A 118,407-nucleotide genomic window follows, 5' to 3' on the forward strand; every position below is an offset into this window, starting at 1 on the left:
GACATATTTGGAGACTATATACATTTGACTATTTCTGGGCCATCAGATGGACAGCTAAGGCAACACAAATGTGTGGGAAGCGGCATGTCTGTATTCAAGCAGGGGAGAACAGGGTGCCGTAAGGTTAACAATGCAGAGATCTTCACCATCACTCACTGGTCTTTTATCTCTCTTTTTTTTTTACCTTTAAGCTACATCCCTGCTGAAGGAGGCAGAGTAAAAATAAGTCCCTCTGACAGAGTCTTTTAAAAACATCTTTCTTTATCTGTGTTTGTTGTTAAAACTACAACTCTAGGTGGTAGGGCTGCCCTCTAAAAGTCGAGGATTTAAATCACCAGTCAAGAAGAGCCAGAGTTACATTGGCCCTTTTGTTTTATGGATATGACAGTATGTACGAGAAATAACATGGGAGGTTGTTCACTTTAGGATTCATGTCTCAAAATCACAGACAGATTACACATCACTGACCTAAATCCGGCAGCAAAGGCATACCTCTCATTGTCTCCTAAACTGAAATGACTGTGCCTATGATGCTAGTTCTGTTAGCCAGCTAATGGAATCTCCATATATTGTTTAGCATCAGGCTAACAAACTTAGATGAACATCCCAGCCCCCATCTCTGAGAAATGTCTTCCCCCCACACCCCCAGTCGCCTCTGTAAAGAAGGTCAGCAAAACGGATTAAAATCCGAACAAAGCACTGTCAAAGTGAGTGTTTCTAAGAGGCTATTTGGAGGGGCTAGCTCGTAGCTGAGCTGTTAAACTAACTTAAACTCACTGTCTTATCCCCATGATTGATAACACAAAATAGATGTCATATGAGATAGAAACAATTGGAAAAGATTTGCTGAACAGAATTTTAACGTCATGTTGTGAAGTTTTTATTACATTATGTGACAGCAGCTGGTTTGGTTCCTCCACATAAAATGTGTGGCTCTTGTAGGCTCAAATAGGAATTTAGTGTTTTAGACTTAGCGGGAATAAAGCGTAGACGCTAGTAATGGAAAAAACTGATTTGTGTGACAAAATGCTGAGTCAAGCACAGTCCTACTAGGTGCGCAAACACAATTCAAATCTTTTCTTCACTAAAATATTGCCCTTGAACTTAAAAAGGGGGGTAAACTTTTTGTTGAAAGCAGTGACAGAGAAGCTCCCCAATGTGAGGGCCTTCTGCCATCCCGCAGGTACAAACAAGGTCATAAACTTCATCTGCATGAACACACACACACACACACACACACACACACACACACACACACACACAGTCAGATTCATCTACTTGGGTCATGTGTGTGGTGGCAGGGATCCAGACCACATGGGCTCTGGAGCTAGGTGGATCCAGACCTTAAAGGGGAGCCGTCCAGTGTGTGACGCGCTCCTCTTAGGAACGCCTGGATTCTCTGCTGACAGGGGCGCGGAAGAACCGACCTGACAATGGCACTGCGGATCGATCCCGCAAGGACAAAGCAGCTGCTCTGGGGGAGAGATGAAAACAGCCCTGGTGATTGGCACTCTGGTGACTTTTCACACTACAGTGCAGTAAGGGCACCTTTGTGGCTTTGGATTCCTGCAGCTGCTGTGAAGTTATTGCATCCCCCCCCCCCCCCCTATTTTACCAAATCAGGTAAAATAGGTAAAACCAAATGGTGGTGCTAAATTGAACCTCATGGGGGACTCCGTTGTTTACATCAAATTTTCAAAGGCAATTTATATTAAATATTTATCATGTACGTCCAGATATTCCAGACAAAAGTTTTGGACCAACCAACTGACGGCTGAAAAAGTCAGCCCTCTCGTCATCCCTGAAACATGTTCTGTAGCTGTTAGCTAAGGTGTTGGTGTAAGCATCTAATTTGCCATCTTGATACAACGCGTTGATACAAATACACGCCCCCTGATCCACAAACAAACAAACGTCGCACAATGCGCCGGTCGTGGATCATTCTGGACATTGGTCACAGGCGTCTTCAATAGAGGGAAACTGGAGCCCCGGGGGCAGATGACAAACTGTAAGACTTCCTGCTTCTCCTCTTTCACACACTTATGAGAATCCGATACGACTGGAGCAGCACACTGGCCCTCTTCCCTCCCTCCGCTCAGCACTCCATCCACGGGGATAAGCGAGCAGGAATACAGAGAGAAAGTGTGTCTATGCGTGTGTACAATCAAGACGACGATACAGAGACAAAAAATAAGGGTTAATGGGTGCAGCAGAGAGCAGAAAAAAGGAGAAGTCCCGGGAGGGAGGGAGAGGAGGCAATTTTTTTTAGGGGGGAGGCTTGAGTTTAAGTGAGAAAGATAGAAGTGTTTGAGATGAGTGGATGAGTTTGAAAGAGTGAGAGGAAGTGGAGGAGAGTCGGAGGAGAAAGAGAAAACAGCTGGCATAGAGGAATGCGGCGGAGAAGGAGAAAAACCCCTCATGTGAAGACGAACCTGCATAATTCATGTTCTGCTCCTTTTAGAAACAGCAGCTTCATCAGGACAGGGCCGCTTGACTGTAGCAATGCAGTGTGTGTGTGTGTGTGTGTGTGTGTGTGTGTGCGTTTCTGTGTGTGTGTGTGTGTGTGCGTGCGTACGTGTGTGTGTGTGTGTGAGAGAGAGAAAAGGAAAGTGTGTGTTGCGTTGAATTCTGCTTGTATTGGCATGTTTGTTAGTTGTGCGCATTCTCTGTGGTTGTACTTTTCACTGTGCTGGTTCCACAATGTGTCCAAAGCACACACAGATGTTCACATGCATTTGTGTGTGTGTGTGTGTGTGTGTGTGTGTGTGTGTGTGTGTGTGTGTGTTTAACTGGAAGTGGAGCTGTGCGCCTTCACCTTGCTCTGCTCTTCACCCTCACTCTCCCTGACTGCACTCTACAAGGCCATTAGAGCTCCCTGAGGCCCGCGGAGGCTGCTCGTCTCTGTGTCTGCTTTCATGTGTCAGTGAGTGGGCTCAAATGTGTGTGTGTGTGTGAACCCCACGGAGTGCATGCCAAAGTTGAACCGTAGTATGTTTCTTTTCCGAGCCTCTATGAATGGATGCAGTGTGTCGGCAATGTGTTCCTTCATACCTCTGCTTTCATTTTCACACTGTGGACAAAGATGGTTTTATGTTCCTGTGTGAGAAATGTTAATGCACAGGTGTGTCACAGTGTGTGTGACAGCGTACAGTATCAATATGAGTGTGTGTGTGTGTGTGTGTGTTTGAGTGACAATTCCAGCAGCAGCATCAGCCTGCTGTGCATGCAGTGGGGTGTGTGTGTGTGCAGCTGCAAACGAGCCTCGGTATGGGTTGCAAAGAGACATAGCAGGCAGCGCTGGTCTGATCAAAAGATTCCCGGGTGTGTGAAATACACAACTCGAGCTTTACCACTGTTGACTGCTAGATTAGCATGCTGAGAACAAACATCACTATACAAACAGACAGAAAGACCAAAAAAAAAAACACAACATTCTTAAGAAGAGCCGGCGCTCCCACCCACTCTCCTCACAACCAATATGTTAAAATTTGACAATGCTGTTAGAGCGCTGCACAGAGAGACAGCAGCATTGCAAACAGAGGCAGAGAAGAAGAAAGCTCTTGTGCTGAAGGAGTAAAGCATTCGTCACAGTGGTAATCGCATATATACACAGCTAACTTCATCTCGTGTAAAAAAAAATATTTTTTTTTTCCAGTTTTATGAACTGATTACAAGAGGGTAACCTTCACTAATCTGCACAAACACTTTCATAATGAAATGTGTTAGCGCTCTAAAATTAACTCAACCTTATACACATAAATCAGTTCACTAGTCACATATGCTCTTTGAGGCTCTGGAGGAGCTTTGCATACACAGTGCATCATGAAGGTTCTATTTGGTTCCAGAGATGTAAAAAAATGCACCATCAGTTGATTTAAGGGGACTGTATGTGTGGAACTTGAAATTAGGCACTTTTAGTTAGGTCGATGAAAATATATTTTCTGTGCTGCATCAAAGAAGTTCCATTTGAGGAGTAAACATACAAACAAAAAGAGGACTATCTAATATGTCTGTAGAAGAATATACACATGACAAAGGGACTTTGACCAAGTTTGTTCTTGCAATTGGTGCAACTAGCTGAAAACTTTCATTGCCAACTAGAAGTTGTTGATCTCCAAACTTGGTCCTCCATGAGACTTTACTGGGGCGCTTTGGTTCCCAAGCCAAGTCCCTACAGACTGAGCTGCTGCTCACACCTTGGCCCGGTGTAGTCCTCATCCATATAATCCTTTCACAGGACAGACGTTCGCTCTCATCTTGTTCTCACACCCCGTGTGAACATCGCGGAGCGGCTGTTTAATTTTTTTTCCACAAGTTGTTTCATTTTATTTTAAATAAATTTGGTGTTATTTATGTATACCTCGTCTTCGACTCTTATTTTTGACAGGGACGCTCTGTGTAGATTTTGCATTTTCTCACAGTGCATGCCAGGGTTTTCTCCAGGTTCTCCTGCTTCCTCTGACAGCCCTAAGACATGCTCGTTAGGTTAATTGGTGACTCTAAATTGCCTGTAGGTGTGAATGTGAGTGTAGCTGCTTGTCTGTCTCTATATGTCAGCTGTGATCGACTGGAGAACAGTCCAGGATGTACCCCACCTCTCGCCCAATGACAGATGGGATCAGCTCCAGTCGCCCCCGAACTGGAAAAGCAGTGAAGATAATGGATAGATGGATCTTTATACAATACTTAAATGCCCAAAAGTACGTGTAGGAAAACAGAAAGATATGGCTTGGTGTACAGAGTCCTTCATACTGTCTATTTGGAGATCCCTCCCTGGCAGGAGTCCAGTGTAAAAGGTGTGAGAGGAAACTTTTCTGTGCATTCTCAAGTACAGCACAAGCCAACATGAATTACTCAAATCCACTGTGTATCTTCTGAGGGTTAATCATTCAGCGTCCCTGGTCAGTATTTTCTTTGTGCGTTGCTGGTGGGATGGATGTGAACACACACAAAGAATCTTTTAAGTTTGTAGAAATATTGTACTTAGGCCTGTGAGTGCATCCCATTTGAACTTGCAAACATATGAACCTTCCCCTTTGAGACAACGGTATGAAACAGCAACTATCCTGCTGTCCAGCAAGAAACTCCAATCAAATATAACTGTGCTTAAAGTTTATTCCATAGCTGTGTGCTTAAGCTTACCCCTGGGTTTTAAATATGTATTTTGAAGGTTGTTTGCGTTTTAATGTGATTCAACAGAGTGACTTGATGAGCAGAGTGTTTGTGGGATCTCTTCCTATTACTCAAGATTACGGCTTGTCCACGAGCCTTCATTAGGCTGGACCTTTGAGTTTTGATCCCAACATGGATTATAGGCTATTTACCATGTTGACCTCTAACCTGTGTAACATCCCCACCTGCTTTCATGCTTGAAAGGGTGCTGCGGAGGTCATGGGAGAACACAGGGAGGCCCTTTACTCGGCGAGTGTGCAACACCCATAACGATGGACTTAAGCTCGCCACTAAACAAGCAGCTTTTTGATTCTCGCTAATTATGAAATGGTTAAAAATTCTATGCATGTTTCTCTCTCCTGCATTCGAGTTGAGCCGCCGTGCAGCCGCAGCCCTCCACCGGCTCTCGGATGAAGCTCGTCAATTAGAGCTCAGGACGAAGCGCGGCATGTTAATTTGCGGTAAAATATTCCTCCTCCAGCGCTAATTAGGTGCTAGCTGTGGTCGAGGAGCGCCGTTTCACCGAGCGAGAGCAGTCTGTGCTGCATAGCAGTCCCCCGGTATCATTTGGCTGACCAAAGCAGCCGCGATAACAGGGAATTATTTTAATTAACCGGTGCCGCCTTCTGCAGCTAATGAGCCAAGTTAAAACGAAGCCGACATCTTGCTGCAGCATGCACGTTTCAAACTCAAGCACCAAGGATAATGTACTCAAAAAACAAAATATGACGATAAATAAATCACAAAGTATATACACAGGATGAGTACATGCATGGATAAACTTTGAATCGTCTGCCTATACGGCAGAGAGGAGTCAGGGGAATGTCTAGCATTGCAAGTGCATGTGTGTGTTTGTGTGTGAATGAATGGACAGGAAGGCTTTTGGCAGGTTGACCCTGTCATGCATGGTTTGAGTGACAACAGTTTGTCGATCCTAAAATCTTTAAATCCTCAAACAGAAACCAGAATGGTGAATTTTCTGCTTAAATGTAGGAGAAGGACACTTTTTTCTTCTTCTCTCTCCTTCCGACTGAGTCAGAGTGAGAAAAGAGGAGGCTTTGAAACTCTGCCCAGGATCCTGCACAGAGCAGCAGAGGAGGGAGGGAAAAAAAAAAAAAAAAAAAAACGAGTTGGCCCTCAACACCGTTATTACTCTTCAGTTGTGTAACAGCGACATTTGCCCCTGTCTGAGGAACATTCATCTCTACCTCCGAACCACCTGCATTCTCAGAACTGCAGGCTGTGGACGTTGCATCTTCACCTCACAAAAATACCTCAGTCACACGCAGGTGACACCCGTTTTATAACTGCGAGGTACCTCTATTTAGATAGAGCTGGTTTGATTCTGGAACACAGGGCAAAGCTGCCGGGCTGGCAGTAGCAGAGAGACCTGCGTCATTGCACGGTAACAGCAGGTTTTTAGTGTCTGTGTGTGCATTCAGAAAGGTGACAGCACGTGCACATCAAAGGGCGGCACCAGGGGCTAAAAAAAAGCCAACACAGAAGTGAAAAAATCTGCAGTTCCTTTAGTGGCCACACGAGGCAGGTTCAAAAAGTGATTCAATACTCATCAGGCCCAATACAAACTCGAACTCGGTAGTCAAATTAGATGTGTTAATAGCCCAGTACAAGAAGCTTTTTTTGATTATTTCTCTGTTCATGATGACTGTACACCGGCTGGACTATAACTCAGCTGTTTCAATTATACTTAGGCTTGAAGTTCTGCATAATTAAAGAGGTGTTCAGTTTGAGTGTCAGATTGGCGCTGCTATGTCTTAACTTAACCTGTCATGTTGGTGCATGGACATTTTAGACAAATAATGTGGCTTTCTGCAGCTTATTGTACTTCAAAATGTCTTGAATTATTTTACAACCACCTTTAAGAAGGTATGCTGTCCTCGCCATACAGCGCTTGTGAGCAAATTCAAAGTTTGTCAAACATTAATCTATTTGTGGTGGTCTCTAAATGGGAGTCAGGACTGTATATGGAGTTTTCCATCAGAGATGACACCGGGCAACAGTTATTTTTTAGATATCCGTTCATGCCCTTTGCCCACCAATCTCTCACCTGAGATTTGAACTAGCGAGCAGTGAGTCTTCTATGATCCACAGGCTCTCTTAGCTTCTTTAGACTAATAAATAAACATCTTGAATCACAACAAATTGAATCTCATTCTGGTAACTAGCTCATTTACATGCTAATTAATTAGCTGATGTCTCGCTCCTCTCCAGCTCCACCCTCTCGCCCAAATATGGTAACTCCAACATGGATGCGGTCACGAAAAGCTGTTGACAAATTAATGAATGATGATGTCAAGGTGGCTGGTGGTGTTATTCTGCCCACCACAAATATGGTGTTGCTTTGTGATTTCACAAGTTTTTGGAATGAGGCCTTTGTCCTGTGTCAGCTCTCAGGCCTTTACTGCGGGAGCTGACACAGGAGACCGTCTGATGAGGTGATCACAATCAGGACCTGAGTGCGCTGAACTAAAACGTTAACTAACAGCTCTGAGACAACCTGCACCACCCTTACGTCCCCTCTCTTTCTCTCTCACACGCACACACACACACACACACACACACACACACACACACACACACATACACACTGCAGATGTCTAAGCTCAAATCAGCAACTCTGGCCTGTAGCTGAACGCTGCTGTAAGTGTGCAGCGGCTCTCATTACCTTTACGTGGGAGCTGAACTTTAAATTAGTCAGCATGGCACATTCATTAGCCCGCTCGAATTTACCTCTTGGAAGGCGCTAATGTGCAGAGCTATACTTCATCTGCACATCACACGTCTTGCTATCATACTTAGGCTCTCATCTGAAAGCAAGCGATGCCGACGGCGGCGGCAGCAGCAGTCAAGGTCATTTGATGAGAGCTGGAGGTGTATGTGATGTGAATTCGCTCACCGGATTGATTCCTCCTGTACGTCCTAATGATCAAACCCGGGCGGATTTAGAGGAGAGTCAGGCCCCCTTCATGAGAGTGTGGATAGGAGGAGAGCGGTGCACAGGGAAATGAGATACTGTAGGTACACAGTGGTACAGTGGAGAGAGGGCCAAATGAGAGGCTGTTTCATGGTTTGAGCTGCAGATCATGTTCGCAGTAGAGAGGAATAACCCAGCTCATCTTATTAATATCAATCTGACAAGCTCACAGAGGAATGTCTACAGCTTCTTTCACTTTTAAAACGCTGTGTGTGTGTGTGTGTGTGTGTGTGTGTGTTACATAAGCTTTGTCAGTGTTTGCTTTTTTTTGCAAGGGATTCCTACATATTTAAAATGACATGGTGGGAAAACAAACAGGGAAAATACTGCTGCTGCTGTACAACTGCTTTAGCGTCTTACAAAAGAAACGAAAGCTAAAGTTAAGGGCTCTCCCAAATACAGAGATATGTTTTCTCTCTTTTGATTATATTTCTCAATCTTTTTTTGTGTCTTACGTTTATCTACTGCCGACCCAATACAACTGAGGATGATGTAAATACATTTGGATCAGTTCTATAGGAATAACTTTAGTTTGTACTGGAGTAATACTCCCGCAGTGAAAATGAAATGAAATGAATGAAATGAAAGTGCATTATTCACTTTTACGTGGCTTATGACCTCTATAAATTGAGAATGTCAACATGTGACCCATCAGATTATGTGTCTCAGGCCCTGAGAGTTAAAGATAGAGTCAGTAGGTTTTTCCTTAAAAAATAAAATATAGACTTTACGAAAAGTAATGCCACTCAATCATCACTTACGGGCCTCCATACATGTGTGCTGTTGACTGTGTATGCAGAGATCCAGTCCTCTGCGTGGATTTTGATGTTTTGTTTTGGTTGACATGGGATGTTTCTGGGCGGGGAGCTGATGTGTTTCCCTCAGCCATGACCGTGTACAGGTGACTTTAGGAGGGGGTACAGTTCAACAATCGGACAACAATTCAGTCCAGCGATTAAGGCAGACATGGCCATAGCGGCAAAGAAGAGAAAATATAATCATAGTCAGGCAAAACGCCACCATGATATATAAAGCTCGTTCCAAAACGAGGGTGAACGTTGGGTTGGCTTTAACCCGCGGACGCAGAGTTGACCTGCTTTCTGTTGGACAGGCAGGTGCCAAACACCGATGGTCAGCTTGTGCTAGCGTGCAGTTGCTTGCAGTGAAGGTAGAAGCTGTAAATGTTCACACTAGGTCCAGCATTGAGTGTGCACTTCTGGCGGCGATGAGACCAGGAGGAGGAGGGGCCTAGTTTAAATGTTGTGTTCATCAGCTGCAACGAACAATGCTACTGACTCCACCTTTAAAACTATGCAGGATTAAAAATAATAAATATTAAGAAAGAATCACTTTTTTGTTCATAATAACCCGTTGGCCCATTATCTTTAGACTCATTTAGGGTTCTTAGCCCCAGCTGGAGATTATGAAAGTAAATTGTTATAAATTTTTTTTCTTATTTTACGTATTTTTGGGTAATTTGGATAAACAGCTCCCTTATACTTGGAAGATAAATCTAATGTTTCCATCCAGATTGTATTAATGGAGAAAAAATTAAAAAGGAAAAATTTGTTCAGAAAATAAAAAGTGGGAGAAAGTGAAAGGAAGCACAAAAAACAAACATTCATGTCCACACATAAAAAATGGGGGCAGTGAGACGGAGCTCTGTGGTATTTCCGAGGTCGCACCCAAACTATAAATCAGACTTTGTAGCCAGAAACTCATTTTGTGATTTAAACAGGTCTTTGCTGGCTATGATTGAGCAAGTGGACGCGTATGTGTGACAGTACAACACGGCACTAATGAGATCCCAAACCAGCACCAAGCCACACTGGAATTAGTGCCTTGCACACCCCCATACACCTCCTCCCCCAACATCCCCTTTAATTCTCCCAACCCTTCGACCGGCTTTATTAAAACCTGGACATGAGGCAGAATTGAAAAATGAGCTGAACTCAAACGCGACTTTAGATTGACGCAGTCTGGAGGCACAGTGCTCTGTGGTATGGAAGTGAAATGACCCGTGAAATACAGCCTCGTCTTTAAACACAAATCAGCCCCTGTTGCACACATGTAGAGTTAAAAGTGTGGGCTGCACGCACACACACTCACACACACAAACGCATTCCATCCTACGCACACACATGCACATGCCAAGCATCAGAGCAATTACTTGAACAGTGTTTCATGTAGGAGATGGCAGCAGAACGGGTGCTGCTTATTAACGAACACTTTCGCTTGAGACAAAATCTGAGCCGTGCAGTCCACCTCCCATTCAACAGATTAAACCTGCGAAAAACAAATAATGAGAGGTATGAAAATGATGCATTTATAAATAAGGTAAATCCACACAGTGTCTCAGTGTGTGCAGCCAACATACACAGTGGGCCTACCAGCTGACGACGCTTAGAGAAAGTAAAGCAAACACTGCGCTGCCTCTTATCAAAGGGCTCCTGCTGCCTTGGACTGGTTTTAATGAGGAATTAGCAGTAAAAGATAAACAAACAAAATCTGATTTTACTATTCACTCTCATCTGTTTGAAGGGATCCAATCCCCCCCCACCCCCCCCCCCGTCTCCAACCCATCTTCCTGCCCGTCAAAGACCCAAACAGACTGACTGATGGGAGCTTTTCTTTGCTGTGTGATCTGATTGGCTCGTCACTTTGTCGCCTTCTCATTGATGTCTTTTTTGTTTTTTTTGGCAACGTTACCACACTTTCTGTGTTTGACTGACCAACTTATTAGTTGTGGCTCGCAGAACAGCAGGGAGTGTGTGTTCCTTGTCATTAAGGTGCTTTGCTGGGTCATTAGCACAGGAGCAGGACTGCAGCAACAAGAGGGGGGGGGACGATGCATAAAGAAGAAAAACAGACACTGAATACGCGTGGGTGGGTCATCACTGACTTCCGCCCGTGGCCTCGCTCCACTGATGATTAAAGCCGGTGGTGTCAGAGAGAAACGTGTGTGTGTGTGTGTGTGTGTAAAGCAGACACAAACGCACAAAGAAGAAGACATGGTGGTGTTGCTAAACACAGACAACTTAACAGCTTTTGATCAGCTTTTAAGGAGAAAGCTTGTCCACAAAACATGTTGTGCTGCTTAGCGACTCAGAAAGCTTGTTGGTGCTCTGCCACAACACCGAGTTCAACTTTTAACAACCGATTAACATTTTAAATCAAAATCTGAAGCTAATCTGCTGGATGTTTTTTTTTTCCTTCGCCCTCTCCCCGTCTTTTCTCTCGCTCTCATTAGTCGGCCACATTAGCTTTCCCACAACTCTCAGAGCCAAAGAAAGGAGAAGAGAGCCTGCGGCAAAGTGACCTTCTGGGGATGGAGGGAGGCCGGGGGAATTCTCCGACACCACTGATCTCCACCAAGTTCAGATTCGGCTCAGGCAAAACTCTGATCTGATGCAGCCGCTGGTGATTGACAGCAGAGACGGCGTGAATTTTAAGCACCGCTTTTCAGTGCGAGGGAGATCATTTGACTACAGACTGACACGTCTGCTGATGGCTGTTGGCAAATTAACCCTTGAAGAAATGTCACGAAGAGAGATCTGAGGTGAAGGAGCGATCTTAGGTTTGATTAAAGAGCGAGGATGCACACAGGAGGAGGCGGATCAAAAACTCTTCAGGTTCCTCATCAAACTAACCGGATAAATAAAGAAAAGTCTCGCTGCGTAATGACCTCGAGACTTCACTCTTTGAGAAGTAGCCAGGGCAGCATAACTAAAGGCTGCTGTTTGTGTTTTTTTTTTTTTTTTTTTTCATTCTCACCACTGCAGCTATATCAAATTTTGTGGCCATAGCTGCTGGCGACACTTGAGAGACCTCCAGCGCCCCAGTATCACCGCTAGACCCTGTCAGTGTCAGCGCTTCTGCACAGAGCTCTGCTCAGCATGTCACATAACCTGCAGTTCACCGATTCTGTTTGCACGGTCACATCTGCGCACCAAAAATAAACAGAGATGGAAGGTGAGATAGATAGACGTGCAAAGGAAAAAGACAGAGGATAATGTTTCACATTAAGTAGGACATGTGACAGTTCTCTACTTGGTATATGATAAATCCTGTTGTATCCCCTGCACATATTTAACGGTAAATGTGTGCACTGGGATTGTAAAATATTAGTTATGGTACCTTTAAAACCATTTGTTTTATGAATACATTTATTTGTGATCGTTTTATACGTATATGTTACATTATTATACGGATTTCCACAGTTTGATGTTTATGCAGTTATTTTGGGAGTTTTTTGCAGCATATTTTTTTCATTTGCATTCTCTTTCAGTCTTTCCTTTTATTTTGGTCATAACATATTATTTGGAATTAAAATTGTTTCTCAATCTGGAGCATGTTTTTTCCTAATGTACATAGGTTGCAGGTCGCTTGCCCTCGTGGACCACCATAGGTGTCATACTAAACTTAAAGTTTTTAGTAATAACTTTATACAAGTCTAGGCTTTAAATATGTTCTCTCCCTGAAGTACTGCAATTTCAAATTCAATGCAGTAAAGCAATACGCCTTCACAAACCCATCTAATTTTTGCAGCCCCGACACCAGATGCGACCCCAGCCTCAGTGGCCTTGCAGGACAAAAGGCCATGTTGAAGGTAAGAAGGCCGATGAAGTCAGCACAGCAGTTGATACACTGACTGAATGGATGGATGAAGGAATCAGTTTTAAGTGAATGAAGACATCTGGGGTTCACAAAGTAGGGAAAGTGTTGTATTCTATTTGAAAACTAAAAAAGAGAAAAAGATCAAATAACTATAAATCTCCAGATAAGACCAGACTGTGATATAAACTGGAGACCCCCCCAAACACCCTCTTTTGAATGACCTAAAAGTAAGAATCATATGGACTGCTAGTCAAACTATTTGAAAGCATTCAAGTATTCTGGTGGATTTTTTTAGTGCTGAAATTTCTCAACATGTCTTAAATGCCTTACGACACAAAGATATACTATACAATACAATATAAACAATACGGCATGAAATGCTATAATACCGTAAGATACGATACTATACGATACATTCGTTTATGGCAGTGGTTCTCAACTCGTCTAGCCTCAGGACCCATGCACTACCAACTCCTCCGTGAAAAAATCGCAACCCAAATTTCAGATATTTTTCCAACAGTCAGATTTATTTACTGGAAAATAGAGCAGTTTGGACCTCAGTTGGTGCAAATCACATGACAGAAGCAAGAAACTGAACAAAACAAACGTGTTTAAAAAGCGCTTCACAGATGTTTTTTTCACACAGTCGTGACCCACTGAAAGTGGCTCCGTGACCCACCTCTGGGTCCCGACCCACCAGTTGAGAACCACTGGTTTATGGTATGATACGATACAATAAGTTACCAAATGATATGGTACAATCCGATATGATACGGTGCAATAAGATGTGATACAAAAAGTGTATGAGACGATACTAAAAGATAGCAAACCTTTTGATACGATGCAATACGTTACGCTTGGATAAGTTTAGTTATACGTTACAATAAGATTCCATTCGTTATGATAGAATACGATACGATTACGTTGTACGATATGATAAGGTACAGTAAGTTACAAAACAAAAGGGTAGGCTACAATACAATAAGATACCTTATGTTATGATACAATACCATAACATATGTTACGATATGAAACAATGCAATATGTTAATATACAATGAGTTACAATAACGTTAATATGATATAATTATAAAATATTATCATTATTTGTAAGTCCTACAAATAAAAAGAGCCACGCTGTTACTCAGCCCCATCATTGAAACATAATACATGTCCCTCTCCTTCTGCTTACTCCATCACTCTGTTTTTTCTTGGTATGAGGCTTCCCTGCAGGAGTTCTGTGTTTCCCTCCCAGCTTGTTTTCTTTGATTCGAAGCTCGTTCCTTAAAACACACTGCCAGGCTTTTTCAAGACAAGCCGAAGTTTATGGCTCTGTGATCTGAAGTTTGCTGTTTGGGTCCAAGCACCGATGGCAGGCAGAGCCGGAAAAGGGGTCCACCACAGATCTGAGTAATGGTGCATTTGCGGTGGTACAAAGGAGATCCCTTCCAGTGCGTGTGGGGGGGGGGGAGGGGGGTGGGAGGGGGGTTATGTTTGTACAAGATTGTGAAGAAACAAGAAAATGTATGGTCCACTTGTTTTGCAGATATTAAGCCTCAGATCATTCAGACACGATGTGCTTTTATTTGTGTATATGTAAGTGAGTGTGTGTAGGAGAAGGGGGAGAAGGGTGGGTAAGCTTGATGTCTTTATTCTGTCATCCCAAAGGGTTGGGGGCGGGTGTGGGCTGGGGGGGGGGGGGGGTAAAGCAGGTGCTTACACGGCTCAGCACTTCCCTATGACTGTGCCAGCGCCGGGAGCAAGCACACATTTAGAGTTAATCACCATGTTCCCTGCCATTACACTCTCTCACACACACACACACACAAAGAGAAATGTGTGCACGCACACACACACACTGAGGCAGAGACATATACACACACAGTGAAAAATACAGACACACTTGGGGCACCCCAACTGCCTGCAGGGAAATCGGGGGCTAATCCGACAGTGATCTAGTGACTCTGGAGAGAAACCACATCCACAGAGGAGTGTCACTGGCTTAGTCAGGGGGAGTGTGTGTGTGCGTGTGTGCGTGCGTGTGTGCGTGTATGTGTGTGTGTGTGTGTGCGCGTGTGTGTGTGTTTCTGTTGTAGGCTGCAATGTGAAAATATTTTGGACTTTTGGAAAACCAGGATAGAAAGGAAGCTAAACTGGTATTTCAAATAGAGTTGAACTGCTTGCTAAATGTTATTGACTTTGTATACTTTATTATGGTTGGTGAGGTCAGGGGGGGGGGGGGGGGGGTAGATGTGATTGATGAATACTTTAACATTAAAATGTAAAGCTTGCAGCTAGGCTTGCTGGATATTTAGAATTCTGGGATTTGCTCAAATTATTCAGTATTGCAATGATAATATGACTTGCAATAAAAACAGATACAAGTGATCATTAATCCGTGTCTCGCTCCTGTTCAGCATGTTTTACACAGACACACAGACACCCTGTGCTTGTCACCTGCCGTCTCTCTGCTCTCCGGAAAATAATTCTAAATAGCTGAACCTGGTATCTATCACTCCACAGCAATCATGCTATAGCACGCTTTGGAAGTGCCTGTATACAGCAGCTAGTTAGGTCTCATCTGATTGGTCAAATAGTGTGAATGCATGTGTGTCCTGTGTATCCAAGGCAGATCTATTATGTCAACTTTCACATGCTTAGTTTAAAATAAAGAAACTTGTCATATTTATTCATTTAATAAAAGGATGACTGTACAGTTGGCGTTTATCTTGTAACCCTATAAACGGTTCTGTGAGCAACTTGAGACTCAATAGTAGTGGAAGCATGCTAACACTCGCTTCATTTAGCAAAGTTACTTGGCATGGCTTCAATGATTCCAGATTTTAGCTTCTGTTTTTATTTTTTTCAGCTTTGTGTAAGTAATGTAGAAGCAAGCATTTAAAAATATTTATTTCAACACTCCTTCATGAAAGCATTCTCCCATGACTATTTCAAAGCTCGTTATTTTGCAAGTGTGGGTGTGATTCTGTATTAAACTCCACTCACATGATTACAGGCGAACTGTTAAAAAGGGAGGTGGATAAGATGGGAAAAAAAAAAAGCTAAATCAAACCAAATAGAAATAGACAAACGATTAAAGAGATTAACAAGATAAAGAATAATAAGAAGGTTGGCAGGAGAAAGCAAAGGATGGCAAGAAGGATGGAGCAGATCGAGGGAGAGAGAGCTGAAGCAAACAAACGCTTTCAACTCTCCTGGGAAGGCTCTGTTCATCCCACACATATCGAGGGATAAAGGAGAACAAATGTTCCTGGGCCCAAGAGTCACTTCACAAAGATCCAACCATGCCACAGCTCCACCAGACTTCTCTGAGCTTCTATTGTTGGAGCACGAGTCCCACAAGGCGCCATAAGAAGGAACACTGATAAGCAGCTCCACCTGTGGACAATATGCCTCCTCTTTCTCACACTGACGCTCACAGGTGTTGGTGTGAAACTTTTTTCACAACGAGGAGGGGAATGTGACAACAGTCCGGACATTTGGAGACATTTGGGCCTGATATATCAACAAATCTATTGACTGTCCAACTGAAGGGGAAACAGATATAATCAGATTATTAACCTGTTGTTTTTTTAATTATCTAAACTTTTTTTATTTTTTTAAATCGCTTTTGGTTAATAATCCATCATAGAAATCATACATATGCCCAAACCATTGATTTATGTAGTGAACGTTATATTCTATGATCTAACTTCACGGTTCAGCTAATAATGGCAGGTCTTAATATGATATGATAGGATACACTTTATTGTCCCCTTGGGGAAATTTGTCTTGGGCTCAAAGTGCTGCCAAACATTCAGCTGCTTCAGCACGAGAGTCCGGGTCGCAAGGGCAGCGCCACCAGGATTTTTGGAAATGAGGCTTCTCCACACAAGACGCATGCACAAACAGTGCAGGCACATACAGTCGATATCTTTGTTTCAAAGATAGGGCAAAGACGAATAGACCAATTTGGGGTAGATGTCACGGTTAGGTAACAGCAGCCGCATGCATTGAAGTGGCAGAAAAACAGCAGAAGCAAGTGGAGAGAAACACGGAGAAACAGGCCGGAGCTCTGGTATAAGGGAACTTTTTTTTATTTTTGTGCAGTTGGATGTCAGAGGAAAGAGTAAACAACATGACCTAGACGTCTATACAAGGATTTTTATAGCTGTGTTTTATGTCCTTGTCGCTGGCCAGGCAGTACTTCGGTCCTTGATACACAAAAAAAACGTCTGACAAATCTAAGCATTCAATGTCCTGAACATGATCGCAATGTACAAGATGGTATTTGTATGGGAGATTTATATTATTATACTATTTGGTGGTGTAGTTGAATTCTTGTCCCACTGACCTGACCACTGACCTGACAGTGAGTAACGGTCTGGAAAGCTCACATCATTGATAAGGGGTTAGTGTGTCACTGTAAGACTACTTGTCTTATGCAGCTAAAACATTGAAATAATTGGAGATGGCGGTCATACCAAAAGCTATCACTAGCTAACTCTCTGCCACCGGTTGAGCTCCAACCAAAAAACTACTCATCCATCTATACTAATACAAAAATGATCAATGTCCTCTTTAAGAGACAACAAAAGAGTCAGATATCAGTTAATAAAAACATTCACCATAAACTAGTTATGTACAGTTTACACATCCACAGATCATTTGAGCAAAAAGTACTCTTTTCTTTTTTTTCCCCTCATGTTTCGTTGCTTAAATTTTGAACAATGCTTATCAAGAGGTTGTTAAAAAAATAAACTTGTGACCTATCAGAGCTGGAGAAGCATATTTGTAATTAATAAGTAATAATAATGATGGCTGCATTCTTTTCAGCAGCGTCATCACACTAGCTGTTACGGCTTCCTGAAACAGTTAAATGAATCCATAATTAATGCCGTCAATTACACCCATGCCCCTCTTGTGAAAACAACATTGATTATGCAATCGACCAATAAAAGGAAAGTTTGCTTATAAATTCAACATTGTATAACATTGTTCTATCTTGCAATAATGTGAACGAATCCAGAAAAAAGAAGGAATTACAAAAAATATAAAACCTATTTTACGTTCATTATACCATACTTTTTTTTAACACTTCCAGCAGTGAAGTCACTGATCACAATAAAGGGTTAATCTGCAGTGTAACAGTTCATTTCTCACAATGACCCATCACAACAAGCGCAGGTGTGACTAATATTAACAATGAATCAGTGTGATGTAGGTGTGATAATACAATAGGCATGACTCAGAACAAATAGAGACAATACACAACAGCAGGGCCTTGAAGTGACACATTCATCATTTACATCCAGAGGTCGCGTCAACCGAATGTGTGGTGGTCTTCGACGAAATTTTCTGAACAATGACAGAAAATATTTAAAGGCAGTCCGTCATTTAGAAAGATTAGAATGACAGGTATGGCACATCCTGTATAGTGCGGGAAAATTCTGCACAGATTTACAGTTATGTTTTAAATGTGACTTTCTTACACAAAGCCAATGTTTGCACAGCAGGATACAGGACAGACCGGCTGGGGAAGAGACTGACATCGGAGAGGAGCACTTCAGCGCAAATACAACCTCTGTGGCTAATCAAAATTCTTTGCCACAGAAAATGTAAAAAAAGACTGTTTTTGTCGCGTGTCATGAATCTCCTTGTCTGACACCTACCCCCCACAGTGGTTTAAAACATTACAAACAATTATCAGAAAATATTAGAAAAGTAAATCTTTATGCTGATTGTCTTGTTTGCATTTAGAGCTCATAAAGAGACACAAAATATTAGTTACAGTCTGTTTCATAACCATCTAAAAACTCCTCATAGCCGCTTTAAAGGGTTTTTTTCCTTCAAATTTGTCACTTCAATTACAGACTACACACTTCTGAAAGGTGATTTCATCAGTCTCAAATGCAAATTAAATCAGAATTTTTCCATTTTTATCCTAAAATTGTGTTTCTTGTTTTTTCATCTTTTTACCTATCTTGTTTTTTCAAGGCAGCTTAACAGTTACAAAGTCACAAAAAGACATGCTGTCCTGTACGCAGCATGCCAAGTAGTGATGCTCATCCACAGAGTTTAGGGCACACACATCAGCAGATTAACATGATTTCTCCTTTTACTTTTTTTCTAGCATTCAATCACTGCATGCAGACACAAACAGGCAGGTAGGATTAGAGGCAATTTGTTTAGACAGCGTGGTCTAGGTGCTGCAGGGAGACAACATGTGACACACACATTAAGGGAACAGATTTGCAGGCAGGGCAGAGGAAACAGGAGAGGTGGCAGGAACACTAATTAGAGATGAGGAGCAGCTGGAAGGGCAGGCAGTAGATCACAGCTGATTAGTGACACAGGTGAGGGAGAGAGAGGAGCACACCAATGGCACCTAGTGGACAGGTGAGGAATGGCAGACAGAAAGTGCAGAAGCTAAAAAAAAGGGCGCTTCAGGAGTTAAGAATGACCAGCTTAGACTGCTACAATCATACAACACATAATCCAACATAGAACATTTTAATTCTATTGGTGTGTCATTCTAAACTGGTTAGCTGTTTTAGTTAAAAACAAACAATACCTACAAAAACAATAACTGTAAATAAAAAGTTAAATTACTCTTCCAAAGTCACGTTTCCTCACAGATGGTCCAGGATATACGTCTTAGTTTGTTAGCCTGATGCCATTAACAGGTTTACAGATTTAGAGTATTTTTTACTGTTTTTTTTTTTTTACGAAACAATAAGTATAATAAATAGTTTAATTTATCAATAATGACCAAACAGCCTATCTTCTCCATCGTTTGACTGCTCCACTTTTCGGAAAATGTGTGCTCAAACAGGCCGTTTGGATATTTTCCCTTTATGACATCACAAAGTGCAGTAACCCCGCCCCCGGGTGGGTGACACTCTCACAGCTACAGTAGGTGTTTCTTCTGCTCTCTGAGTCGGCCTTTTCACTGTAACCAATTGGGCATGGTGCAAGAAAGTGCAGGCCACCCAAGACCATCCAGAGGGGCGTGGTCAGACACGGCTCATTTGCATTTAAAGCTACAGACACAGAAAAACGGCACATTCTAAGCCAGGCTGAAATAGAGGGGTTTATAGGCAGGAAAAAATACAGGATCAGAGTAGATTTTTAACAAGAAACTCAGACATGTTTTAGGGAGCTCTGAGACTCATTTAAACTGGTTGAATATGTGACCTTTAAGTTAAGGGATGCTATATGTATATATATAAATATATAAACTGCCTTTGCAGAACTCAATTTCTTTATGTAAAGACATTTCTTTAAGATAAGGAAAGACAGGACTGAACATAGATTGTTATTTTAAAGTCTGAACTAAAAAAAAATGTGTAGATTGATATAATGACAAAGATTAAATCAAAATAACAACATTTTAGAAAAGATAATCCCAGGTACATTTTTCTTTTCTTTCAGTAAGCCTGATAGATGAAATGTTAACTTAAAGTAAAATAAGCTGCAATGCTTGCTGCTTGGAGTGCAGGCAGGCCTTTAAAGGTGTTCAAACAGAATAATTCAAACAACAAAAAGTGTATAAAAAGTACAGTAAGTACATTCAAAGCAAGAAGGACATGTAGATGTGAGAGTTTATACAAAGACAGTGAGAATGAGGCTTGATCCCAACCTCGTGCCTCTGTGGTTTCACTCTCTCCTCTTAGTCGTGCAGGTCTCACAACAAACATATCGATCGTGTTTACATTAACGGCTATGTGCAGAGCTGCAGAGGAGAGGCCGGCCCTGCCTTTACTGCAGTCCTGGGATCACTCAGACAGAAGAGGGCTAATCTCTTGCCAGACCTCCACCCACTGCCTGCTACATTCCCATACTAACACCCACCATCCTCGCCCCTAACCCCAAGCCAAGCACGGTGTGGGAAAATACTCCAATACCGTGATTAAAGAAGTACACATGCATTTACAAAAGAACAGACTGTACTTACATAGATACATCAGAGAAGTGTGAGAATAAAGAAATGAAAAGAATATACCATGGTACATGGTGGTGCACATGAAAGGCAGAAAACATGATGCACAAACATGCTTGTTCATGCACGTAAAAAAAAAAAAAATACATCAACAAGCTGTGACTAAAGCAGACAGCATGAAGGGAAATCATCCAGTTGTGGTGGCGCAGAAAAAATAATTGCATGAGAATCAATGTTCTTTGTCTGGATCTAATGAGGGAGATATCAGAGCATGGAAGAAGAAGGAGAAGGAGAAGAAGTTGAAAAAGAAGAAGAAGAAGAAGAAGTAGATGCTTTTAAAAACTGTGAAACCTTTGGTCCATGCTGAAGTCACGGAATGAACCTCAGCAGTGTTCAGCTGCTGTAGGCTGCTGGGTCTGATGGTAATTAGCAGAGGTTCTTTCACACACTGTTACTGGTGGCTATGGCGCCTGATGAGCTGCTGCTGTTTGTTCACAGCGATGTTTAAAGGTGTTTGAAGCAAGTGAAACAAGACACACGAAAAGGAAAAAGGCCATGAAGCGCTGCATGGTCGGGCTGGGGAATGACAAAAACAACAACATTCAACTAAACAGATAGTGTATGACATCAAACGGGAAGTTGAACTGAACATTGCCTTTTGATGTATGATACTACTCTTCAGAGAATCAACACTACCATTCTATTAAAGCCAAAGTAATTCAAGCTTATCACCAACTAGAAGTCATTGTGTCGACTGTGTTGTTAAAGTGTTTATAAAGATTGTTTGGCAGCAGGAGAACAAGCTCAGTTTGAAGTGAAACATTGATATCGCATCACTTTATAATCTGTTATTGAAGGTAGCATGAATAAGAAACATCCAATAACTTCTCTTTTGGCTCGGTTTTAGTCTCCACCACTATATGAAGGACACTTTAGCTGTTAGATGTCAAAGTAGAGTTAGTTAGTTTTATCAGTTTTCAGCCTTTTGGTTGCTGAAAAAAGACGCTAGCTGCTGCTGGAAGTTTGCTCAATAAGTGTGAACCATAACAGCAAAGTCCTGACTAGGGATTCCAAAAATGTTAGCTCAAAGATGCTAAAATGCTCTAACAATTTGAGCGATTTTTTTCCCCCTGGTGCTTTGTAACAAGCCCCTTTTACATTGTCTTTGGGCGGTGGAGCTACATTAAGGTGCTGCTGTGGATTCTCAATGTAAACAGGGGCATTGCAAGTGACGCCTCTGTCTAATACAGTCATAAGAACCATTGTAAAAAAAAAGAAAAAAAAGAAGAAGATATTGTTGAGTGCAATTTTAATTCCTAAAGTTGATACAGAGCATACATCTTTTATTGATGGGACATACAGACAAAGTGATTCAAACATTCAATCAAGTTGCCTTTGTGGCATTAATAGAAGGGACATTAGTCATTTTTCTCAATGTCCATTAGATTTTCATAATGTCCTGGAAGAAGTAAGGCCAATAAGAAAATGTAATCTAAATTGGTTGAAAAAATCTTGCGCCATCAGAGCTAATAAAGTACTTTTAAGGGAAGTGTTTGAAGGGAGAATTAGCAGAGAAAGTTGATTATATTCTTGTTCTGACAGAGGGAATTATGTTGTTTTTCTTCTTCTTCTTATTAATATTTTCCTTTTGAAGAAGGTTTAGGGGTGTTTCTCTTACTTAAATGTAAATACTTGCTTTACACACCTGTTTAGAGCTAAATGTATACTGTCACTTAATGATCACTGCAATATAATTTTATTGTTTACTCCCTGTATTTTTTTTGTCTTTCATTCTAGTATCACCATGAAATAGAATTTAGAGATTATCTAACTGTGTCGTGATATATTTCCAATTGAAACATGATAGAACCAATCACAAGAGAGAAGGCGGGATCATTGGGATGAATTTCATTGGATCGTTAGCTTCAAAAAAGCAAACGTCCCCTAGTGCAGGATGAGTCATCAGACATTTGAAACGTTTTACAGAAAGAGAAAATTCGGTTATATGATTTCAGATATAGATCTATTGAAATATATTTTGTAGATAATGGCAGATAAAGTAGCAATTCAAACAGGAAAGCTGGGAAAATGTATTTTTCATTTCATGAAGAAATACCCACATTTGCTTTGCTGATTATTTGCTATATTATTTTACACATTGCATTGTTTTTTTGTGTTATTGTGAATCATTATTATGCGTTTATGGTGATAACGATTGGCAGGATACATTTACAGGACATAATGCAAACACACACACACACACACACACACACACACACAGAAATATAATATAAAGTAATATAATATAAATTGATCCCTCCAACCTCATAATCATTCCCCCTCTATCCATGAGGTTGAACCCTGACCTGTTGGATGTAAAGTTTCAAAGACACAGGCCTCATTACCCAGGCTCCTCTCTGGCAGAGCGGGGTCTAAGTTACCCCCGAGGAAGGACAGGAATAAACAAAGACCACCATTGGTTGTGTGATGGAAACAAAACACCGCTGCAGTGAGAGGTCAGAGAGGCTGTCTTCCTGTGTAGTGCCTTCTGGCTTTTAATCATAAAAACGTCACAACAATCCTCGTCTGTGACATCATCTCAATGATGTAAGAAATGTCACACCAACACATCATTTACACATGCCAATTACACCATACTGACACTCAGATTATTATTATTATTATTAATAATAATAATAATAATAATAATAATAATAATAATAATAATAATATATTGTTTTTTATAGCGCTTTTCTAGGAACCCAAAGACGCTTTGACAAAATATAAAACCATAAAAACAAAACAAAAAACGACGAGGACAGTACAATGAAGAAGTAATGTAGGGGGAGTGGGGGGAGTTAGTGGTTGTAGGCAATGTTGAAGAGGTGAGGGGGAGTCTCTAATTAGGCTCTGAAGGGTTCGGTGCCTTGCTCAAGGGCACCTCTGCAGTGCTCAGGAAGTGAACTGGCACCTCTCCAGCTCCCGGACCAGTTTTCAGTCAGTCTGCACCGGCACTTAAACAGATGACCCAGCGGTTCCAAACCCAAGTCCTTACCAACTGAGCTACTGCCGCCTCATTATAACGGATTAGCAGCAGTAGAGGAGAAACAGCGAGGAAAATGCAACAAAGATTATCACAGGAGTCATTCAACTCGTTTCAGAATAACACAAGAATCTCTTCTGCTGTGGACTGTACCGACCCGGGTGATCTTTTGCCGATTCATCGTAAGCTGCATGTGCGCTTTCGTTTATAAAAAAAGTCCTGACATCCGCAGCTTCACGTATCAGATCCTTTCTGTGCATGAATTCGCTCCAAGCGATGACGCCACGGCGGCAGTATATGTCAGCACCTGTCCCAGAGGTGTTTTGGCTCGTATTGTGGCATATACATTTTAGCAGATGGATCTTTACATCACCAGGCAAATTTGATAATTTATCATTCTATGTGTTTATGACTATTTAGTTGTGATCTTATTCTTCATTAGAACTCCTTTATATACAATTTTTTTCTGTATATTGAAATTTTTTTATATTTGTATGAACACACTGTCCCAAACCAATGCCCCTAGTGGGATTGATAATCTTGTTTGATTAAGAAAACTGTTTTGGAAGACAACATTTTTTCGTCTTTCTCATGAGAGAATATTGAATTTATCATACTCGAGTGTGAGGACGAAAGCTATATTTTGACATTTATTGTGAAGGACATGTTTGTTTTTCTGTCTTGATCTCATTATTTAAGTAGTTTAAACGTCAATATTAGGTTACATTGCGTCTTCATCCTTTTTTTTTTAACCATGACATCATAAGTCCTCCGAGAGCAGCTTTCACTGTACAATGTCACAGTCTCCGGTGGGAGAAATGGATAGGCTCTATATGTAGATAGATGAATGAACACTGTCCACAGGTGACGGAGAGGGGTCAGCATGGCGGAAGAACCTCTGGGTGGGACGAGGGCGAGGTTGTCTGAGCGAATCAATGAGACGAAAAGCTGCTATTGATCGTGCTGGATTTATCCCCCCCAATGTCAACACGGAGCGTCGGTCTGAAGAAGAGACTGTGCCCTGTTTGCCCCGAGAGCAGCAGGATAAATCTCATTCTCTCCTCTACAGCTCATTTAATGAAGGATATAATGGTGTGAGTAGGCTGAACGACTGTTAGCGGACCATTCTCCTGAATAGACTGTAAATCTTTTATCCTCCTCTTGTTCTGACTTTAATTTGCTGCTGAGCCCTGAGTTATAAATCTGAGATGGCATATAAGTGGCTATGCTAGCACATGGGAAATAATGTGTTCATCTCTGGTTACAGGAACTTTGAGAGATCAATTTTTTCCCCAAAGTAGTTCTATTCATGCTGAATAGAAAACCACTTTATTTCATGCTGATGTAATGACTGTTAACATAAATCATTAAACATCTGCATGATAAGGAGGGGTCGATAAAAGTTCAAAGTGTTAAATCAGGATTTCTCAACCCCACTCTTACCTGATATCCCATTTGTAAACCTTTCTGACGTCCATTTTCTAGCTCTAGAAGCATGTACAATTGATACAGAAATTATAATATATACCCTTAATATGGAAATAATATCCCAAGAAAAGTAGAAGAGCAATAGGGCAAAAGCCACCACCAAGGCTTTAAGTGTTATAACAATCCATCTGATCTGGATTATCCTCAAAAGGAATGTGTGTTTATTTGACTTGGCCCATGCTACATTAATTACCAGGCCGGTGATTTTTTAAGTAATCCTGCAAACAGACAAACAAACAGCACTGTAAACTTTGCCTTTTTTTTGTCAGAGGTAATGAATTCATTTCAAGATCTTCTTCAAAATAAACATCAAATAATCAGTCAATAATATATCCATGACCTAGTTAGCATCAAAACAAAGAGGTCATGAGCCCTAAGAGAAGCATTAAAGGTGCTGTAAAACTGATTTTTATTTGTCAAATGATGCATCTTGGGAAAAGTGGGATCAAGTGTTTTTTTAAATTATGACTACAGCTCGAGAGGAAATATCAGAATATGATGGACACTAAATCTTAGAGCGTGTTTTTTTTTTTCATCTTTTATGGTTTAAGGGGACTAAATCAAGGCAGTATTCTCAATGCTGAATTTATGAGAGATTGCTCGTTTCAACTCGAGGAAGGGTGTAGAATTGGTAAAGTCAGTGGTTCCCATTCCTTTTTCTTGGAGCCCTATCTTCTTGTATCTAAGAAAAACTGTACACCAATAGTAAAAAAAATAAGTAGTTTGAAACCTAGCTGTCATGTCAACTCAAAGAAACTCAAAGAGAAGACTTGACAAATAACAGAATGAGACAACCAGGGAGTAAAAAGGTGGGATAGTAAGAGAGAAATGAATGTCATACATGCCTGACTCTTACTTTTGACTCATTTTCACAGTAAAATACCAAATCTCCACAGAGAGTAAATCACTGCCTCTAGACTTATCACTGTTTAAAGAAAACACAAACATAAACTCAGATTGTTGCCTCCCTTGGCTTCCCATCCATTTCCATAACAACTTTTTTTATATATATATATTTTAAACAAATACATGACAAGGCACCAAATAATTGACCTACAAACCCTCTATGAGCCTTTTCAATTTTCTTCAAACATTCTTTATTTAACATCCTGATTTCACACACAGCAGCCTCACACATACCATACATACATGCCTGTATCCTTTTAATAACAGCACATCATAACACAAGACATCACAACAGTGCACACATATGCAGCCCTGACCTATAAGACCAACACCATTGACTAATAAGAGAATGAGCTCACTCATTCACTCAGCACATGAATGAGTAAGTGAGTGTTTCGGTGTCCGCATCAGTAACGTCAATGAGACTCAGCTGTGGTTCTTGCAACGTTGAACGCAACTCTCCCGTTGATGAGTTGATGGACGAGAGAGCGAATGACTGAGTGAGAGAGTGAGAAGGGGTGAGGGAGTGAATGACTAACTGATTGATCTGATGAGTAAGACACTGAGAGAGAGAGGCTGCTTTTTTACCGTAACCTTCAGAGTGGCAAAACACACTTTGTGTGCGTGTGTGTGTGTGATTGTGTGTGTGCACAGTATGTGTGTTATGGCCTCTTTTCTGCGAGTCGGCGGTGGAGGTACGACTGAACCTCCTCAGTGTCCCTGTGTGATCCAGTGATCGATGCAAAACCTCTGGAGGTGCCTTTCACACACACACACACACACACACACACACACACACACACACACACACACACACACACACACACACACACACACACACACACGGATGCACCTTCCACACCCCTGCAGCTCTGCACACAGAAACGCGCACACAATATCTCAAAACAATGCCCCTTTGTATGCTCGATCCCACTGACACACACAAACACACACCACCTCAGTAGAGTTTCTGCCGCTGGCTCAGTGTGGGACAGGACACACACTGAGTCCACAGCTTGTCATCCCTCCTTTAAAGGTGTGACGGATATGTTATGTAGAAGACCTCAGGTGTTATTTCCTGTCATTACGGCTCCCTTTTATGGATCCTCACCCTCCAAATCTACTTCGGCCAATAAGATTCCTCAGGACGGAAAACACCAAAGGTCAACCTAAAGCTCTTATTTTGTAAAGTTACAGAGTGTGAGTTATAAAACACTGAGGTGGGGGAATATTAAAGAAAATACAAGTCTGTGTCCTTTTTTCTTTGGGGGTGGGGGGGGGGGGGGGGGGGTTGTCCAGGTAAAAGGGTTAGCTGTGGTTTGTGGGATCAAGGTGAAATGTGTGTGCGCTTCAGGGTCTCTTCAAGGTTATTTCTGGTATCCCTGGTGGGCAAACACCTGATGTAAGTGAAAAGAGCATCACTCCCAAGGTAGGACCACTAACTAGGAGTTGCTAGGAGACCATGATTTGTGTGTGTGTGTGTGTGTGTGTGTGTGTGTGTGTGTGTGTGCATGTTTGTGTGTCTCATTTTGTAAAGGACCCATCTGGTAGTTTAGAGAGAACATGGTATGATCAAAGTGACAGGTGTTGTGTAGTCTGGAAGGGGACATATGAGGATTACTAACCAAATATAAGAAAAGGGTGTGAAGTGTTGGAAATGAAACCAATATAAACTTTTTTTTAATTACAGCCACACAGTTTGTTCTAGATTTAGTCAGTGAAATCAGCCTGGACTTCAATACAAAGCTTCTGTAATTCATTAATGTTTTTTTTTTGTTTTTTTGTTTTTTTTATCTTAGCATCACACCAAAGTCTTTCCAGCCTCCAGCCTCCATGAGTGTTATGTGAAAACTTTAAGATGTATGTTTACCAGAGTTTCTCACAAGAGCCAGCCTTCAACCAACTTCATGGATACTACTGTCCGAAGTCAGATCAACATCGTTTCACTATATTATTACTAGTGATGTTTCTAGCCGACTAATTTCCTATTGGGTAAATTGACATGTAAATTAGACTTAACAACTAGTCTAAAGGTAAGGAAAACACCCAGCCAAGTGTGGCTGACATTAGCACTGCTAGCGCATTAACATCCACATGCGGGTAGAGTAGGCCCAATAACAGAAGCTACTGTACAGCCAGTAGTTGGCTACAGCCCCAGCTAGTGGAGGGTGGCTGTGTTGTAGTTTGAGCATAATGGTAAATTTGTAAAACCCTTGAGAACAATGTTGAGGCAACCGCTGCAACAAATGCAGAACCCTTCTAAAAAGATTCAGCTAAGTGCGGAGGGTTGACTATAAAATGCAAGCTGTCTTGTTTCTTAATCAAATAAACTTAATTAAAAAAAAAAAATACAAATCAAGATTTTGGGGTTTTTGAAGTTTTACTCACAAAGGAAAGATAAAAAAAAAAAAAAAAAGGATATAAATGATGCCGCAGAAATAGAGACATTGTACTGTACTGCTCCCATTTCATTTGGTTGTCAAAATTTGCAGCACCTGTATTCTCGACAACTCAACTCAGTGCCAGACATCTTGATCTGTGTTTCTTTTTCTTTTCTGTGTTTAATACAAGTGACCACTAATGTAGCCTTGAGCTTGTATAGTAGCTGCTAAATCATTGGAACTCATTTCTGGCTAAATTCCTAGTAATGTTCACATTTCTTTTCATTGTAAAAATGTCTTGGTCTTCAGCCCTCTGACTCAAGTGACATCACTTAAGGCAATATGCAAGATTCATTAAGCTCCTTTTTGAGTTTAAAGATCTTATAAAAGTATTTTCATACATGAAGAAGCACTCCTTCAAATCTTTAAATAAACCTTGATGTATAAAAAGGGGCGTTTCGCTTTACATAAATTTATCTATCATAGATATGAGACAATGTGAGCTAATGGCTTCAGACAAGATCTTTTAAGGACATCAGCCTGTGTCTACAACCATAAAATGATATACATGCTGTACTGTACTGTGCTGTGTATGTGTGTGTGAGTGTGCGTGCGTGCGTCAGTGTGAGATTACAGCTTGGCCATCTGTTCAAAGCATTTCTCAATGGATAGATAAATTATTTCTGATCATGCGCAACTTGTTTGAGGCGTTACTTAAAGTTCCAAAGTGATTTATGAGAGAGCGTGACTCCTGCACAGGTTGACTTTTACGTCATTGTTTCAGCTAAGAGAGAGAGAGAGAGAACGAGAACGAGAGAGAGAGAGAGAGAGTGCGAGAGGGTGGGATGAGGTCTGTCCTGAACCTTGTCCAAACTCTGCAGGCTGCCACGATGAAGGGTATATTTTTTTATCAAGGTCTGCCAGCTAGGCTACACTGACAGTTCAATCCTCTGCCAAAATACAAAAAACAGAGAGAGTGAATGTGAAAGAGGGGGAGAGCACAAAGAAAGATGGAGTGGGGGGAAAAAGAAGAAGATACCAATAGAGCATCTTGTCATCTGGTTTTTTTCCACATACTGACACAAGTCGACAACTTTTTTTTCGGATTCAGTGTGCACATTCCAGGGAGCCGAATGATTCACAGAGCAGATTTCTATACAAACTGTTAAATAAATCACAGAAATTATATAAGACTGACATACAGCCAAGACCAAATCAAGTCAAAAGGATGCTGAAGTTTAAAAAGTATGGTTAAGTCACTATTTTTCAGGAAATGAGTGAAGCAATGCCCTGTTGGGCTAACAGTAAAGTAAGCCAGGACAAGGCTGTCCTATTGTTATTGATACTCTTATTTAGTTAGACATAATTGAATTCCAAAAAACGACATCACTCATCCATCATGTTGAGGGCTGACATTTCTATCAGGTTATTGATGCACAGTCAAGTGATTTCAGTAAAGTGTAAAATCAAGAAAAGATAAGAGCAGGAAATGTGAAGTTAGCTAAATATGATCCTGTTTTTTGTTGGAGACAGAGCAGCACATCATCAAAATGCAATCAGCTACCCTGCCCGCCTACACGTGTAATCCTGATCCATTTGTGAAAATAATGTTGGAGCTTAATCATACTAAGGCGTGATTCAAACACGACTGACACTCAATGACCCTCGCTGAATCTGTGATGAACCCCTGCTTTGAAGAGAGTTGACATTTGACCTGAGATAGTAAAAAGTGCTAAAATGATATCAACATTGTACCAGTCTTTTTTAAGAAACCACAAAAGATTGAATGAAAAGAACAACTGGTTTAAAAACAGCTCATTTGGCTACTTACGGGTGTGGCTAATAACATTTCTATTGACATCTAGCTCCGCCCACAACAGTGGCACATGTGACTGGTTATGTGTTTGGATTTTCCACTAAATGTTGTCTTAGTAAATGTTGTGCTACCAATTTAATAGTTAAAAGTTAGCATACAATTGCACATTTGAGCTGAGATGCCCATTTTTCTTCTCAAAGCTAAATCAAAGGCTAAACAATGGCTAAGTAGCGATAGATGATAACTTATTACGGAGCTTAACTCACTCTGAGTGGAACTCTGGCAACACTCGAAACCTAGTGCCAAGGAAAAATAATCAGTGACCCAAAATAATCAACGGCAGTCCAAAAAACAACTCAGGTTGAAACTCGTCAACCACTGCAGTCAGAATCTGGCCCAAGGATTATGCTAACGCTAGCTGTGGTGAGATTGAGAATTTGCAAAATTTCCGTTAAAGATTCCCAAACATAACAGTGCCAAATACAAGGCAGATAGCAGGTTAGTTAACAGAAACTGAAATGATGGTAATGTGATTCTAAAATTGACCTGTTTTAAATACATTTTTCGACTCTTTATGCCTTTATTGAGAGGACAGGATAGTGGACAGAGTTGCAAACATGGATGAGAGAGGATCGGATCTGGTGTGCGGTCAATGGCCGAGGTTGGGATTCTGGTGGGAGCTTAGGCTACTGCTTCGAGGGCTATAGCTGTAGCACATGGGACACACAACTGAGCTAAACCGGCACCCCTGAAACTAATTTTAATACTTTATAGGTTGTTACTACTAGTGCATAAACTAAAATTACATATAGAAGGATTTTGTAGATTTATGGGCTTCATATCACTCAAGTGTCAAGTTGACAAAAAACTGTTGCACAAGCTCTCAATTCTAACCACTCACATCTGAAAACCTTTGGAAGTCCTACTCCTTGTTTTTCTCGACAAAAAGCACTTAGTGTGTGTTTCACATTTGAATCAGCAGCAGCTGGAAAAAATCCTCCATCCCCCTTTCTTTCCCCTCTTCACCCAGGTGCAGTGCCGATTAAAGGCCTGTGTTATTCTATATCAAGAGCCTGTTATAGCCGCCATATTTGTGTTGTTGTATTGATCCCTCAGGGGCGAATTTTTCTTTCAGTCTTGTCCTGTTCCCGGTGCTGTGGAAAGGAGGTCCTGTCCTCAGCGGTAGAAAAAAAGGAAGTGGAGAAAAAAAGAGAGGGAAGGCCCCTGCAAGGACAAATCTATCGATCCTCTCATGTGTACAGTGTCAGTGTTTTATACAGATGTTCAGAATTTCCTCTGAATCGCTTGTCTCTTTCTCACCTGGTTTTTTTTCCTTCTAAAAATGGGACCAGAGGTGTTGTGTAATTATGTAAGCCCAAATGCTCGTCACTCACCTCAGGAGTGTGAATTACAGTGTCCTGGCTCACTATGAAATCAGTACACACATCTGCTCCTGTGTTGGCAGAACAATGGTGTTCGTTACTACAGTGGTTTCCAAAATTAGGTGTAGGGACCTTTGGGGGTCTTGAGGATGCTGCAGCAGGTCTTTTCATTTCATATTAGCTGCCACAGCAGGGAGGTTCAGAGAATTGGTGAAGAATCCATTAATTACCACAGAGGCTACCACAGTTAGAAATTGTTGGAAAAATATAGTCTGCCTGATACTGATGCTATTCTTTTTCACTATGTATGTATGTATATTGTGTTGTATTTGTACAATAATACAAATGTTATTGTATTGAAAATAAACTGTAAACACAAATCCATCCATGTATCTACCTCTTGGTTTTTTTCCCCCAGAGTATCAAAACTGGCTCTGCAAAAGCGGAAACGACAAAACAAACATTTACTGAAACATGATTGCAATTGATGCAACAGTTGCTAAATAACTGCAGTTAACAAGGCTCCTTGTAGCTATGACTATTTTGGGAATAATGTTTAATTGTTTTAAACTTAAACGCACAGTATGTAAAATCCGCTACCAGGGGGATCTCAATAAAATTAAAAAAAACAAAAAAACAACTTGCATACAGTTGTAGCGCCTGCAGAGTCAGAATCCTCTTTCTACACACCTTCATTCATTGCTTCCTCTGTCATCCACCCACATTCATCTCACACTCCAATGAAAAACAGCCACAGTGCCCGCGCAGTCTGAATCCGTCCTCCAGGAAGGGCATTTGTATAGGTGAAAGTCACCGGTGATCGGCGCGGAGAGTCATTGAAAGAAAGTCAGTGAAGGAGAAGTGTTACTTCGGCATAGAGCGTGATTGAAGTCCATGTTATAGCCGTTTGTTAAAATCTTTAACGCTGTCTTTGTCAGGCCCGATTACCTGTTGGATTTGTTTATTTCCCTGTTCCTGGCGGCCACTGCACTGTTCCACAGTGGTACACAGACCACTTTGGAAGAATCGGACTTGATGCTGAGGGCAGTTCAGGTCCAGTCTTACCTGGAGGAGCATATTAAACCCCAGTTACATAACCTGTTACTTGACAATGTTGATGTGTGTACGACCAAAGTGGGAAGCACTGAGATATTGAAACATCAAATCTTTCTCACCAATCCTGTACCCATTCGACAGAAACCCTATCGAGTCTCCCCTCCTAAACACAAGGTGATGAAGGAACTCATCGAGGACATGCTAAAAGATGAAGTCATTGAACCTTCTTGTTCTGCTTGGGCCTCGCCTGTGGTTCTGAGTCCCAAAAAGATAGGGAACCCAAGGTTTTGTGTCGATTACCGAAAAGTGAATGATAACACAGTCACTGATGCTTATCCCATTCCCACAATCCAGGAGATATTGGATAGTCTCTCCGGTGCTGTTGTATTCTCATCACTAGACCTTAATAGTGGCTACTAGCAAGTGGAGATGGATCCAGAGGTGAGGGAAATCACGGCCTTCATATGCCCTCATGGACTGTTCCAATTTAAAGTTATGCCATTTGGTCTGAAGAATGCCCCTGCCACCTTCCAGAGGCTCATGGAGAGAGCACTGGGAGAGCTGAAGGGAATCTTTTGTTTTGTCTACTTGGATGATATTATCATCTTCTCTTCGTCCTGGGAACAGCATTACTATGATGTCCAAGTTGTCCTGGACAAACTCCGGAACGCTGGCCTCTCTGTGAACATGAAGAAGAAGGCTGTTCAGAGCTTCCCTGCACCCACCAACCTGAAAGCCCTACAAAGGTTCTTGGGCATGGCTGGGTGGTATCACAGATTCGTCCCCAACTTTTCACAGATTGCCGAACCACTCAATGCCCTAAAGAAAAAAGGAGCAAAATTTGTCTGGTCACCTGCATGTCAAACAGCGTTTAATACCCTGAAACATCACCTGGTAAAACCACCTGTCCTTCGCCATCCAAACTTCAATGCTCCCTTTGTGGTGTACACCGACGCCAGTGAGATTGGACTTGGGGCTGTGCTTGTCCAGAAATCCAATTATGTAACCGAAACTATGCTGCCACTGAGCTGGAATGTTTGGCAGTGGTGTGGGGAGTTGAGAAGTGGAGAACTTACCTTGAAGGTAGACTATTCACAGTTGTTACCGACCATGCCTCTCTTCTGTGGGTGTTCAGAACCACCAAACCCAGCACACGACTCATCAGGTGGGCACTCCGGCTTCAAGAATTCACTTTCACTGTAGAATACAGAAAAGGAAGATACAACACTGTACCGGATGCCCTGTCCCGAGCCCCTTCAGAATCCATCCATACCTCCCCACCTGTGTGTGCAACCATCACATCTGCCTCTCCAAAACCATCAAAAGAGCTTCCCATCTCAATTGAGGCCCTGTGGAAGGCACAGCAGGAAGACCCAGAATGTCAGGTTCTGTATCAAAAAGTGGTAGAAACCGGACAAGTCAGTAATTCAAACCCTTCATACACCATCATGGATGATCTCCTCTACCGTCTCGTCACCCTCCCATACAAAACCATCTACCAACTCTACATACCTCCTAGCTTCCGCACACAGTTACTGGACTACTTCCACCAAGAGCCTCTCTCTGGACATCTTGGCGGGCACAAAACCTACCGAAGACTGCAACATCTTGTCTATTGGCCGAAGCTGAGCTTGGATGTCAGAGAACATGTAAAAAATTGTCGTACATGTCAACTTTACAAACCCGAAAACAGAAAAATTACAACAAACTCAAATTCACCGACCATGGGAAATGCTGGGAATGGATTTAATGGGTCACGTCCCCAAAAGCTCCAAACAAAACGTTTACCTCCTGGTTTTTGTTGATTATTTCTCCCGGTGAGTTGAATTGTTCCCCATCAGAAATGCCACGGCTGAAACCATCTCTCAAGTCATAGACATCTGGACCAGGTGGGGTATTCCTGATTACATCCTGTCTGACCGTGGAACACAGTTTGTGTCATCAGTTTTCCAAACTGTATGCAGAACCTGCAATGTGGGACACAAGTTAACCTCTGCCTACCACCCCCAAACCAACCTTACAGAGAGAGTGAACCGTGTTCTAAAATCAATGATAGCGTCCTATGTAGGGGACAATCACAAACACTGGGACAAGCACCTGTCTGAGTTTCGCTACGCGATTAACTCTGCAGTCCAGGAGTCAACAGGCGTTACTCCTGCAGAGCTTAATCTTGGTCGCTCCCTCAGAGGACCTCTGGATGCAATGTTGCAACCTCAGCAAACTGCTCCAGACACCCCTTCCTACACTAAAATTACACAGCTAAAAGATCTTTGTTCGTTTGTTTCTAAAGATCTGGACTCTGCTCGTCAACGGCAGAAAAGAAACTACGACAAACACAGACGTGACCTTGAGTTTCAGGAACAGGACAGAGTCTGGTTGAGAGCCCATCCTCTCTCCAAGGCAGAGAAACCATTTGCCGCCAAATTAGCCCCAAAATGGCAGGGACCATATCGGGTAGTGGAACAAGTTGGGCCTGTGAATTATAAAGTTGTTCTAGAAGATTCAGGCAAGGACTTGAAAGTTGTCCACATTGCCCGTCTTAAACCTTGTTATCCGACTGCTCGGGACCTAGAGGAGCAGGAACAGAACCGCATTCTTGAAATCCTGAATGAGGAGTCGGATGAAAAGGACTTCCTTGGGTTCGCGGACACCTCCTGTTCAACTTCTAATGAAGGATGGAGGAAAAGATCTGCAGAAAAATCACAAAATTACAATTCTGACAATACCTATGACTAATGACTAAGGTCACAAATCAAACATCCGTTAAACAACCACCTGGACTGTGATTCTGTGTACACTAGGACAACTACTGCGCCCCACCTTTGGTCGGCTTCTGCTAAGGGGGGAGGAGTGTAGCACCTGCAGAGTCAGAATCCTCTTTCTACACATCTTCATTCATTGCTTCCTCTGTCATCCACCCACATTCATCTCACACTTTCCTTATTTGTTTTCGAGGCCCGCTGTAAAACCCGGAAGGAGTTTTTGTTTTGTAGTTTGAACACTGAACTGAAATGGACTGAACTGTGGGTTGTGGGTATACCGGAGCGGACTCTTTTCGGAACGGGAGTGAACTTTGATTTACAAACACAGACTGTGAAACGCGCACACACACAGTGCGTACATTCATTTTGTTTGCAGTGTGGTTGATGCATGTGATAATATATATATTTGAAATCGCATTGTTGTTTTTGTTTGATTGTTTTGTGGCTCTTGCTTATGTAATATTTTGTGCAGGTTGACTATTTTTCGTTTGCATTTAATTTTTATTTGTCAGACTTGACTCTGACTGGCACCCCAAATTAAAACCTTGTCAAACCCGCTACACAGTAAAAAAAAGAAGGACAGTAACAATATTATTGCAAATATCACAATAAAAGCTTTGGTGGTTTTTGGTGGTTATTATGAAACTGACATTACTGATGCCTCTTTATGAGCTCCAAAAAAAACAAGACTTTTTGATGGGACGATTTGTTATTTCTATAAGTAATTTCATATATCCCTATTACTGGATATATTTAAAACAAGGCGATTACTGGCAAGCTTCCAAAACAGCCTGTTTTACCTTCTTCCATGCCAAAAAAAGTCATTGTGAAGTACATGTTAGACATTTAAAATAACAAAGGAGATTTTTTGGCATAAAACTCTAAAGAAGAACAAGTTCTTCAAAGAGACACTATTCCCACTTTGTCCACAGGGGGCGTCAAAATCGACATGAACCAAAAGTTCCTCACAGAAAATTAAACGTGTAATCCTTCCATTAAAAAAACATCCCAATGTTGAGTTCCCTAACTAAATTCTTGGGTTGGAGCACTCAACAATTTGAGAGGCTTACTCATTTTTATGGGTCGTCACAACATCAAACTGAAAGTGATTTTTTTATTTGAATAACTTTTAGAGGTATGAAGGGTGATTCATTCTTAACATTCCAAAGAGTGACTAAAATAGGCCGAAAGATTGTTTAAGCTTGACCAAACAGTGATGTCATGGTGCACTGACACATGGGACATACACTTCTACATCGCTGCAGCGAGGTGAGAAGTTGAACCTCATGAGGTGAGCAAAAACAAGGGTGTTATGTTTGTCTTCCCATAAAAAGGTCAACATTGAAGCAGCAGAGGCCAAGGAATTCTGTCTATTAAGCCTGGCTCACACTGCAGGACCCGACAATCAGAGGGTCGCTCCCGACTCAAGGCTGCTCGGAACCGATTATCTGATAATCGTCGGGGACACCCCGATTTATTTCAAACATGTTTAATATTTAGAATTTAAAATCTTGATGATTACGTCATGAAAGGGTCCGGCAGAAGTTGTGTGTGACTACAATATAATGACAAAGACAAGGGAGGAATGTAGTCATGGCGACCAGAGGTTTTTTCGGTACAGATCATCAGTGCAGCACTTTTCTGAAACTTAAATCACCATATATCTACGATTGTGTCTACTTTCCTCTATCCTACAACAACTTTCACTTCCTTCTCTTTCACCAACCGCCGTCCGTTGGAGTTTTCAAATGAAACTTTATTAACAACTGTCAATGCTCCGTCCCGATTTCACTCGTACAGTGTGAGCTCTCCGGCCGTGTCCGACAATCGGGTCGTACAGTGTGAGCACATAAATCTCAAGGTCTGGTCGGGCGTCGTAAACGATTCAGTCGTACAGTGTGAGCTGACATGCCACCCCGACTTTTATACAATCGGGGATAAATCGCACAGTGGGACCCAGGCTTAAGTCTGTTGTTTGTGTAAAGCTTGAATACTCCTGGAACCTACATTTCCCATCATGCAATTCAGTAGTGTCTTACATTTAGCCCCAAGAGGACCCATTGTTCAGATCCCATAGCTCTAATTTGTAAAGAAGTGTTTCAGTAAACATCGTCAGGGTCAATTTCTGGAAAAATTGGGAAATACAATAAAGTTCGTATTTGGAAATCAAATTCTAAGTTTGCAACGCATACAATAAATACATTTCCATTTAAATATGATATAATAAAAACACTTCATAAAATATAGTCTTTGGTGGAAAGATGTGAAGTGATATTAGAGAGAGCTGTGCAGATACATGTGTGTTCTGTGATGGATAATCGGGTTACAACCTGTTTGAGACACATTTCTGATGTGACGTCTGCAGGTAGAAACAGAGTTTGGGAACAATTGAACAGCATGTATAGTTCTTAAATTCAAGAACCTACTTATTGAAAGAAATTCTAAAAAAAAAAAAAAAAAAAAAAAAACAACTAAAGGTGACAAAAAGTGTTGAAGATGAATGTCAGTTATTTGGCAGCCTCTGAATTGGAAGTTAAATCTACTGTAAGGAACTTTCGATTTGTATTGGTCTTGATAACCCCTGAGGACAAAGCTGTAACTTTCATCTCTTCCCTGATCTTGTCCTGTACATGAGAGTTATATTTTCATTCAGAAAAAACTCATCCTTCCCCTTTTTTAGGAGATACATATATCATATAAAGGCCTCAGTATTAATTTCAGTCACTTGATAATGACTTTAAAACTCTAACAGGTTTAAAGGCTCTGCTTCATATCAGCACCATGGACAGCGCACCGCCATGCTGCAGGATGGAGACCAGTACATGGCAACGCAATGTGACCTTTCAATTTGATTTAAAACTTCATGTCCATCTTTTGATATATACAGTGTCTAACATATCCAGTGTTATGCCTTGGAATTCAGATGGACTTTAATATAACAAACAGAAGTGAACCAATAGGCAGTCATCTGTTGATTGCAAAAACATTAACCTGATGACAAAGCTTTTTACATCATATTAATGAGGGGTTTAGCAGCAAAGCACCCAAGACTTTCAGATTTCAATATAAAAAGGATGACAGTTCATATTTTACACATAACTTAAAGTTAACCTTGTTTTGTATTTTTCCATCACATAAAACCTAAATGAAATTAATTTCAAAGTAGAAGTAGACAAGTGAGTTAATATTGATGCAGGGGAGTGTTAAGTATTAGGACTGTTGTGTATGCTATAGGTTGAAGGAAAAACTACAAGCAGCTGACATCTACAGGATGTTATGTGGAATGTTTAAAGGACTTTAAAACAACGCAAAAAGAAGTAAAAGGTCACTGTATATAACGTTATGTTTTCTTTGTATTTAGCAATCCAATTAAAGGCAAGAGTAAAGTACCCCCTCCTGCTTCTTTTATACCGGGCAGCGGGCAGGGTGCAGACCGGACCCGTTGGGGAAGAGTTTTGAGCCTGAGCGGAGAAGGGAAGTTGCACCGCCCCGTTCAGACAGCAGGGCTGGAGCAGATAAAAGCTCAGATAGTGATTGAAAGTGATGGTAAAAGGATTTAGCCTGGGCATTAACAGAGAGAGAGAGGGGGGGGAGAGAGAGAGACATACACACACACACACACACACACACACACACACACACACACACACACACACACACAACGAGAGAAAGCCAGGGAGAGAGAGAGAGAGAGAGAGAGAGAGAGAGAGAAAGAGAGAGCGAGAGAGAGAGAAGGAGAAGGAGGGAGGGTGATATTTTCCATAAAGCCTTTTTCTCTCTTTCTTTCTGCCCTTGAGCATCCCGGGTAAACCCAAGCTTGTAAAGTGGGAAGAGGAGGAGGAGTGGGGGAAGAAGGGCGGGCACAAGCCTTTCCTCAAAGTCAATATTTTATACTTTTGATACTCCTTGACGCTGGATTTTACTCCTCTTTTTGCCCCAGCCGTTTCCAGATCTAGGACACGGATCTCGCGTGCGCAGCCGTCTGCGGTGATTAAAAAAAAAGTATTCGGCAGAAGAAGGCAACAAAAATATAGAAACAACGAGCAGCCGGGCCGGGCCGGCGGATATCGCGGAGTACAGTGAGGACAGCGGCGGGGAGCGAGTACAGTGGACGATCAGAGGAGGAGGGGGGATCTTTGTACCTACAGAGGGGGGGACGTGCACGGACTCCTCCACACAAAGTGCTGACCTGTCTCTCGGATGCACGTTAGAAGTAAGTGCTTTATCTGATACAATCTCAACACGGTGCATTTTGCTGTCTTGCTCTTTGAAGTCTGCACTGAGGAGCTGATCTGAGTTCAGCACATTTATCCGGACCAGTGCGGGATAAGCAGAGCGGTGAGGGGACTTTGAGCTTTATTTACACCATTTTAGACAACAATATTGCTGCTTTTATTTAGAAGCATACAGGATACGTATATTTTAAGAGATTATGCGTCTAATTGTTGTCATTGACACACCCCTACGACACTGTCAGTTCTGGGAAATCGCTTTGGCGACTTTACTTGACAGCTGAACTACGTCCGCAGGGTTGTTGTGTGGGACAGGCTGTGTAGAGGACCTGGCTTCTGTCAGTGCGGGATAACTGCCGGATTATGATCAATGAGGGCACACTGCAAGAAGTGTCAGCTTTGTTTTATGCATGTATTCATGTATTCACTTTAAAATCTAATGACAGTTGAATTAGGTGAATGCATCAAGGAATAAACAGCACAGTGCATGCTGGCGTGTTTAAAGTTTAAAGCAGGAGCAAGACCAAACATTTGACATATTTATAATTCATAACCATCCAGAAAATTTTAACTTCTTTAATAAAAATTATTTAACAAAGATTTTTTTCGGGGAAAATCTCCTTTTTACGCACATTTACGCACATGTGAGGTAAATATCTGATTGATGCTTTTAAATATCTTTCTTGCTGTGCTCTTACTGAAACACACACACATCTAAAGCCCAGGATGTCCGGCATTTATGAGCTGATAGAGCGATTACAACTCCTGCACGCAGCCGGCAGCAGCACGTGTTTTTACGCACAAGGTTATCCACACAACACGCACGCTTTTTCATGTCTTTTTAATGTACGACTTCATGATACATAAAACATAAAAGGCACCGCAGGGGAGTTGAGAGTTTTCAACAAAACTTGGCCGCTTTGTCACCAACTTTCTGTGCCAAAAATCCCCTTAAAACTTCTCCTTCTCCTGAAGACGGATGGGATGTTTTTTCACTTTCCAAGCTAAATTACCGCCAATTACCACAGAATAATTAGGGAGTTAATTATCCTACAAAATAAGAACGCAACACACTCATCCACATGTATATTTCAAAGACTTGCATTAAACTTTTATTCATGCAAAAGAGAAACAGCACGCTGGATGGATTTCAACTTAAAAGTGAGCTCTGAAAAATATCATCATGCAGCATCGCTTCGTTTACTCTGAGATCAAGCATGTGGTGGATAGATGAGCATACATTGCACTAACACCCCCGTTTGTCCTCATTTCAACTCTAGGACAATCAGAGGAGCTCGGCCAGCGCAAGACGTCCAATGGATGTATCTGAGGACGCAGCAGCTTCCTTTCCTTCATCCTCTCTGGCCGGCAGCACCGTTCCACCGCAGGACACAGAGCTCTTAGGCATGGATCCGCGTTAACGCCACCCACCAAACTCCCATCAACACTATGGTTAAAGTGTATGTCGAGATCCATCTCAGTAACATTATCCGCACCTCCATCAGTCGCTCATCTTCCTCAGGAAGTCAGCCGTTAAAACAAGAAAGTGTCCCTCTGTCGGCGCTCTGGGGGTCGTCGATATTTGTGAAGAGAGACTGAGAGAGAAGTTGCCGATAGTGTCCTCCTGTCATCCAGAAACCTGGAGGCGAAAAAGCGATAAAGTTCCACAATATGGTGGTGAGGATGTCCACTGTTTCCTCATGATCACCGCTCCATGCGCCTCACCTCTCCGCTGAGCTCCGTGGCCCCCTCACCCTGCGCCGGACCCCGCTCCAAACACCCCATCACCCCCCCCTCCTCCACCAGCCTGCCATGCTCCTCCAGGCCGTGTTTCTGCTGCTGCTGCACTGCTTGGCCTCAACGCTGGGCCAGTACGAACTGTGCAAGTCCCTGGTGAGCACGGATGAGGGCTCGGTGTGGGAGCAGTACGCGTGCCAGCCCAAACAGGCGTCCATGAAAGACCACATGCGGATCAAGGTGGATCCGCCCGGGATCACATGTGGGAACCCGCCTGAGAGGTTCTGCACACTGGTGAGTACATGTCCGGATTTCTAAGGCTTCTTTTAAACTTTTATTCATAACTTTACAACTCGTGGAGATGTAGGTCAAATAAGGAAACTGGTTGGAATCTTTAGTGTAAAAAGTTGAAAAGCCATTTTCTAACAAAATATCAACTCGACTCCAAATTAAATAAAACAATGAAGAAAAATCAATAAATGTAAAATAAAAACGTTGTAGTATTTTAACTCTTAAAGCTTGTATGAGGGTTTACAAAGGTTATGTGGGTGGAGATAGATTTTTTCAGAACTGTAAAGCAATTAGCCAATCGACAATCAACACTCTTCTGACAGTTTTAAGCATGTAGTGAGTTTTACACAACATTTTTAACAGATGTTTGGTTTTTAGAAAATCCTAATAAATATAAGATCATTTGAAATTCAGCATAGATTCAAAGGTCATTGAAAACCAATGAATGTACTATACTTTTTACTTGGAACAAACCATACTTCCCACACATGCAATTAAGCTTCAGATTGACTCACAGCAAAGGTCGAATTAAAGTCAGAGCAGGATTCACACCATCAAAGCTATAGGGATCTAAAAGGGATGACATAAGTGCGATGACTTGGCAAAGCTCGACCTCCCTCAGAGAGCTCCGGAGGTGTTGTTTACATTAGTATGGACTTGGCAGCCTGGGATCTGGTTTGATTTCCTCTGGTAAAATGCATATAGCGGGACCTTTTTTACTCCCAAGGACACTGAAGGGTGAGCTGAGGGGGAAGAACTCGTTAAAATGTCTTCCACAGCAATATTTAACAACGCTTTGGCCTGCAGGCGCGTTCCCATCCCGGCTAATGTAAGTGTAATAATTTGAAACAAGGGTTATAAAATCATTGTAATCCTACGAGGGCTGCAATTAAGCTTCCTTCCTCGCCTCTTTGGTGGAAAGTTTTTATGTTTGACTCATAAGATTTGACTCACTGTGAGACAGCAAGTTCGTCCTCTTGATGATCGAGTGTCCGCTCGCTTAGCTTGGCCAGCATTGGAGGTGTCAGACCTGCCTCCAACAGCCATGAGTCAAAATCTCACAGAAAGTGTTTGCAGAGAGAGCGCTCAGGCCTGTCTACATCATGTCCTGCTGTTAATTAGTTTGTTTCTGTGCGGCTGAAGATGTGTTACCCTCCACTTCCTCTCACTCAACAGCACGTGGGGTCATTTGACAGGGAGCGGGAGTGGATGTGGTGCTCCTCGGATACCTAATGGTTAATGATTTGTTTAATGTAGAGGTAGCGGAAACCACTGTCGTCTTGAGAAAGCCTCTCCGATGTCTTCTCCTGAGCTGGGAGACGGACACAGCCGAAGGAAGGTGAAGCGAAGAGGGATGCTCGCTGCCATAACGTATTGACGTCTGCCCCCTAATGGCCCCAGCCTGGAAACTTCTATGACTATGTTTCTGAGTGAGCAATGATGAAATATTGATGGGGTTCTTAATGGGCTTCCGTACAAGGGTTAGCCAGCGTCGCTCCATCCAAAGGATCCATAGTGCAGAAAGAGAACGAAAGAAAGTGGGGTTTAGAGAGGGCGGGACAGGAAGGAGTCTGGTCTTGGTCAGCACTTTTTCATCGGTCGGGGTCTTTTCAGTGGAAAGTTGCGGTTCTCCTCAGGTCATCTGTCGCTTTGGGGATTGAATCAGACCCCCCATGGCGTGCAAGAATGAAGGATTTATAGAGTGAGAGAGCTGGGAAATGAAAGTTTACTTAAGAAATGAGGGATGACGTAGTCAAATTCATACATAATGAAACCAGAGTTGGTTTAATACTGTAATTTGATTATTATTTGACTGATTTGTGTCTATTTTACGCCGTGTCCTTTCTTATCGATCACGTTTTAATCCACATTTTTGCATTTATCTAAAATTTAAACTCTACATTTGGAGTTGCCGATCACTATGCATCCACTCAAGCTTTAATCCGTCTACACGCACACAGCAGGGAATCTAGCCCATTACTTCTCCTCTTTCTTCATTTACACCCACAGAATGACTATTAGCTGAGGGTTATTGGTATACAGATCATTTATTTTCAGGAAAGCACAATTTTTCCCCTCTACCTCCTGCCTCCCCCAGGATTTGGCAGCTTTACAGGAAAGCCAGTTTCTTATCTAATTGGTGTACATTTACATTCACTCATTCAGCAATCCCACAAGTTGAGGGAAAGTCAGGAGACCGAAAAAAAAAAAAAAGCCTACATCACCCAGTGTGCAGAGCCGCACATCCCTAATAAGACTAGAGACATACTGCAGAAGATGCAAATCATTTCTCCCCATTTCCCTTACCCTATGAGTGCTACAGTGCTTTCATAAAAACTATTGGAGAATTCGCTGTTTTTTTTTTTGTTTTTTTTGATGTACTGTAGCTTTCCCTGCTTGCATTGCTTTACTGTAGTTTTTTGGTGCCTCCATCTCCACAGGGATGCGTTTTTTTCCACTCTATTTATCTCTCTTGTTTTCTGGGAATGCAGCATTCTTTCTCCTCCGCCAAACAGGCCAGCATGTTGGCTTCCATAGACATGACGGGCTTCCAGCACTTTGACTAAGATGCTACTGTCACTAGCACTGTGTTGGGAGCTTCACTAGTTTCTTTGTAGTTTTCCCTCGTATGATAGCTACTATAGAGTGTTCGCTCGCAGTTGAGGATGATGGAGTAAGGCGGTTTGAGAAGGAGGCTGAGGCGGCGTGTTGCAGAGGAGGGAGAGCTAATGATGAGGGAGAGGTGAGGAAGATCCAAGCTTAGCTAAGCAGAAAGATGAAATCACACCACAGTTCCACAGTAGTACACATAGTGACGATATATAAAATGCTACACTCAAAAGAAGAGTCTCACCGCGCCCGTTGTTTGTTATTTTGCATTTTGGTTTTTGAACCGAAACCTTCAATCACCAAATCTCCCTCGGGCCCGTGAACAGAGAGCGGGCGGATGCTAATGGGATGCGTGCAGGAATGTACAGTGATGGGGACTGTGTGAAACGTGTGCACGAGGTTGGCCGAGCACACATGATAGTATGTCTAAGAAAAGGAAAAAAAAAAAAAAAAAACACACAAACAACACACCTTCCTGTTTCACAACACATTTGCCCGTTTTAGAAGGTAGAAATCAGCCAGCTCTAAAAATAGACATGAGAAGAGAGAGAAGCCGCGCAGCAGCGGAAGGGGAGCATGCAGGAAGGGGAGGAAGATGGCAGCTGGTAGCGTGGATCAGTGCTACCCAGACTGGGCCTATGGCCATGCTTCAGCCTCCCTGCTCAGTGTAGAGCTGCCAGGGCCCCGGCAGGCCTGCCCCGCACAGCAGTGGGGCATCAAGGCCGCGAAAAAGGGCCACGTACATCCAGCAGTGGGCCATCCCTGATGCTCCCCTCTGGGGTAAAAAGCCAGCCCAGGTGGCCGGTGTTCTAATAATACACGCTTGGAGGTGAATTTGGGCGCAGCAGGAGCAGGTTTGACAGTGAGGGCCATAATTAACGGGAAAAAAAGAAAGAGTGACTGGACTAAGAGAGGTGGGGGGAGGGTGCAGTGATGTAATGGCACCGCTTGCTTCCCCATCAGGACATGGTTGAAAGTGATAAGAGTGTGCTTATATGTGTTGGCAGAAGGCACGGATAGTTATAAGTGAGATTTATCCTTTGCTCAGGTGATACTATAAGACGGATTGGCCGTGGGGGCTTAGACAACCTGAGGTGAACTTAACGAACTGCCGCATCTCACCAATCAGGATTTCAGGATTGATGGCTATGAGAGGAGGAGAGACCATAAGCAGAGAAACACAGAGGACGTGTTTGCATGTGTACTGTACCTTTAAGAGACATGGACTGGACACAACATTCAAGTTGCAAATTAAAGAGAATTTTTTGACCCTGGATGCTATTGTCACATTTTTGTCCATTCTGAATTCTGTTCATGGTGAAAATTGACTCCCTAACTCCATTGTAGAGATTTGAGGAAACAGACAGGGATGAGGAGTTTGAGTCTCTTTGCTTTCCGACTGTCTTCAAAGCTTTCCAAACATTTCAGTGCAACAGAATCCAACTCAAATATTCAGGCAGGAGAAAGTCCCATGGAAATACTGCAGAAAAGTACCAGAGATGAGTTCTGTTGATTTGAAATGTTTGCAAAGCTGGAGGAGACTCTCAATCGCTCAATGAAGGTTGTGAGTAAGACTGTGGACTGTAGAAATAAATAATCTTAAACTGAGGCGAGGGGTGCAAGTTTCCAACAACTTTCCCAAAAGAAACTGGGACTTCATCGAGATTCTCTCAGCAGAGATACCTGTTGGGATGCTTTCTGGGTTTGCTTGAAGTCAGACTCAAAGATGAGTGTTGAATTTGATTTGTATTGATTTCAAACTTTCAGAAAAAACTGAAAGACAAACTCAATGCCCTGATTGACATTCTTAATCCCGGAGGCCATATATCTAAATGATCTGAACCAAAGAGGTGGTGAATAAAAGTTCTTTAAAAAAATGACTAAACCCAATAAATAAAACATATCTACACAAAAAAATACACCAGAATGTTCCTTTAACATCACTTACACAGCTGTGTACAGCTACAGGTACTAATGTATATCCGAAATAAAGTCGTACAAACTCTTTTTAAAACTCCAGAGGAGCAGCGCAGAAAACATCCTGCAAATCGCCTTGGGTGATGTCACTTGAGTCAGCAGTAACTGAGGCTTATGATGACTTCTGTATTTACTCACTTAAAACTGCTATAATTATCCCCATGTAGGGGTTCACATTTGAATAACTGCGCGATTTTACCTGAACCTTTTCCTGCCAGCCCCCCCCCCCCCCCCGAGTATATTTTCTACAAGAAGTTGGGATGAGCTGATGTGTAAACGCGGTTCAACGCGAACGAGTGGGCGGGGTTGATGATATTCTTATCACATGACCAGTGATCGATCGCTGCGGTCCTCTAGCGCGTAATAAAGCTGCTTCATACCCTTTACGGCTTCTTTGTTCTTTTCCACCTTTTTGCTGATACTGTCAATTACGTAAGAAAAATGGATCCGATCTGGAGGGCTGAGTTGGACAGAAACGAGTATAGTACTGACTGAGGCAAGAGGTCAGAGGTGATGTTAGCATAAAGAATCTAAAACTCCAACTAAACATTGGGTTGTCATGTTGCATAGTGGGTAATGTAGTGCGAGATTCTGAATAGAAAGGGGGAAGAAATATATCGCTGGCTCTGTGTTACTTAAACAGGACATTGTGAACCTAATAGTTTTCAGCGGTGAAGTGCTGAATAAGTGGAGTATTTGCTTTTCGAAATAAACAACAGAGACAATTATATAAAGACAGCTAATGCAACTTTGTCTAAAAGCTTAAAATCCCTTTTCCAGCCTGTCTGCCTCTCTTTATCTACATCTCCTCCTTTGTGATTGGTTTAGATTTAATAACAGACATCCATAAAAGATAATAGCTTTTACCTGAATTCACCTCATCACTGCACTGCATAAAAAAAAACAGAAACTCTCCCGGATATTTTGTTCTTTCAGTGCTCTATATTGGCTATATTTATAACCCGATTTTTTAAAAACACTTTTCTAATTTCACTGGTCATGGTCCGACTGTGGAGATCTGCCTCTGCTTTAGGCCAGCATGTTGTCCCCGCTTTGTCCTTCCTCTTCTTCTCTCCTCCTCCAGCCAATCACACAAGCCTACAGTCAACATTTACTTTTAGCTCTCACGCACGCACACACAGACATAAACAACACCCGCCCACACAAACACACAACTAAGACACATTTACACTTCCTGACTGCTTTTTGGTGCACGGCGAGACATTTCACAGCCGGGGAATTATCACTGTTACAGGTAATTAAAGTAAACAGCAGGTATATGACTTGCAATTTCTTACATGTGCTTCACTTCTAAACACACACACACACACACACACACACACACACACACACACACACACACGTACCACACACACACACACACTTCAGTCAGAGGAACAAGAATCTCCTGTATGATGGAAAAACCTTGGATGAAATAAAAGATTAACGTCATAAGTGAAAAAGCAATATCCCTTTCTTGTCCCCTCGGTGGCCTTTTTAATGGGAGGGTCATTTCATTTGATGTTTCTCCCAAACAAAATAAATTGTGTTCTCTGAGTGTGTGTCTCTACCTTTATTCCCCTTGCTAGCAATATAACTTAGAAACTTCTATAAGTGGAGGAAGAAATAAAGAGGAGCGGGAGGGAGAGGCGGCTGCGGAAGATATTTCGTGGGCGACAGAAATGGTCATAAAAGCGATGGAGGAGAGGGAAGAAGACATTTCTCCATGCTTTTATTTAGGTGAAAAAGCACAATTGTAGCTTTGTTTCTCTCCAGGAAATGCAAAAAAAAAAACAAGTTACTTCTAAACTGATGTTTGTGTGAGATTATTTTCCAGGAGGTGAGAGCGCACAATTGGTCCTGGTAGACAAACTTCCACACTTGAAGACTCAAAAAGGAGTGTTAAGGATCACATTGTTATCCAGCGACTAAAAAACAAGGAAGTCACTCATTACGAGGGGAATCATGGCGGCTGTTGTCGTGGAGACAGGATCCCAGCGCGTATAATTGCTGGAGGGGCTTAGCAGCGCGGGCCACCTGCTGCAGCAGTTGGCCTGGATCTGTGTGTGTTTGTGCGAGTGTGTTTGTGGGTGTGTGTGTATCCTGGCGTAGATATATATACACTGGGCCGGGCCAGAGTGGTGGCAGGAGGCGGGACTGGGATGAGGAGGACAGGGCACACAAAGGGCTTAAACATAACCCCTAAGTCCCTCATAGGGGGGGATAATAATCTTCTACATTACAGTGAATATCACCTCTACTGTAGCTAATCCTAATGGGCCTTGCAGAGAGAGAGAGAGAGAGCGAGAGAGAGAGAGAGAGAGAGAGAGCGAGAGAGGTCAGAGTGAACAGCAGCTTACTCAAAGTCCAACAAAGAGACAACAAGATGTAAAAAATGACGTATTGATCCTGCTTCTTCAAGTCAAACCAACTTGTGCCTTCTAGTGACACAAACACACTTCAGGAGCAGAGCTATGTGACGCCTGTGTCGTATCTGGGACGGTGTCACGGTGCGATCATTTAAATAGGATTTGTAGGTACAGGGTCAGTCCCGGAAAAACAGCGCACTAATCCAATCCTGTGTTGGCCAACGTGTGTGTCTGCACTAAGGTCAGGAGAGGCACTAATGGAGGTCACAAAAACAGACTAAAAGTAGCTTCTGACTTTCACTATAACCTCCCGGATCTAATTTGAATTGTCTTTTCCGGTTGCAGTCGCTTATGAGTATTGTAGATTATCATCCTAAGTGTGTTTGCGCTGACAGTGATCTCTATCCGAGCCAGTGCAAGGGAGATAATTGGGTTATCAGATAGAGGACAATGCTACAATGTAGTTCCAGCGAGGAAAGAGATGGATTATCTGCAGTTTTTTTTTTTTTTTTTTTTTCACTGTGCGGATACAGTGTCTTCACACGCATAGTGATCCTTGTGTAGCCGCACAGCCTCCCTCAGCAGCGCCTCAGCGTTTGCTTATGTTTGGACTTTTCCCACTCTGCATTGTCACCATAAATCAGATGATTTATAATGTCGGCCTCGCAGGATTGTAACTTCTGCCTTTGTTATTAGACCACTGGAGCGGGGTTTGACTGACTGCTCACTTTCCCCGCGGTACAGTCCAATGACTCTGTTCAAAAGGCAGAGCTGTCGGCGGAAGCAGCTTCTTGGCAAAACCAGTGGAAAAACAAGCGAAGGTCTGAGAAGAAGCGGTGACACACGATCCGTGCACGCACAGTTCCATCGATATTGTGCCGTATTGCTTTCGCGTTAGAGCTTAGATCATACAGAAGAAAACTGCTGTTTAAAGTGATACTCCACCCAAAATCATTTGAGTATTGTACAATCAGCTTTTGGAAAGTTGAAAAGTGGATGTTGGGAGATTGCTCAGCTTTAAATCATGCAGTCAAATGGAAAAATATAAGAAAACAGGCACAGAAAGTTCTCGAGCTGCTTAGTCATCCACCTCTCCATCTGTATGCTCACTATGTTACAGACAAACTTGCTAAGTAAAACTTGTTAGTTTGGGTTGTTTTGCACGATTTCAAATTAACTTAATTATTTGAAGCCACCTTATTAGTCTCCAAGGGGTCAGTGTTTGATGTTGAAAAAATAGATTCACGTTCAATACATTGGGAGACATGTTTTGCTGTGCTGAACACACGGCCTAGTTTGAGTGTTTTATGAATTTGTGTTAAAATGGTTAAGTACTGTAGGGGCTAATTTTGGTCATCAGAGTAAGCATGAATCAGCATTTTTCCTGCATTTTGTTGGATTTGGTTAAGAAATCTCTTGCCTTCATCAAGGAGAAGGAACATTAATCAAGTGTCTTATCAAACTGCTGGAAATGAAAGATGAAGATAAAAGTCGCTTTATGAACTTTAGCGCTTCATTAAACTTCTTGTGGCTTTCTTCCACTCTTTAACTGTAATAAGAGCTCCGGAGGGTAAACGGGGAAGCTGAATCTGATTAGTAGTTTTTAAATTATTTAACTGAAGACAACTATAATGCAACTTTGTTACTGGAAGTTAACTCAAATAATAACAGATTTTTAAAGCAAATAGGTTATGTAACATTAGCTTATGTATTGAACATTTATTTCAATGTTAAACCATTTTGGCTTTTGTTTTTGGTGTGCTTTAAAGATTAAGATTAAGATTTACTTTATTGATCCCTGCAAGGGGAGTTTGGTGCCTTGCTCAAGGGCACCTTGGCAGTGCTCAGGAGGTGATCTGGCACCTCTCCAGCTACCTGACCAACTTCCGTACTTGGTCTGCACTGGGACTTGAGCCGGTGACCCTCCGGTTCCTAACCCAAGTCTCTACAGACTGAGCTACTGCCGCCCTAAAGCCTTAAAGCTCCTGTGACGAGTTTTTTTGCACGTTACGAAACAGACTGAAGTTTATACTGATACCTGATTATGACTTAAAAGAGCAAGCGAGAGAAACATTAACACGGTTGATTATATCTCTATTGTTATTATTAATACCTGAAACAGCAGTGACATGTTGGGTGTCAGGTAGAATGATTACTGGCCAAAACCTTTTTTTTTTCCTACTAAAAAATTCTCAATGAGTGATCCTTTTCACTGTTAAAAGAAAGCAAATTATTTATTTTAAAATTATTTTTACTTCTCACACACGTACAGGAAAAAATCAGGAGAAAGAGATAAGAGGTACCACTCGTCCACATGGTTCCCCAACATCAACACAAACAGAGGGGTTCCTAAAAGGAGCTTCAATTATTGGTTTGAGATCGAATCTTAACTTAACCACACGTTAAAATAATCCACAAAATTTTTGTTTCCATTAAGGGTCATATATTATCCTCCTTTTCAACAAGTTTAAAAAGTCTAATTCTAATTCTGTATTTTATCATGCCTATAAACCCTTCTATTTCAGACCTGCTCACAACAGGCTGTTTCTGTGTCTGTACCTTTAAATGTAAATGAGCTGTGTCTGACCACGCCCCTCTGGAAAGGCTTTGTTGGATTGGGTTTTCTTGCTCCATGCCCTATTGTTCGCGGTTTTGAAGGCAGACTCAGAGGGCAGAACAAACACCTAGCTGTGGGAGTGTCACCCACCTGGGGGAGGAGTTACTGCCCTTTGTGATGTCATGAAGGGAAAATCTGTAAACGGCCTGTTTGCGCACACATTTTGTGAAAAGTGGAGCAGGCAACAGACGAAAAGGACAGGCTTTGTTTATAATTAAGGGGGGGGGGGGGGTGTGAACAGGCTGGGGACACATATTAGTGTATTATTAGCATATTTTTGGGCCTTTTTGCCTTTATTAGGTAGGACAGTTGAAGAGAAACAGGGAATGTTGGGAGGAGAGAATGGGGGATGACATGCAGCAAAGGGCCAGGGTCGGATTCGAACCCACGGATGCTGCGCTGAAGACTATCGCTTCCATACATGGGGCGCGCGCCATAACCGCTTGGCTATCCACGCCCCGGTAAAGCATATTTAACATAATACGTGACCTTTAAAGCCAACTTCCCATCATCCAGATTTATTATTCCGTGTTTAAACATTGAAAGCTTTCATACATATATTGGATGTTTTCACTGAAGAGCTGCTTTTAAGTTGACTATAACTGTTTGCTGTGAGGAGTGAGTAAAAATATGTCACTATTCCACTTTCAGCACAGAACTTTTTTTGCAGTTTGCAGTTTGGAGCATAATTTAATGTAATCCTTAAAAGTTTGATGAATAAAAGCCCAGTGCCTTTACAAAGTGAGTGACACACACAAGTGAATACAAGGTTAAACAACATTTGTTTCATGTGGAAACATACAGTAGAAATGCTGAATTAATTAAAAAAAAAAAAAAAAAACTGTTTGAATCCCCAAACAAGGTACTGTCATTCTCTTGTTTGTCACATGCAGGGCAAATGTTAAAGTTTTAGTGCTTTGCTACAGCAAATATGTTTGATGTCACTGGGGATGGGATACAAGTCCTTATTTCACCTACTTTGCCTCCGGCTGCTTTTTGTCTTTTCTTCTTTTTTTCCGTTTATTATTCAAATATCTAAAAATATTCCAAAAATAATCATTTTTTTTTGTAGTTGTTGTTGTCAACACATTCTTATTACCTCACCAAATAGCATTTCAAGATGAGCTGGTCACATTCTCAAACACTTTAGAAGACTCAAACAATTAGAAGAAGAAATAACGTTCACGGCAAGAAATAACAAAAGCAAAGCAAAGAAGAAAGAGGAGGAAGGAGAAAGAGGAAGAGGAGGTGGAGGTGGAAGAAAAAAGGGAGGATATTTTAAGACATGCTCTGCACTCTATCAAGAGCTTGTTAGGCTGAATGCAGTAAAATTGAGACAGACTATTGGATTCCCGATAAATAAAAGGATTTAACATCAGCTATAAAAAGTAATCAGTTACTACAAGTGGAGAGAAACACAGCGGAGTGAAAACTTCACAGGCGTCAGCAGCTAATTCTTCACCTAAACAAAATGTATTTATAGCAGGAATGACAGGTCTGGGGGTTTTCGAGTAATGCTACAAATAAAGTATAAAGAAAGAAGCCAGAGGCGTAGTGTTATGAGTGAATACTGGGACAAATTAAACAAATAACGACCCCTTTTGATAAAACGAATGACTTGATATCAGAGACAATAATAATAAGCCCTGATCAGGCTAATTAGAACATCCTGGGGGCGCGATGAGCCGTCTGAATGTGATACAATCTAAACAGAGCTTCAGCTGCATTTTGCAAATTAAGCACCAGGAGAGATGACGGAGAGGATCTCTGGGATTTCTGTGCAAATATTGAACTTCTGTGGTGATGTAGATGTCAGACAACTGGATTATAACAGTAAGCTACGTCAATTTAACTGAAATGTCTGCAAATGTCTCAATGTGACGAGCTGACGACTGAGGAATTAGGGATTCGGGGAGGTGGGAATACATTAAATTATTCAAGTATTGAGGAAGAAAACCGAACACTGGATTAAGGTCAATGGAGGGGGCAGGACCTGACATTTCTTGCGACATGGAAATGTAGGAATGTCAATGAGCAGAGACTTAATTTGTTTTCTGGGTAGAAGAGGACATTGAGATCTCCTCACAGAGAGTGAAAGTCATTTCTTATTGCAGGTAGATAGAGGTGTGTAGCCCTCTGTGAAGAGTGTGAGTAATCCCGTTGACTTCTGAGTCCTGTAGAGGAGCCGCAGCTTGAAAGTCTTGGCATCGCTGGAACAGGAGGATCAATTCTCTGGAGTTAAAAGTGCAGCAGCACTCTGCTGTCTATGCAAAGACGGTGATGATGCACGATCCTCTTGACCTTCACACATCCTGTTGTGTTGTTTAGCAAGTTAACTTTGAGCTCTCTGTCCCTCAGTGTCACAGAGAGGAGTCAAAGCAGCTTCGCATTTAAATACTCACATCCTTTTTTTTGTTAAAATATTGATTATTTTTAGTCACATGTTTTCAATCTGTACTGACACTATAGTAGTAAATAAAGATGGGCATCCATTGGGAGGAATATTTAATTTCTTAGCTGTAGTTCATTTTTGTTGGCTTGAAAGAGAATCTAAGCTAAAAAATGTTGCTGCCCGAGTTATATTTTCTCATCATCTGAGGCATTTAAGCCGAAATAACAGCTTGACTGATTTCGTGTGAGGCTGGTTAACCAAATGCCACAGGGTCCCCAAAGGCCACGTGTTCACTGTAGAAATGACTTAGTAGTATTTTGACTAATTGCAATTTCTCATGAGGGTAGGCAACTTTAAATCATTTTATATACTTGAAAAATATGGGCATTAAGGTTTCCTTCTTAACCAAGCCTCAGGCTGTGAATTCACACCTTGATTATATCATATTATGTTCATTTAACATTGTTTTTTTTTTGTATTAAAACAAGTCCTCTCTCCTATTTTTGTGATGTGACATTTAAGTCAGATGACACAGTATGAAGACAGAATAAGTCCTTTTAGGGTTGCGGTCAGTGGTGATGGATGTGTGGATGATTGTTAGCAAGCTGTATGTTCAAAATTGAACCTGTTGCTACTGAAGCACAAGCATGACTGCTTTGAAACTTTAAGCCCACTTACATTGTTGACTTGAGTGTGCTAAACTGTTTGGGCTGTGATGACCATGTGGTAAAGTGGGTAAGATAAAAAAAAAGTTCTGCATGTGGTTATGTTGGCCTATGAATGCTAGCATGGAGGGTTGAATTGTCCAGCCTCGCTGAGGTGTTGAGGGACAATCTGGACAAAAACCCTGGTGAATGGAGGTTCCCAAGCGACAACCTCAGTGATGTCCTGGCTTTTGCTGCCCATCGGTCTACATGGTTGAGGTGTGGAGGTCAGAAGGGACCATGTGGTTGGATAGGTAGCATCAGCGTTGTTATCTAGCTAGCTTGCATAAACAGAGGCGAGTTATATGGTAAGGGTGGCAACTTAGGGCCATGGGGTAGGTTGTGTAACTTATCAGTAGGGCATGGGGGCATAATTGGGATGAAGGGTTTCTTCACCGAGCGCTTATCCTTTCATTAGGACACAAGTATATTGTGTTTATTGGTGCCAAATAAATTTTCACATTTGCAAGCTTAACAACAAAGACTGAATCTGGAAGCTGATCCTAAAGCTTAATTGGCCCCAGGCTCACTTAGTATGTAAATCTCTCCATGAGTGTGGGATTTGTCTAGGTGTTCTTGTTTATTTAGAGAAATTATTGACAAGCTGGTATTGTTACATTAATTCTGAATCCATGACTTATTATTTCTGCTCTGTCTTTATCTCGTTTTCAGGAGAATCCATACCTCTGCAGTGATGAGTGTGATGCTTCTAATCCAGACTTGGCCCACCCTCCTCAGTTGATGCAGGACCGCGAACGCAACGGCCTTCTCACCTACTGGCAAACAGTCACATGGAGGCGCCACCCTGAGCCCCTGCTGGCTAACATCACCATGTCCTGGAACAAGAGTCTGGAGCTCACAGACGACATCCAGATCACCTTTGAGTACGGCCGTCCCACTATCATGATAATGGATAAGTCCATGGACAACGGACGCTCTTGGCAGGCTTACCAGTACTACGCCGACGATTGCATAGACGCTTTCAACATGCCTCCAAAGCGTGTGCGCGACCTCTTGCCCGCCAACATCACGCGGGTCATCTGCACTGAGGAGTACTCGCGTTGGGTCGGCTCTAAGAACGAAAAGAATGTGAAGTTCGAGGTGCGGGCACGCTTCGCTGTGTTTGCGGGATCGCGGCTACAGAACATGGACAGCTTGTACACTCGCATGGAAAGTATGAAGGGATTGAGGGACTTCTTCACCTTCACTAACCTTAGGTTGAGGCTTCTCAGGCCCGCCCTTGGAGGCACCTACGTCCAGAGGGACAACCTGCTCAAGTACTTCTATGCCATCTCCAACATCGAGGTACCTGCCAGGTGAGAGAGAGTCCATGTTGGTTTGATTTCTGATGTATTTTTTGTCACTTTCCCTAATTTTTACATAAAACTGGCAAATGACTACATGATTATTACTTGAGGTGAAAACATCTTTGCATTCTTGCGCGAGCAAGAGTTCATTGATTCCATCTTTGGAAGTCAATCCTAACAAGAGGTGTTTGATCCCATTATGTGACAAATCAAGTAAATGCAACTTTGAGGTTTTTCAGACCAAAGACAGCGGCACAGTTTTAGAAATGTTGAACCAGATTCTCTTTTTGTTACTGCCGCTACAACAAACATCTACAAACCACCCGTATAAGAGTACACCAAGAAAAACATTTAAATGACAAGCCATTTGATGGAGGAGTTTTTGTTTGACTCTGGGAAAGAAGAATAAATCCTGTGGAGGTGTAAAAGCTTTTCACTGTTTGGCTGCATTTTAAAACATAGAAGCAGCACAGATGGATGATGAGAGCTGATGACATGCCTCTGATCCCTCTCCTCGACCAATCTCGCACAGTCTGACATGCATAAAAAGGCTTCAGATTCCTAGCTGATGCACAACTCAAAGGCACTGTAAAAAGACAACATAACTCCTGAGTCTTAGTAATGTAAAATTTCCCTCATTTAAGAATTATTCTGGCACAGAAGTTGAAGGCCTTTCACGGGGAATGTGCTCAGCAGGAAGTAGCTATTTAGAGTTTCCAAGTGTCACTTTTCGGAAGCTTTAGATCTCTTCAGAGTCAAACAAAGTTCGAGTCACCTAGCAGCAGAATTAGGATAACGTCAGCAGATAAAACTGAAGCTCTCTGCACAGGTGCCTATACAGACAAAATACTACCAATTTGTTCAAGTCAACAAGGGATATGTTTAGATGATCATACTTTAAATCATAAAGCAACCGGCAAGTTGTTTGACTTATCCTTTCATGCTCAAACACAGTATAAAAAGGAAAAGCACCTGGTGAAAAACAAATATCCTCTGATCTCACATCCATGCAAACAGTCTGATCTGAGGGGCGTTTGAAACGACCCCCTCTCTTTCTACATGAATCCCCACCTGCCTGTCACTGCCCTGTGAGGACAATGATAAATGACAGAAACATACGGCCTCGGTGGTCTAACGTAAACCGCCTTCGCATTCAGCGGGGGGAGCGGGAACCCTTACATGGCAACTTTGTGACAGTGAAGGATGCTCGGGGCCGTCATGCGCCTGCTTAGCATCAACAAGCCATCTCTCCTACCTTTCAGAATTATCATTCCAATCAATACGGCAGGCTGACATTTGAATGGTATTTAACATCCTTGTTGGGACGGCATGGAACAGGAGGGAGGAGGCGTGAATTCTGTGTGTGCGCCAGAGAATGATGGTGATGGTGTGTCTGAAGGGGAGAGCGAAAATGAGCGGCTGTTTGAGAGGGGCGTTGTCCGACGTGGGCGTCTCGTGTGTTTGTGTGTGCAGTCAAGGTATGGGGAGGTTGTTTGATGAAGTCCTGAGTGGATGCTGACACAGCACACACACACACATACACATATACACACACAGACGCACACACAAACAGCCCTCTGGCACTGTGGAAAGGGCCTGCAGGTATTGATCACAGCCACTTTTCAGGCTCAGCACAGAATCAGAGAGAGAGAGAGAGCAGCCCAATACCCCTGGGGTGAAACAGTCCATCAGCATGCCAGAATCTCTAACACAAGCAGCAGATTTAATAATCAACCATCCATGTGTTGAAATATTTGTGCTTATTTTGTTATTTAGCAGTCCACAAGTGAATCACATCTAAGAATTTATCATCCGTCTCCAATTCCCTCCTGTGCCGATTTGCCTGCAACACCTCCCCTCGGTGTAAGCTCTTAAAAAAACTGTCTACTTCCACTACACTTTTTAAATGTCTTTCCGGATCCATAGAGCAGGACCGGTGGCTTGTGGCTGGTGACAGCTTGCGATAGTGTCAGTATGTGCTGGATCTGGTAACAAGAGGACCCAAATTTAGCCCTGTGGAGATGACTGAGCCCAGTCCATCTTCCGCCCCCGGCCACCCACACCTCCCGTAACATAATCACTAATCAATAAGTTATTCTGGGCAGCCAAGCAGGAGTATTAGGTGATAGTGGGAGGGGGGTCTTCAACAGTACAGTACAATCAGGAGTGTGTGATGCTTACGGTTGGGAAATTGATTTTGGGGGAGCGAGACGATTAGTCAATGTTCCCCGGACAAAAGGCTAAGCTATTTCATCTCATCTCATCTGGCCTTAGTAACATATTGGGATTCCCAATGCTTAAAATTTGAATAATGAATATTCCACTCCGCTGGGGCTTTAGCAGGGGACGGCCGCACTGAAATGGGTTTTATATGATCAAGACCGAGTGGCAGTGTACCACAGGTCGCAGCAGTAATGAGATACGCTGGTGTTATAGATGGAGAGAGAGGTTGTAGTCACTTCCTGGCCATATTGTGTGTCCCCATGCCTCTCCGGCTGAACCCAGTTAAAAGTGATTATTATTAGTTAACTGTTCTTCATGATCTGGGTTGACCCAGGGCGGAACAGCAAAACAACAATTTCCCGTCAGCCGGCTTAGGATGTGTCTCATTTATCTGACGCTGCATTGTCAGAGTGACTGGCCTAAAGAGCTGGCATAGGTACGCAAGAAGACAGGTGCTCAGGGAAAAATAGTGCTGCTTTATCAATAAAAACGAAACCTGATCGGCTATTAAGTGCCAACGCAGGGAAGCTAGGTTTGACAGGAGGGAGGCTGTGAATTTAGATTTGTGGACGTGATGAAAACACTCAGCAAATTTGATGTTGAGCAAGTTCTGAAAGGGCATTTAGGGTGGAGGGCAGCCAGAGTTGGAGCAAGGGTTTCTGAGGTGGCAAAAGGGGAGAAGGTCAAAGGGAAGGGAGGCAAAGTCGAATTGGAAAGAGTCGATAGAATATCATTATCAATTCAGCATCAGTCACTTTGTAAGTTTTCCCAAGGTTAACTGTAATGAGCTACAGCTCCGACTACAATATAAACTATGAGCCGAGGTGTTTGGGGTTTTGACAGCCCTCTGGCTTAGTGCTCATTTGACGGGCTATATCCAACCCTCAGATGTGGCCATTTCCATATCACTGATGGGCCATGTGAAAGCCATCTCCAACCATCAAAGATAGAGTAGCAAAGCCTCAGTTCTATCATCATTTACATCAGTGAAATCACATTCACCGGGAAGCTTTACTCATAAGCAGAGCTCTCAAATTCCCCCTCATTCATTGAACCTCCATCTCTCCATACTGGCTCCCTCCATCCCATCTGTCAGCCGTCTTGTTGGACTGTGGTGTGGACTAAAGTGAGCTCTGGCTGGCCTGTAGTCTGCATTATGGATTAGACGTTGGGTCATGGATTGGGCATTTTTAATGAAATAAGCAGCAGGTCGTACGTAGGGTCTTTATAATGGAATAAAGGAAAGGCTGTAAGCTCAGGAAGAGCCAAGTAAGTGGATTAGGGCAAAGCCGGAGTGAAGGAGATGGAGCAGAAGAAAAAAGTCTGAATCATTTTTCTCTCCTCTCTGGTAATCGCTGTTCTCCTCTCCTCGACTTGCAATTTGATTTGATTGGCTGATGGTGGAAGAATGACATTCAAGAGAAGCCAAATATGTAGAATGAGTGTCTATTACTGCCCTACGTCAGTCATCTGAGCATGCAGTGCAGACAAAAGTTCAACACATGTTTCAAAGTACAGAGCTGATGTGGATCATTTTACCACCAGGGTTCTTTTTTTTTGCATTCAAAGGAAAAAATACCGTTGTTAACCATTTTGATTAATAATTGTCCACACAAAATATAGGCTATAGTATTTAATGATTTCAAAATTCTGCCAAATTTAAACAATTTTTGGCAATTGAAGGTAACATTTTTTTGTCCATTGTAAATGATTTTTGGAAAATTAAGTGTTTCTTAAATACTCAAATCTTCCTTGGCGTTTGCAAACGATTGAACAAAAATGTAAAAATGTGTAGTCAAGCCTGGCAGAGTCTGAGCAAATGAAGAAAATTGTGAATTCCAAACCAGTGTTGCAGAAAATTTGTTCAGCCAAAAAGAATTTCAGAGTTCCAAGTAAACTAGTGTGTATTTATTTGCCTAGTGCTCCTTTTTTCCAGTCATAGTAAAATAAAAAAAAGGTAACATTTTTAAGAAGTGGAACTGACAAATGATGACAAATGACATTCATTTGTTTTGTGTGTAAATTTTATCCAAATTTATTGTGTACAATCATGCTAGTCATGCATATGACTTTGAAAGTAAATGGCTAACTGCTAATGTTAGCATGGCTACAGTGAAAATGTTAACATCCTTAATGTTAAGGAGTTTTACCCTGTTTTTCCGACACTGCATGGATTTTTTTTTGTCCTACAGTAGATACTTCAGCTTCTGATTCAAAGTGTATACTTTGCAGACAATATGCATGCAATTTTAAACTTGCCCTACTCTTAACTTTGATGCATACTTTAGGCATACATACATCTGTTCATGCTATAGTATAGGGTATATGTCTTTGCTTTTTCCACCGATCAGTCGTTGTGTCATGTCTTCATCTGTGCAATGGATTATGGATCAATATACCCAAACATGTTGCATTAAGTGTGACTGAAGGTAGAAGAAGATTCTGGTATTTTTGGCATACTGCATTGGACAAACATGTATAAGGAAATACTACATTTTTTAGTGGCATGCTTAATAGCATAAAAGCATCGGTATCGCAACACACACGCTAATTACAATGTTCACCATCAAAGCTTATTGTGTAACCATGGTAACAGCATGCTAATTAGCACTAAACAGAAATCCACAAATGTCAGCGTCATGGTTGGTTTTCTGCCAATCCAATTGTACAAAACAATTGAAAGAGATTAAGTTCTTTGTGTGTTAACTCCTAATTACATTAGATAGGCCTGGTCTTGTTTTGAGGCCTTGTCTCTTTCCAACGATTAATTATTTTTTCAGTAGTGAAAATGAGTTAAGAGCAGAACTGAAAATAAATAAATAAATAAAAATAAAAGCCATATGAATGCTAATGATATTCAGAGTGTTCTTACATGGTCGTGTTGTTTCATGCCTGCCTGAGTCATTTATCCACCGTGTGTCTGTGTTTCTCCCAGTGCCATCCTGGCCCCCTGCTGACAGAGCTAATGTGCTGAGAGGTTTAAGCTCTCCATCTCCTCACAGGCTAGAACAGACTGGCACAGAAAACTTAGCTGGTGTTTGATAACATGTCGTACAAGGAGAATTAAAGCAGTTTTTGTCACTTCTTTTAGGTTGGTGTAGGTGTTTGTATTTGCCTGTATGTGGTTAAATCATGACAGACTAAGAGGCAGAAGAAATGTGTAGTTCTTACTTAAATAGTATTATCTCTGCTTCACAGCATTTCCAGGTGTAGTTCTAGATATAATCTAAAATCTGTTTTAGCAGATCTTATTTTAGGGCCTTTGGTTTTACCCTCAGAAAAAACAAAAACATTCATCTTGTGTTAAATCTGCAGTTTTCAAAAAACATGGTACGTCTCAGGTCAGGGAAAAGTTGCCTCATACATCTGTCACTCAGATCTGTGTTTTTTGAATACATTGCTCATGTGGTCCTCTGAGGCTTGTATGAGTGCACATTATCTAGAGATCAGATTCTAGTACAAGCCTGAAATATCTGGAATCTGGTTTTCAGAATGTGATGCTGAAATTATCAAAAGATCAACTTTGGAAGAGAGAGTGCAGTCGAAGGACACCATGATAATAATACCTGTATCTGGATACATTATCTGGATAAGGATCCACAGGCCTTTGCATTTACACTTGGTATAAATCAACACTGTGTTTATCTGGATTCTTCCTACAGTATAACATATAATCAATATTCACATTTGGATTCTTCATTACCATCAGTATGAACATACATTTTCTACATAGACTTTCCAGATAAAAAAATGATGCAACAATGTTTGTTCTTGGCAAATGCAGAGCCCCATCTGGATCAGATTTCTAATGATTAATTCAAATCTAAACTTCAAATTGACAGAAGATTAATGTGTTTTTGCTAATACAAGAAGGAAATTACCATAAACAAAAAAACGTGCAGTGAGAGAGAATTTATACCAAAAACATAATTCATGCTATATGAAAGATTTCTGCTGCTGGGACCTGACCCACATTGACTCAAACAGTTGAGGGTCTGGGCCCTTCAAAGGAGAATAAGATAATCACAGGGGTCACAGGTTCTTGATGTTGCGCATGTTGATGGTGGTAAAATCCTGCGTGTGAGTATTACAGACTGTTTGGTGTCTGATAAGCCTTTAAATGCATCAGTTCATCAAGTCGGACGGGCCGGAAATCAGTTTATTGTCTCACCTTAAACAGCTTACCACCACAGACGCAGGAGTGCTGCTGTTGGTCTAAATCCCCACTTAAGCGTTGCATTGTGGGTAATGTAGTTGTCGGCAGGTTTTCCAGGATATATCTCGAGTTAAGCTGGATTGATGTTTACCTTTCTTTTCATCTGTCCAGTGGGAGTAAAGTAAAAAAAATAAATAAAAAGAAAGCAAGTTCATTGTTTGATGGTTTAGCTACTGTTATACAGTTGTAAAAATAAACCATAAAACCTTGTGAAACCCATGGAAAAAAGAAACTTAAAGGTCCCATATTATGTTTTTTTCTGGTTTTATATGCCCTTTAGTTTGTTTTCCATGTGTCCTGTGCATGTTTAGGCACATCTATTTGCAAAAATTCAAAGTCCGCAGAAACGCAGCTTCTCCTACCTCCTCCTGTTAGCTGTAGCATTAGCTGCATGTAACGCTCGGTTCTAGCCCCCCTCGATAAAAATTTGTCAGTGCGGCGTCATTGTCAGTGTGAGGTCACTGATCTAAGCCCATTGGCTCGTTGTGGCAAGCCCTGCAGCTCATGTTGAAATTTCCGAGACACGTGCTGAGCAACTGACCAATAACGACAGAGCGGATTGGCAGACCAATCAGAGCAGACTTGGCCCACGTGGGGTCTAACAGTGGGGGCTCAGCAGAGCGTAGCTGACGTACTCAGAGCGTAGAGGGAGCAAGGAGGAGCAGTACATGAAAACAGACACTTTTTTCGGACTTCAGCTATTGTGAACGTACAAAAGTAGGTACATAGATTAAATATACGAACCCCAAAAAGGGCATAATATGGGCTCTTTAACATGGGGGATGATAGGAAAACAGGCGAAGTTGCTGACAATTTCTTAAATACTAAATATTTTAATTTCATTCAAATCAAAACTTTATTTTGGACTCAAGGTCCAGATAAAATTACATATTATATACTAATTTGAGTTTTAATTTTTTTAATCAGAAACCTTCAGTAACACTGATGTGCACTTTTAAAGTGACATCGCCTCCTGAAGGATGAACTAATTATTTCTTACAGATGCAAAATCAGTCTGTTAAGAAAGTTTGCTGCTGTGTTGGCAGCTTGAATATGGATGATAGCGCAGATATTGAAGTTTTTTTTTTACCTCAAGGCTTGTCCATATTGCCTACTATAGACAAAGAAAGAACAAATGTTTCTCCTCTGCTCCCTCTATTTGAGCCTCGGGTCTCTCTGTGTCTTTTATCATCCACATAAGGTGACTTTGAATTGTGCAAACTGTTGCCGCTATTTTTGAATTCCACAAAAGTTTTCTTTGGTGTCCTTTGCTGAGTGAAGGTGAGAGGATGAGAGGTATAAGCCAGGATCAGGGGGAGAGAGAAAAGAGGGAGGTAGATGATGGATTAACTCCTAGTTTCATGGGACTAGCTTGGGTGTGTGATTTTGTGATGAATGATGTGAGGTGTGATGCTCTGTAAATATTATTCTGCTGCTCACACGGCCACCACAGAGCACAGAAACAACAGCATATTCTTCGTATTTTGCAAACTTCTGCCCCTGTCTATTCTGTTTCATGATAAAACAGCTTTGCACTTTGAGAGATGCCACCTTTTCCTCCTCATGAATGAAATATACGATCCATGCTTGATGTGTGATGAGAGCGTAGAAGCCGTAGCTCGTGTGTTCTCGCGGATGACAGGAAACATTCATGCGTGGACCCTCCCAGCCCCGTTCAGGCTCCTCCCACCGCCGAGCTATCTCCCTGCGAGGCAGCCGAGGCTCAGAAACAGATCACTTTTTAAATCATTCATGAGCACTCCCCCAGAAAAGAAAGGCATGCAGAAAGCTGAGGGGCCGCAATGAGGAATGTGTCATTGTTCCTCTCATATGCGATGATTTATGACACAATGGTTGTAACTGATTTGATAATCACAGTTTATTTCCCCTCAGAACGGGAAGAAAGTTAAAGTCAGCAATTTCGCCTGTTTTCCTTTCATTCCCCCGTCTTTTGTTTCTTTTTTTTTTTCATCTATAGATTTCTCTTTTCTTCCTCCACCCTTCCGGCCCCCTCCTCTTTTACTCATCCCATAAATATCCTTTTAAATTCACAAATACAATAAAAGAATCCTCCCCAGCAGCGCCTGCTCTGTGCCTTACCCAGCATCTGGTGAGAGGGGAATCTCTTGATACCGCAAGCGTGCTTTAAAGCTGAAAAGCATGCTGGGAATTGTAAGTGGGAGAACATGAGGTAGAGGGAGGGTGTCCTTGGAAAGATGGTTTGTTCTCAGTCAGCCACATTAATTAGCATAGCATTATTACAGGCATGGCGTGTTCAAAGACACACCGGCATCTCGCCTCGCTGTCATTACTGGCATGTAGATGGGCACAGATAAACAGCACATCAATCAGAGTCTGTACGGGAGAGCGAGAAAATGAGCCCATGTGTCTGTTAATAAGTACCACATCAGCTCACACTGCGATCAGTCACTTTTTGATGTCAGAGACTTTCTTTTCTACCACAAAGCTGTCACACCGAGGGTCACGCCGGGTCAAAAGTCTGCAAGTTTTCAACAAAACAGAAAGTGATTTCACTGTGAATCATTTTTAGCTTTTTTAAAGACACAGAACCTTGAGACATGTAGCCTGTACACCTGGAAGTTGCCATGTTTACATAGAAATAACCCTTAATATTTCGGAGAGGACCCAGACTCACGAGATCAAGAGATCCAGTTCACGATGAAGCAATAATATTGAACGAAGTGAATTCTTATAATTTACATCGATACATCGTGTTTACCCTCAAATATTTATTTGTCAGAGATCTGCACTAGCCAAGATCCCTTGAAGTACAAAATAAGTTTTAAAAAAAAGTTTTAAAGGTCAAGAATACAATTTCAAGCTAATATCTTCGTAATCAACCGTAATAGTTGGACTCTGACAATTTTTTTCCATGAACCAGTATCAACGTCTAATCAGTTCCTAAAACACACATTAGCAACAAGTAATCATAACTTTTTTTTATGTACATATAAGACAGAATTCTTGCCTCTATAAATAAATGTTTTTATTAATGATAACTTTAGCATTGCTGCTTTGTTTACTGTCTTGTGTTTCTTGATTAAGCAGCAATCTGATTAAACCAAATCTAAATAAATGATCTCTGTCTGAGTGTATGACTTTTACACAGCACAGAACTGTAGTGGAAAAAGACGAGAATACCTGCCATAACTTTGTGTTTGAAGAGCAGTGTTGGGACTACAGGTTACTAAGTAACGCCACTACTATTTGCAGTACAATTTCTGACATGTAAAAGCACCTCGTTACTCGTGACTTTACGTGAAACAGTTGACAACAAGCGGGCGAGGATACGCTAACGTCAGCACAGTATCATCCTGGACAAAAGAACGTTGCAAGCTGTAAACAAACACAGATGGTGGATCATTCAGCCGTGAGCCTTCTGCCTCGCAATACAGACATTATTCTTCCCTGCTCGAGTTAAACGACAAGAATACAGCGGTGAGTTGTAGTCTACGTGCAGGACGGAAAACTTCTCTCACAAAAACGAAGCACCGAGCTACACAACAAGACACTTCCGGAGAGCCAGGTGCAGCTCACGTTAGCTTGGCAGACCAAGGAGGAGACACGCCATACAAACAGCCGGCTAAATTTAAAACACCGCCTGCCCCACGATCTGTAAGCCAGACTAAAGACTGATGGACAGGTATGATGTCGGCGACGTGCTTCACATCAACTGTTGAGTCTGTTGCCTTCAGAGATCTAATCGCTAAAATACCTACATATTCAAAATGACTAGTGGTATTTGAAATGTGTGATTTGTCATTAATGAGGACTTAAGCAAAAAAAGTAACGCTCAAGTCACTTTCCCCGGTAACTAGTTACTTTAGTAAAACAGTAATAATAACTCAGTTACTTATTGATAGTAGTAACTAGTAAGTGTAACTAGTTACTCATTTTCAGAAACGTGCCGAACGCTGTTGAAGAGAAGCTGGATCAATAGGCCAATAAACAGATCACTGCTTTTGAAATCTGACATCAATTACTTGGTCAGATTTGGGGCAACGTCACCAAACGCTCGCTTGTTTTGTCTCAATCGTGATGTTTGGAGGTTTCCCTTTGTCTACATGCAAATACACGTTTCAATGTCGTCAATCATTTCTGAAATGGTAAATAATGAAAATGACAAATATCTGTCTTGTTTGAATTTTAATCATTACGTCGGCTAGAGAGTGCGAGTTTCCCTTTTTAAAAAGTCCCCTTGTTAAAGTCTGCCTGTCTTTACATCAGAGTGAAGACCTGAGCTTTATTATCCATCAGTTCATTTCAGGCCACCGAGCACATCTAGAGTTTATAAAAAGATATGGAGCTCAATAACTACATATTAAATCTACACAAAGCACAGGTCATTTCATTAATTGCTAAATAACAGTGGGCCATTGCTACACGAGAGTATCATTAGGTGTTCAGTTCAGATATGAATCCAATTTCAGCAGAATTAATTAATTTATATTGAGATTATTATGCTAAAACATAATTACTGAATAGTCGAAAGCGGAGCTCAAAACACTGGTAAACACTGTCCTTTGTCTTTTTTTGTATTTCTAAAAAGAGCCTCAAGTTTGAGTCCTTGTACTAATTGTCTTGCTAACTGTGCTGGTGTGTTTTGAGGCTCTCCGCTCCCCTCTCCTCGTTGTCTCTGGCCCGCGGCTCGAGGCGGCTCTCCTCTTGCTATGACTAATGATGTTCCTTCAGTCTCAAGGTTTTAGCGGGATAATTATATTAACCCCCTGTCCTCTGGCTGATCCCAGCGCAGCTCCTCTTCCCCAGGCATCCTCCTTTGTATGGTCTCAATGGAATTAAACACCAACACAGACACACACACACACACACACACACACACACACAGAAGACTGAGAAATCTGGTAAAGTTTAGCGCTAGGTTATATATCATTCTGACAAAAGGTATCCAGAAACATCTACTGTATGACTTTGGACTTTTGTTTGTCAGGGGGTGTGTTTATGTAGACACACCATGATCCATGAACACCAGTTTAAGAATCAGATCTGTGAACTTACAGGCTTACCAGGTATGCATGCATGTATTTGATTGGCAAGTGTCTTGATGGATGATGTTGCTGAGCTCAGTTCAGTCAGGTTAAACGTCTTGCTGAGTTTTTATCCTCTCATTAGGTTGTCTGTAGCTACATTGCAGAGTCCTGTGGTCTACTGTTTGCATTGTTTTAGTTTGCGTGTTTGTTTTTAGTTTAACTTTTGACTTTTCTAAACCTTTAAGGGACAATGTTCAAGAGACACACAGAAAGATCATTTCCCGTGCATGCCAAGAGACACACGAGTGTCATTAGCAACCCTGCTGCTTAAGTCCACACAGGTTAGAAATTCCTGTATTTTGCAGTCTGAGGATCCTCAAAGAGCATGTGTTTTTAAAGGTAGGTTAAAAATAAGCCAAACTCGCGGGAGGTATATTGCAGCCAAGTTAATTTGCTTACTGATAAAAAAACAACAAAAACCCTCCTCCTCCTCCTTCAGTATAAAAGAAGAAACCAGACCAGTGAGTTATTTCTTAAAACAAGGGTTACAACCACAGTTTAAGTGGATGATGTACTTATAAACAGAGTATCAGTGGAAACTCCCGGGCTGACAAAATCCTATGAATTATGTTGTAGTTTGAAAGTTTGAAGCATAACAGAAACACACAATCTAAACAACAACAGGCACAAACCAATGGTTATCTAACCCCCCAAGTCACAAAGTCATGTTCTGATACACGTACACACATACCCACCCACTCAAAATGTGGGTTTTTGTACAAATGTGTGTAACTTCTGATGACTTTCAGGAGACTTTCAGGTTTGAGGTTATCATTTAAATGAAAGGACAAATAAAAGTGGAGAAATGATGTTAAGTAGCCATGTTTTTGTGAGGAATTCGGTGCATGGGTGAAGACGGATGCAGGCCCTGAGGGTGCAGGTTTGAATCTGTGTTGATGTGCTATAGTCTAAAGCAAAAGAATGCCTCTCCACACATTAGAGGTTCAAAAGTGTCTCTTAAGTTCATTTGGCGGGCAAATTGTCTCAGAGAGAAGAAGTGTATTCTGTTTAAAGTTCTCAATCCGACTCACACACACACACACATAGAAAACATATAAAGACCCTATAACAGATCCTTATCGCTCCCTTGGGGTCCGTAGACTCCACGGGGGACTGCACAACAGGAAGAACCTCCCACCAAACCCCAATGTCGTCCCCGGGTTTCTGTCTCTTCATCAATTTTTCATTCCTTCACTTCTCCTTCCTCGTTCATATCTTAAATACAAGGAGGATGTATAATAACCCCCCAACCCTCCCCACCCCTCCCGTTTCCAACTCACACCCAATTTCCTCTCTCCCCAGGTGTTGCTCCTCGCTGTAGTGTTCATTAAAACACATTCAGCAGCCGTAAGGACTCTGCGGGGAGGTCACACTCTAATATCCACAGTTACACAGCGATCTCAGGACGGCCAGCGCCGGACAGAAAAGGCCTTAAAGGGATAGTTAGAAATTCAGAGGAGGGGTTGTATGAGGTAATTATTGATAGTGAAAGCATTACCTGCTGTAGACGGCAGGCAGTGAGGCCACTGTTTGGAGTGTAGAAACCGAAATGAAGCTTTGTGCTGCTAAAGACTAAATTAGAGCAAAACATATTTTAGCAACTCGAAATCATTTACCAGGGGGAAAAAAAAATCAGCTGAAGTGTAAAGCTGTATTTGTAATATTTTCATCATTTAACCTTTCTGTCTTGCAACATTTTCATTTGGTTTTCTTAACTGAACACATTCTGCGTTTCCAATGCAGACGTGACTTTGACTTTCTCATTGGCTGCCATTTTGACAGACAGGTTTGTAAAATTCCATTATAATGTGTTATTAGTAGGACTGTCAAAAGTTACACTTTTTAATCGTGGTTAATCGCCAAATTGAATAGTTAATCGCATATTTACTTATTAAGCTTTTATTTTTAATTTTTGTACAGGCTGAGAGTCGTCGAATTGCTGTTTGTCTGGATATTTTCTCCTGCATCATTGCTTTCATAAACACCGGTTGTAGTTTGTCAAATTGTTTGCATCTATGAACTTCTGACCTTAACAGCAGATCCGATACAGTCTGTGCATGCATATGAGTACAGGGCTGTTGAGGAAACATATTTTCAAAGAAAGGGTTTCCCGTCAGAAAGATGAAGCGGTGAAATTAGAATAAAGCGTGCAGAGTGGTTGGTGTCATGGTTAACTTCTCCAAACAGACCCTATACGCTGACTGTTATCTTCTGTATGAAGTATACTTTTAGAAGTACCTCAAACAACTATCCCTTTAAGAAACAGTGACATGGCTGCTTCAGTAAGAACTGTGTCAAGCGTTCTGCATCATTCATGCTGCATCATGCTGCATGAATATTACAATGCTGCCGTGCACTGTCTTAAAATACCACCCGCCAAATGCCAAATGCCAGTGAAATATGTCTTGTGTGAATGATTAAATAAGGGTCAGCCATCACAGTGGTTAGTGACTTTGAGGGTGCGTTTATCCATGGGTGATAGTATTCAGCATCATGTGTTAGGTTTGGACAATAACATTTCAAATGAATCACGTGAAGACAGACAGGAAAAAGTAGGTGAAACTGCTTCAAATGTGGCGCATTCACACCGTCTCATTTTAAGTGTGAACCGTCAACATTGACATCAGGGGTGGGGATCACAGGTTCACGACTCAGCGATCCTGCAGTGATTCTTCAATTGCATTGGTGACTCTTACAACACTTCCTTTCACACTTCTGAGCACCTTACATGCAAATTCAATGCATCCCATTTAAGCTATCATTTAATTACCAGTGAAATAAATATTTGACTGAGAAGTCTGGTAAAGTTTAGCGTTAGGTTATATATTATTCTGACAAAAGGTATCCAGAAACATCTACTGTATGACTTTGGACTTTTAGATCAAAAGCCGCCCTGTAGTTGTTGCAATGCAAGTGTTTAAGTTTGTGGGGGTGTGTTTATGTAGACACACCATGATCCATGAACACCAGTTTAAGAATCAGATCTGTGAACTTACAGGCTTACCAGGTATGCATGCATGTATTTGATTGGCAAGTGTCTTGATGGATGATGTTGCTGAGCTCAGTTCAGTCAGGTTAAACGTCTTGCTGAGTTTTTATCCTCTCATTAGGTTGTCTGTAGCTACATTGCAGAGTCCTGTGGTCTACTGTTTGCATTGTTTTAGTTTGTGTGTTTGTTTTTAGTTTAACTTTTGACTTTTCTAAACCTTTAAGGGACAATGTTCAAGAGACACACAGAAAGATCATTTCCCGTGCATGCCAAGAGACACACGAGTGTCATTAGCAACCCTGCTGCTTAAGTCCACACAGGTTAGAAATTCCTGTATTTTGCAGTCTGAGGATCCTCAAAGAGCATGTGTTTTCAAAGGTAGGTTAAAAATAAGCCAAACTCGCGGGAGGTATATTGCAGCCAAGTTAATTTGCTTACTGATAATTTTTTTTTTTTAAAAACCCCTCCTCCTCCTCCAGTATAAAAGAAGAAACCAGACCAGTGAGTTATTTCTTAAAACAAGGGTTACAACCACAGTTTAAGTGGATGATGTACTTATAAACAGAGTATCAGTGGAAACTCCCGGGCTGACAAAATCCTATGAATTATGTTGTAGTTTGAAAGTTTGAAGCATAACAGAAACACACAATCTAAACAACAACAGGCACAAACCAATGGTTATCTAACCCCCCAAGTCACAAAGTCATGTTCTGATACACGTACACACATACCTACCCACTCTTTCCTGGTGAAAGACAAGTTGTCCTGCCAAGAAACTTCTGGGAAATGGTCTTTATATAAAACACATGTTGTAATTGCCCAATGTGATGATTGTCCATAAAATGATTTTTGGGATGCTATAAAAGAACTGCTCCGAGTGAAATAAGCAGATCCTCGATTCACAAGCCATAGTCTCTGTCTGACTGTTCAAGAGCATTTACTCTTCTTCAGCATATAACCCACACCTGAACCGCTCGAATATACTGTATAGGTCTCTCTCTCTCTCTCTCTCTCTCTCTCTCTCTCTCTCTCTCTCTTCCACACACACACACACACACACACACACACACTCTCTGTCCTCTGAGGTCTGGACTGCAGAACAAGATGTGCCCATGCAGGCTCCATTATTTAGTTATTTGCTCCTGTGCATACAGTACATATCTGAGAGAGCAGGTAGCCCAAAGTGGGCCTGACTGACTGCTGCTCTTGACGTGACTCAAACCGACCAATCAGAGAGAAGATCTCAGGTCTGGGCACGGGCTATGGCATGCACGCAATAGCCATTTACTGTATCCTGCTTAAATAATTCAGCCGTATGCTTAGTCGCTCACAATCTCTCTCTCTCTCTCTCTCTCTATCACTCCATCTTCTGCTATGTTGTGTAAAAATTACACACTGAACTACACACTTTTTTTAAAACTCAAAGCAAACTGTGCTTATATACTGATTCATCCCACATACACACCAGGGAGGTCACACATCTCCGCACACTGCTTAGTAGACTCACAGATAACAAACACACACACACACACACACACACACACACACACACACACACACACACACACACACTCTGGGTGTGGATTGCAAAGAGAATCAAGGTCATTCCCGCGCTTTGAATAATTGAAGATGTCTTTTTGCCGGACATTTCACTCACACAGCGACCTCACAATAGTGACAGTCTTGAGGGAGTGCATGAACTGTGCATAAAAGTGTTACTGCAGATTTGTGGGCTGCACATCCACGAGACGAATCTCCCGTTCCACCACGTCCCCAAAAGTGCTCTTTTGGATCGAGATCTGGTGACTGTGGACTGTGGAGGCCGTTTGAGTACAGTGAACTCATTGTCAAGTTCAAGAAACCAGTTTTGATATGATATGAGCTTTGTGACACGGGGTGTTATCCTCCTGGAAGTAGCCTTCAGAGAGGATGGGTACACTGTGATCATAAAGGGTTGGACATGGTCAGCAGCAATGCTCAGGTAGGCTGTGGCGTTTAAATGATGCTCAATTAGTACACAGGCTGTATCTAATGAAGTGGCCGGTGAGTGTAGTTGGACAATACCTCTCAGACTACAAACAGGGACCACAACACTTCAAAGCCCCAAATCTTCCCCATTGCCCTCAGATTCTGAATTCATTTGCAGAAATCCGTTACCACCTCTTAACTGATAGTTGATGGTTTACAGTTAACGATTGCATTTCAAAAAGAAATATGAAATATGAAATCAAACTTAATTTCCTTTTTGCAACTCCTAAATGTATTTTTTTGGGGGGGGATTATGCATGACTGATATTTTTTTAAACTAACATTTAAAAAGCATCTCAAGCACCCCCCGCAGTTCTCCAAAGTATCCCAGTTGGTACATGTAGTCCCATTTGGACTTGACTGCGGCCTTAGATGTTCCTGCAGAAAGTGTTTTATCCCCTACATGTCTGGGGGAGATGATTGAACATTAGAAATAGAAAGAGGTGGAGGGAGAGATGATGATTGAGACAGGAAGTGTTTAGTTTTTATATTTGCGGTCGTTTGCCGTCAACAAGTCGGATACGATACTGACTGATTTGAGTTTTAGAGGAATGATTTGTAGCAGGAAAAAAAAGATGAGAGGAACGTGTTAAAGAGCTGTGTACGGCGTCGTAACTCGTAACCACATGATCGCAGGGGAGGTCACTTATAGATTACCTGTTTAGTCTGGAGGGGAAGTGAAGGAGCACACACGTGAGAAAAGCATACATGTTGAAGAGGAGGAGGGGGGTAAAGAAAAGGTGACGAGGGGTACGGAAGAGAGGGGGCATTTGAATAGACTCACGCTGCTACGGGAGGCTGCGCTCGGGGGGGGAAATCGATCCTCTCTCCCTTTCAGAGAAAGAAATTTATGAAGCTGGAACATAAACGCAGTCATGTCCAATTAGCCGCGCTGGATTTACGAGGCGAGGCGGTGGAGGAAGTGGGAGGGGACGTGGTGATAAAGACTTCAGAGGAAGCCAATAAGGCGTGAGGCTGATCAATGATCCGGGCTTCACGCAACTCGCCACGCTCGGTCGCTCCCCGCGCTCCGCTTGGGGATACACTGTGTCGGAGGGATCGGCTCATCCGCTGGCCGCCCTCAACCAATCAGGTCCTAATTTATGGACATACTTATATATCACCTCTGGACATGATTTAAAGACACATCGCTATAATTTATATCTAATTTGGTTCTTGAAGTCTATGTGTCTAGTCTTTGTGTAATGTTGCACACAGGACTGTGGTTGACTTTCAAACTAGTGTGTCCATATAACTTTTAAACTCAGAATCAAGGTGAGAAAAGAGACTTTTTATACCTCGGGTTTAAAAGTCTGCAAATAACATTTTTCATAGTGATAGTGAAACACTGAACCAATGTTCCAATGACAAAAAACATTGTTTCAGTGGTGGATAATTTGGCAGATTTTCTGTCCATGTGGCTCATGTGGACAAATGGGTCCCAGACTTCCTCTGGGACCCTAAATTTCTTTCTCTGAAAGGGAGAGAGGATCGATTTCCCCCCCGAGCGCAGCCTCCCGTAGCAGCGTGAGTCTATTCAAATGTGGCACGAGTGATCAGATCTCAATGGGTCTACAAGACCCTTTGGGGTGCGATCACGCCTAGCATTAAGGCTGTCCACTTGTGATCTGATCACCCAGGAGGGCCGTTAATGCAATGTTTAAACAGGGCCGTTGTGTTTCTCTGCCTCAGTGACTGTAATCAATAACGAGTGATTATCTTGGTGTCAACTGTTCGTCATAAATGTGTTTACTTCTATAATGCTTCTACAATACGTCGGCATGCCAAAGGTTTTTAATCACACACACCAATGCTGTAGCAAAGACATGAGGGAGCTGCCAGAGAGAGAGGAAGAGAGATGGACTGACAGACTGACTGAGAGCATTTGTATTTGGACAGAAGAGCTGAAGTGAATCAAAAACAGGACGCATTAGCTCTGAGGTCTATCAGTGGAGTTTATGAAATCGACTGCAGTCTGTCAACAGAGACGAACACTGATTGTTGTCTCGTGTACGAACAGAGATCAGAGAAGCTTTTTTTTACATTTTTTCAGGAATAATTCAGCGGTAGCTGGCTAATTGTATTAGGCATGCCTGAAGCTGAAAAAAACACAGATATTGCCACTGACAACTTTTCACTTCTCCTCCTTTCACTCTTCTTACTCTTTGGCAGTTTTGGCCACGCTTCTCCTGGTGCACTGGACCGGTTAAGATACAGAGACACCGTCACATCAGCCTTACGCCATCATTGTAGTTAGAAATGACAAATTCACCAAGTACTGTCGGTGGAAAACAGTGTTCGTCAAGAAAATACATGTTAGGTTTCGATGAGGGCCGAGGGTAGTAGAAGAAATAAGCGGAAGGCAACCACCAAGTAATCTTAAACACCCTTACAACGTCTCATACTGACTCATAAGGTAGCATCTGTTTTCTCTTTGTCTTTTTGGTTTAGTCCTACATGGTTAACTTGTAAAAACACGTCATGTGCTAGATTAAAACAAAAAGTATTTTTGTGACGTTTCTGTATTGTTTGGCACATTCATATCCCTCGACTTCCATCTCAAACTACTATATCTTTAAGAACTGTTTCTATGAAGCTCTTGTGTTTCCTAGGCCGGGTTTATATCGAGTCAGTTGAAGGCATGGGTGTTTGTATAAAGAGGTGCCGTGACAAAGTTTTGGAATTTGTGAGTGAGAATGCGCTTGAAATCTTGTCGTGTGAATGGAACAGTGAGTAGAAACCAACCACAGCCAACAAGAGCAAGCTGACTGGGAAGCATCAAGTGATGTTGCAGACTGGTTTGAAGATTTTGTTGAAATCAACCCTCGGTGCAAAATGTTTGGGCCAATCTGTTTCGTGCTTTTCAGCCAAGACATGTCACAAAGTTTTTTCACTTCGTTTTAGATTTGACATTGCAAAACATCAAACAACATGCAATCCCTGTCCATTTTTTAAGGTCATTTTTGATCTTACAACATTAATGCTGAGGGTGTAGTTCTGCAATCTGATTGCACTGTCACGGTCTGGAGTATGTTTACTTACAATTATATCTTTTTTTTAACTTAACCTTTTCTAAATTGGTTAAGATTTAAAAATCATAGAGTGCGCCGAGCATAACAAAATCTGATATCAGCCACTTCGCAAAGGTAGGGCTTGCTACACTTTATTTAATCGTATTACACTGTAATTTCCTGTCCATTATTCCTGCTATTTCATTCATCCCATGCCATCAGTCAGCTCTGCTTTGGGTCTTCAGTATTTCTCTCTCTATGATAAAAGCACTGACACTCAGCGCCCATTAGGCTCTCGCTCCACTGTTCCTTCAGCAGGTTGTGTATCTGGTTGTGTGCTTTGTGGTATCAGGGGAGGAAGTTGGTGTGAGTAGCGAGAGGGGCCTTCTCGGTGACGGCTGACGGAACACAGAGCAGAGAAAGACAAGGAGGAGGGAGATCTCCTGCTGGGTCAGAGCTGCATCGATGCAGCTTGTCTTCAGGTTAGAGTGCGTAGATGTAGACCCTCCTCCTTCCCCTCCTCCAGGTTCTGCCGCGATAGTTGGGGCGGCAGGCGGACTGTCAGGGCTTTGACACAGCTTACCTGCTTCATGCTGTACTGACTGCTCAGCCCTCTGTATCATCTAAACCCCCTATTTTCTCCTCCACCTACTGCGCTCAAACACATGTCCACAACCCAATTTACCCCATGCCCTCCTCAGTGAACATGGTGCCATGGTCGGAAGCAACCAAGCTAAAGACGTAAGCCTGCTTAGATGGACAGAATGGGGAAAAGGAGAGGAAAAGATTGCGGATCAATGGGAATCAAAGAAGAAGAACAAACAAACAAAAAAGAGAAAAGGCTGGAGGAGCAGAAAAGCTACAGCGCTAGGAGCACAAGTAAAAAGAGACAGTGGGAGGAGAGTGCAAAACTGAAAATAAAAGCGAGGCAGTGATAGCCGTGTCCCCGGAGAAGGATAGAGGAATCCTCGTCGACTACAGTAAAGAGACAGATAAAGCCCCATTAACTGCTGCTTCCAGCTGCTTTCTCAGGCTCTGCCACCACATGACTCCCCCCTTGATGTTTGTTTATCTTTCTTATTATTTATTCTCCTAATTGCTGCGTCTCCGCCGTCTGAAACAGGCCGTCCTCGGATCATTAAGCACACTGGGCCGTCAAGATTTCACAGAGACAGACTGCAGGGAGAACGGGCACAGAAACACAGACACAGAGAGGGTGACACTTTTTTGTATCTATCTGGTGACGACTAATGATCACTGGTTGGAAGCAAAACTGTGCAAGCATGAAGATTTGTAGATCTTATATGTGTGATGTTTCATGGTCTCATATATCCAAAAAAAAAAAAAAAATCCATATCATAGCTTTCTATGTATGTTCTTCATGAAATTTGAACTGGAAGCAGCCATCAATGTAGTGAATCAAACAGTAATTGACAGGACCACAGTCTGTGTATTAAGAGCAGATATTGTGGGAGTGAATACATGAAACATGGTGTAAGCTAACTAACCTTTTGCAGTTACATCAAGTTTGAACATGTTTTAACTTCAGAGGTAATTTCATCAAAACTGCTGCTCATTCTTTAGTTTAAAATAAACTATCAAGCATGTCTCCAATTTCTCTATCACAAATGCTATAAAAGAAAGAGAGGCTTACAATGCAGAGCACTTTACCTGAGTGGACATAAAAATGAAACCTAAAAGTCACAGAAAATATAGATTACATATTGGTGTTAATCGGGAAATTTAAATATTATGGTCCCTTTGCAGAAAAGTACGTACTTTTTACTGTTTTTTTAAGTATCTATATGTTTTCTTTAGTAACTTATATTGTATATGTTTTGTCAGTATCAGTTTTGTGCTCTTGAATAGATGTACTATTCTGATAGGCATGTTTTCCTTTCTTTTTTTAACAATCATGAAGTGTCTCTATATATAGTTCTTTTCATTGTTAGTGGTGGAGTCCGCTTTTCCCACAAGGGATTAAATGTCTAACTACACAAAAGGAATTCACAGCAAACAATGAATGCATTGAAGCAATGTAGAAGGCTGACCATATACAGTATATATATATATATATATATATATATATATATATATATATATATATATGATGTGATAGGGAAGCCGTCAGCCAAGTGCATTCTGAAGTTTTCTTTATCAAACCAACATAATGCAATGAATCATCTACTTTCGCTGTAAATGGAACTACACGGTCATGTTTGCGGTCGATACAGGTGTAACGTCAAGTTAACTCTGGATCATGTAACTATACAACATTGTAGATTTGACAAGAAGTCACAAATGTTGCCAAACCTACCAGCACCAAGACACTGGCAGCCGATCTTTGAAGTCCTGAAAGTCATGAGGTTGGGCCTCCATGTATCTGACTTGGTTGTCCAGCAGATCCCACTGATGCTCATTTGGATTGAGATATTGGGAATTTGGAGGCCAAGTTAACACCTTGAACTTGTAGTCGTGTTCCTAAAGGCCACTTTCTTCCATTGCTCTGTGGTCTAGTTCTGATGCTAAAGTGTCCATTGTAGGGGCTTTCTGAGGCAGACAGGGATCAGCAGGGGTACCCTTACTGATCAGTTGCTACTCGAAAAACTGGAATGCATTGTTGTATGTTCTGACACCAATGACTCTGTCACTGGTTCCCAGGTTTTTCTTCCTGTAATAACTTTTGATAGGACTGCAGACTAGAAACACCTCACAAGAGCTGCAGTTTTGGAGATGGAGAGGGGCCATTAAAGTCGCTCACATCCTTACCAACTTTTTCTAGTTTCAATACATCTAATTTGAGGACAAAATGTTAATTTGCTGCCGAACATATCCCACCAACTGACAGATGCCATTTTAAAGAGATGATCAGTGTGACCTGTCAGGGGTCATAATTGTGTGGCTCCTCACTGCTCATCCAGTAGTTTTCAGATCTACAAACCCTGAAATGGTTAAGGTTAGACTTGATTCTTAAAACTGGCATGCGTAATATTAGAGAAGACAATGGTTTTGGTAAAAAAAAAAAAAAAAAAAAAAGCTTGAAACAAACTAGTATCTGAGCTGCAAAAGTTTAATGTTTTGTTGGACCATCCATCTACTACAACTGGACAATACATACAAATTATTCAAAATGATAAGACAGTTTAGGCTTTCATCTTAAATGAGAACAATATAATTGTTATTTCTTCATTCTTGAGTTGGATTATATTTAGAGGTCAAGGAAATCTACTCAAATCCAAAATTCAATAGATCCAAGATTAGCGCCAAGTCAATCGTTAGTCGTGTTTAATAATCGTGATCTCGAAATTGAACAAAATAATCTGTTTCTTTTGCTGTGCTCATCCAGCCCTATCATCAGCCCTATCATCCACGCTGACCTCCTTCTCTGCTGGCTTTGTGGCTCAATAAAAACATCAACCAACTTCCTCCTTTTTCTAACCAATAGACAAAAGTCACAACTCCTACAGTGCTCTTTGTCGCATTGGTCGTCAACATTTCTTCCCGTATGCTGAAACAACAGATACTCCAGTTAGGAGTCTCCAACACACTGATAAACAGAAGTATTGACCCAAAACTACTGCAACTAATTAAAACACCACCTTGTGTGTGTGTGAGACTCTAAATGGAAGCTGGAATACATTTGAATCACTTATTTGCTTCAGTTCCCAAGCTCTCTTTCTCAGCGAGCTTTCTCTTGCCCTTCTTTGTCTTTCCCTCCACTCACCTTCTCTCATCTCTCTCTCTCTCTCTTTCTCTCTGTCTCAGTAAGGAGACAGGGTTGTGATGGATCCAGCTGTCCCGTCTTAACTTCCTCCGAGCAGCTACTCCCTCTTTGATGACTTTGCAGTGAAGGCAGACATCTTGCACATTAACATATGATTGTGGCCCATGTATTATTTGTGTGTGGAGGGACTGAAGAAAGGGATCGGGAGAAATCCCGATGCAGGCTGTCATCCGAAAGAGAGGGAGCTAAAGAGCGACGGCACTTGAAAAGTCCAAGTGTCACATCGTTCATGCGGAAGGAGTGCAAAGATGGAAGTGCTCATGGTCTTGCTGGGCTGTAATATGTGGCAGGAGTTGAGAAAGCAGGTCAAGGGGACAGAGGGTTTGCAAAGTTTCAAGACTTTTAGACTAAAACAGTGACTTAGATCAGTCCCTGCAGGATTTCACAGGCTGCTTTTGGATTGTTGAAGACTAAAATGAGTGATTTCACGGCAGCTTATTGAAAAATGCAATGGGGTTTGTAACGTTTTGAGGCGTGATATTTAGTGAAACACATTAAACATCCACTGACAAACAAACGGTCCAATAAAGACATCTACTGGCCGAGGGACATCTTTTGGCTCCTGACATCACTTCCTCTTAATTTGTTTTAAACCCCCCAAAAAATGTGTAAAAACTGAATGAAAGCAAAGGAAACAGCCAAACTGTGCATGTGCATGCTATCCATGTACGCAAAGAAGAATCTACACGTTTTTACTACATTTATGATGATCTACTCATTACTGGCTGCTGGGCGAGTATAAAACCATTCATAAGAGTCAGGGGCATTACTACCTCGCTGTACAATGACTCAATATGACCAGGGCTGACACTTAAGAACACACAACTAATTGATTGAGCAACTCAACATGAGACATTTTGGTTGGCTGAGTGGACGGCTTACAACTTTAATTTCAGAAAAAAAGAATAAATACTCACAATAGGATATCTAGAATTGGATGTATTATTTTGGATTCACTGTGTAAAGCCTTCTTAAAAAAAGACACTGCAGTCGTAGGATGGATAAAGAAGCACCGACAGAGAAGCGATTGCACCTGACGCTCTTTATAATGGGGCAGCTGTCTCCTGCACAGCACACACACACACACAAAAAAAATGTCTCTGGCCTGCAGCTTTCAAGAGATATTAAAGACACAGTAACAATACCTCCTGAAAAGTCATACAACATTTACAAAATAAAGGAGGTTAATACGTTAATTGTCAAAGAAGTGATTTGAGTGATGTTTATAGCGAGGGGGGGGAATAGGCTGATTGGTCAGATATGTGGAAAAGTTGTAGCGATTGGGCAGTACTGTTTTCCTGCACAGGACGCAGGGATCAGTTGATTTTGTGTTAATTGTAGCGATCACCACATTGCAGCTTCCTGAGGAGACTTTTTAATGGCTATATAATCGGGGGATTACATTTTTTTTTTTTTTAATAAGAAGGCATTGACATTTCATGAAGATGGATTCATGGATCCTTTCCCGCTTTAACCTCAGAGTGCGTCAACTGCGCACATTATTGACAAGAGGGAGGCCATTTCCTCCAGTACACTCCAGCCATTAGGCCCGTAAGACACACACACAGTACAGTAGCATACCTAGAGAATCACTCTGTTCTTCAGTATTGATTTTAAACTACAACTTTTAGATCCTGCTCTCAGTGGCGCTTCCACTTTTGAGACGAGGCAGATGAGATTTATCACCGGCGACACAGGAGATGAGAAGCGGTGATATGTTCGGCGCTGTCACTCTCTCAACGCAGGCATTAGTCACCATGCCTGTGCTTCTCTGATCTGTTGTCTGTCATCCCCACTCTTAGACACATGCATCACAATCACACGGCGCTGAAACACACACACACACACACACACACACACACACACACACACACACACACACACACACACTCCTTATTTTCTCCATGAAAAAGAGATGTTCAATTTCCACCCCTCGCTAAGTGGACAGCTCATGTCCTTCAGAAAAGCGTGCAGGAAACAAGGCCTTGTCGGTGGATGGATTCTCCCTGGCACGTCCTGTCAGCTCGTCCAGGTGATCAGAGAGGATTGTGGGTAATTTATAGGACTGAAGGCAACAGTGTGATACTGCGAGACACAACTCGCCGTGATCGATTGTCTTCACGTCTTCCTCTAAAGCTTACTGTGTGTGTTTCTAAGTTTCTGTCATCGTTAGTTTGGTATGTAAAGTAATGCTGAGAAACTGAAAAAAAAAAACTGATGAGAAAGTGTAGATTAGTGTGAGGAAGGAAAATTGAAGTAGTCATCTCGCCAGAATACAGGGCCCATTCTTTGAATATTTGATGCAGACGGATAGCTGTTCACTCCAGTGGAACAAACTGGATTGGAGTCCAGCCGCTCATCTGGAAAAGGCTGTAATTTGAAGTCGTCACTGTGGAATGTCCTTAAGATCCTCATTTTCTTCTCGGCAAAACTTCCACCTCTGGATCAGCCCACCCAGGCCATAAACTGAGGTTGTGGGTTGCACACACGTGTTGTGATTATGCACTCGTACTCACGTTCTCAGGCAGCAGAATGTCACAGGACCAATTTTTAAAAAAAAAAAACGATTCGTGCCAAAATGCTCGTTTGGATGGAGAGTGGGTAAAGAGATTCCCAACAATCTTGGTCCTTCAAAAGATTATTTTTGCTTTATATATCTATCTATACTTTACTCATCATTTTTCCTCTGCTCTGTAATCATTTAGAAGAATGAAAGACAAGCAGCTATTTCTAAGTCGATTATATTCTAAAGAAATGTCCTACAATCAGAAACTCAGATTGATACAAAACCTATCAAATATTTCTTGCCTATATGCCTATAAGTCAAATTGACAACTTTATTTGTCTGGTATGTTTAACAAACTGTCATGAATGGATAGATATTGCTTTGTTGTTAAAAAATGATGAAGAGTAGCAGCAGCTCTTCAAACTACATTTTTTAATTTGTTGTTCAAAAAGCTGAAAAAAACCAAGGCACTCTTCTGGAAGAAATAAAACGCCTCAATTCAATGGGCTATTTCATGATGAAATTGCTAAAAAAAAAAAAAACAACAACAACACAAAAACAAAAAACAGATCATGATTTAAAAACAAGCTGAGCAACAGCCTACCGAAGCGGCACAAACAGCCGTCTTCAAGTTGTTGCTCTCAGCACACAGTCTGCCACTTCGGTAAGCCAATTAATTACACACACCTTTGACCTGAGCAGCAGGTCACTGAGCTCACAGGTGTGAATGCGAGAGCATGCTCACCTAATGTCTGAGCAACAAGTACAAGAACCGGACATGAAGAGCACATTAAAGTTAATATAATCACCTTCCAAAAGTTAAAGACAAACATTCATTCGCAAAGGTAAAGTAAGTAAGTAAAGCATGAAACTATCGGGTTGCTGTTGTTGTTTTTTAAATATATTTTTGGGCCATTTTTGCCTTTAATTCGATAGGACAGCTGAAGAAAGACAGGAAATGTTGGGAGGAGAGAGTAGTGGATGAAATGCCGCAAAGAGCAGAGGTCAGATTCGAACCCACGGTGGCTTTGACGAGGACTATAGCTTCTGTACATGGGGGCACCCCAGGGTTGCTGTTTTTTTAAACTGCATTTATTGTTAAATAACAAGCCTGATTTAGACTTCTGCTAGAATCTACCGCCGTGGGTTAGCATAGCTCTGTACGTACTCAGAAGCCTGCGCACCTAGCCCGACGTGGACCTCAAACATTTTAAAATGCGTCGCAACAATGCAGATCAAAAGCCCTGTGATTGGTCCGCTCAGTAGCAACTTAATGGCTAAAGGCATATTGTGTGTTCTCCAATGTGAGAGAAATAGCTGCTGACGTTGAACCAATGTGTCAAATGTAAGACATCTGTAAATATCAGAAGTTCTCAGTTCCTCTTCCATGTCTTTAAGTGGCCAAACTAGCGCAAAAAAAAATTCCCCCATCTTCTGCCTCAACTGATTCAGTTGGCGTACATTCCATCACCTCGGATATCCCCTCTCTTTTCTTCTTTGCAATAATTGCAATATAATCAACTGCTGCTCAATATCATATACAATATATTTATACACTTGGTTTCAGTCGCCATGGTTTCCTGCATACAGACGAGCAAAGAATGAGACGTAACCAGAAACTGGCGATATCACTAGCATAGAAATCGCACTGCCAACTTTGGTTTGTAGGCGGAGCATTGCAGACACACCAACGCACAAGTATGTAGTGCTCACGACGGCGTAGGCCATGAAGGCGATCGTATTAATCAGGACTTCATAAAGATTAATAACGTGTGTTCAACATTCATCCCTGCTGGATGTTTGACTGTCGGTACATTTTGTGCAAACAGTTTGATTCATTTTCCATTACTTCACTCAGTGAGTATGTTGACTGTGTTGCTGCATGCTGGTGAAATCAAAACGACAGAATCAGATGGACTGGCAACTGTACAAACTGCACGAGCAAACATCAAATAGAAACGGCTGCTGAAGCTTCGCCAGATTTCTTTTTTTTTTTTTTTTTTTTTGCTCTGAGAGAAAACTGAATGTGAGACCAGAGAATTACACTCCAAATGGAGTGACTGTGATATTCTCCGTTACATAAACTGGAAGTCACATCACGTATCTCTATGCGTGTAATAACTTTCATGTCTGCTTCTGCAACATTTAAGTGTTGCAGCATAGATAGGTGTACACACCCATATCACCACACATCTGATACTAATCCACGTTTCCCACCCCCACACATAAAGACAAAAAAGTTCCTTTTAATATGAAGTTTTTCTAACTTCTTGCTATCCTTGCCAGTTATGTACTGTAATTTACAGAAAGGGTCAATTGAATAAAAATGTTCTTTTTGTAAGATTTTCATCCTCTAGACTTAATTTTGTTCCATCTTGTTTTACATATTTCAACAATGCAATTTGCACACAACATGTTCCCCTTTTTGTAATACTGCTTCCACAATATCTAGCATCATTAACAGAGCGTCTGCAATCAATGTGTCGCAACAGTTCTCACTTGATCACACTTGATACCTTGAGACGACTCGTCTCACCTAACGAACCTGTCTCTTTCTTTGAAGGTGTAAGTGTAACCTCCACGCCTCCCAGTGCCTGCTGCAGGAAGGGAACCTCCAGTGCCAGTGTGAACATAACACCACGGGCCAGGACTGCCAGCGCTGCAGGAAAGGCTTCAAGGCCAAGTCCTGGAAGGCTGGATCCTACCTGCCCACACCCAATGGAACCCCCAACACCTGTAAGCACCCATTAATCTGTCCTACTGTGTCGACAAAAGTCATCAATATTACACAAGCTAAGACAGTACACTGATGAACCCTTTTGTATGACTTAGCTAAAGTCTGTTAGATTGCATTAGGCTTACTGGATGTATTAAAATACTGGAATGAACAAAATTCTTCTGACAGGGTGTCCTGGGAGGGGCCTAAATCCTGAGGCACTGCTGCAGATTTTTGGGTTGTTTCTTCTGAATTTAAACCAAAAATTCTTTCTCTACTTCTTGCTGACACTTACAAATGGAAAAGTGGCATCAGTTGCATGTTTTTTAGTTTAAAAAATCCATAATTGCAGACAGTTTAAGCTCGACAGATAAGCTTACCTTATCAAAAGGCTGGTACACAGAAGAAAATAACTAGCCTGCATCCATTAAAAAGGAAAATAATGAATCCACCAACTCTAAAAGTAACATATTCAAACCTTATATTCAGGTATTCTTCCCCTGAGTCTCAGTTGGTTTCCAGTCCAGCACATAACACACATAAAACTGTGTTGTTTTTTTATTTTTTCAAAATTGCGGATAAAAAAAATGGATACGTCCGACTTTGTTACAGATTTTTCGGGGGAAACCTGGCCCGCTGTCTGCGCCTGATATCATTCTTTTTCCATAGGGAAGCTAACTGGCTGCTTGCAATGGGCTTACTTATTCAGCATAAAGATAAAGTTTCATCAATGCTCATGTTTGGTTGATATAAAAAAGTATTGACAAGTGCAGCTTCAAGATGCGACATTTAGCAAGCTTGCTGTTTGTTTAAATTCAATTCTTTTTTCAACGTTCATGTTGGTTTCTTAGCCTAACTAACTTTGTGATCATAGTGACCTGTACGTAGTTGTTGCTGGTAGTTAAATGTGGCTAAAGTCATGCTATCTCTGTGTACTGTAAACAGAGAGGGCTGAAGCTCAGTATACGGTTAACTAGTGTCCATTGGCCTGTTAGTTGTTTTTAAATAGGTAGTGAGCCAAGAGTGGGAATAAATTCAAATTTTACAAATCTGCATGGCCAGTTTACTGGTCAAGACGTCTGGTCTATGGGAAAACCCTACACAAGAACCTGTGAGGTCCCTATACAGATGAATAGACTCCTCTACACCAATCCGAAGTCTTTATACTCAAAGTGTTTTATTCTCTTTTTACAGTAAATCTCAATTTTGCTGCTATGATGATTCCAGATGAAGTAAATGTGTTTCAGTTGAATCTTTCTAATCACACATGATTAATCATGACATTTCTTCTTTAAAAAAAATGAACGTGTAGGCAGGTATTTTAAATCTCATTCCTCAGCATTCTTGATTGATGAATGCCGAGGTTTCCTCACAACTCTCAGGTCCTCAATGAAAAAAACAGGATCAGTGGAGCAAGTTGAAAAGAACAGAGTAGTTAAGAGGAAATGACGGAGCTCTCCGATCTGTCGTCACCTCTGTGCAGAGAGCAGATCAGAGCGCTGTAAAACCGTGGGAGTGCGTGGGGGGGAAATCCTCTTGGAGAGAGAAGCCGGCAACATTAGATAGCTCTGATAAAATAATAATCTAGGGCAGCCCCTCCTTACTTCAGTCCCTTCACACAAACACAGAAACACTCACATGCACATATAGACACAGAGAGGCGCACACATACACCTGTACCTGTACTGACTCTATTGTCAGCCCTTTTTTTATCAACCATTTGTTCCCAAGTCACTTCTAATGGTACCGACACACACCTTCAGGGCCCATTACCACCCTTTTAAAGTTCGGAATCCCATTAGTAGAACTTTAAAAATTAAAATGTTTGCAACTTGTTCGCTTGAAATGCGACACAAAATGGCCATGGCTCACGAAACAGTTTGGTCCCAACTGGTTGCATTATGCATGCCAGGCTAACTATAAATACAATCTGAGAAAAAACACGGAGGAAAGGCACAAAGTTTTGATTCAAGCATAGCAAAGAAGCAGCGCTTAAAACATGCATATATTATAAGAAGCTCTGAATGTGAAAGGGCAACCCCCCCTTGCCTAACTGGTATAAGGCTGTCTGGGTGTGTCTAGACTTTTTCAACTGGGGTGGCCCCAACAGGGGCAAGGACTTATGCAGGAGTGGCATGAATTTTGTGTGCACAATCCTGAAATTAGTAGTCTGTTGAACCATTGCCAAAATAGTTGATTTTATCCTTTATGTCCCGCCTCTTACAAGGAAAAAAGCCTATCAGAGTTAAGGATTTTTGGGTGGCAGCTGGGATCCCTGATTAGATTTGAAGGGGGCCCGTACCACCTCTGGACACCCCTCTGGACACACCCCTAAGAGACTTAGAACCTTCACACATGTATTAAACAACTGTATCATGCCTCTATGTTAAAGTAGATATGATTGGTCGAGACATGCAGACATGGTAAATAAATGCTTTGGACCTACATGTACAAGCATACACTTTATGCCACCCCTGCAAAAGTTGTGCCGCCCAAGTGAAAAAAACAGAGTCTGCATACTCCTCTGGAAGTAACAAGTTAAAAGGGGGATGGAGGAGGCGGTGCAGATCCAGAAATTAGCCTAAAACATTGAGCGGTGGTAAGCTGCTGTTTTGCAGAACTGCTCCAAAAATCTCTCCGCCACTTGAGTCTGATGAATGAGGCAGAGTCAAGACTTTAGGCAATTTGTATGCATAAATAAACAAGTTCTCATCTCCTCTTCCTCTGCTTATTCTCTTTCAGGTACGATTGCTGGTTCACCCTCCGGTTCCAGTAAGTAATAACGCATAGCAAAGCGGAAAGGCTTCTATTTTTGTATCATCTCTCTCTCTCTCTCCGTCTCTTTTTGTTGCATTGTTTTTCAAATTTAAGTTTCAACCCAACACCTCTCCTTCTGTACGTCTCCTAAACTCTCCCCCCGTCTCTCCCCCTGTGATGTTCAGCTGGCTCTCTAGTCAGTCATTTCTCTTTTTTCCCTGCATCTCCTCTGTCAGTGCTGCAGCTTGGGCCCTGTGTGCTTCATTATTAATAGGCCTCTCTGTCGCCATGTCCTTTCATCACAGCACATCACACTAACCTGCACAGGAGGAATTCTTCCACAGTTCTGCTGCTTCTCTCATTCAGACTAAAGACAGCGCTGGTGATGGATTGAAGGGGGGGGGGATTGGATGGGATGGGACGGGAGAAGGTTGGGTGAGGGTGGGTGCTGGGAAGAGAGACAGACAGAAAGAGAGAGAGAGAGAGAGGAATGGGAGAGGAGGATGTTGGCATATGTTAGTGTGTTGTAATGCAGTGTGATTCTGGGTGAGGAGCTCGGGGAGGCAGGAATAAAAGGGAATTTGATTAGGGATTCTCTCTGTGGAGAGGCTCTCAGCCTCCGAGCTGTTAGACAGAAACGATCGGCAAAGTGGCAACATCCACCCTGACAGCACTGGGCTTTTCTCCACATGGCCGGACAGTAAAAAGGCTGCTGCATGGATAAACTGAGCAATTGGACTGCACTGCAGAAGTCTGTCTCCTCTCACAATTAGATACAATTGTGAGCTTATTTGGAAAGAAAATGGGGGGGAAAGAATGATTCTTGCAAATGGGCTGAAAATCAGTTTAGTGGTTTAATCTCAGGTTTCTAAGGTTTTAGTGTCTAGTTAGTTAATCATTATTTTTACCTGTGCTGCTGATTAGCCTTAGCTCATACATTTATTGTTCCTGAAGCTGAAGATGACACGGAGGATGAAACTGAAGGAGAAGCCGAGGGGGAAGATGAAGGTGAAGCTGAGGGTGAAACTGAAGGTGAAGATGAAGGTGAGGGTGAGCCCGAGGCTGAAACAGAGAGCGCCACAACCACTTCAGAAGCTGAATGGTCTCCAGCTTTTACCAGAGAGCAGTTCGGAGCCCCTCAGGAAGGTGCGGAATAAAAGTAGATTAGCCATAGATAGAGGTAGAGAGTTAGTACTTAGTGGGTTTAGTCAATACTGTCTATTCTTGTTGATCGTTAAACTAAGTATTTATTGGACAGATGTATTCCCTGCTGAAAATCTCTTATCTTCCAAAAGAATTGTTTACAATTACTGGGTCCTGAAAGCAGAGGCAGTATTTGAAGAAAAAAAAGCAACGTGGTTAAAATCAGTTTGTAGTGCCAGATGTCATTTGTTACTTCAAGTCTTCGCTTCTACTACTGAATAATGAATACAGTAAAATCTGGTGTGTGAGACGCACTTTAAAAACTTTTTTTTTCCCTTCTGAAATGTTGGCTACGTCCTATATAGGCCAACCGGTGTGACCAATATACCAGTATAAAATGTTGTTACATCATGACCACAAGTGCAGTGCTCCCATTCACCGTGCATATCAATCTGACAATTTTTGGAAATGCACTTGGTTCTGTGCTGTTTGGAATTAGATGGCCGACTTAGATAAACTGCTGGTGTCTTTTTGTCAAGTATAAAGTTAAATGGTATTTTCCAAATATCAGGGTTTATAGTGGTCAACTAATCTGAAGAAGCGTAGTTTAGCTTTGTAAGAAGAAGACAGGGGAAACAGCTGGACTGTTTAAAGCCAACGAGGTCGACCTACTGTCGCAGCAACTCTGAAGCTCAATAGTTAAAACATGAGCTCATGTGTAAGCAATTGAACAGCATCAGTTTGAAAGGGCAACGTGCATTAGAGTCAAGAAAAACACATAACCCCAGTGTACGACATACATTACAGTTTGTTTGGGTAACAGATGAAACAAACAAGAACTGTGTTCACAGGTAGCACAGCTGTTTGCAGCCATGTGACTGGCTGCTGGTTTTAGCTCTGTATTTGACAGACATATATGAGTTGTAACAGCCTATGAAGTTGTAAGTTGTGAGCCTTGTGTCTAGATAAGCTAAGAATGAAAAAAAGAGTGACTGGAGATATGCTCCTATCAGGTTTTGAGGGAAGAAGAAAGCTTCCACGAGCTGACAGCGTTTGTCCAGCAAAGGTTAACATGGATACCATCTGTAGACCGCTGTCCTACAGACTGACAGTACTGACGAGGGACCCATGGCAGAAAACATAGCGGACCGCTTGTGCTTTAAGAGACGTTTTTTCACAGGAAAAGATATATAATCAGCGAGTACTCGTTCATAAGGTAATGTGACTACTTGCGTATTTGGATTACTTTTAATGCCCATCTCTATAGATCATAATCAGGCTTCAGAGCTCCATGTTAGCCTGAATCAAAATTCTGCTGACAAGTGAAACACTATAAGAACTGTGTAAAGTATGAGTGCAGGGCTTTCAAACAGTAGCATACATTTGCAGTACAGGATTGCGACTTTTACATAAGTGACATATGAATACTTTACTAACCAGCCTGTCAAATAACAAAGAAACAGTGTCGTGGAGACTTGTGAAGAAACAAATGTGTGCGTTTGTGTGCGTCAGTGTGCTTCTAGACACTGAACTGCAGCGTGTTTGTATCTGTGTATATGTGTCATACATAATACATCCTGCAGACTTAAGATGTACATTGGCCAATTCCCCTGCCGTATGACTCTCTGACGTCAATGCCGGATGAGGGTTGTCCCGTGTTGAGTGTAAGGGGCGTCAAACTGTACCGGCATTCTGACTTTATTTGTTCTGACAGACTGATTTTAAGCAACCAAGGACGGACGTGAACAGAGTTTGTCAGCCGCTTGAATGTACAGTCAAGTGGACCTGAAAACCCCGGCTCGGCCTCATGCTAAATTTAAACCTGCCAGCTTGGTAGGCAGCGGACCTCTCATGTTCCACCAGAAAAGCACTTAGGAAGTGGGCGGAGCTGGGATTTCGGCTCCGCTGTGATGTCGACCGACTTTTCTTTTTTTTTCTTTTTGTCTGAAGGAAATCCATTAAGAGCGTTTGTTGAACAGCACAGCACTTTTGTTGTTTGGCTGACATCAGTAGGGAACTCAAATAAGTCAATGATTAGCTGTGATTTAGGAGAGGCTGACAGAGGCTTTAACACAGGCCTGTGTAAGCTTTTTGAAGTCCTCCGGGAAGCATACAACATCACACGACATCACATATAGACACGTTTCAAACATTAGGAGTCATAAAGAGACGATTAAATTAGATTTCCTATCCCAAACAGGGCCTCTGATGATTAATGTTATAATCTATCAATATACACATTCTTCTTTTCACATAACCCTTAATTATTTTAAGTCAAAAAAATATTTTCAAAATGTAAAAAAAACATTTCATAATGCTTTGTTTCTGACCCACCAACAATCTAAATCTTTATTCAATCTGCAAACATAGAAAAAGAAATCTGAGTCTAACTCCAGAGATTTCTTTGGTGCCATTTCTGCATGAACGTGGTAGACTGTTTATAATAAGTGGAAATAATCTCTTGGTGTAAAATCTAAGTCGATGCAGACGTTACTTCATCCTGCATTCCTCCTAATGACCACCAGGGGGAGACTGAAATGTTCCCATTTAGAGTTAAATAGACAATAAAGCAGTTAATGCTTTAGGGCGTGGATACCTATATATGACCGAGTTGATGAAAGTGATTTGTTAAATGGCAAGAATATACAGCCAATCCACGCTGTCAACCAAATATAGTTACTTCTGGTTGCAAAACAACCAAGACCCATAACCAAAATGCCAACCTCAAGGCTTCAAAAAAATTAAGTGAACAAACCAATGAGTGACGACAGCATGGCTGTTGTTAAGTCTTCATTTACATGTTGATCTAATAATCATTGCAGCTCTCATCAATGTCAAACAAATGCAAAGCCTTACTTTGTTTGTTAACCAACATAAACAAAACATACAGAAGTCATAGTCATATATTAGTACAGCTGTAAGACGTATTTGTATAATGTATTTTATAACAATATTCAATGTTTGGAATAAACTGGAGAAAGTTCAGATGAACCCCACAGGCATAATAACTATTCGGCTGCACTTTTGGGACACCACATCTGATTTTTTTATATCTCAGGTTGCTTGAACCTGACCCTGATCTTAACAAACCCTTGTTATTTCTGTCAGTGTGTGAGTGTGTGTGTGGGTGTGTGTGTGTGTGCACATGTCTATGTGTAGACTCATGTTGGGCATATGGTGCAGTTCGGTGAAACCCATAAATCATCCTCATCCTTTACTCTTCCTCCCAGGGATCTGAGGTCTAAGGTTCCCTTCTCAGCCAGCGGCCAACACCACTGTGCGTGCGTATCAGTGTGTGTACATGCAACACAATAGGGCTGCATGATTTATCCTAAAAAAATCACGATCTTGATTCATACACACATGCGATCTTACTTCTTGCTCGTAGTCACATTCAGACCAAGCTGCATTCACGTCGGTGTTTCCCACACACAGACGATACTCGGGCGTGCCACCTGGGTGTTTTTTTAACGGCTGCCCAATAGACCATATTTCCGACCTTATATTATCTAATTTTAGCAAGAATGGTGCAGCATTAGTACACACTGTCTGATACACACACAAATGCCCTCTAACACACACCCACTTGCATACATACGTTTGATTGTTTTGTGTGGCTGAGTGTTCTGTGATGTTGTAACTAGATTGCACTAAAACCATTCGATGTGTATGTTCTTTTTGAAAAGTGCTAACTGCAAATTGTGTCTTTCCTGTGTAAGCAAAATGTTTAAACAGCCTAGGAATTTTTTTTGGTCCATTTTTCATCCAAACAAACATCGGTTATATAAATCATATTTGTGGTATTATTACTTTTCCAGGAACCTTACAAATGCTAATCCAAGCTTGGGTATGTATTGCGGGATTTTTCCACTAAGATCTATGATAAGATTGTAAGTGTGTGTGCAGATGAAGCACATGAATCCTCGCAAACATCATCAGACTTACAGCTCGCACAGCATGTCATAGTAGTTGCGCCCCTTTTGTCATGTCCCTGCCCCAGTTAAACCACCGAGCATGCTCAGATGAGGATTAGTGATCTATTGGCAAGGGAGTCTGATCCACAGAGGCAGCAGCTGATTGGACGGCTGAACAGATGGGCGTTTGGCGGAGAGAGGGAGGGGGGAGAGGAGGTCAGCGAAACCAAATCCTAAAACCTAGTCATACATCTACCAGGCAGCCACCATGACCTTGCATGACCCTACTTCATCTTTGCATTCAGAGGCAGATCCCAGGGCTGCAGAAGACCCTGAATACAGATAAAGTACAAGCAGGCACACATGTAGCCGACAGTAAACTCGCACACTGCAGTGGTACTACATTAGATTAACCGCAATCACATCTGTGCAGAATCCTCGCGCCTGTTAATCAAAATCCCTGCATTCCCATAAAAAAAACTGAACTTGCACTTTGACTGAATCATGTCTGAAATATCATGCGTCATATTAAAAACATTCATGCTGTCACTCCGTCCGTCCGCATTAGCAGTTCTGGCAAAACGTTAACTGGATCTGAATCTCAATGGCGTCATTACAGTGGAGTTAAATCGATGTCCAACTCTGTCGTAATGAATGAAGGGAATGCTGAGACTGACAGGTAGCATTAGACATTATTGTATCATTTCTCAGGCTGTATTAATGCTTCTGACAAATAATCTCATTATATACAAATGGAAGAACACAGATAGGCGTAGCTGTAATTTGTGTGTGTGTGTGTGTGTGTTTGTGTGCGTATGTGCGTGTGCTTGTTTGTGTGTCATGGGGCAGTCCATCTGCACAGACTGACGGGCACATGTCACAGGATTATGTAACGGATCAGATTAGATGGATGCATCGTATGTGAAAGTGATGGCGCTGTTACATGCCTGAAAATGACTCTAATACCTCACCCCCCCCCCCCCCCCCCCCACCCTTTTTTTTTTTGTATCTTTCACTTTCACATACAGAGTTTGTTGCCGCAAGAAGCCCTGTGTCAGAGGCTGGAAACTCACAATACAGCCCTCTACACCCTCTTGATTTTGATCTAAGTGAAGGTAGGCACTTGGAAACTAGGTAGAATGGTCAGTTTAGTCATGCTTGCAGTCTGATTACACTCAAATATACCAGAATGATAGTTCAAGTTATGTAAACTTTTTGCTTTTATTCATTATGTAGAGCTTACTCGGGGGGAAACCGGACCCCAAATCCCTCGCTAGCACCAAGATTAAAGCCTTCCAGTTTCCGCTTTCTGTGCCTGCTTGACGGTTTCTCCATGTCTGCTTTTCAACTGTCTGCTTTCATAAAAAATATGTACTTTACTCCAGAGGTGGACTACTCACTGTCCTTCAGGGAACAGAGGGATTTCAACTACATTTCTATGCAGTCATGTGGATGTGGAAGGGGTTTTCTGACACGCAATTTGCCCCAAAAAAAAAAAAAAAAAGGATTACAAGGCAGCTGTGATGTAGTTAGTTTTACCAGTTAATGTAGTAACTGTATTATTCCTCTAATGGCTTAAATCAAGATATCATTTTTAAGTGCAACACGCAGATAATGTTAACAGGCATACTCATTCCCCTACCCCAATTTTTTTTAAATTCCAAAATAAGTCCCATTCACTATCAAGCATTTCAAACTGAACATGTGGCATACACAGATAATATTCTGTTTTCAGGTGCATGTTAAAAATTGGAAGTAAGGACCTCAGTTTATGTACGTGACATGTGTCTCAGTTTACAGTCCGCTCTGTGTGATGCATCCAAACCATGTACCTAACAGTTTGCAGCGCATTAATAGTGGATTACACAAACAGAAGAAAAGCCCAAATCTCTGGTCTGAAGTAGAAGCACACTAAAATAGACCAGAATGCCAGATAACATTATGAAAGACGTACATATTAATAGGAATAGGGATGTTCCTTTTGACTCATTTCCCTGTTGATTTAGCGGAAAGTGATATTCAGACTAGTCAGAAAACAGGCTCAATTTCTTTTGATATGGCTAAACAATTTCCAAAGACATACTGCTTTTAGACTTTTTTACGGCCATTTGAAACAGATCTTCCCATTCTTTAATGAAACTGACGGCTACTTTGCATGCTGCTAAAGTGTGAGGCATTTTGCAAGGTGCATTGACTCAAAAACCTCAGAAATAAGACTCTTGCAGCCTAAAGGCCAAATAAAAGACACAATAATTAAATTAGTGTTAAATACAAATGTTGGTATGAAACCCTTTTAGATTATTCGAAAGTATGATAATAATCCAGGAGATAATAACAGTTTAAACAGGGAGACTTGTACCAGTAGTTTCATATCTTCATATTGTGTCTTAGCCCTTGCGTTGTAGCATTGTGCCTCACTCTATTTATAGGTACCTAATTGATTCAGGGCTGATGTAAATGAGATTCCCATGATGTTTTATCTCTCAGATTTTGAGATAACAAAATTGAGTGTCTGAAAACACATATGCACACATCCGCACACAGCATTGCAAGTGTAAGACACGAGCAGTACACTCTGACAAACAGTGCGCGATTTCATTTTACAACCATATTAACAATAGTCACACCTCGAGCAGTCACTGTGTTTTAAAGAAACAAAAAAACACAATTCTCCAGCGCTGAAAGGGTTGTGGAAAACATTTGGAGTTAAGCCGATCTCAGCAGTGTGAAATCACACTCTCGTTGTGCATTCTCACTTCTGTGTGCGCGTGTGTGTGCGTGTGTGTGTGTGTGTCTGTGTGTGTGTGTGTGTGTGTGTGTGTGTGTGTGTGTGTGTGTGTGTGTCGCTGCGCTCGCTTGTGTGTGAGTCGATGTAGGCTGGGCTTTCTTTGTATAAACAATCTGAGGCAGCATCTCCTATGCTAATGTCTTAGCACGCTCATTCCTCTTTGCATTTACATCCCCTGTCTTCATGCTTCTGATGCAACTGAACAGACACCCAAAGCTCAACCAGCAGAATCCAGCAGACACACAAGCGCACAAACAGACAACATGTTACCCATCAACCCTTTGTCTAAGCCTCAACTGGTGCACTATGGGGCCCTTTGAATTATGTTCGACTTATATATATATTTTTTTTCACATTTATGTTTCATGTTTATGTGGTAGATAATGAAGCACTTTTGTCAACACTTTTGTCTAATTATGTGGTGGACGATTACAATTACAGTTCCCAATATTTCAATAAGAAAACCTTCAAAATGTAACAATGAAGTATTTGTTGACAACAATCCAGTGCTTCACTTAAATACACTAAACAGTTTATCTTTTGTGCACCTGACTAATTTGGACGATACCTCCTCCAAAATGAGCTTATTATTACTTGTCATTTTCATTATTATCATTGTTATTATTTTGTAGGTTACATTTTTGGCCCTTCCCTTGATAAGATAATACAGCTGGAGAGAGATCGTAAAATAAGAGGGACTAGAGAGCGGGGCCGACATGCCTGAAAGAGCTGAGAGTTGAAGTTAAACCTCTGAGTGACGCATTAAGCACTTCGCCTCCGTGCAATGGTCTCCTGCCTGACTGAGCCAAATGCTGCATTCATGTGCCGCTCGGGTGGTCCAAGTTTCCGAGTTCAGTTCAGTGTGTTCACGTGATTACCGGTCGGAAAGTCTGAATGTTGTAACAACAGCACAAAAAAAGAGTTGATGCTATGAAGATGAACAGTGAAATGTAACTTTTAAAAGTTATATTTGAGCAAAAAGTTGATGAATTAATAAAAAGTATGTTAACATTAACAAAACATATTTTGTCCCCAATTTGATGACGATTCTGACATCAAGTCAAGAAGTCGGGCACCTAATTCTTTTCCGACTTTCCGACACCACATGAATGCACCAAAACCTTCACCCCCTAAATTTAGTTCTAAGTCTAGTTGATCCAAGCTGATTGGTTGTTTGAAGATGACTTTTTAAAGCGGCCACTGTGACATTAAAAAAAGGTGAAACGTCTTCCTACAATGTTAAAAAGCTGATAAATACTTTGGCATTTTAGCTTTTTCATTGATTCAAGCAGGAAATTCTCAATTTAAGGTGGTAAATGGCTTACTGGTCAGGGGAGATGTCAAAAGATGAAGCCAAAATACTCCTGTGAGGGGCGCTGACATATTGCACATTTGGGGCAAGAGTCGGTGCAGTATTGTTCGGCTAGAAAAGCTTCAGTATTGACGTCACCTTGCCTTCTGCAAATGAAAACACGCATTTAATTTACCAATAAAACTCAAGAAGCTATAATCGTTGAGGGGGGCAGCCTGGGTTCAACTTCGACCTTTGGCTCTTTGCGGCATGTTGTTCTCCAATCCCTCATCCCAGTTTCCTACATTATCCACTGTCCTCCTCTCTAACAAAGGCCTTGAAGCCCCAAAAATGAACCCAAAATGGAACAAAAGAAACTTCCAAAGAAAAGTAGTTTTGAAGATAAACCAGCGTTACGAAACTAAGTTTGAGAAAAATGTATATGACCTGTATTCAGTCTATTGTGCGAGTGCCAGAGGACATTAGCACCAAACTTCTGTAAAAAACACATGAGGTAAAAAGACTGAAGCAGCAGCCCTGAATCACACTAAAACAAGGCTACATAGTTATAAAGAAAGCTAGTTTCCATCAGACACTTTTCATGTTACAGCACAAGTTTTCCCTCCTTCAGTATTCTATCTAACAGAAGAGTTCAAGACACCAGACGAGTTCAAACCTTCTATAACAATTACCGACCCTCCACATCTGTCGGTCCCAGAGGAGCCCACGCATCACTCTGTTCATCATCATCTCCATTCGATCACAATCGAGTCCATCCTACATCCCCTGACTCCTGTTCACCGTCATACAAGCATGTCTGAAACTGAGGGGAAACACTCAGAGTCGAGGGAAAGTGAGAGAGGAGGTAAGGCACATCTAGTAGTAGTAGCAGCAGGACCATAGAATAATCTTATTTAAAACAAGTCCATTATTTTCCTTTCTAGCCATTGTGATGATTTTATGATGTGGAAAAATGTGGAAATGGCCGATTTTCCAGGAGGTGAAAGTCATTAGCATAATCGTATGTTGTTCAGCATCATATCACATGTCATTGAAGCTTATTGGATTTAGGTAGAGGCAGTGAAATCTAGTTAATGTTTGAGTGAGTTAGGCTGTTTTGAGAGCAGCAGAGAGAGTGATACAAAAAAAAAAAAGACCAGCAGGGGAAGGTTTTAAAAGTCTGACTTCAGTTGACATTGTCTTTGCATCATTCAGAGGCACTGAGAGGATTGTGGAGCATCAGCAACGGGATCAGAGTGACGTAAAGACCCGATAACAAGAGAGACAGAATTAGGACTAAGGACGGGTGTTGAATGTAGAAGCTTAGCGCTGAAATATACCTAATTTCCACACCGGATGTTTGAAGAAACTTTGTTGGTAAAAATGATTGGAAACAGCTAACAAGACCAGCCGAATAAAATCAAACTTGTTTAAATTAAGGATTTAGAATATGGATGATGCTTCCTGAACAGCAGCCTCATTTGCCAAAAAGAACAAGAAGGAGATACAAATGCTGAAGGGGGTTTCCAAGCAATGGTAAACATTTTAGCCTCAGGCACTAACAACAGCTAGCTTACTTCTGCTGACAGAAAACGAACATTTCTCACTGAAGCATTTGTATGTCCAAGATGTTTAAGTCCTCCGCCTTCGAAACTGCAGCACCTTGTGATCAGTCTTAGTTTTGTTTACATCTGCTTCTCCTGAGATCACGTGAGATTATACAAGCTAATGTGAAGTTGAAGGTATGCGACTTGGGGGGGTGTCGCTGGGTAAGGAACAAGAGGGTCGCTGGTTCAAGTACCGGTGTTCAAGTATGGAAGTTAGTCTGGTTTCTAGAAAGCTGCCAGGTCACTTCCCGAGTACTCCCCCAAGGTGCCCTTGAGCAAGGCACTGAACCCCAAACAGCTCTGGTGCGCTCCCTGAGTAGCAGTGTGTAGCAGCTCCATTCTGACATGTCTCCATAAATACATGCTAATAGGTCCCTTTTGTGCATGTGTCTAATTGGGGCCTATGTGTTGGAGAAGCATGTTTCTCAATAACAGAGCGTAAGACCAGAATTTCCCCTGAAGGATTAACAAAGTATACAATTATTTTAACTATTAATAAAAAGTATATTTTTGTCGTAGAGTTTGCATGTTTGATATTAGCGAGGAGAATATCTGTAACCTTTATGCCTGTGAAGGAAGTGGATTTTTCAAAATTCGTTTAGGATTGTCTGAAAGCGGCTTTGGCCCAAAGAGTGATGTGCCTTCTTCTAGCAGAGAAAGCGGTAACCCTTTTGCTCAGACGGCCTGCGTCTGATGTCAGGTCAGTTTGTGGCTGATCTGATTGAGATTGATGCCAACAACTGTTCTAATCGCTCCGGCCCTCGAGGCAGCAAGGGTTACTGAGATTAAATGCATTTATGCTTACTGCTGTGATACATCGGCCTTTGAAACAACTGTGATTCAGAATGCTGCACTCCCACAAGAGAGGTTTTTTTTTTTCTGAATCTAGTGTGTGTGAAGCCGTGACTGATGTGTGCGCGAGTAGGTATAGTGGGGCCGTGAGTCGGACATGAGCAGCGTTAAACAGGGGTTACTTTGATGAGATGTAACGATGGCTCGACGCCAGTTGTGTGAAATGGTTCAGGGTGCGGTGAGAACAGCTGCTGGCGCCCTGTCTCACCGGAGCCCAAGGGAGGAGGGGGGGGGGGGGGGGGGGGGGGATGAAGGGGAGTGAGTGGGCGGGAGGGAGGTTGCCTGGAGGGGGACGCTCCACAGGGGAGCAGGATGCTTGCAGGATGCCCCTCTCGGAAGGAAAAAGAACAACTGGAGACGTACAACGCCTGCACAAAAAACACCTCAAGGGGAAACACAGATGGAAGCGTGCAGCCCTGTACTCTCCTGTGGTCCGGTGATCATTAGTCCCTCAATGATGTGCACGGTGTGGTCGCATCATGTGATTGGTTATCTGTTTGTTTTTTTTGTCATTATCGTCTCTGCAGTGTTTTGATTTATTGAATCATGCTTGTGTTGCAGTGAATGGAAAGGTAAAAGGAGGAGGAGGGCAGATGATCCATAAACTGAACTAGTTTCACATCTCTCTGCTTTCATTTGTGCTCACTCTAGCCCTAAAAACATAGAGCAAAGGATGCTGGGAATGGTATAAAGCCCTCTGGGAAAGTGATACATACACAGAAAGAGAGAAATAAGGGGAAATTTTTAGCAAGAGGCAATTAAAAATGCAGTAAAAGCAGCATTGCTTTTGCTAAGTTATCCCTGGTACCTTCATGGATTTGTGCTGTTTTGTGTAAGTGTTGCACGAGAGAGAACGTTTGATCAAAACAGAAGGAAGTAAACCAATGACAATATGTCATTGTAATAATAAAGAATATATTATGAGAGTGAATATTTTTGGGCAAACACTGAGACAAAAATAGGAGTAGACCGTCATCTTTTTACCAGAACAAAGAAAGAAAACCACTAAGGCAAGTAAGAACAAGTGCCAGTCAGAAAATTCCATGACATTCAGATAAAAGGAAGTGCATGTCATTTTTTTTTCACACCCAGGCTAAAAGTGTAGTGATGAAGGAGTTTCTCAAGCCTCTCTGACTTTCACAGCTTTTTTTCCCAAGCCCAGGGCTGAGGCCCCTGCAGGGGCAATCCACTATCTGACAGAGAAAAGAAAGAAAGAGAAGAAGGAAAACAAGGTCTCAGAGGAAGACGAGGGCAGATGATATCAGTAATCTTTACCCACTGCAGGATCAGCCTAATTATCAAGTTCTTACCAGTCAGGTTTCTGAGGGTTGGGGGGTGGGGGGGGGGCATGTGTTATAGGCTACCTCACATGATGATGATTTTGTGTTCAGTCTTTCATAACTCTGAGGAACATGTACCAGAGAATCATGGCCGGGCACCTGTACAACGGCAGCACTGGGAGGAAAGAGAGGAAGTGGAGGAGGAGGAAGATAATGAAAGAATAGCAGAAATCACAGGTACTTTATAGCAGTGTGCATTTACCATATTGTAACAATAGATGATTTGAAACAACAGCTTAAGTACCTGGTAAACCATTTCCTAGCTAAGATTACCATTTGATCAGGTCAAAATATGAAAGCTATAAATCCCCAGCTAAAGGAAACGTAAGCTAGCTAACAGCAATGTTAGCTTGTAAAATCTAAATCTTTCGACAACTCATTAGCCACAACTAACAATAACACTCTACTAACTCTTCGCTGACATTACTGCTATCAATTTACTGTTAGCTAGCTAGCTTTATTGTTTGCTCGCTAGCCAACATCCCTGTTAACTCAGAAATTAGACCTAATGTTTAGCACAACACTATTCAACAGTACTGTTAGCTAGAGAGTGATGCTAAAATTAGCCAATGAGTTACTTGAAGTGTATTATCTTGAAATATGGGCTGTCCCTCAGGACTCCCCCCCCCCCCCCCCCCATTTTGTAGAGCTGTAGGAATTATGAGAGAGACTACATGTACCCTTTATAGGTAAGGCATGGTATCCCACAATGCATTGTGAAAAGCAGTGTGAAACTAATGGTCAATAACCAAGTAATACCACCAGCCATTGTGGTGCAAAACATTGGCGAGGGACATTTGACTTCTCTCATTGCCAATGAATGAGAGGCGTGCGAGCAGCATGAATACAGAAACACTAAACTGTTAATGTATTGGCGCATTTAAAATAAAAATGTTTAAGATGTTTAAATAAAGAGTAAAGCACACTCAATGGAGCAACGCTAGATGTTCCTTGTGATGATGAAAGGAACCAGACCATAGTTTTTTAAGCACAATTAAATAAGTTGTGGCTCAGAAAATTGTCAATTATTTTATTAAGATCAATTTAAGAATAATTTTGGATATGTATTTCTAATATTAACTTATTTTGTAAAACAGAAAAGGCTCAGTATAATAGTTTGTCACTGAAATGTACGCTGTTTTATTTGATCGCTGACTGGCTTGATTGAAGCACGTCTTGACTGCTCAAAAGCAATCGCGTAATAACCCGTGTCTGGTGATTGGCTGAGTATCATCGTACGATGGTGTTTTTATTGGGCCGCTGAGCTCACTATACATTCCACTACTACAGAGAGCTTCCTACGTAGGGTTCTGTGAATGAGTGTGTGATTTCAGACACAGCCTTTGATTAACAAATTGCATTCTAAGTTGCTGTTCAATCAGGCAAGAGGTTATTGTGTTTAAATGACAATATGAAACACTGTATTACAATTTTACTTTCAAACGGACCCAAGAAGTACATGAGAGCAAAACGTCTGCCATGTGTATTCGGTGACTTTAGATTAATATACTGTGGTGTTCTGATGCATTAAATATGCAGTAAATAAACTTCTATAATGAGTTAAACATGACAGATCACTGGCAGCCTAAACCTCAAAAAACAACAATAGAACAGTATCTAAATTTATCTTTTCATGGATATGAGTCTGTCAGTCAAGCGACCCAGCAACAACATAATTTTAGCACCAACAGGATGGGTGTCATATTTTCTATCTGAGACTGGAGCTGAAGGGCATGAAATGAAAAACTGGAATAAGGATGAAGCAAAAGTGAATTTATTCTTCAGGGTGGCGTGCTGACAAAAGAGCATGTATAATTTAGAGTGGGAGACGTTTTTTTTTGCTAGTTATGTCAATGACAATTGTGGTGTTTCAGTTGGGTACAAATCTGAAGGACCGCCACATGAGAGTCACGGCCACAAAACCTTATCTGAGAACAGAGAGGAAAGGAAGGAGGAGGAAAGAGAAGCTCACAGGACAGGTATTGTTTTTGTTTGTACTGTAGTGGTTAAAGTCAACTGTACTTAGTTGTAGTGGTGGAAAAATCAATAGAACTCTGTAAGTTGAAGGAAAAAAATTGAGCTTTTAAAACTAAAAGCTGCTAACAGGAGACCTGTATATACATTTTCCTTCTTTTTTTTACAATAATCGTGGTGGAACAGTCTCTTACAAGCCTCAAGGACACGTACATCAGACTCATGGCCACAAAACAACAAGCTCGTCTGAGAACGGGGAAGAAAAGAAAGAGGAGACGGGTAAATAAGGTGTAATGTTGGTATAGTGTAGAGGTTCCCCATTGTGCAGATGTGTAGTAGACCTAAATAAAGCTTGAATGCATATAGAGCAAAGAGAACAAGGCAGTGAGGGGAAAGTTATCTCTTTAGTATGTAGTAGAAGTAGTGCCCTCCAATGTCCTTACTGTTGTGTTGTTGTATAGTGTTAAATATGCAGTAGATACATTTCCATATAAGCTACACCCATAGTGTAAAATGAGAACCTGACAACCAGAAATAGCCGAGTGTGCAATAATTTTAGCTTTCAATATTAATAAAGATTGTGTGTTTTTTTAGTTCCCAATATTTTTGAGGGACAAATGCACAGGACTCATGGTCACAAAGCCTCAACTGAGCATTGGGTGGAAAGGGAGGAAGAAAAGGAAGAGGAAAAGGAGGAGGAGGAGGAGGAGGAGGAAGATGATGAAAATGAGGAGGAGGAGGAGGCGGAAAAGGAAGACGAGGAGGAGAAGGCGAAAGAAGAGGAAGAGGAGGAAGTGGTGGAGGAGAAGGAGGAAGAAAAAACTGAAAGCAAAGGTATCTTGGTTAAATTTGGTAGTAGTGTTTGTAGATTCATCTTGCAAGATGAATCTACAAAACGAGAGATGGAAGTTCACATGGTGTGCAGAAAAACCCAGAGCTGCAGAATCAAGTTTTGGAAAACTTTACCGAGATTTGGGAGTTATGTCTCCTTGAAGGGAAGCAAAACGTCAGGCTCAAATCCTTCCCAAGATCAGGAAGTGACTTTTTGGGGAAACGTGTCTACATCTTTTGACTTGTTTCTCAGTGTTATGTTGAACAAAATGGTTCATCTCCTCTTTTCGTTTTTTTTAAGGTTGGTTTACTGGCTCAGAGGTTTATTGTTGCCACCTAGGGGGCTGGAATGAAACCAGGATAGAAGTTGTTAATCAGGCAACTAAGTTTTTGGCACAATAAATACATCATCTGTGGGGGAGAGCGAAATGATTTTTGGTGTCCCAAGCGTTCTGGTGTACATTTATTGTTCAAGTAGTATAACCCCTTGGTGATTCAGCAGGCATTGGCTGTACACATCAAACTAGTCTGTATGGAGGGCAAAAGAAGGAGAACGCAATTGCTGCAATGCAATCCAGGACCCCATTCATCATTTAAAGAAGATTTAGCGTCATGGTTATCTCTAAAAACAAACATCTGCTTTCAAGTGCAGATAACAATCTGGTCGTAGATGTTTTTCAACTCAAACCCTTTCTCGTGTGTTAAGTTGCTAGCTTGACTGCAAACATACAACAGTACATGAAAAGGGAAATCTTGGCGCTGAATAACCGCTGGCTTCACCAAAGGCTCTAAAGAATGTCCTTACGCCCAGAGACTGTATCATTTCTTATGTACAGTTTACGCAAGAAATATTGTTAGAAACATATCAAATGCAATTGATTAAGTTATAAACCGATAAGGCTAAATCTAAACTCTGTTTACCGAGACTTTAGTGAAATGGCAAAAAAAGGAAAAGATGGATATTTAAAGGGTTTTACATTTTTGTGTCAAGGAAGCCACCATTTTTTTTTTTTGTGATTTCATTCATAAATGTGTTTTTCAGTTTCCCACACATCTCAGGGGCCCGTTCATGTGACTCCTGGCCACAAAGCAACCTCGTCTGAGCATGTGCAGAAAAAGGGCGAGGAGGAGCGTAAAGGTATATCCTGAAATGTACAGTAGTGAAGGCAGTGGCTTTATGTAGTTCACCTGTAGTGAAGGGAGTATGCAGTAGTACGCTTTTTTTATTGGCAGAAAAACCTGGCATTCTGTGTTTCTAATTGTCGTCGGTTTTGCTTATGATGATTTTCGTTTGGGGTTTGTCAGCCACCCACATTTTTGAGGCGCCCCTTCATGAGCCTCCTGGTCACAAAACCTCAACTGAAAACAGGGAGGGAAGGAAGGAGGAGGACAGAGAAACTGAAAAGAAAGGTATCTCTTTTTTTGTATTGGTAGCAATAGTTTTATAAAATACTTTTGTCCAATATGTAATTGACACTAGTGGTATTTTAGTCTCCCATCATTTTGAGGGACATGGACATGGGACACTTGGTCACAAACCATCAGGGCATGGGGTGGAAAAAGAGAACGAGCAGGTTGAGGTGAAAGGAAGACAACCTGAGAAGACAGGTATGTGTTTTTTTGTATGTGGTGTAGGTCAAGTCATAGTTAGATATACTGTAGTTGACTTGTGATGTAGTAAAACATTCAGTTCATAAAATTGTATTGTGTTAAATCAGCCTTTGAAACCTGAGAACATTTTCACTATTAGTCCCTCCACTGAGGACTTCACGTTTTTATGCATATTTTTACTTTGGTTTCACCGGCTCTCATTTAATTACATCATCTTGTTTTGGCCTCTTCTTCTGCGATGATTTAAAAGCGTCTCTCTGGAGAATTAGGACCACCAGCTGTTTATCTCGAATCCCTTAAGACCTTGTATTCATATACTGCAGTCTTAGATGGTTGTTATAATACTTGATATTTGCATTCACTGGTTTTTACTTGGGGGGGAAATATGCGCATTTATTGCTTTGAAACATGACAAATAAAATATTGTCCAGGAATATTACACTTTGCCACAAATCCTTGGTTGATTTTTTTTCTACCAGACATAGACTGAAGCTCAAAGCAGGATATAGGATAAGTTAATAAAACACTAAAATGTTGATTACTGAAGGTTGGAGGCTGAATCACAGATACAGACTGCGATGCTTAGAAATAACAAGTTATAGGAAAGTATATGGAGGATGTGAAAAACGTGAACATAAACTATGTTCCCTTTGTTCATTTTGACAATGATGATTATGGTATGACAGACTCGCAAAACTTTGAGGGACACATTCATGGGACTCATGGCGCCAAAACAACAACGCCATTAGAGAAAGGGGAGGAGAAGGTTGATCCTGAGAAAGAGGAGGAGAAAGAGAAAAAGGAGGTGAAAGAAAAGGAAGAGGAGAATGACGCAAAGCAAGTGGAGAAGGAAGAAAAAGAAGTGGAGAAGGAAGAGAAGACAGAAATTATGGAGGAAGGTATATTATACATGTAGAGACAGAGAGTGTAATAATGTAATATATAATAATGTTTTTTTATATATATATATTGTAGTTTGCATTTTATGCAGATATTTAGAAGTGTAAACCAAAATTAAACTTGGCAACTCCTGAAGAAATAATGTATCTCTGGGATATTAAAAACAGAAGAAATCTGCCTTAACTTTTTATCTTAATTAATTTTTTTCAGTCTCTAATCATGTACATCAGACCCATGGCCACAAAATAACACCGGTGCACAAGGAGCAAAAAGAAGGGACAGGTATTTTTTATACTAAGTAGTAGTACTTAAGTTAATGTAGTATCGTAGTTAAGGTAGTCAAATATAAAGTTATATATATATTAGCATATTTTAAGCTTCAATAACAGAAGAAAGATAATAAAATGACCCGTGTCGTTTGTTTTGTCAATGATAACGTTTTCAGTCCAGCACCATGTTCATGAGATTCATAAGCAACTTACGTCAACCTCACCAGAGCACAGAGAGAAAAGGGAGGACGAGGAGCAAAAAGGTAAATCCTTATCCCAATGTAGTCACAGCTATCCCTTAATGTAGTTAACCTTTAGATCAATGGTGCAGAGAAACTCTCACCTTGAATTTTTCCAGAAATTACCCCTTTGAACAACAAAAATATACTATGATATATGATAATTTGGTGTTTTAGTTTCCAATAAACCTGAGGGGAACGTCCATGTGACTCATGGCCACAAGACCTCAACCGCGCACAGAGCAGAGAGAACTGCTGAGACGAAAGGTAGTTTCAGACTTTTTGTTTGAAATACGTGGTAGATTAGATCACCTTTTATTTCAGATTTGAAAAGTTGCCACCAAAAAAAGAGAAAGAAAATCATGAATATTTCAGCATACTCTATTTACAAAAAATGTTGTATGTCAGTTTCCTATACGTCTGAGGGACAGGGACATGAGAGTCAAGTCCATAAAACTTCATCCCCGTCTGAAATCATAAAGGAAATACTGGAGGAAGAAATACAAGTTGAGACTAAAGGTAATTTAGAAATGATCTTGTGGTTTTTAAAATACATGAAAAATGTGTCCTTTAAGTGTCATGACAGCCTTTGGGTCGATATGAGCTAGTTAGCCGTATCTTAATTCAGTACTAACACTACAATCAGCTTATGAGAAATATTGTTTGTCAGTTTCCCAAACGTCTGAAGGACTTGGGACTCCTGGTCGTAACACAACAACCTTATCTGAACCCGAAGGAAATGAGCCTGGAGAACAAAACCCAGAAGTGCAAGGTACATCTTACAGAAGTGTTCATGCAGTGTTTCCCCTAGGTTTACAGCTTTAGGGGGGGTGGGAGGGGTGGGACACACGCTGACACGGTGACAAAAACACTTGAAGGAATCTTGGTGTTCATGCGTTAGGCGGGCCGCCCCCCTAATATAATGGTAGGGGAAACACTGGTTCATATGTTTGTAGTTTAAAGCAACAATATGTAGGAAGTTCTGGTGTGATTTGGTGCGCTGTCATAAAAGTTCTGTTACGCCTCCCTGTTACAGACTAAATGTACTTTTTGACAATCAGAATGTCTCATAGCCTCTTTGTCGAAGCATGCAAACACGTGATAAGCCAACGATCCATGTCGACCGACAAGTTACATTATATTACTGGCATTCTACAATTCTACAATTCACTTAGCAGACGCTTTTATCCAAAGCGACGTACATCAGAGAGTAAGTACAACACTAATCCATTCATACACCGCCATCGAAGCAACGGGAGCAATGCAGGGTTAAGTGTCTTGCCCAAGGACACATCGGACATGTTGCTCAGCTGGGGATAGAACCCTCGACCTTCCGATTGAGAGGCGACAACTCTACCAACGGAGCCACAGCGGACCAGAAAAATGAATCTGCTAGTGTCTAAAGTTTACAGTTTGCAAACTGTTGGCATGTGAAGTATATTCACATTACTCACCCATCAAACAGCACCATAGCCAGGTGTCGGGCTTGCAGTCTACTGTTTCGCCAAGCTCTCACCAACGTGTAAAACCTGTCCAATCTAGTCCAATCTCGGCCACTTTCTCTTTCCCTCTTCTTAAAGTACTGAGACGGGCGAACTGGCTTCTTTTTAGCTGAAGGCCGTTGTGTGAACTAATGCTGTAAAGCCATGCATATCTTGTGAGATAACCGCAGCCCATTGCCAAAGTTACATAGTGCTGTAAACGGGTGAATGGCGCACTCTGTGGAAATGGGGTGGCTGCCTTTCTGCCTGTTGAAAGTTATTGAACTATTAAATCGACTTTAAAACTACAAAAATGGAAAACTTACATATTGTTGCTTTAATGTACTGTAGTGTAATTTACATGTAGTGATGCACAAACTTTTACCACTTTAACAGACTAAATGTTAAAAACACCCGCCTTGAAGCATAAAAATGTCAAAATGCATCCAAATGATGTCTTCTTATATTGATGTTGTTGTGTTTCAGTCCCCCCAAAACCTGAGGGACAAGTACCTGAAACTCTTGGCCACAAAAAGACAACCTCTGTGCATGGCCATGAGAGAAAAGGTATTTGATAGTGGCAACAATTTCTTTGTAGATGCAGTTGTGTTTCAGTCAATATTTAGTTGATGAACTTTCATCACAAGCTAAATTTGCCAACTCGCTGAAAAATGGGACACAAACATCAGACATGTATCTTAATTCCTCTTTCTGTTTATCTGTTCAACTGCACTGTAGCCTGTGGGTAAACTAGTGCTATAAAATCTTAATTTCGTTTCATTAGAAGTCTATTTTTAGAGACAAGGAAAAAAGGTTGGAAGGGCCGAGAAAAAATTACAAATTAGATTGCTGGGAAGGAAGCATTTTAAGTTTTCTCCTGTGTTGTTTTGCTTTTTCTGACAATGATGCTTTTGGTTTTTCAGTCTCCGACGATATTGAGAAAGATATACTTGAGAGTCATGGCATTAAAATGACACCAGGAAACGAGCACAAAGGTATCTTGTTGACATGAAGTGGCGGAAATCTTCTCATAAAATGTAGTTCATTTTTGCAATGTCAGTGATGATTGTGGTGTTTCAGTCCATCATGTTGTGCAACATGGGAGTCCTGGTCACAGAATCCCATCTGGGCACGGGGATGCTGAAAAGAGAGGTATCTCTTACAATGGCTGTATGGTCTTGTAAAGTACAGTAAATATACTCTAGATAACATGTTGTGTCGTGAATAGGGTAGAGATAAAGTCTTTCTTGGCAACGCACAGTGAAAAACCCAAAGGGTATCTAAATGTATCTTTAACAACAGGAATACCTGTCAGTCAACATATGCTGTATAGGCTCAATCTTAGTATTCTACCAACAGTACAGTAGCACCATATTTGTTTGAATGACAACGAATTTGTCTTGCCTGATCAACTTTCAACAACTTAAACTCAACACATCTTTCAGAACATTTCACATAGCTTTAATACTCATTACATTAGGATACATTGGAATATGTGAATTAGATCAATGTAAGCATTGGTGTCTCACCATCCATGGATGTTGTTGTCTTGTTAGGTTAGTAGTTGGGTAAAAAAAAGATTATCTGCACATCATCGATACAGATTGATTTGCGAGTTGTTGCTTCTCTCTAGTGCACCTGCACCACCACATCCACTACCATCACAGAGTGAATTTACTTGAATTGGATGGAGGTCATCATGAGTTGAATCGGACATTTGTAAAGAAGGAGGAAGAAGAGAAAGAGGAGAAAGAAGACGATAACAAGCAAGGTAGAGTTTGGTATAATAGCCAGGTGATTCATAACTGGTTGCACATCGGGACCAAAAGTTCATCAGCATGAGGTTAATAGTTAACACAGTATTGCATTTATAGCTCCACTTAATGTGGTAATTTGAATCCTTGTGAGCCCACAGACGAGTCATCAATTGCATGGTTCATTCTTCAAACTCACGTTCTATTATTCCCTTAATTCACCTAAGGCTCTAAAGTACAATAGGTCGATATACTTCTATTGAGAGAGTCTTCAATTTAAATCCACTTTTTAAGTGCATTCAGAGGTAGTATGTGAGTCACAAAATGTACACTGTTCATATCAGAATGCCATCTTATTTCCAGACGAAGTCCCATCCTGCTTTCAGTTTTGGGGTTGATTTCGTTTTTGGGATTCAACCATTTTTATAGCTTGCTCTTGCCTTCCCAAATGCAAATGTTGTACAAAAGCCTGTTCCCTCGTGTCACTTTTTGTCTTTGGCTTAAGGGCACCAAAGACTATTGTGGTGGTACAGGGCTGTGTGTGGAGTCTAGCTAAGTGGGACTATCTTAAGAATCACTTTCCCACAGTCATTTTTGGTAACAGTTTTTAAAAACATTTTGAATTAGGAAGAATACTTTCTCAGCAGGATGGATAAATCACAGTTCACAAGCTTTGGACTGCAACTCAAAATCGGTTTTGGCCCTAAGTTTGCCCAGTTCCTGTGGATTTGTAGATGTTTGAGCTTTTATAGTTTCTACACCACTTTAAGGCCTTTTTTCCATGGTGGGATAAAAATTGAGGCTGATGGTTAACCTTGAAAAAGAAAGCTCGAAAGCTCGAGAAGAAATATTGATCATACCAGATTTCCCATGTAGTTGACCGACAGTGGTTTCCCAGGATGAGAATGACCGTTCTATTTACACTTTTTTGAGTATTTTGAAGAGAATGTGGAATAATCTTGAAACCTTTTTTTAAATCATGCCACCCAGTCCAAGATATAAATAATGAATCTAATAATGAGCAGTCAGGGTAGACTTGAAAACACTGAGTTCAGTTCAGCATATTAGTAGTTCTTGTCAAAGACCTTGAGTTTGACTTTTGGATTCTTTCCAACCAGTTAAGAAACACTGCACTAGCTGAAGATTATGTCAGCTTTACAGAACAAAGCAACCCCCTTCTGTCAGGTAGAATCTAGTGGGAATCCTCCCCATCTAATTTATACAACCCCTCTGTAGTCCTGATAGTAACCTATAGACTACACCTGCTCCAGCTGTGTGAAGGTAAGGTTCTGTAGACATCTGTAGCATGATGAAAGATGTGGTTGACAAGTCTTAAACAAGGATTCCTTCATCCCTCAAGGGCTTCTGAAGTACTTGACCTCAGGAGAGCCTCAGGCCAGACAGTTGTTTGGGCTCATATACGATGATTTCAAAGGTAAGAGACCAAAATGAGCAGCATGCAGTCTAAAGATACCAGCAGGAGACTTGAGCTTAGCTAAATCCTTTTGGATTCTTTGCTTCAGATCAGTGGATTTTAAGCTCTTTCTGTCATTTGGATGATGTTTGTAGAGTGGAAACCTGTGGAAAAATTCCTTTCATTGCATGTTTTTCATTCCTTCCCAATGCATCTGTCACTCTTTGGTGGTTTTTGTGTCTTTATGTTCATGATTAAGGTAAGTGTGCTTTAAATTCATATTTAACCATCAAACAATTGCCTACCTTGACATAGTTGTTTATACTGATTTTAAAGAGGAAGCTTGTTAGCAGAATATTATTTTTTTTCTTTCCACCTCTCAGACACTTGAATGCACACGGCTCTTTCTGTCGGTCACTGTTAACAATTCACAATTGATAAACACCAATAAAGCAGCATCTTGACTCGTAACGTTAATTTGTGGAACAATGTCCCATTGCCTCTTCTAGTCGGTAGAGTAATTGGCCATTTATATTTAATTAGGCACTTCTTCCCTCTCTGCTAGCACACTTCCCTCAGTGCTGAGAGAGGCACTTTATGGGACTCCTCGTGCTGGCTTCCTTTAAACCTGCTCATTAATATTTCAGCTGGCATCATCAACCAAACAATAATAAAATAATAATGTGACGGCTGATTAAACAGCTAAACTCCGACTTTTTAATGTGCATTTAAATGTGTATTTGCATAAACATGCCTGGTAAACGCCTCTTTAGAGGACAGTGATGCCTTGCAGCGCACTATTGCAGCCAACTTCTAAAGCTTAATAAAACCTTAATTAGGTACCAAGCCGCACCGAGATAAATGTAGCAAGAAAGTGGGGCAACACCCCTCCATCTCTCGCTACACCCCTTTGCAAAATGAAGATCATACGGAAAATTACAACATTTCTCTCACTGTGAGGAAATAATAAAAGAGAGGTGTTGCAGCATTCTCCACAGCAGTTTTTTTTTTTTTTTGGCTTTGGTTTTAGGGTGTAAAATTTGGAAGAGGGCTTAATTTGTCAAGCGTACGAGCGTGCAATCAAATCCTCTCGGATAATTCAGGAAATACAAAGACAAAATTGAATTAAGAGCTGCAATTGTGCAGGGTTTTACGAACACAAGACTGTGGGAAATGAGGAAGAGATGGCGTAAAAGAGAGTAGAGGCAACGGAAGGTTAAGCAGGGTCACAGTGATTCCGTGGCACCAGGTGCAGTCAGAAAACGTTTACTATACCGTAGCACTCACCTCAAACTCCCTCGGTTATGATTCTGTAGCTTATAATCTACTCATCCGGTAATGCAGTGAAATTCCCAGACACAATTAACATGCCTGTACTCACACGCCTGTTCACATACACACAAACAGGCACACACACACACACACACAGGATAGTGGAATTCCCATCAGTAATCAGTGCAGCCCAGCGAAGCAGACTCAGCAACTGTGAGTGTAGGAATGGGGAGGGAGTGGTTTGTCTTTATTGAACCAATATAGAGTCAGAAAGGCGAGTCATAAAATCCGTTCAGAGTCATTCATTTGTGCACTGACATCTGAAACTGAAACTTCCAGATGTATCTGCTAGTGCGGGTCGTTAATCATTTCCTGCTGTCACTGAGGAATCCTGGGAGAATCCTTAAACAAATCCGATTCAGAGTTCTAACGTATTGACTTCAACTCTTAACAGGCCTCCCCTAGAATCTAAAATCTGTCTTTTTCTTTTAGACTGTGAGTGCTACGGCCACTCCAACCGCTGCAGCTACATCGACTACCTGAACATCGTCACGTGCGTCAGCTGCAAGCACAACACCAGGGGCCAGAACTGCCAACACTGCAGGCTGGGATACTTCCGCAACGCCTCTGCCGAGCTGGATGATGAGGGCGTCTGCATCGGTCAGTGTGCAGGAGAAGTGTGGAGAGTGGTGGGGGCAGAGAGAGTGCATGGAGGGGGGACAGTGTGTGTGTGTGTGTGTGTGTGTGTGTGTGTGTGTGTGTGTGTGTGTGTGTGTGTGTGTGTGTGAGAGGATGCAGGTGGGGTTTGTGTTGAGTGAGTGAATATCTGGGAAGAAGATACTTTAGGTCTTGTTGTTTTTAAAATTCCAAAAGCAGTCTCCATTGACACAGACTTAGTTTTTTCCAAGTGAATGTGCCAGAAGAATATAGCGTAGAAAAGACTTGCAAAAAAAAAAAAAAAAAACTTTTTTCATTGAATATTCTTTCAACCATGCTGCTCTAAAACTTCTATGAAACATTGTGTTGTGTTGGCTCCAGCAAACAGAAATAGAAAACAAACAGTGACTTAGATTATAAAGCAGATTCAGGTTGAGGGTTTTTCCCCACATCAGCTGAACAGCGGAGGAATTGTAGTTCCTTCTATTTATTCCTTGTTACAGTACAACAAGGGAACAACAAGTAAATGGGTATATTTAGATACATGTTCAAAAAAAGCTTTAAATCTGTTTTAATCTATATTATTATAAACAAGACCCTCAAAGAGACCGATTTTGAGCACTACAACACTATTATTAGGTAAATTTCTCTTTGGATGCTCACCTGGGACACTTTACTGCTATCTTCATCTCAGTTTGTTTCAGGGATGGTCATTTCATTGAAACTCCAAAAGGCTAACAGAATTAGTATCACAATAACTGTAGTTTGAACTCAAGAAACAATCCATTTTCCTTCACAATTTTAAAGAATAACAGCCTTTACAATCTTTGAGTAAAAGAGATCGTTGCTCAAGTTAAGAGATGCTGAATTATTTTTTTAGTATCTCTACAGTCTGTAACACCACATGCCTATTCAATCATTCAAAAATCAAGACCCAACTCCAGCAGGTTTTTAGGGCTTCTTGTCAAAATTATGGACCAAAGGAGAGCGTGACACAACGCCCATCTGACTCCCCTGATCTGTCAGCATCATCACATTGCTTTTCCACTTCATTGTCCTTATTCTTGGGGTATGTACTTTAAGTATAAAAAGGTTTAAAAGTCCTGCACAGCTTGCCTTGTATACCCTCAAGCACCCTCAGAGCTGAAATTCAACACTTATAAACCCTCATTTCTTATCCAGTATTCAAGTGTTCAGAGCCAAGACAAAAACAAACATTCAACAGTTTTTCTAGATGTACTGTGTGTAAATACTCGTGCATCTTTTGGACAGTAACACACTATTTTATGTAAAGTCTTTGCTCTTTTTAAACTCAGTCTTAATAAGGTCAAACCATAATAAGAGGTCACTCTGTTTGCACATCCGTGGAGCCAAAATCTGGTGTTGATTTGGATCCATCTGTAGGTGGACTGCAGGGGGTCGGAGGGTAAAAACTCACAGTGGTTGTGGCGCACACAGGGCCAGGCCTTGGAGTCAGCACAAATAAGGCCCCATTAGCTCCTCTGCCAGAATCCTGGTACATGGAGCATGGCAAAAGAAATCAGATCACACCAGCTCCTCCCAAACACTAAAGCATCTGCTGCACACACAGTCTACACAGATACACATCCGCCATAGACACGGACATTCATTGGCTCACATGCAAGAGTCAGTATTAATGCACATGACCCACAAACACAAACAGCCATCTGCATTGCTGTGGTTGTGTAATCTGGACCTCTTGGCTTGTTAGATTTGATTAATATTCAATGATAAGTTTCATAGAAAATTCTCTATTTTGGATTTTTGTTCAAGTAGACGATATCAGCTTACAACAAAATCAAGAAAAAGCATCGGTCGATCATCTGCTGGCAGACGATATGCAGCACTGCAATTTATTTTTGCCCCTAGATGGGACGGGGATCTGCAACCAGCTATCGCTGATTAGTCAGCTTCCTTATTATATTTATTGGTAATGATCATTCCTGGAAGAAATGAGAGAAATTGATGTAATAACAAATTGCGATAGTTTAGAGTCATCTTGTGTAAAAGGAGGTGAACCCTAGAGAGGTAAACCTTTTTTTTTAACTGCTTTGACATTAAGCTCAGTATTAATTTAAGATTTTAATTGGACAAACAGATGTTTGAGCATGTCATCAACAAGCTACTGTGATTGGATGTTTGTGTTGTTTGAAAGGCTGTGTAAATTATAAGACTCCAACATACTGCATTTCTATTCGTTTAATTATGCAGCACAACAAAAACACTTCTGCGTCTCCCTCGACTGCAAAAGGCACCACCACGTTCCCTTCACTTCTTCTACCTGCCTTTGAAAGCATATATACTGCCATCAAAAGAGCCTGAATTCCTTTTAAGATAGGATTAGTTTCCCAAACAACGTCTAATATATGTATTGTGCTTTCTGACACCTGTCATTTCATTTGACTGTTTAACTGATACTTCAAACAGATCGAGGGTTTAGGAAAAGACTCAGTGTTTTGTGACTTGACAAATGATGTTGGAGCTATATAAATAGTTGTGAGCCGGCAAAATAAAAAGTGTGCCGTAAATTACAACAGTTTTTAGTTCACACAGCATCACATAAGTACGATATTCTGTTAGTTTCAATTATTTGAAAAAACTTAGATTAACTAAGATTGAACTAAAATAAGAGAATAATAATAAGTCCTTCTGAAAAGGACCAAATGTCTTATCTGAACTTGTGTAGCATCGTGGCACATCTCTATACTTTGAAAAAACTCCACCTCTACTTGCACACTCCTGTAGTCCTTAGAGGTCTCAGTACCAAAGCATAGCTGTGGTCAAATGCAGATACCTCCAACGGGCTCAAGTCACATCTAGATCAAATCCCTCGCAAAATTAGAAGAGGCTGTAATTCCTAAATGACTCCTTCTCTACTTCATCTACCTCCCCACTTCTTTCAGAGTGCAACTGCAACCAGATGGGTTCCGTCCATGACCGCTGTAACGGCACAGGCTTCTGCCAGTGTAAAGACGGAGCCACGGGGGCCAAATGTGACGACTGTCTGCCCGGGTACTACTGGAAACAAGGCTGTTACTGTGAGTCCTGAAACACCATGTTTTGTCAAATTTAGGGTTCTCGTACCTCAGGAGTACTGTAGTGAACAGATATTATCTGCCAGAAAATATATTTCAAAGCTCGTACATTTAAAAGAAAAAAGTTGACCCACCAGTAGAGTAGGAGATCTTTTCTTTTAGTAAGTTCATGGAACAAATGTATAAATAAATACACCTTGTAGCCTTTTAGGACCTTTACGAGTGGACTGTGCCACTTAGCTTGTGCATCACCCTGATGTTTTTTCTTTACCCCCCCATGGGAATAGATCATGTACCTCATTAGCAGCATCAGCTGCTCTTTTAATTGATGACCCTGTCACTGCTTAACCCCATTACAGGGAATCGTCTTCCTCCACCATCTAGCATCGAGTCAGGGGGCCTCACATAGTCTCACATAGACCCTCTCCAACTACACACACACACACACACACACACACACAAACACATTGGAGCGCCTTGCTTTTTAGCCAGGGGTTTATTTATCACAATATGGGGACATAAATTGTTGCACAATATGTTAAATATTTGACATCTTACTCCAAATACAGCAAAGCCAATTATCCAGAGTGATAAAAAAAAAAACTAGTTGGGGTGTGTAATTATTTCTTGTCACAGAAGGCTGATGCTTTTTTTTTTTCTGTTAGTAGATTTTTGGGTCAAGTATCTTTTTGCATTGCAGCTTGCTCTATAATGACTTTTAAAGTGTAATTATGTTATATACTCCTCTAATCATGACCTAACAAATACACACATGCAGTGTATTTTCTGCTGCGTCTGGGACAATGATTCTGACTTGATCCTGAGAAAGTGCAGGCTCTAAGAAAACAGAGTGAGAAAAGGGCTGAAAAAACAAAAAAAGGCAGGTGTTACCTGTTGTCTTCCCTAAGGCAAAGACTGGAGAATTTATCTTGCCTCTTTCCTTCCTCCTGCTTCCCTTTTCCACTTTGTTCTTTTTGCCCTGAATTCTTCCCCTCCCTCTGTATCTCTGTTTCCCCCTCATGCCTCTTACATTGCCCCTCCTGATCCTCCCCACCTGTCTTCCTTTTTCCTACACATCTTTGTCGTCTTTGTGCACTTTACTCCCCCACTCTCCTTTTACCGCCTGTCACTCCGTCACTTTGCTGTGCCCTCTTTATTCCCAACTCCTCTCTCGTGTTCTCCTTACCTCTGCAATTCCCTCACACTCCCTTTTTTTTTTCCCCCCCTCTACTTTTCCCTTTGCTGTTTCTCTGTCTGCTTTCATCTCCGCTCACAGCGAACGTCTGCGATGAGGAGATGCTCCTGTGCCAGAACGGAGGAACTTGCTACCAGAACCAGAAGTGCATCTGTCCTCCAGAGTTTAAGGGGGTACTGTGCCAACAGCCCCGCTGCGAGGCGGGCAAAGACTGCAACGCCGCCTCTTCCCTGCATCCCCCCACGGCCAACCTGCTGCTCTGCACTCTGCTAGCCCACCTGCTGGCCACGTTAACGCCCCACTGAGCCACACACGCACACAACAACAAAAAAAAATAAATCCCCTCTGACCACGGGGTGTGTGCGTGTGTGTGTACGTGAGCGGGATGGGGCCGCCAAAGTCATGGACCCCGACGAAACAGACACCGCTGCACTCGCAAGAAAAAGAAGAAAAAAAAAAACCAAACACACTCACACTAACTAGCCCAAGCCTCCTTTTCAAAACACACACACACAAACACACACACACCTCACAGGACTGTTACAATAACCAGTGTGTGCTCAGGTGCAAGAAGGGACAAACTGGAAAAAAAAAAGAAAAGAGTGACCTCAGAGAAAAGAGATGCAGGCATAAGGGGGAAAAAAAAAAATCATACCAACCACTGTTCCCTTTATTCCTGAGCTGGAGCAATGTGCATCAAACCAAAAAGCATAAAGAAAACACTTAAATCACCACTGTTTCACTTCAAAGGGAATGGCTGTTGTTAATCACAAGGACCTTTTATCTTTTTCGTTCTTCTTGGTTAAGTTACAGATCTTGCCTCCGTTAAGACAGACAGCCGACGTGTGTGTGTGTGTGTGTGGACGGTTTAAGACATGTCAACACGACGGACGGACTGACGGGTCGGGAGGCGAGATTTTGATCCTGCTGCTGAGGCCTACATATATTAACCAGGTTTCATTTCTTCTCTAAAGATGAGACTTGATTTGACATTTATTCTACTTCTGCTGCATTCTTTTCTTTTTCTTTTCTTTTTCTTATATCTTCAGTCATTGTATCTAATGTGCCCACTAACAGTCGCTGAGATTATACGTACTATATAATATCCAGAGGGATTGCAGATTATAAAAAAATTAGTCACTGTTATGGTTGTTATAGGAATGAGTGATTGTTGCCACACTTAGCGAGATTTAATCTTCACACAGTATTCAGGAAAGCAGAATTTATCAGAATTTAACTTATCAGAAGCCTAAAAAGTGAGAGAGAAAAGATATCATCCACGTATCAATATTATATGACATTATTTGAATATTTTTTGTAGAAATTATTTTTGTTTGGAGTTACAATAAATTATATAAAACAAGATTTAAAACTATTCCAAATGAGCATTTTATTACACTGAGTGTAAACCCTGCAGTAAATATGACTGTTATTTGCCTTCGTGCTTGTACTTTTTTTTTTTTTATTCAATCAAATGTTCATGATGTTGAAGTCTTTCTTTTCCAGTGGGGTGAAGAAAAAGCAAGATGAGACAAGAAAGTCCTTTCAGTTTGGACATTGTGTTAAATGCTCATGAATGCACACAGAGTCTGTCTGACAATCACAAGCACTGCTTTCATGTCAAAAGAATATAAATTATTTTATTCTGATAAAAGTTGCAAAGGGTTTTTATATGCGAGTGACTACGCAAATTAAAAACATATTTTTCCTCTACCCTAACAATGC

General features: G+C 41.5%; 1 protein-coding gene across 2 annotated transcripts; it reads left to right on the forward strand.

Annotated features, from left to right (window-relative positions):
* The first annotated feature begins 39,272 nt into the window (after positions 1–39,272).
* On the forward strand, positions 39,273–118,047 carry ntng2b (netrin g2b). 2 transcript variants are annotated; one of them, XM_061060868.1, is made up of 29 exons: positions 39,273–39,772; positions 41,072–41,822; positions 55,161–55,804; positions 84,185–84,357; positions 87,080–87,109; positions 88,049–88,240; positions 93,180–93,266; positions 96,862–97,095; positions 100,081–100,206; positions 101,904–102,008; positions 102,190–102,282; positions 102,598–102,837; positions 103,877–103,972; positions 104,140–104,244; positions 104,326–104,442; positions 105,132–105,344; positions 105,556–105,627; positions 105,791–105,877; positions 106,031–106,120; positions 106,262–106,372; positions 106,524–106,625; positions 107,821–107,901; positions 108,258–108,329; positions 108,415–108,486; positions 108,968–109,105; positions 110,449–110,523; positions 112,267–112,434; positions 115,356–115,490; positions 116,764–118,047. In XM_061060868.1, exons 2-29 carry the CDS (start codon positions 41,604–41,606, stop codon positions 116,985–116,987), a joined length of 4,101 nt encoding a protein of 1,366 aa, XP_060916851.1. In that variant the 5' UTR covers positions 39,273–39,772; positions 41,072–41,603; the 3' UTR covers positions 116,988–118,047. The 2 variants fall into 2 exon arrangements, with proteins under 2 accessions (XP_060916851.1, XP_060916852.1); XM_061060869.1 differs by lacking the exons at positions 93,180–93,266; positions 96,862–97,095 and having other exon boundaries at positions 39,274–39,772.
* Positions 118,048–118,407: the final 360 nt, after the last annotated feature.

This window comes from Labrus mixtus, chromosome 17 (genome assembly GCF_963584025.1).
Source record: "Labrus mixtus chromosome 17, fLabMix1.1, whole genome shotgun sequence".
Classification (NCBI taxonomy): Eukaryota; Metazoa; Chordata; class Actinopteri; order Labriformes; family Labridae; genus Labrus; species Labrus mixtus.

What these genes read in the sequence shown, in the direction of transcription:
- ntng2b (XM_061060868.1), top strand. Translation starts at nt 41,604, where the DNA reads ATGCTCCTCCAGGCCGTGTTTCTGCTGCTGCTGCACTGCTTGGCCTCA. An exon ending in TGGTTCACCCTCCGGTTCCA is followed by an intron (nt 87,110 to 88,048) that starts GTAAGTAATAAC and finishes TTGTTCCTGAAG; the next exon opens with CTGAAGATGACACGGAGGAT. An exon ending in CGGGGATGCTGAAAAGAGAG is followed by an intron (nt 108,487 to 108,967) that starts GTATCTCTTACA and finishes GCTTCTCTCTAG; the next exon opens with TGCACCTGCACCACCACATC.